This window comes from Salarias fasciatus, chromosome 2, assembly GCF_902148845.1.
Source record: "Salarias fasciatus chromosome 2, fSalaFa1.1, whole genome shotgun sequence".
In the NCBI taxonomy this organism is placed as follows: domain Eukaryota; kingdom Metazoa; phylum Chordata; class Actinopteri; order Blenniiformes; family Blenniidae; genus Salarias; species Salarias fasciatus.
The window spans coordinates 7,959,267-8,103,445 of NC_043746.1; the positions used below are offsets into that span (position 1 = coordinate 7,959,267).

At 42.9% G+C, this 144,179-nt stretch overlaps 1 protein-coding gene across 3 annotated transcripts; it reads right to left on the reverse strand.

The window, feature by feature from the left end:
• Positions 1 to 23,679: 23,679 nt before the first annotated feature.
• Positions 23,680 to 97,467, reverse strand: gria1a (glutamate receptor, ionotropic, AMPA 1a). Of its 3 annotated transcripts, none has more exons than XM_030112417.1 (16): positions 97,108 to 97,467; positions 96,835 to 96,969; positions 76,858 to 77,097; positions 71,352 to 71,536; positions 66,153 to 66,206; positions 63,179 to 63,337; positions 62,571 to 62,738; positions 61,475 to 61,579; positions 60,306 to 60,416; positions 55,915 to 56,121; positions 54,778 to 55,223; positions 36,615 to 36,813; positions 34,288 to 34,535; positions 30,674 to 30,788; positions 25,978 to 26,112; positions 23,680 to 24,062 (listed from the first exon to the last, which is right to left on the reverse strand). In XM_030112417.1, the coding sequence occupies exons 1-16, from the start codon at positions 97,193 to 97,195 to the stop codon at positions 23,895 to 23,897; spliced, it is 2,763 nt and encodes a 920-aa protein (XP_029968277.1). In that variant the 5' UTR covers positions 97,196 to 97,467; the 3' UTR covers positions 23,680 to 23,894. The 3 variants fall into 3 exon arrangements, with proteins under 3 accessions (XP_029968277.1, XP_029968261.1, XP_029968269.1); XM_030112401.1 differs by lacking the exon at positions 30,674 to 30,788 and adding an exon at positions 31,508 to 31,622 and having other exon boundaries at positions 97,108 to 97,465; XM_030112409.1 differs by lacking the exon at positions 30,674 to 30,788 and adding an exon at positions 31,508 to 31,622 and having other exon boundaries at positions 23,975 to 24,062; positions 25,823 to 26,112; positions 97,108 to 97,465.
• Between the last annotated feature and the right edge of the window lie 46,712 nt (positions 97,468 to 144,179).

A 144,179-nucleotide genomic window follows, 5' to 3' on the forward strand; every position in this document is an offset into this window, starting at 1 on the left:
AACATGCGACTAACGCCCCTTGACCAATCACAGTTAGAGCCTCAGGGGCTCTTCTGATTGGTCAAAGATACCTGGAGCTGTCGAGATTCCTTTTCAGCTCAGAACAGAGACAGATGAAAACGCTGCGACCTTGCGGTAGTGCAGTTATGCTCCACTCCTAAAGGATTATCAATGGATACTCTGACATTTAATCCAAAGAAAACAGAAAAATTAACATTGACTAGCAAAATCCTGCCTACAGCACCTTTAAACCTTGGGGGCCGTTTTCAACAAGTTGTGTTTTCAGTGACTCTGCACCGTTGTCGTGTAAACGGACGGCCAAAACACAACAAAAGTCTTTCATGTGAAAATACTGTGGATGAGAAGAAATCAGCTCAAAGAACACACATTAAAACCTGATCTGGATTCATGGAACGGTCTTCAATTACAATTTGTCCCTGTTTTTATTTGGTATTGTTATTTTTTACAAAACCACTTTTCATGCCACTTTTTGGATTAATAAAGAAAAAAAAACCCCAACTGATTCAGGGAGTCATTCATCAAGATTTAGACTTGTCTGAACAATAAAAAAAAAAAAAAAAATTCACCATGAGGCTAAAGTCAGTCTCCTGAATCTCTGTTTATCAGATTTGAGGACTCGGGAGCACACAGTAACCTTGATGGATAATACACGTCCATCCAGACGCTCGGTGCGAGTGGCCCGGATCGTCACGGTCACGTCCGTCACCGTCTGAGCAGTCGCAACACAGCGGGCACAAAGTTGGAGAGCTGCACACGCCTGACCAGACGCCGCCAGACGACTGCAGCGCGCTCACAGTGAATATTCATTCTACTCGTTCTGAAGATTCTCCCTCTTTCCACGCTCTGGTTTTGATGTTCGGGGGTTTTTATCAGGAAGCAGTCTGGGTGGACGCTTTGCCAATATGCTGTTTGCAATGCGTGAGGATTGTTTGTGTGTATGTTTTAATAGTCTTCTGTGAAGACCAGCACTGGGACCACCGCAATGCCGCTGTTCTACGGGATGAAACGGTGAGGTTGTGAGCGTTCCTGTGCATATTCATGCTGAATATTCATATGTCACTGTGTGTTTTATGTCTGCTTTGCATAAGAGAACACTTTGGGAAACAGAAGCAGAAGCCGGAAAAGCAGGCACACATGTGGCCACATTTATCAGCACCGAGGGGGATGCGGCGCCATTATCTGCAGACATTAACATGTATTTGCGGCGAAAATGCACGGACGAACACACACGCGGGAAGCATGTGCTGCAGCTGTGAGGGGGTCGGCGTGTGTGGGTTTGCTGAGGGATTTGCAGAAGATAGCGGTGAACATAGTGTAGGATTTCTGTCATTGAACACATGGGGAGAGGAGTCTGCCTCGACAGCAGCATTGACAGATTGCATGAATAATTTAGGAACAAAGTGAGAGGCCTCATAGACCTCTGAATCACTACCAATGACAGCTGCCTGCTCCGACTTTAGCTCCTCTCTCATCTTTTTTAATGCATATTATTTCCATAAATTCCTCCCCTAACATCTCCGAGCGGTGTCCGGGCGCAAAGGGCACAGCCCCGGATCTCCCACATGCCGGCAGGGGCCTCGGCTGTGGCCCCGGGGACGAAGCTGCGAGAAAAACAACAGGAGCGGTGGCCTCGAGACTTCAGACGAGCTCGTGTTGCAGCTGTTACAACCATTACGGCTTCTTTCTCTTCCATGCGCCTCAGAGATGATTTGGGATGTTGTGAAGACAAAGTACATGACAGTAAGTCTGTTCGTTGATTTGCAATTTCCAAAGATGATCGCATGATGCCAAGGTTTCAGATGTATAGGAGAAAGTTTGAGGATCAAAGAAAGATAAGAGAGATAGAAATCTAGTGCATCAGGAAACAGACGCTGCCACGTTGTCAGAGAGTCCATTAACCACCGCACTGTCTCTCCGTTTCCCACAGTCATCCTCACAGACAAAAGGTCTCCTTTTCCTCCTCCCTTTGGAGGCATGCTGAATCATTATTTACACCGGCATAATCATCACTACTGGGAAACAATGGCTCTGTTTACCATGTCATTATTTATCTGGAAGAATTACTTTACAAGGAAATGCTAGTCTGAGCAAAACTTTCTCTGTGCTTTGATGTGCCTCATTTTTCTTGGGATCACAACCAGGCAACGTTTTAATTGCGAGACAGCAAGAAGAAGACGTTGCACAAAAAAGCAAAATAACAAGGATTTCAAAAGTTGTGCTGTGAATAATTTCTAAAGTAACCTCATGCAAGGGTGGTAAGTAGAACAAACATGACTCAAACCATAATTTGAGGACCGCCTTTCAGGTTTTCAACAGCAGTAAACACTGACTCTCCGATGACGGGAACAATACGCTGTGATGGAAGTGCTGTTTTCGTGTGTGTTGAAAGATATCTGTACATCTGCAGTGTCTATTTAGAGGAAATTAGAAAGTACTCCTCGATATACATCCCCAAACTTATTCAAATCTGAAAATCTGCAGGCACTCATTGTGATGATAGGATGGGTTTAACGCTGTAAAACGATCATGTTTACATTGAATCCATCATATAAAATCATCATTTAATGTACGGTGGATTCCTGTAAATGCTTAATAACATTTTGTACACTATGAAATTTTGGGATCATTTTAGGAGCAGCAGCAGCAAAGTATCTATACTTTGTTGTTTCATTTTATTTTCGTGGTGAAATGTTTATTTTACTGGCTATTTTTTAACATCTCCAAGGATTCAGAGGTACAGTGAATAAAGAGCTGATGGTAACAATGTGATGAGATCAATACTGAAGCTATAGAAGCTGAAAAATTCAAACGTGTTTCTGCATTTCAGATCACACACACACACACACACACACACACACACACACACACACACACACACACACACACACAGTCTCGTATTTCTATCCTTGTGGGGACCTTCCATTGACTCCCATTCATGTCTAGCCCCTAACCCTGACCCTTACCCTAACCCTAACCCACACCACAACAAAGCCTAACCCTAAAGAAATGTTTTTGCACTTTTACTTTTTTCAGTAACAACAACATGGTCAAGAAAACACTGTTTCTCCTACTTAGGACCGGAAAAAGGTCCCCACAAGGCACGTCGTTTCACGTTTTGCTATCCTTGTGGGCACATTTGGCCCCAACAAGGATAGAAATACGAGAACACACACACACACACACACACACACACACACACACACACACACACACACACACACACACACACACACACACACACACACACACACACACACACACACACACACACACACACACACACACACACACACACACACACACACACACACACACAGTCCTCTTGAGTCCAAGAATGGAGAAACTCATTGCAGCCTTGTAGTTTCTGAAGCGTCTCCACACACTCTGATTAAATAACTATTGGCTGCTTTCTGTGTACATCATGTGATGACTTGTAATGAACCAGAAGAAGATCAATGTTTTGCATTAAGAAAAAGCATGGGCCACTGATAATAAATCATTCGTGACTTTATTCCAAGGCAAAAATAGCACCTATCTATGTTGATCAAACCAAAGCTATACAACTGGTTCTTTTAATTAAATGCCCAAACAGAATTCTCAGAGGTTGGGATCCATATGTTTATATACTTCAATCAACGCGATTCTCCCCCAAGCTCCTGTACAAATAGGATTATTCAACATTTCTGGCGCTCTGTGAAAGATGACCCACTTCCCATGTGGATTATGAGAACCCAAGCAACAAAATGTCTATCTCATGCCATTTTAGACATAGAAAAAATTGTCAACATCACATTAGGCTTCCTGTCAACACAACTTTCAAAATTGTGCTTTACTTGCATTTATGTGAAAGATTTACAGTGACTCCAGTCAAAGCCTGTACGCCTCCTGTGGGGATTTTCTGAGAACAGTGAGGGAAAATTGAGATCTGCTACTGATTTTTTGCTTTATCATCTAATCCTCGTGCACAGTGAAACACACAAATGCGCACACACACACACACACACACAATAACCAATGTTGAAGTTGTTAGGCAGGCGACAAACTGGCCCACTTCACTGCATCGTGTTTGAATTTAAGCAAAGCTGCAGGGGTTGGTACAGTCACTTGAGCTGATGATTAAAGACGGTTTAAAACTCTGTCTGGAGTTTGTGTGTGTGTGTGTGTGTGTGTGTGTGTGTGTGTGTGTGTGTGAGATGGAGAGAGGGTGGGATACGGTGCTCAGAACGAATTGCAGGCTGCAGCATCAATGCCTGGAAGTGTTTGGCTTGATTTTAACTTTAGCCAACTTTCCCTCAGGAGCTGGTTACTTCAGAAGTATGTTCCAAGTCACTTCTCTGAGGCAACCGAAAAACAATCTACGTGCATGCTGGCCAAATCCCACATGGCACTCTGTAATCCCCATGACCTTTATTAAAGACTGAGCACTTTTTCCATCGTGGATTTCCTTCAACCCTCCCCCTCCTCCCCCCCCAAAAAAAATCACCCAAAACCAATGATTCTCTTTTTTTAATGGCCTTTTGCACCAAAAGTGATTAGACGCAGGATTCCCGTTCGCTGTGTCACGTACAGAGCGACTGGCAGACAGACCTACTGTAATCTGCATTTCCAGCCCCCGCCGCCTCACCCATCCCTCACCCCCTTTTCAAAGAGGAAGTTGAAGGTTTATTAGAGTTGGTGGCCTGTGATTGTGTTTTAATGAGAGAATGACTGTGGAGGGCAGATAAGGCACCCGGTTCAGGCTGAGAGGTCCTTGGTGGGATTAGAATAATCATCAAAAAACGCCACGTCTTTAAAAAACACACAATGGAGTTGGGCTGCTCCTGTCATCCTTCAGCCCGCCGCCCATTCTTCCCTCTGCACCCCGCCTCCCCTCCAGCCCTCCACCCCAACGCCAGTCGACCAATTGACATTCTCGTGTGATGGTCCGCCGCTCACAGTGGAATGTGACATTTCCTCTCATCATGCTCAGCACCGAGCCAAATGTGCGGTTTTACAGATTAGAAAGGGAGGGCGAGGAAAAGTGAAGATGGGGCGGTGGTGGTGGTGGGGGGGGGGGGTAGTGTGGAGAGGAGATGTGATAGATGCAAGAAAGTGAGGGTGCAGAGACAGAGACAGACAGTAACGGGGAGAGATAAGGAGCCACTGAAGTACTGAATTCATGCAAACTCATGATAATGAGCCATTCAGAGACACACAGCATCATTAGGCATCATGATTTCACCATTCCTGGGTAAACTTTATTTGCATGTTTCCTTTTTAATGCTAACAATCAGCTGCTGGCGTTGTGTTCCATTATGGAAATCATCAATGCGGGTGGGGAAAATATAACACTTTTGATTTAGGTTCCCCATAAATGTCATATGTTAATGCGGCATTAAAGCAGGATATGCAAAACACGGCAGTGCCGTTCATGCGCCGGGCGCTATATATTCATGGATATCTTATCTGATGGGAAATTAAACTACACACGGTGATGTTAGGCTTATAAAAGGTATTAATAATTGTTTAATACCGCATGTTAAAAACAAATCTAGTGCTACATTTTTAACCCTGGGCTGCACAGATGAAACATCAGGGAAGAAAATTGATTGTGGACAGGCCGTCCGAGGCACCAGGACACTTCCTGGGTCCTGTGGGGCTTTATAGTCAGCGGCAGTTAACTTGATGAGTGATAATAGCGAACGGTTTGTCGTTGTGAAAAAATCTATCCCAGTATTGTGCAGTCCTCTGTGTATTGACGAGATGCTGGCAATTTTCTACACATCACAAAGAATTTATATATTATGAAGTGATACATTAAGCAAATTCTTATGAAAAATGAATATATCCAAACTCATAAAAGTGTGTCACCAAATGTATATTGCTGCCTTCATTTTCTCCTTCGACCACAAGGTGTCAGTGCTACAATCAAGTCTCAGTTATTTTGTCACAAAAGAAGGCAGTGATCCTGCATTTCTGTTTTATCTGAAGTCCTTCCTCAACATTTTCAAGTATCTAAAGGTGAAAAACATACAGCATAGAGTATGGTATAGGGCAGGAGAAAAGAAAATAGAACTGTGCTGCAGAGCCAGACTAGTGAGGACAAATTTCTAGCTCAACTGAGAGGATGTAACGGAGTGAGAGACAGAGCGATGCAACATGGGATTGCCGCCACAGCATTGGCCGATAACCCCAAAACACGGTGGTTAAATGACAATGTGATGTTTACCTTTTTTGCAAAACATGAACAGCCAGAATATTCTTGAGAAAAAAACAAATACAGTTTCAACATTGTGACATTTGTTTTTACAATGCACCTTCATGCTCAGCAACGTGGATCGTCCACAAATCATTGTTCTCCGTTAGAGACTTGTATTTTCAGTGATTTCTTTTTGTTTTTTTTTGCAGGAACATGCAACAATCGACTTGATTTTGTCACCCGTAGGCAATGTTACCATCTGCTGTCCAAGTCTGCGTTGTGTTATGTCTACAACTGTTACGGAAACAGTGAATAAACCAGGAACAGCTGTTATTTTTTATTACTCTATTAAATTTCTTCATAATTTGTACTTTTTGTAAGGAAGGGTCCAGATTGGACCCTCTGGACGGGCAGTCTTGGCCTGCAGGCTACATGTTTCACACCCCGACACTATTACCAGAAGTAAGAGGTTTTTAGGTGTGTGTATGTTTTTTTTTTTTTCTTTCTCTCTCTCGCAAGTATAGTGGCCACCGTACGCAAGCCTTGAAAACAGCTGCTTTTTTACACACCCGGCAAACAAAAACAGCATTTTCATTCATTAGCAGTTGTGTTCTGGCCCAGATGATAAATGCAGGTCCAATATTCACCCTCCCCTTCTGCTCAGGTAGGGATATTAATGAAAATCTGATGAAGTGTTCTCAAGGCGTCAGTTATCAATAAGTTGTGATTTCACAAAAGAAAAATAAAGAGTGATTGTGGCAACGGCCACATGGGCCGAAGCACAACAGGGCCTTGGAGACCACTGTGTAACTTTCTGTCTAATTATCAAACAGGCAGAAGCCGAGTGTGATAAGGCGACAAAACCCTGCAGGGACAGGGATATGTGAACTCTGTTCAGCTGGAACTCTCCCTTATTTACTTCTCTTTAAATGCTGTTTAAATCACACCAGCTAATCTGAAAGGCTTTACCCGTGTTGATGTGTGTGTATACAGTGTGTGACAGAGAGCGAGGGGAGGCAGGGGGATAGAAAGAGAGAGAGGTAGAGTTAGTTTAAGGCGTCTCTCTACAGAGAGAGGGGATTATGTTTCTCTGCTGTCATGTGTTCTGACATTCAGAATGTTATTAAACTTCAATAGGCTGAGCTCAGGGTTCACTGATTACTCTTACAGGGACTGAATCCATTATTCAGGGTTTGCTTCACACCGTGTGTTTACCCAAAACCTCAATCACACCTGCACACGCCACGCGCTCGCGTGTACTCGCCGGCACTCATACGCAAACATGCATACATTCATGCTACGTGCACGGCCCGCATTCAAAACAAATGCGTTACAGCAAATTTGCCATTACTGCTGAAATGCTTCTTAGGTAATGCAACTGTCTTGGCAAATTTGATTTGCATGCCTCCTGAATATGCATTGGGCCTGCGGGTGGGAGAAGGCTGAAATTCAGAGTTAAGACTGTTTCTCCGGTGATGTGAGTGTCTTGTAAGTGAACTCTGACACTGGAAATGAGAAGAGAAAGCGATTACCCTCTTGCAGCTTGAAGCAGCGACACCGTGTTCTGACTGGCTCAATGAAAAATGTCTCGTCTTTCTGAGGACAGCTCTTCCTCGGTAAATGCAAACAGCAGTTGGAGAATTGCTGCGCGGCGTTAAAGGTTTTAAGCGAGGATTTTTGGACTATTGAGAGAAATATATGGAAGCGGAGGGTATTTTCGGCTCCTAACTTTTTGAACCCACCCACCGCAGTGGCCGGCCCGGCGTCCACCGCGCTCGTGAAAGGAGGCTCCCCAACTTTGATCACTGTGGAAAGTAGCCCTGCTCCATAATCCCCCTCATCTGTCATTCTGTCCGAGGCAATGTGGGTCGCCATACATCTCCCCCTCAGTCCCTCCCCCACCCTCCCCGGCCCCCCTCAGTCTCCAGCTCCTGTTTACTACCTCCATCCATCTTCAGCACAAGGCCGTTGGCTGCCTCCGTCCACCGAGATGGACAGTCGGGAAACAAGAGGACACGACGCCGGGTTGAGGGTGCCAGCTCTTCACCCCCCCGAACGTGAGGAGGCCTGGCAGCAGAGCAACTTCTCTACTCCCTCAGCGATGAGGAGACGCATATCTCAAACTGAGACGGTTAATCTCGGGAGCACCGGACGAGCAGGCGCTGTCTCGTGATTGACTGTCCTCTTTCAGCCCGGTCCCGGAGTGACCCTCAACGCCGCCGAGGCGGGAGAGGACCGATAAAGCGTCGGCTGGATAATAACTCATCATATCCTCATACGTTTTCATTTACAGAGCAATATAACGGCATTACCAGCTGTAAATCAACAGCTAATGGGATAAGCGGAGCTTCAAAATCTGAGCCTTGATGATGTGTACTGACCACTGGAGTGCTAAAGCAATATTTAACACTGTCCTCCTCAGCTCTGGCTGGCAGATATGTGTCTGTCCGCCTGCATGCGGAGCTGAGAAAATAACCTTTTTACGTTGTGCCGGCGTTGCACTCCTGTACGTTGGATTGAAAGTAAAGTTCTTTCTGAACTTCATGAAAAAAAAAAGAAAGGTATGAAAAGCTCAAACAACACGAACATGTAAGTTTTGCATTCCTCGTGAAGGCTGACTTAAATAATATGGCTGTACAATTAATACTGGAAATAAAGATTTCGACATAAAAAACAAGGACAGAAGATAAGGTATTAAAAGTTAGTGTACTACAAATGATACAATATTGCAAACTCCCAGGGATTTTCCCTGTCTTAAATGTGCTACAGAACATGATTTATAATTCCTGGCTGCACTGTACACCCACAGGCTACTTCAACAGCTTTCGCACCGCTTGTTAAAGGCCATTGACCAAGCAGCCAGTCATGTGACAAAAACTGAAAGTCTTTTTAGACCACAGGCGTCAAAATCAGTTTATTTCAGGGCCGCATACAGCACAAGCTGACCTGATTGGGACCAGAGCAGGGGAAACAGAGGATCAAAATCTAGAAATTATAGCACCGTCTAAGTTTCTGACATGACTGGCACAAAGGAGTGGAAAATATGTTTTTTTTTTCTTTTATCCTTTTGATCAACTGTGACATGAACAATCTGAAATTTACCAGGAAAAATAACTGACTTGACAATATTTCTCAGGTATTGTTGTCATTTCCTGTCCTTTTCTAGTCCCACTCAGTGAAAATATTGGAAACAGTCTATTGAGGTTACCTTTGCGATTTTAAAGTAAGCAAGACAAGATTGAAGTTTAAGCATTTACATTGAAATGTGTCATTTAGGAAGTCATTGTGAAACAATACAACATATCTAACACAGCGTGCTAGTTAAGGCTCTGGAGGGTCATCAGATTCTACACCGGGCCCCTCAGGAAACAGGTTGGGAATTACTGGTTAAAGTCACAGGAGCTTTCTTTATTGGAAGCACTGGGGAAAGTGGAGGCAGAGCAAGCAGCCAAAAAAAAAAAAAAAAAAAAGCTGTCAAGACAAAAAGAGAAAAACCTGGAGTACAAAGATATGTAGAAATCAAAGGGACACAAAACAGTACCGCAACGTGGACGGACCAGCAAACAGGACATGCAAGAAAAGCACCAATATATAGCAAAGCCACCAGGTGAAGACAATCACACACTCAGGTACAGGTGAGGTGAAAGACGTCAGGGCAGGGAACGGCAATCAGAAAAGAGGAGGGGAAGTCAACGGGCCTGAAATGAAAGACAGATTCAGGATCTGAGAACAACACTACATAAACCATGACTCTGCTTTTACTTTCCTTAGAAACCTGAAGTGACTCGCTGTGGTTACATGGACGAGAAGTAATGACGTGAAAATCAGGCTAACAGATTGGCTCTAGAGTACTGAAGTCAGAGTCCGATTGGAGGAAGCTGTGCAGCCCTGCTTTTTATGAAATAACACATACTGTATTGATCCCTTTGGGAAAGTAACTTCTCTGCATTTAGCGTCGTATTAATGTTAACCTCAATGAATTTGTCGATATTTTCTTGGTACAGTTTGGGCCTCGTGGTCCCACTGAGCCCCCCCGCCCCCTTCCCAAGCCTTCCTTTGAGTTGTGAATGCCCATGTCCATCTCTCTATAATCCCAGTTTGAAGAAACAGTTCACACGCACACACACACACACACGCACGCACGCACGCACGGGAGCCTGGTTGGTCTGCAGGGTAAAGCTGATGGAACGAAATGGTCTGTGGTGCACTTCCGGCCTCACAGTTGCATTGCAAAGTGGCACGTTGGTCTCCTAGCAACTGTGGCATTAGTCCAACAATATGGGGGAGAAGTGGAAATGCTTTTCTTTTTGGTGACATTTTGTGCTCAAGGTGCTGCAGACGCTTCACTCAGTAACACTAATATCACAAACAGCTCTTTATTTGTGATGTGGCGCACCTGCCCAAGATCATGACGGTCCTGGATCGGGTTTGGGTTTTCTGTGTGGAGTTTTCATGTTCTGTGTACATTTTTTTTTTTTTAGGTACTCCAATTTTCTATCACAGTCCAAAAACAAGCATATGTGTTTGTCCTTTGATGGACAGTCCTTGTCTCCTGTACGCCTCCTTCACATAGTTGCTATAGGTTTTGGAGGAGTCAACATACATTACTAGTGTCATTCAGCCATAAAATACAGATTATATCCAAATTCAGAAGTGTCACACACATGCAGTTACGGCAACAATAAAATGAATGAATTAAAATGAATGAATTAAAATCACTGATGGCAGTATCTTCACAGCCATTCCTGATATCTACAACTATCCACACGAAACCCAAGTTACATTGTGTCCTAACATATAGGAAGGAAGTGAATCATAAATATAACAAAGAAGAGGTTTTAACACTGATACCCAGAATTGAGCAACAGGTGTCAATAACGACACCTACAACACCAAATATGTATACTGAAAGATATGGAAGATGTAGAAATCGTGGGTTTTGAGAGGCAACAGGTTCTTCCCCACATTATTTTGAAGAAATAACATTTCTTATAAAGATAATTACGCCATCAGTCTACTGGTCCAGCCCTACTGAGATCAAGTAGGCCCAATAAGTAAAACATCCCTGGTCTAAAGGTTCCTCCCTAAATAAACTAAATCAGGTGAATACAACAGTGACACCTGGTGGGAAATTACATGTCTTGAATGCCTAAACAGACTAAGTGCTGCTGTCTGATGCTGCCATGTTTACGTCATCCATATCATAGGGATGTTTCAAACGCCTTGAGGAATCGACCACCAAGAATTCGTAGAAGGCCGTTAAAAGGCAAAAGAGTCTAAACCTATACTAGGAAGGTGTAACCAATTAAACTGGCAGACTGCGTGTGTGTGTGTGTGTGTTTGCATCTGTGCAGTTATAGAAATAAAAAATAGATATGCATGTGTGTTTGCTTTCATGGGTTTGATCAAGGGGGCACTAAGCTTGTCCGGAGGCGTTTTCTCTGTATTGCCAATGTTGCGTTAGATGCTTTCTTCAGATTTCATCCTGCTGCGAATGCCAGTCACTCAGACTAAAAGAAACGGCCCGAGGGCTCGATGGATGAGAAACGAGAGGCGCTACGAGCTATAACGGGGTTCGGTCTTGCAGCATCTCTGTGGGCGGAGTGTGTGTTTGTGTGCGCTCAGGTCTCATGTGCATGTCGATGTCTATGTCCTTCCTCATGTACACAAGAAGGGGCAAAAAAAAAAACTTCCCTCCCACACACAAACGGGTGCAGAACACACGAATACACAATGGACAAGGCACAAGTCAGGACGGAAGGGAACCAAGTGAAATACAAGTGATGGAAGAGATAAAAATAATGAGGAAGGGTCAACATCCATGAAGCTGTGCCGTTCAGAAGCAGCTTATCCAAGCCGGGCGAGAATTTCCTCCCCGATGGCTGCGAGACTCCGCTCCGTCCCGACAACACGAGCTGACAGCGGCGTCTTCACCACTATTGATTTCCTTTCTTTCTTGATTTGGAAACACATGGCTCACGTGGAAGGAGGAGACGCAGAAACCAAGTTAGACTACCTCTCTTCATAACTGCGTTACTGAAATGCAAAGGGAAGAGAGGGACGGCGTTCGGGAACGGACCCGACTTAAAAAAAAAAAGCGAGGCGGTCACAGCAAAAATCGATAGTCAACACTGCTGTGACACACACATGCACACACACACACAACGCACAAACACTGGCACAGCTACTTCGTACAGGGCAGCAGGCCCGAATCAAATCACAGTGCAAAGATCGGCTGTCGGAATACTGATTCTTTCAGAGACTTTTGGTGATTTACCAGCTAGTGCACTTTATTTACCTGCACATGCATTCACCTGTACACTCTGATGGCAGAGGATCGAGAGGCTTTTGGGAAATATAATCAGTTTACACATAGCTGGATATTCCAAACCTGTAGGTGGCAGTGTAATCAGATGCATAGAGCTACGCTAGCCAGTCAGAATCCTGAAAAAAGCCACAATGAATGGATCAAACTACATCCTGTTCCTTCAGTGACAATGGTGCGAGGGACTGATGTGGTTTTTAAGTAAAAAAAACGCACAAACAACATACAAGCAAGCACTTCCTTAACAGTAGTATCCATTGCCATCACCGTCGGCAAACTGTAAACAGATTGCACACATGAATTTTTTAAATTGCGATTAATAACATGATTTCAATAGGTAATTGCAATTAATTGCACTTCCAATCACATAATGCAAAGGCATTCTTCAGTCTAAACAATCCAGGGATTGGTTGAATTTAAATAAATTGCCGAAAGCGTTACAGAGTGGGCTTAAATTTACACTTTTGTAGTGTTAAAATCAACACTGGTCAATTCTGACAATCTGTGTTGTTACAGTTGAACTCTAGACAGTGTTCATTCTAATGATGGACACTTTAAAGTGTATATTTTAACAATTAAATTTAACACTAAAAAAGTGTATATTTCCACTCTTTAACGCTCCCAGAGTTGATTGAACACTGGTGAATTTGCTGTGTGGCGCCACTGATTTTAGTCTGATGTAAAATAAAGTGCCATGTAGACCAAGAATGTCTACATTAGTACAGTTTTCAAACTGAAAAAAAAAAAAATCCCTAATCCTTATTACGTGATTAATCAGAATTAAAAAAATATCTTTAGTCAGGACTGTGATTAATGTGATCAACTCTGACAGCAATAAAGTATTACTGGCTCTAAAGCTCTACTGTAACTGACCACTGGCCAACTATCAAGGTCTCCCCAACCCCGCAGGAAACAAATGAAAGTCAGAGCCGAGTGTGTGTGTGTGTGTGTGTGTGTGTCCACACCTGTGTTTGCTTAGGTCTCTTGGAAACCGGCCCCGCTGCTAATCATCTGTCCCTATTAGAGACGCAGAGAGTAAAGCTATTAATGTGGGTATTTGTGCGTGTGTGTGTTTCTACAGCGTCGGTCTGATGTGGCTGCTGTTGCCACTGCTGCTCATCAACAGATCTCTAATGAGGGATAGAAAGTGTGAGAAGTCTGCACCTGGACACAATTAGCAAAGCATTCACTTTCAATGGCTCTCCAGGCTGGAAGCAGATCCTCTCCCCGCGCCGCTCGCTCTCATCCCGTCTGCTTGTTTGCATGTTTTCTGTTTCCTCATCAAAATTCTTTCCTCGGCCTTACATAATGCTTCCACATCACTGTACCTGTGGGTGTTTCCAAGAAAGCCAATTAACTGGCTGCTGAATCTGTCGTTTTTTTAACGTACTCCTAAAAACTCTGCAGTTTCAGTGAACCTCACAACTTCAGGAAGTGACTTTGTGGTTTTCAAAATCCAGGACATGTAAGACATCCAGATTTAATTTTAGATAAAGAATGATTACTTTTAAAACCTTGGGACATGAACTTCATTCTTCTGGGACACAGTTCATCTGCAGAGCTACAGTTTTACCTCCAGACATGGTTTCAGTTGTATATTAAAGAGAAACTGAAAACATCAATGGCTTGCTTTTATAAAATAACTCGCTTCTCTGTCTTTAATACCCCAGAATGTGGAAATATATTTAATTTCTGAAGTTTGATTGCTTGTCATGTGTCCAAGAGATGACAGATTTATTCCACAATCACAGTGATCAAAGTGAAATTACTGTTGAAATGTACTGAAATTGAAAAAATGGAATAAAATAAAATCAGCTATGCTACTTTTTTTTTTTTTTTTAAAGCTGTTTTGGCAACATGTTAAATTTAACTTTATCCTATTGGGAATAGGTGCTAACGTTCAGTGCTTAGTGGATATGAAACCAAAATACACAGAAATAACTGGAATAAATTTGCATGAGACGCTGGAGGGCTTGTAATATGAAATGAGGGCTTTTAATCTGAAACCAATACAAAAGGTTGCAGCAACTGGCAGACACAATGACGCAACTTTGGCTGATGTAAGTTTGCACAGTGCTGCCGTGTTGACCCTTTGGCGTCAATTTTATTTCTGCACGTTCCGCAGACAAGCAAGCGGCTTCAATCAAATCTCCCTCAGCACTTTGGTTAAAAGGAATAAAAAGCGCACACAGCTCAGCCCCACAGAGGACCAGCGTGTCCAGAGCGCTTTCACCACCTTTCACCATGCTTTCAATCCCCATGATGCAAATCGAACCTCCACGCTCGTCTCCGCAAGACTTTTTCTTCCATCACTCCATCCTGGATGGTGTTAATCATGTACTTTTTCAAAGCATGGCAATCAAATGATACTTCATATAATGGATGTATTTAAAAAGAAATACCAACTTCTGGAAGTTATATAGTTTTCTCGGAAAATGCTTTGAACCTTGAAGACGCGGTGAAATCATGAGTTACGGGCTTTCAGAATTTTGGATAGAAACCCTTCAAGGCAGGCGGACCGTGCTCGAGATTTGAATGACATTTTCCGATGCCAAGAAGCACCGAAGGAAAATCTGCAGTAATGGCGTTACAGTGTTTGTACTGGACAGATTTGGTTTTAACACAAAATTCGGAGGCACACAATGTGAAAAAAATAAATAAATATTTGACAAGTGATACTGAAATAAAGGTCCTAACAGGAGATAAAAAGTTGGGATTTTAAATTTAATTTTCTGCAGAGCGTTGAATCCATTAATCTTCAGTCCCACTCTAGGTCACTGGAACTGATCTCAGTTAAAAGGTGAAGGACGCTCCTCAGAGAAGTCATCAGTCAGACTGACGAGCCCACCATGCACATGAAGAACATGCAAACTGCCTGTGGAAAAGCCGAGCCTGGACTCGAACCCACGGCATTCTTACTGAGGTGAAAGTACAACAAAAGTTTCTCGTTTACATGGTTTTAATATTGCTGTTGTCATGTGCAGAAGAACTGTCTCCATGGAGAATTACTCAAAATGTGAACTGAAATGGAAAATTTTTCCTTATTTTGATGGGGACAGTCATGCCATTTTTTTTTTCCCACCAAACAGAGCTTTACTCATACAGTGCATTTCACTGCTTCAGTCTCATTTCACACATCAGTGGAAACAGCCACCACGACAGAAAAGGTCACACACCAAGCTGAGGTCTAAAAACACAAGGAAAGCCTCGGATCAATCCGCCAATCACACATTTCACAGTGCTGGTTGAGAAAGGGGTAAACATGTATGAAAAAGAAGGGAAAAAAAGATCTTGTGACTGCTGCAGCACCTATGAGACGAGGAAGAAAGAAAGCGACAGAAAAAGAGAGAAAAGCGAGATCTTAATTATACAGTAGGCCGCTGGCTGTCTGAGAGAACGAGTGGGGCCTTTCTGGCACTTGATGGCACTAATCATGGGGTGTGACACAGCATGACACCCTGCTATCTCTAATGTAACACACAACACACACAGGATGATGTACACACGTACTGACACTGCAACACACTGGCACCTTCTATATTTGAACCCTCATTATAATAATGAAAATAATTCCTTCTTCCAGGCTGAACAGTGATAGGAGAAACAACTGTTGCATGAAATATTTCTCTTTCAGCATTTAAGTTTTTTTTTTTTTTCCATGGATACTTTTGATGTTTTAATGTATAGAACACAATCAGGAAAAACAAGAGATGAATTATTCAACCGGCAAGAAATCCAATTAAACGCTGCCAGCAGCAGCTTTGCTAACATCTCAGTTTGTTTGGAGTGATCACATTATCACAATGTAAAAAAAAAAAAAAAAAGAAGAGTCACAGACAGTATTATGTCTCAAATTGTTAAGCTTCTATCACTCGGACTTGTTGCTGCCTTCTAATTGTCCACAAATGGACACATTAGTCTTTGAAACTCACAGTAAAAAATTGGAAAAAATGACTGAGTAACAAACGGACTATTCTACAGCTCGTTTCCTGTTTCTGCTTCAGTGAAGCGAAGCCCCCCCCCCCGCCCCCAGGGGGAGTTCAGACGGTCAGCTGAAGTCTGCCGCTGCACACGGCACACTGCTTTAACCCTCATAACTCAGTCTATCCTCCAAGGTCCTCATCAAAACCCACAGCGTTTCTGCTGCATTCATTCAGAAACTGTCGGACTTTAAAACACAGCGTTATATCGGTTCCCATTGATTTAGTTTGTACTTGCTCTCAAAATCAGGCTGCAATTTAGAGTTTATGTGAAGAAAATGTGAGTAAAAGTGTTTCTAAGGAGACATTTCTTTTAAAAGCATCGCTTATGGAGCTGCTACGACTGAATTCTGGGGCGTTTCATCAGGCCGGTGATGCATGTCGCACACGGCTGAAGCCTGTGGCGCTCTGATGATGCTTTTCGGTGCCCAGCCTAAAAAGCTGTGGCAACACTTGCTTCATATGGAGAATTTCATAAAGCTTAGACTCTGGCCAGCGTTATTATCATCACCCCCCTGCTGTGCTGAGCCTGCTGTTTGGTTGTGAGGAGTGACGGGGTCGGCCCAGAAACCAAATATTCTGGATTCATAAAGTGGCTTTATTCTGACTGCAGCAGAAGCTGAAGGTGCAGCACTCACTGAGGCTTCAGCATGTGTGTGTGTGTGCGTGTGTGTGTCTTGGGGGGGGATTTACTACAGTAGTGACTAAAGCTACTTCACCAGGACATAAACAAAATCTACATAAATCAGGTGGAGTTTATGTGGGCAGCCCATTGAAATTACAACTGACCTTAATCGTAATGATGTGGGAGGGAATCGGAGTGCCTGCTTTAAAAACTGTCAACACACATAGGAGCACGCTCTGAAAGACCTTGGTCTGGACTCGAACCAGAGGTTTTCCACTCTGTGGAGAGCCTGCGATCCACTACTCCACTATTTTCTCACCCCTCCATGATCTACATCCCAACTTTCACTCAGTTGCACATTAGTCACAGTGGCGGGCCGCTCCAGCCTGGTCCCATCTGCTCCAGAGCGTTTGGTAAAAATGCAAGTTTACGGGAGGTTTCACACTCTCTATATTCAGAGGGAATCCCCTATACTTTTTGGCTGGACCACAACAGCAGAGTCAGACCTGTAAATAATGAGTAAGGGAGAGGCGCCGCAGAGTGTTTGGAATGAACCACGAATTATATTGTTAAAACACACATTATTGTGAGTTTATTTCTTGTAATGGAGCAAGTTGTGGGAATTAAAATTGGGAAACAAGCTTCAATGCAAAACCTCTAACTACCGAGAAAAGCCCAGTGGAGTCTGAAAGCCATTAACAGGAACATCCTGTGAAGTGATAAAGATCAGGAAATCTGGCTGCAATGTGGTTTGAGCTCTCTGAGGCGGTTCGTCTCCTACAGTTTGACAGTCCACCCATAACTGATTGTTAATTACATTTCACATCTCCTCACTGCATTTAATGAGCTTAATCATTAAATGTACCTTCTCTATCCAAATAAATGGTACCTGACCTTTTCACACATAGTCTATGCTTTCATCTTTTGCTCCATGGAAGTTGGAGCCCATCCCGGCTAAAATCTGGAAAATCTGTAGAGACACACAGTCCTCCACACACACACACTGTGGTGCAGCAGTTCTCGCTGGTTAACAGCGGTGGGAATGAGGCGCTGCAGGTTGATTGAGTTTGACTTGTGGTTTGTCTTTCGAAGAGCTGCAAAGCTGCTGTCTCTCTTCGTGCTGCTCACCTTTCAGACTGTTCAGCATCAGCTGAAACTGCTAATCCCGTACAAACTCAGACCTGCTTGAGAGCCGTCTTCTAGAAATCAGTGTCAGTAACATGAACAAAGAGATGAATTAGCATTTTTAAATAAACATGAGCTTACCTTCAACAGCTGGCTGCTTGTTAAGAGTATTTTGCATTTGATGCTGTTTAGTCTCATGGTCAGTTTGAAATGTCTGGATTCACACATCAGTCATTTCCTGGTCCTCATGGACGCAAGTCCTGTGTGTTTTTCAGAGGCCCTCCTGCTCCAACACACCTGAATTAAATGAATGCATCACAGTGAAGCCTTGCAGAAAGCCGGAGGAGTCAGTCGTTACTACCGGGTGTGCTGAAATGACGGCACATGGAAACCGTGCAGGAATGTGACCTCGGAGGATCAGAAGTCAAGGAAATGTTTCACAGTCAGGGTTTAAAACAGGAAGTGAAGCAGTGTCTTACAGGCTCTCGTCTCTGTTTTGACACAAACAAATGGCGAGTGTATTCTAATGCAAATTAATTTCAGAGAACTGAGTGTGAAGGTGCAGTTTAATTAAATGTCCTCACTAATCTGTGTGACTCCAATGAGGACCAGGAAGTCAGCAGAAATTGATTTTGTTTAATTGGTTTGCAGCTCATGTTAAAAGAAGAAGAAGAAAAAATAAAGAAAATCTGTCTCCTTTTCTTTTTCTCCTTTCCCATAAAACAGAGCGCCTCAGATTATTTTTTGGATCACTGCACTCGTTTCAGATCTAGGGAGTGCTTTATCCTCCTTTGCTTGTAATATCTAAAGTCATATCCCATTTGCCCAAGGCACGGTGTAAGATATACGATTCCTTCTAGAAATAAAACCGAACAAATATATGTAGTTTATTCCTTTATTCGGTTACAAAAGCATGATGACTTCCTTCCAGGACACTTTGGTTAGAAAAAAAGTTTTATTTCTCAAAAGTCTGATCCTTCATATTTGTATTCCTTCATATATATATGTATATTTAAAACTGTGAACCCAGTTATTGACCATAGTTTTAAGTTTAAAACCCAGTGACATCCTTTCCAAAGTTTAAAAAAAACAAACTAAACAAAACAATAAATGTATCTGGTGAACAAACTGTGATTAGATTCCAGTAATTAAACACCTTGAAAAGAAAAACAACTAAGAAATATTCACATGGAGTCAAACTTCAAGCACTTAAAAAATACTAACAGGATTTTTCTTTTGAGGAAAGACAAATTAAAGTCAAAACTGGCTTCAAACGACATTAGCATCTACGGGTTATTCAACATCAGTGTGTGCGTGTGTGTTTAAAGTCTTCAAAGTGCCGCTTCCTGGGCACCCCGACTCCGTTTATAATACAAACACCCAGTGTTCTTTATTTATTTTTTTTTTAGTTATCCTTTTTTTTGTACAAATCTTGTCATGTTATATAAAACATATCTCCCAGGGTAAAGCCTCCACCGGGGGGCGCTGTGGCGCAGACTAATCAATACATCATCAGCAAAAAGAAGACGCGGATGAGGGAGGGGAGGAAAACGTTTTCACGCCGGCAGATAACTGATTCCGGTACACCGAGGCATGATTGCAAAGGACTTCAAACAGTTTTACTGGGGGGAAGGAAAATCCTTTTTTATATACATAACAGGTGGAGATCTGTATGAATTCAGTAAACTCGGAACGCCTGTTGTTCTCCCCTGGTGTGACAGTGCAGAGGAATGCAAAATTTGATATTATCACTTCTTTTTGTGACCTCCCCCAGGTATTTTTTTTTTTTTATTTTTTTTTTTATCATTTTGCAAAGCAGAAACTCAAGAACAAAAAAAAAAAACAAGCCACGACCCATAGTGGAAGCAGAGGATGAGTGCTGCCTTTGTACAGGCGCCCGGGTCTTTGCTGTGAAATGAGAGGTCGGCCGGTGTGGACGGTGTGTAATCTATCGCTGACCTCTGACATCCAACAGCAAGCGGGGGGGGGAAAAAATAATTAAAAAGACTCAAGAAACAACCTTCCTGTTGCCTCAAAGTGAAACCAGACCTCTGGACCCTGTTAGACCCTCATGTATCGAGCATCTCTCATGACGATGACGATGCTGTAAATTATAGTAATTTTTGCCATGTCGACATTACCTGCTTCATCTGTCTAAACCAAAAGATTTTTCTGCACGTTCTCCAACGACTGCAGACAGCGCAGGTACGTGGAACTGCCTTGCTTGCCTTGCAGAGAGAAAGAAGAATAATAAAAAAAAAAGATACACAGGTGAAAAGAAAGGAGGTGCGTGCTGGCAGAAGGCACGCGGTGTACCCTTTACTTAGCCGCTGGCTGTTGTGAGAAACTGTTATTGGTTTCTCTTCTGCTCTGACAGCTTTCACCTGTAAGACTTTACTAGATAAGAGTCTGGATTTTCCCTTCAAGAAATCCAGCAGAAAGACAAAAAAAAACAACAACATTGAATTGATCTTAAAAGACAAATATGAGAGGTGTAGTGAAAGGCTGGATGCGCGGCGGCTTCTTTTTTTTTTTTTCCTTATAAGCAACATATATCACGCCACGCTGCTGCCCCGGCTGACATTTCCCTTCAGCGTCGTGAACATTTGCAGTACATCATCCTGCCTCGAGTCTGCAGTGCTGCCATATTGGACCATGTTCAAGACGTATGTCAGCGCCGCCCAACTAAACTCACATGATTGAGTTCTATAATAAAAGATACTGCTGCTGGGATCCTACGTATGCCATATAAAGATGTTTATCTTAAAAGTCAGGATAAATCTTTATGCGTAACCTGTTACACCTATGGCTTTTTGATGTAAAGCTTATCTCATGATTTTGATTTCTATTCTTTACAGTTACACTGTTTTTAGATCTGAGGAAGAGTGTTTTGATGAAACTGGTGTAAACTGGTGGGTTTACGTCTCCATCCTCGGCTCTGGTCGTGAACTGTGTGTCGTGGACTGAATGAATGAGATCTCTGGTCAGGGAGCAGTTTGGGGTCTCTCCAGAAAAGCTGGAGACAGTTGCAGGGTGCAGGGATGTGGTCGCTTTCAATACGGCGGCAACATGTTGATTAAGCTGGAAAGAAAATGGATGGATACTTCAGCCTCTACTCAGTTTGTGTATTATTTTAAAAAAAAAGTACAAGAAAGAAGACGGGGACATTTTCCTCCTGTGGCTTCCTCAGAAACTGCAGACAGACGTGGCGAGATGATGCCGTTATCCAATTACATGGCTGTCAGTTCGACTTCTATCTGTGCGTATCGATGCGTCAAAGTGTCGTTGGGTGGATCGCTGGATCCACCCAAAGACGTGCGAGCAGCCCGACATAAATCATGTTTTAAGACAAAGTCAACTGACACAATTTTTTTTTTGTTTTAATGTACGCAAATCTTCATTAGGTATCAATGGAATTAAGACTGACTGCTTCCACACTGAGCGAGAGATTCAAGAAGCTCTAAATCTATTTTCATAGGACATGAAAATTACAAAATGTGCAATACTTAATGTTTAAAATCAGTGTGAATCGAGCATGAAGTGACAAATAAGCCTTTCCCAAGACTGCACTGAGTGTGATAAGATCGAAATTTGACAGACAGTAGTCTCAGATGGACTCCTAAGCCTCTGTCGTTCCCTTTTTGATTGAAATATTGCTTGTGAGTAATACGTGACAACACCTTTCTCAATGCATATCAAACGAGCGAAAGAAAAAAAAGAAGAAGACAGAAGCGAAAATGATGAAATCACTCATGTAAAATAAGTGAAACCGTTTGGCAGGAAATTGTTTGTTCATGTAGCGAATGGAGAAAATAGGTTTTCACAGCATTACACAGATGAACCCATTCAGTGTTGGCTTGTCCTTTCACTGGAATCGTCGAAAATAAGAAGAAACTGCTGGCAAGCTTTGCTCTTTTTCGCATCCCTTAACAATGTAATTTGATATAAAATTACAGAATCAGACAGCGTTTCAGTTTCTGCTCTCAATCACTCACTCACAGGGACAGAAATTAGCGCACCGACTGCCAAAGTAAGCCATGAAATGCAAAGTCTACCAGCCAAAGCCGTTCTTTGTTGAAAGAAGAGAGCCGGGGACGTTTTGGGATGGAATGTTCCTTTCGCATGTGGCTATCTGCCCTCCGTCATCTCTGCCCTCTGTTGTCCAGCGCCTGCCACTCTGATTTCCTTCCACATGACGTGATCTGAAGGGGAGAGCTCCACCGCCGAGCAGCGCGGCAAACGCTGTAACCTTGACTTCCGATAAAGACACGTAATAGCGACTGTAAATCCGTCAGGTCACGAAGCCGAAGCTCTTCCCAGCGCGACTCCTTCCTCGCGACGGTGAGAGGAGGCCAGGTTTCCTTTTATAGGCCACGCACGATCTGCAGGGGATACGCCACCCTCAATAAATTGAGAGGGAATAGCCGTGCCGCCCATTTCATTAAAAGCGAACCGAGCTGAAAATACATCACGGAGGTGAGTGAATTATGCAACGACAGCTCCGACAATAGTCTGAATATTTTCTATGAATTCGATCCTTTAGCAAAAATCCTACGAGACACTATGAATGTCACAACAGCAGAATACAGTGTAAGGTCACTCAGTACTGTACACAGCCACAGAAGAGTGTGTCGGTGTGTCTTCTCCGTCCGCTGGCCAAACACACGACCCAGTAGCAACAGGTGTACAGTGTACCTGGGTGCGTTGGTGAGGATGGTCATGTGGCACCGAGACAAGGCATGACGTGTAGAATGAGGCGTAGCAGCAATGCATGTTTGTTGTAGCCCAGCTGACGGCTGATCTAAACAGCATTAACCTCCAGACAGACCGAATCCATCAACTCGTGACGAAGCTCTCTGCGCGATTACAACAGTGTAAACCACACACGATATCATAAAGACCAGCGATGCTACAGAGCTCTGTGTCCGCCCCCCTCCCCCACCCAAAAAAAAATAAAAAAAATAAATAAAATAAAATAAAAATGGAGTGTGAATGTGAGAGGGCGGGGGGTGTCCCGAAAACGATGTGGAATCACTGCAGCAGTCACAAGTGTCCGTCCTCCTCTGTGCAAAGCCACGATCCCTCGGCCATCAGAAAGCGTGTAGGTAGTGCGGGGTCGGCGGTGGGGGTGGGGGTGGGGGTGGGGGGGGGGCGGGGGGATTGCACACGCAGACGAACGTCAACAGCTCCGTCGAAATGGCACAGCGCAGGCGTCACACTGAAGAAGAAAGTTCTCTTTTTTTTTGTTGTCGTTTTGTTTTCCACATAAATGAGCACTGTAAAAAATTCAAAAACGCGCCCCCTATAGACGGCTTCTTTTATTGCAGCACATTTCCCTTCTTTTCTTTTTCTTTTTTTTTTTTCTGGCATCTCTTTTTTCCAAACATCCACTGATTCTTTTCTTAAAAAAAAAAAAAAAAAAAAAAAAAAAAAGTGTCGCACGTTTCTGTTCGTAGTCCATAAGGAGCGGTTTGAGAGTGCATTTTGGCAGTAAAGTTAAGTCTTTATTTCGTCGACAGCCAGGAGAGTCGATGGGTCAAACCGGACGGCCATGGTTTTGGAGGTGAACAGAGTCCTGTGCTCTTCTTCTTCTGCCCCACCCTGCCTGTCCCTCGCCGCCAGCACGGTTCAGCGTGACGGTCACATGCCTGAGGCACCCAGTCCCATACTGGCGGTGTGGCTCATGCAGGGCAGCGTCTGAACGGTCTTGGGGAAGTCGTGGGTGAGGATTCGTCCGTTCTCTCCGCCGCTCCCGTTGCCGCTCATCCGGGTCAGGGTGGAGCAGCGCATGGCGTCGTTGATGGATTGCTGCCGGAGACAAAGAGGTGACAGTCAGCCCGCGGACCGCGTTCCAGTCAGCGGCACAAATATGCAGTTTATCCTGAACAGAACCGCTCATGAAACACGTAAAGCTAGCAGCACACAGAAAAATAACAAAAAGGACATTACTTTCTGCGAAGTCCGCGGGACGGAGCAGCTTCTCTGATAATACGAGTCTGTTTATGTTGCTGTCTGAACGCGGCTTGAGGATGCTGAGAAACCGAGGCGCAGATCGCGCTGTTAGGAGTCATAAGGTGCAGATTTTTAAGCTCTTTATCAGGGACTGAACGATCCTCCCGGGTGGTAAACCGTGGTGCCGGCCATTATGCATCCAATGTCCTCATTTGTAAAAGGAGGAGCAGAGCGGAGTGTGGGCAGCGAGGAGGGAGCCCAGGCTTCACTCAGAGGTTTAATAGCTCCACTCTACAGTCGCGTGCAATAAAAACCACCGGGCTCGAAAGCTGACCTAATGATGTGTGATGTGTGTGTATGTGTGTGTGTGTTCACGTGTGTGCGTCTTCGACGTCTGTCCGCATCCCCCTACGTTTTTAAAGCTGATTAAATTGGGCAAAGCGAGTCCGATCCAGAGCAGCCGGTAAGCGCTGCGCGGGGATTGGAGAATTACACCGGCCTCTAATTGGAACGGCGTTGTTGTTTCTTTCAAGCCAAACAGCACAAAGGCACCGCCGGACTAATAGGCTCCTCGCCAGCCTCATCAGCATACTGATCAGGTGCCTTTCTGCAGACTGATGAAAACATATGAGATTCATGCAGAGGATCACTCCTCGTCTTGGCCCTGCCTTCATTTTTTTTTTTTTCTTCCTGTTTTTACTGCGTGCCCCGAGGGACTTTGATGTTGGACGGGTAAATCAAAGGCTGCTGGCTGTAAATTGATCCATAAAACAGATGAGTAACGGCTACGATATCACAGCTGCTGGAGGAGAATCCTCACCAAGCACAACAAAAGCAACACGTCGTCACTGGGAGACCGCCGACAGACAACAGTTTGAGTTAGACCGTTTCTCGGTTAAAGCAGAGATGGAAGACATGCGAGCCGCGCCGGGCCTGCCTTATGGTATACAGATAAACGATGTTCACCACAATGGGCCCTGCGTTTGCGAGACAGTCAGCAAAAAGGGAGGAGGAGGAAGGAGCAAGGGGAGAGATTTGCTCAGAGCGACAGAGGTAGATAGATGTACCACTGTGATTCAAATTGCCTTTATACCTGTGAAATGCTGGAAAAGTAGGCTGAAGATTACTGTAATGAATGCAGTAATGGATATAACAGGAGCCCTGCTATGTAAGCTGAACCAAAAAAAAAAAAAAGGTGAAATGTGTGCTTTAATGCACTCCCCGCCCAAAAAAGTAACACAGAAAATGAATACAGCAATTTGTGACGAGCAAAATTTTCCTTCTGTGAAACCCACGGGTGGCTAATAAATCAAAAAGATACACGTCGTGACGCAATAATGCATGAAAACCTAGCTGATGGGACTAAAGCACACTTGTTGAACGTCTCCGAACAGGCATAAGGGCAATTTTAAAATCAAGTGATTCAACCACACTGCGGGACATCAGGGACATAAAGAGCGAGGGAGGGCAGAGGTAGAGAGAGGTAGAGGACAGCTTTGGCACTGCGGTGGAAGCCGTGAGAGGCCATACTGTGATCACGGTTAGATGGGAGGAAGAGGTGGAGGCAGATGTCATCATCATCATCATCATCATGGCTTGATCACAGCGTTTCCTACCCCGTGGCTGTGCTCTGCCCTTATATCTTAACAGTGTTGTTGGCGTACAGGCCGTAGCTCTGCAGCTCTGTGTAGGGGGCGCTAGCACCACTGTCTAAGGCTGAGCAGTGAAAGGCCTGAGCGGCTGAGGCGGCAGCAGCCCGCGCAGTGGACACCTTCATTCGGCGCGACTCGGTCCTGGACTTGTAGCAGAACTCCACCAGCGCCACCAGCATGGCCAGGCCCAGGCCGCCGATCAGGATGTAGAAGACGCCCGCCACGTTGCTGAGGCTCAGAGCGCTGGTCTTATCCTGGAGGGAGGAGGAGGAGGAGGAGGAGGAGGAGGAGGAAGAGCAAAAGAGAAACAGGCGAGAGGTGAGGGCTGATAGTGGCTACAAAACCTGAATAACACACACCAACATGTACACACAGAAAAAAAAAAAATCTGAAAGTAAAAAGACACAAATTGCACACAGACACACACTCAAAACCGCGCATACGTAAGAGTAAAAACACATACATGTTGTCTTGTTGTCTCACATCCATTTCCCACAGATTTACTCTAAAATGAGCTGGAACCACTGTTTAACCTCGATTAACGCTTTTAATGAATACAGGGAGTTTGTCCCTTCTAATGTTAGGTTGTTATCCCCATTACACAGACACACACCTGTCACCTTGTATTGTCTTCAAGCCATTTTAAAAACTGCTCCAATTTTAAATACAGCTAAACTAACCAAAAGTGTCATCTTAAAACATGCCTTACCCCAAAAATATGACTTAATTTAAAAGAGCAGAATTGTGTCCCCATAACATTTGTTGACAGATTGAGGTCCTGACGTTTTTGGTAAAACACGCACGCACAATCGCGCGCACACACACACACACACACACACACACACACACACACACATTAATTTGGCACAAAAAGTCAGACAGAGTACAGGAAAGACACAACATTACACGCAATTACAAAACATTAGCGATAGTTTCAGAGGCCTGTCTCACAAAGCTGGATTTAGAGCATTAGTGCCATAACTTTGGATTTATCTCTTCCTTTCTGATCTCCGAAAAATAGCGAGAGCAGAATTTGGTTCCTAACGACGCAGACCAAATCAGAGGATTTTTTTTTTTTTTCTTTTCGGGCTTAAGATTTATCCATAAACCATCATGATTAACATTTGCAATGAAGCAAAGAACAGATTAAAAAAAAAAACCTGATGAACACGACAAACAGGAAAACTGTTCATTCTATTTCACAGATGTGCAAAGTTTGTTAAAAAAAATAGGATATTAATTCACAGTTAGGAACCAGTACGTAATAAATGAAGGTTGTTGGCTTGTTCTGTAACTGCAGAAACAGACTATGAGGCAACCTGATGTTACCGTCTTTGAAAAAGGAAGTATTCTGCCTGAGCCTTGATGACAGGCTGTGATCTGCCTCTTAAGAGTAGGGGAAAAAAAAAAGGGAAGATAAGTCTACGGAGAGAAAATTAGCTCCCGGTGATTTATTCTGACTACATTTTTGGTCAAAGTCATTTTGATAATTTAACAAATCATGCTCGGCGCGGCGCTCCTCCATCAACACGGGGAATGTTAATGAAAGATTTTAATGCTGTTTTCTCTTGAATTTATTCATGATCCTTTTTTTTCCCCCCCACTTCACAGGAGGAGACAAGGAACTTCTTTGTTTGCTCCACATATTGCGAGATCAGTGATGTGCGGAAGCGGCCGACCGAACTCTCGTCACATTGTGCAAACTGGACGCTGCGTGTCTCCGTTGACCAAGCTGAGAGGCGTTATTAATATCAAAGGTAATGAGACAATCTTGTTTGTTGAAACCGATAAATGCATTCACAGATCTGGGAAATTTCACTTCCAAATGACAGAACAAAGCTGCTCGTTATTCATGTAAAGAAATCGCATTAAATGCTACATTTGATAACTCTGATTTCATATCCAAATCTCAGATATCGATCACTCAGAATCATAAATGTTCAGTTAAATCAAGCTGAACTCACTCTGTGAGACAGGCCTCGTGCACTGAAAACTGACTACCAGCTAAAGTAAACCTTTCACAATGCGGTCACACAAAACATGTCACACCAAGTCCAGATGAAATCTAAAAACACTTGTGCTGCTAATCAATCAGATTTAGTTTGAGAGAAGATACACAGACACTCCACGACCCATGCATTCATGCAGCAGCACTAACACGTGTCTAGTTTGACACCGATTTATGTATCTGGTGATTTGTTGCACTTACTTATATTTATGTCTGTTCATAGTGCTTTGGGTGATTAAATTAATAGAAACTAACATTAATCTAATAATGGCTTCGAATCTGAGTCTTGATTTTATGTTTTATTAAACTATAATAAGTAGTATTTATGTGAGGATGGGTAACTTTATCATCTCCAAATGTGCTGAAATGTCTTTAGAGAAATAAAAATGAGGATTTTGGTGTTTTAGTAGGGAATGTTGGTGTTGATAATCAATACTTTATATTACTCGATACCATCATTCAGTCTAAAAAATGTGTTTTCACCAGAACAGGTGTGTCAAACTATGTGCAATGAAGAATATATTTCTTCCTCTATGGTTAAATTAATGCTGGTTTGTAGTCACCAGATTCTGAAAATTACATCGTGAATTTTTCTCTCAAAGAAACAACAAAACAACAAAAAGAGAACAAAGTGAGGAAGCATTTTATTCCTCCTGACTGTAAACCGCTGAGAACTGGGAGATGGAACTGTTTGAGGATGTGTGTGAGATTTCTGACTGGGATGATAAAAGGACTTCGAAATATCAGTCTCAGGATGTGAGTACAGAGAACACATTAAAAAAATAGTTCATTAAGACGAATAGGTGAATAGACTGACTGTCTATAAACAACCTAATGCGAGTGCATATGTTGTGGTTTTCTACAAAATGTCTCTTGAAATGCATATTTTTGCAGTGAGGATTCATACAGAGCGTGTTTTACGATTCGCCCCCCCAGAGACCAGAGAGCACTTCATGGCACATGGTTTGACATGTCTGCAGGGTGAGAGGAAGGGGAACGTGGAGGCATCTGAACCTCGAACACCAAAGCTTTTCCTGGACGGGAGCGTTTCTCTAAGGCGGGTAAGTGAGAGGAAGCATGCACACAGGGTGGCATACTCGGTCAAAGTTGGAGTTGTTATAACGGTTGACGGGGTTTGCACCCGTACATGCACTGGAGTGGGGTCATGATCAGGGGTCAGAGGGCAGGACTGACATGTCTGAAGAGTTCAAAGAGAGGAAAAGGGCTTCGTGCCTTCATCTGTCTCCCTCACTTCAGTTATTTCTTCTCTTCCTCAGGCCCGAGTTGTGTTCTAGCTGCTAGAGTGATTAATACGTATTTAATCTACAGTACAAACCCAAGGTTATCATAACACTTGTTATTTGTGTGCCTGTGTGTGTTTAAAGGGTCGGATCATCTATTTCAGGAGGATTTATTCCACCTCGATGGAAACTGTAACCTGTGTATGTACAACAACTCATGGTAACGATCCAAAGAAAGCCGCCACACAATATTTATTTACACACCGTTAATGAACAGCAAATCTCTGACAACACAAGCTCTTCAGTGGGAAGAAGCACCACCAGAGTACTGGCCCAAATATAAGACACCGTGTGTGGGAGTCACATATTAAAAAGTGTGGGATCATTTAATTCTTAAGGAGAACGGGATTTTGTTTTTGCCCTCGTGACATGAGAGCCTGTCACTGCGCGAGCTCTGGAAGGTTTTGTACTGAAACTGTTCAGTAGAATTATTTCAAAGTGAAACTGGGTCATTTAGAAATAGAAAAACAAACAAACCAAAAAAAAAAATAAAAACAAATGGAAGAATACCAACAACTAACAACGCAAAAAAAAAAAAGCTGAATTCAGGCTGGTGGGAACCATTCTGGGGACACTTTTTCCAAACAGTAATTATGTTGTAGTGGCCCTCCCTCACCCACTCCGCCCATCAACACAATATGACGGCAGCTTTGATGGTGTGCGATAAAATCAAAGTCCCTTCCAGCAGAACTATTAGCAGTGAATGACAATTATCTGACGAATGGATGTATTTTGTGTGAGACAGTTTCTCGCGGGACTGCAGAAAATGACTGTTCATATGGTGTGAGATCTAATCTGCTGCTGCACTGCAACACAATGCAAACAGTTTGCTCTGGAGGCACAAAAAAGCTTCGCCGCGTCTGCTAAAATTCACCTTTATGACCAATAAAACCCAGATTTTTACAAAAACAGACCTGAACATCTGTATAGTAGCAAAGCACATAAAACTTTAATGGATTTGTCATAATAGTTTATCTAAAAAAAAAAAAAAAAAAAAAAATATGACCCTGATTTTTCAAGGAAGAAGGTATTTGGCTATTTTGTTGCTTGAGGGTTAAAAGCAAAACTCTGGTTGTGGTACTTCTGAACTATTGACAAGTTAATTTCTAAGATGACCTCTATATTAATTTAAAGAAGTCTAAAACTCTTTTTAATGCTTTAAAAACATTGAAAGAATATTCAGATGTGCTTTTTTTGTTGAGATAATGTGGGATGACATAAAACACACAAACAAAAAACGGCCTATTTTCACTGAGTGTGTGAACATGGAAGCTTCACTGTTAAAATAACATAAATGAACTTTTCCAATGTATTCAGATGAGAGTGTCTATGGATAAACCGTCGTCTTATATTCGAGCCAATGTGGTGGTACTGCCAGAGCCACATGGGGAGCATCGCTCGGTGAGAGAGAGAGGCTGAGGGCTGGACTCGGGGCTGGTTCAGGATCGGGGCGGGGTAATGCTGGGAGGTGCTGTGAGGTGACGGGGTTTGGGGGTGGAGACTAACCTTTCTTCCGGAGTCCTTGCTGCCACACTCCCCTTTATCGTACCACCATTTGTTTTTCAGTTTGTCTAAGACGGCTTGCTCATTGAGTTTCAACACCGCTAGGTTTACTGGGATTCTTCCAACCACAAGGAAATAACATAAATAACATATCATACACCATGTTATTTTATGTTATTAAATCAGAAACACACAGCAGCAAATACATACACACATTCATAGGCTTGAGCTTGATTAGAAGCACATTGCGCACAGACTGACCCAGATCACACACACCACATACAAACACACTCACGATAAACAGCAGAGAAACCATCAGAAATAAAAGAGTTAAAGTGATATGCGTTAATACTCCATCTATCTCTTTTGGCTTGCTCCCTGAGGCAGTAGATGTGTATTACTATATCACTTTGGGTAACCGGCACACACTGCTTACCCTCCTCTATGCAACATCACTGATGTGAGAAAAATACTTTTGAATTTGACGACGGCCCAAATTGTAAGCGTGCGGTCTCGTAATATCGCCAATCACGAGGGGTCGAAGTGGTGAAATTAGCAATCATTGATCAAATTCCAACTACCTCCCTTCGTTTGATTAAAGCTGCAGACTTGATACCAAAAGTCCGCTCTCTGTGGTTTTCAAATTCCTCCCCTGCCGGCCAAATAATCACCACCCCCCTTTGGCGCCGTTTGCTCTTTCGACAGAACCACGGAGAGACGAAGTGCTGCCGGAGTGGCGGTGCAGCGCGGGGAACTGCCGGTTACCCCCTGTCCCTGGCCCGCCCCCACTCCCGGTGGTGGTGGGTTACCCGCAGGGTTTATCAAACTGGCTCTGACCTTGGAGTCCCCGCCCCCGCTGCCGCATTCTCCCTTGTCGTACCACCACTTGTTTTTCAATTTGTCCAAGAGGCCCTGCTCGTTCAGTTTTAACACTGCCAGGTTTACTGGGTTTCTTGAAGATAATATAAAACGATAGGAATTAGGAAACAGTCTATGGGACAAATATACTCGTATGGTGGTGGTGATCATGACAACACTGACTTCGTGTTAGAGACACTCCTGCACGTGGCTACTGACATGAGGCAGGAGTGCGGGTGTTAGTTGTATACTTGCAATGGACTGAAATGCTGAGGACCCGAACAGCAGTAGTGCCAGGTTTTACCGAGCAGGCGCCTCAGAAAGAGGGAGAACAGTCCAGAAGAAGGGAGATGCTTTGGATGCTCAAGTCTGTCCACAGGTGCTAATTTCCTTTCAGCTGCACCAGCATACAGATCGCGCTGGTAACTAAACCATCGATGTGCTCAATAAAACAGGATCTTCGGGAGTAGAAGCTTGTCTTGGTTAATTTAGAGCAAACGAAGAACAAGGTCAGTTATTAGACAAGCTGAGAGGAAATTTAACGACCATTTCCAGCCGGAGTCACCCAAACCATCCCCTCGCGGGGAGCTCTCGCTCTTTCTGGTGAGCGTGTATTCCCTAGAGCCGACTGGCTGAGGACAGAGATTCTCTCCATCTACAAAATCACAGAGAGGCAGAATCTGCAATCACAATTTGCATAAGCGAAGTGAAGATTACAGCCTGTGCCAGACTGTCTGTTTCCTTTGAATCAGTGTCAATTCTTCTGCGGAGGGCGATGATTTGGTGTGGTAATATATTCCACCTCTCTCTCCGGTAGACGCAGAGGAGTCTCTGTCCCGAACCTCGAGAGCACAACACAGCTGTAGGGAACACGGGTTTGCTCGGGGCCGGTAAAACCTCAGACTTCTTTCTTGTAGTCCGAGAAAGAATTCAAAAGTATGGGTGTTTTGGTTACTCAGTTAGTTTGGTCGGTTAGGTCGTTGTGAGCAAATGCAGCAAAGAGAAGTTACTGAATGTTAGTGGGATGGGGACATCTGCCAGGTAAATATATGGGGGTGGGAGACACAGAGCACATGTAGAAGTGGAGCAAGGAGAACTACATTATCAGAAAATGTCACTCGAAGCAAAGCATGCCCTGTGAAGACATTCCTGTTGAACAAAGAGTTATTTCACCAACATGTCACCACCAGACCTGCACTGCATCGTGGGTAATCGTCTATAAATGAAAGAGCTACACATGTAAATTGAGTAATGGCGGGTGAATAAGGAATAATTCAGAGAGCACTGGTATCAAAACTGCTATCGGCCCAGCTCTAATATTCTATACCCTTTTCAAGCAGATTCATTAACAATGCATTGCAGGTATGATTGAAGTCAGCTCTTTAAAATTACGGGTCATTCACACATGCCGACAAGTATGTGAGCAGAATAAGAAATTCTCTTTTGACATGATTAGAAAAAAAAAAAAGAAAAAGATAAAAGTTTTGAATCTTCCTGATTTGCATGCTTCGGCGGTACTCCAATCCAATCATGGATGTTTGTTATCTGCTAATAAAACTCCGTATCGGAACATCTGTGAATGACCACGGTGGCAAACGGAAAATAACACACATCGTTCAGTTCATAATTAACTCAAAGAGAGGGAGATAACGGGGGCCGTCCTCGGCTGGTGCGGAGCCGGAAGACTGTGGACGACATGATTTGGGAGCGGATTGATTGTTCCGCCGGTGCTGGGTCGCTAATGCAGCACGTCTGATGTACGCTATGCAAACTGTCCAAACTTTAAAACAGAGCATGTGATTAAAGCTTTGGGAAACATCTCTTGTCGCTATCCTGACCTCTGTCTGTCGACCAATCTGGAAACGAATGGATCCACAGCGAATTCGAATGAGGTCTTCACATATGGCTCCTTTCATTAAAATAAATGAGGCCTATTAGAGATAGATTAGAAGCTTTAGATGCCACCCGCTTCTGCCCTCTCTGCAGTTGCAGGAGAAATATAAATGGGAAGTTGGTTAAGGTGTTAATGTGATGTGAAATGACAGCTGCTGCTCTTGGACATCGATGGCTGAAGTACATCCAGAATGAATTATCATTCATTACATCAATGATCACATCCAACGTGGAAAAATATGTGTTCAACTCTACTGACTTCACATCCAAGGTGTGAGCCCTGGCTTTAGTGGGAGAGAAGCCATATGGGATGCAGCATTTAAGGACTAAAAAGGCCACTTCAGGGGCTCGGATGGCCCATTAGCATTTTGTATGTTTGCTTCGATGTGTTTTGGAGGATGCTTCAATTTGGAAGAAGCCTGCATAAAACTATGGAGGACAAATGCTTCAGAAGGCAGGACTGTCCTCTCGACATCCCTTACACTTCTGCCAGTGCTCACACGTCAGCTACGAACTGGCTGCATAAATAAATGAAGCATGGCTTTGAATGGTCGATACTGACGTGGTGACGTTATGAATGGTTTGAGGGCAAAACATAACAAAGGATGGCAGTGAATGCAATGTTCATGTCTTCTACATGTATGAACATAACCATGAAATGTTGTCTTCTTATGAGGGGGAAAAAAAATGCACACCTGAATAAAAATGCATGAAATCTCATGAAAAAGAGAAAAGAATTGATCCAAGAATGTGATCATATATTCAATGGATGAATAAAAGGATGGGAGATGATCATCATACACGAGCTCCAATAAAAGCCCCGGCCAGGGCTTTTATTCGCCCGCTTCGCAGGAGCAGGGCTTTACCTGAGGTGGGAGCCCTTCGGTGTGGCAATTCCATAACCTTTAGAGTCCAGGTTCCCCCCCACCTTCATAGTGTCACAGGGCTTCCTCTGTTCGATGTACTCGTTCATCGTGGACTCCAGCAGGTAGGCATACTTGCCCTTGGACTTCCTGACTCTCATTACGCCCTCGTCCGTCGTCCGGACGAACACGGACGGGTCCGCAGACTTCATGTAGGACCACATCTTCTCAAACACGGCGATCTTCGACCTCTGGCAGTTCCCCCAAGTGTCAACAAGAGAGCACAGAAAGAGACAGCAAATACATATTTGGTAATATGTATGTTGTACATTTTTGGAATTGTAGTGTCGGCCATTCATGAATAACCCAAAAAGACCGAATACAATCAACCATCATGAGGAAACTCAAAGATGTCAGTGTATTGTGCTCATTTCTACTCGGGAAAACAAACCAGCAGCTTTCTGATGCCCTGTCTAATGATGCCTCTTTGTTTCGACAAATGGTGCAGTGAGTCACTTGTGTTCCTGTCCAACAAAAGAACAAGAGAGAGAAGCAGCAGGCGCTCTTACCTGGTAACTTTTAAAGACACCCCCAATACATAAAAATGTAATTAATGAGGCTGTCGCTTTTACCAAGTCACTAATATCACCACCTACTGTGCTCTTAGCGGGAAAACTCAACGAGAGATAACCTGGTTTTCTACCTCCGGAGGCTGCGATTAGTGAAGAGAAACATGAAGTTCACCTGAAGTTCAACGTGTCTCTTTCAAGAAAAGTCAAGAGAAAAATGCAAAATTGAAAATGCTACCAAGCAGTGTCTCCGTGCATATGACGAAACATTTAGAAATTCGAGAGCTATCAGGTTATCAAAATAAGGCGATCTTAGTAATACACTGGTATCCTGAATGAAAATTAAATTCCCACACACTCGTTGAATAAAATGTGATTAATAAAACAAGAGTGAGCAAATGAGGTTTGATGCTAAATTAGGATGCTTCTTCTTGACTGTAGACATCCAGGAGTGTTATATAAACGGTAATGGTGCTGTTAGTCATTCCTGCGCTGATGCTGGTGAAGTGTTGTGCTCAAGTGCATCGCTGTGGAGCTCTGCAGGTCCGTGCCTGCTTTCCTCTGTCAGAGAAACATGCTTCGTCCACTCCTGCTCAGCTTTTAACCCAAACGCTCTGGAGAGCAGCTACCAGCTCGCTCGGTTACATCTGACATGATGCAGAGCTGCCAACTCAACGAGCATTCAGAGTGAGACTCGCACAACTGATCTAAAACTCACACTCGCCACACACACATTTCTTTCCTGACGCCGATCGGTTGCTTTTTAGCTCGATTATGGACCGGGTGGGCCTGATGTACTCATAAAAAGTGCAAAACTGGGTGCAAATACACAGGTGGAAACTTATGAGAACAAATTTGAAAACTAACACTGAGAAATAACATAATAATAATAATGATACCAAGATTACAATTGAGCGTATCTGACTTCATGAATATGATTAGAATATGATGGATCATCTGAAGGGAGCAAAACATCAGTTAAAAACGTTGGCAAATTAACCTCAAAAAAGTGAAAATGTAGAATGACTGCATCCAATTTGCTGTGTTTGCAAGGAGGGAAAAATCAGTTCCACCTTTTCCAGAGATGCTGCTGTTTTTCTAGTGAAAGGCATTTCCTCAGCTGGCCCACCCTGACTTTTATCTGCAGGTTAACGATATTTTCCATATTGTCGTCCTTTTTACTTCTCACAATCTTCTCTGCTGCTCTTGTTTTCTCCACAGCTTTGGGATCATGACAGAACATCTTCAATATTGCATTTTTCTGTTTGGGAACTTTAGACTTATTTGCTGTAATGTTTAGATATGTTTGCACTCTTAACAAATTATTTAGCAAGCACTCGTGCAAATGAATGAATGAATGACTTCTCTGTGATCTGGAGGCTGATAAATACATTGTGTGTAACATAGTCAAAAAATAAGGTGCACTCAAAAGTTGAAGGTTCTGCAAGACGCAAACAGAAATAACTGCAATTATGGCAAAACCAGATGTCGTCTAATTAACTGATGAATGCAAAACCTTTTCATCATCATTTATTGAAAGATAAAGCAACGACTGTATATCTGCCACTTGTCAAGAGTGATGCCTGTATGTAATCCGGCGCTGCTGTTCCTGATCTTATCTCACTGGCATTAACAGGATCCCTCCCTGAGTTGTATATTCCTGCCAGTTTACTGTAAGCATTTCAGAGGCAGACACAAGAAATGCAACAGATCTGTCACAGACATTTGAGCAAAGATCAATAAGTAAAGCAAATGGCTCACCTTGAAGAACTCTTTGGTGGAGCCGGCGTCCAGCGTTCCATAGGCGATCTCCGTCTGCTTGGCCAAATCCTCGGCGCTCTCTATAGGGGACACCATCCTCTCCACAGTCAGGAAGGCGGCCAGGTTGGCAGTATAGGACGAGATGATGATGAGAGTGAAGAACCACCACACGCCTCCGACAATGCGGCCCGACAGGGAGCTAAAAACAGAAGGACAGGATGTTGTTGGCTGGTCATTTATAGGCACGCACACAACAAACCCAGACAGAATCAATCATACTTCGGCGGAGGGCCCGGAGAAACAAATAGCATTAGCCTCGTGTCTTCATGGTTAATTTAATGCACAATCAGGGAGAGCAATCTAAAAATGTTAAAGCCATCCACATGACCTACATTGCCTCACATCCAGTCACTCTTCATTCCACCAGGCCTGGAGAGCTTAGTCCAATCTGCTAAGGAAAGATAACCAGGACCACAAAGGCCCACTCAGTTTCTGCCTGACGAATTAATCTCACTTTAAGAAAGTTGCCAATATGTTTCATGGAACCATTCACATTAATTGTCGGGGATTAATAAAGAGAGGGGAACACTTAGCCAGCGCTCTAATTGCACTTCCAGAAAAAAATAAATAAATAGAATTAAAAAAATCAACTGTGAGCAAAATCCCCGGAGTCAAATCCCTGCCTTTCCTCTGTGAGCGTCTCTTCACCTCAAGACAAGCCAGCTCCAACAGCAACTGCAGAAATCATGCTGCGTTACGTATCGGTTCCCCAACAAGAGCCGAGCCACCGAGTGGCGCAGCTTACGCAACGAAAATGACACAAATCTGAAACAAAAAAAGGCTTTTATGATTCACCTTTGTACCGTCAAGCCAAACGGAGCAAGAACATGAAGGCGAGATTAAGTATGGAGAGAGGGAGAGACAAAAAATAAAAGGAGAAGCCAAAACATAATCATTTAAGATGCTTTTCAGATGACGGGTGGATGATGAAAGAGCAGCCACGGAGAGAGCGAACAGCAAATAGAATGGATGTAGAGCCTTTGAAAATCAACTGGGGGATCGCAGAGCTGTCTGCAGGGTGTGTGTGTGTGTGTGTGCGCGTGTGTGTTTTGACTCTCTCACTGATCAGTGCTCAGATGAATGTGCGTGAGGTGAAGCTCTGACTGAGCGGAGGGGAAAAAAGCAACATGCTTTTCCTCAGTGAATATTCAGCACTGCAGTAAATTACTCATAAGCAAGTGGTTGATTCTCTTTGTGAGACAACTAAAAAGAAGGAAAATCCATACTTCTTGACTCGCTGACCCTCTCCTTTCCACACAGCAGCCCTCAGGTTTTCTCTCTGTCATGTCTGGAATTCAAGGCTGTTATTAGTGAACGTACTCGAAAGATCAAAAAATGGGAAAAATCAAAATAAAGCAACATTTAGGAAAGATTAAAAGGATGTGAATACTCTGGAAAAATGATAGAAACAGGACTTAATTTTAACATTTCAACCATTTTAAGAAATAGAGGAAAAGTTTGTGTCTGTTCAGTCTGCAGCCTTCGTGCCTTTCTGGATGGAGTTTGCATGTTTTTTTTTTCCTTCTTCTTAATGGTAGGTGTGCATGTGCCTGCGTGCAAGCGTGTGTGTGTGTGTGTGTGTGTGTGTGTGTGTGTGTGTGTGTTTGCTGTTGGACTGGTATGCTGTGTGTTGTTCATGCTGCCTCCAGCTCCATATGATCTCAAGTGAAATAAAGTGAACAGAACAGAAGGTGGACTTAAGAGAGATCCTATTTAAGATTATTGTTTCAGTTGTTAATATTACATTATCTTCAGATTAACGACTCAAACATGACTCGCCAGTCCACAAAGTTTTAGTTTATTGTCTGGTGGTACTTACATTGCAACCAGAAGCTGTTAAAACAGCAACAGTGACGGGCTGCAGGATCCAAAATCAGGAGCTATACAGCTGAGTCAAATGAAGGGATTATTATCAGGCTGCTGCAGAGCTTGATTACAACACATCCATTTGAGTCAGGTATCGGATCACAGAGACATCTGCAACGTGCAGGGAATACGGAACTACAGAGATAAATTTCATGACGGTATTTAAGTGTTTGCTGGGCAGCGCTGCCAGCAATCAGCGGCTTATTAGAGGACGTGCAAACTGTTGACGAAGCCTGAGAGTTTTTTGCACTCCGTCATGTGCTGTGGCCTCAGTGCATGAGGACACAAACAGGCAGGCACAAATATGGGAAATTTATAGTCATAAATTAATATAAGTCTGTCTTTGAACTGTGGGAGAAAAGTGGAAGATGAATAAACATCCACACTGCCTATGCGAGAACATGCAAACTACAAAGAGAGGGGGAGAGAGAGAACGAGAGAGCGGAAGCAAAAAAATCATTACACATTCAACAAAAAAATTCATTTCAGAGTTTGATCAAATGCAAATTAACTAGAAAGTCTTAGTTGACCTTCGTTGCTACGCGCACATCACAGAGAAGCTGAACTTTGAAATAAATTGTCTGAATGGAACAGAATGTTTTTTACTCACATTGTACAAGTAAAATTAAACCTGAAGTGCACTTTTCGGTGTCTAATGTAAAAAAAAAAAAAGCCTAAATCACTTAAACACACATCCAAGTTGACGAGCAACAAGACTCCACCCACACACACACACACACACACACACACACACACACACACACACATATATGTATACATATATATATATATATATATATACATATTTTATTTTTCAATGAAAATCCTTTCAAACTGAATTTCTGAGTTTCCAGTAAGCACACATTCATTTCTTCTTTCCAGTAGAATTTGAGTTATTTTCTGACAGTTGCAATCGCTCTTGCAGGCTCAGGCTCGGTTATTACTGTCAAGCTCTCTCTAAATCATTACACAGTTTGATATTGGTAGAAAAAAGCAAAAGGAAGAAGAAGGTATTCTATGAAAGAGGAAGAACAGAGCTGGGTTTGGGGGTAAAGGAAATCTCAAACAGTGATACAGTCGAGGGAGGAGGAGGGAGAAATGGCGGAGATGAAAAGTAAACTGGATAGTACCACCAGAGGCAGACAAACTCCTAAGCTTTGACTGCTGCTGGCCTCCAGAGATGGCAGTAAACAGCTGTCTAATCCCTTCCTTTCACTATCCCTTTTTTCTTTCCTCCTCCTCCTCTGTTCCTTTTTCCTTTTCCACCCGCTGCACGTCTCCTCCCGTGCTGGGAGGAGGGCTGACATGGGGTTTGTTTTGGGCCGAGACAACAATAGCTCGCACCTTGGCGCTGACACTGATGCATTCAAGTATGCACGCACGCACGCTTGATGTGCATGTGCTTCCGAGGACCGTGCGCTCGCTTGTTTGTGTGACTTTGTGGAATCGAACAACGGGGTCACCGTTTGCTGTGTGACTGCTGGGATGAGGATAATGCGTGTGTGTAGGTGTGCAGGTGTGTGTGTGTGGGTGTGTGTTGGGGCTCCTGCAGCAGCCGTCCTCCCTGGTGGAGCAGAGCAACTGGCAAACACAGACCTGTTTGTCTCTGTTTGTTTCCTTTTGAACTGCCTTCCTTTCGAGCCGACTTTCCGCTCCTCATGCATTATTGCACAGCAGCCAACCCCGGTGCCGCGGTGAAACATTAACTAAGCTGTCTTATTACAGTATGGGAAATCTTCCAAGTAGCACCGTAATTTCATAGTCTTGTTAAGGCAATGATTAATCAATTATTCACTCTGCCTCTTTTATTGCATTGTGAGGAAAAGGGATGTTAATGGGAGCAGCGACTCCTGCGCTCCAGAACGAGAAGTAATGGGAGCGGATATGCATAAAACACAAGTGCTGTAGCGATCAGTCTGGTGACAAACATGTGCAGGAAGAAGAAGACGCTGCAAAATAAAAACTTTTAGACAGTGTTTGCAATCTGGTCTGGTTCAACGGCTCATGAAAGTATATCAAGATATCAAAACAGCACCCAGAATCCCTCCGTTATGCACATTTATTAAGATAAACCGATGGAGGATACGGCCCTTTTAAAGTCTGTCACGCTTGATGTTTGCTCTGCTTACAGCTCCCTTCATCTGGGCTCACAGTCCCGCCCATCGGACTTGAATCAAACAGCACCAGGAAGTGTTTTCAAGCCCTCAGAAAACCTGTTTTCAAATGGACTCGGTCAGGTTGTTTGGTGCGCTCCAGGGCGCCGATGCCAGCTTTCACACTTAGCTAATGGACGGCGGCAACGCGGCAATCGTAACAGTGACAGGAGTGAACACACCCGAAACACATGTACTTCTCTCTGTTTTACATCATCTTTGATTTAAATCTTGGAAATGAAAAACAGCAGAGGGCACAGCTATTTCAAGCTGGGACAAGTAAAGAGCAGGGCTTGGGTTGAATAGCATTTTCACAAATTTGAATTTAGTATTAAATATGCATAACTTAACACCAAATAAATGTCAAGCTGGTTTTAGTCAGCCGCGTATATTTTTTAAAGCAGTGCATTGGTTTTCCTTTTTAGCTTTCTGGGCGAACAGAGAGGAGGGACGTCATGCAATCAAAGGCAGCAGCAGCAGCAGCACTCAAATCAGAAATGCTGAGATTACCGCGGCTTCTGAAACGAGGTCACCGGGGCACCTCAGATTCGGCTTTCAGCAAGACAACAAAACTTTTACTTTCTCAGTCTCCTGCTGTTGGCACGAGCGTCTGCCTGCAGTGAGAATGACGATGTCATTCCTCCGTGTGGTCAATGTTTCAGGTGGCTATCATTCAGGTATTCTTCATCACCGTGTTTTAAATTTTGAGGAGATAAAAAAGAATAGGTGTGACTCTTCTATGCTTCTTTATCCAATGTAAGGAGAAATAATGCCATTCAATATGAGATATATCAGAAATGAAGAAGGATGCAAGGATGCTGACCCCATCTTTCATTATCTGGGTGGGTTTTTGCACCCTCAAGTTCGACTTTGCAGGCGTATGAAACCCAGTAATCCTTCAGACTTGGCGCCCACACGCAGGAGCATTATTATCACCGCTCTGCTCGATCCGGGTGGAAGTCGGCAGATGTTTTGGTCAAGAACGCGACCTCACACATTAGCATGCATCCTTCCAGAAGGAGAAGATGAAAAAAAAAAACGTCCCTAATATTCAGACGTTTGAGTCACTTTGCCAGGAATGCAAAGCAGAGAGTCACGGGTGGGGAAACAACGAGCGTTGGACCATCTCAGATCTGGAGCTATATGATCTCCACCCACAGCTCCCTGGGAATCTGCTGTGGTGCTAAACTCTCATTAGAATTCCCCTGGCTGGCCCCCTCTTTTCGATATGGTAATTAGCAATGACTAATGACTTTAGCAAGTGTAAAAAATGAGCCAGTAATGGCCACATTACAATGGATTAGGAATTACAGAGGTTTAAACGAGAAAGAAAATGGCCTCTAATTATGGTGTGATTCTGAGACAAATCATAGATGGAAAAGGAGTTTTTTTTTGCTACGATACTTTTCTTTTTTGGGCATATTAAAAGTGATCCAGACAGCTGTATGTACTAAATGAGTGGGCGCCACCATCCGCAACTCCCAATATGTCTGGAGACATTATTTATTTTGCGCCAGCCAGTATAAGAAGACAAAATGTAGGAGTAGGAAAATGGAACCTGTGAGGAATCCACATCCATAAAAGTGTTAATGCCTCCAGACAGAGCCGACATACATCGAGAGGAGGCGATCACACGTAATAAAAACTGAATCTAAAGTGTCAGCAGGTTTGTACTGACTCATTGGCTCCTGCCGTGACGAACTGGTGGAAATGTCTTGGGTAAAACCAGCTCTACGGATGAAAAAAACAATGACAGAAGTATGGAAACATATAATCAAACCAGAGGAAGATCTGTATTGAGAGCATTCACCGATAAACAAAACAAGAAGGAGAAAGTGTGGACGTGCCTGCGACTTTACCTGGCCTTCAACAAAGTTATTTCTCCAAAACCAAAGAGTTTCTGAAATATAATGAAGCCAGAGGTCACTCTTTCGGCAGCGCTCGCAGTGTATACTTCAATGTGTGTGTGTGTGTGTGTGTGTGTGTGTGCGTACACATCGTTTGTATTTTCTCGTGGGGGATCCAAAGGTTTGAAAACAGGCTGGACTAATTGAGGTGAATCATCTGATGCGTTCGCAGCGCCGGCAGAGGATGACGGGCTGCCGCTTCATCACATTGGGATGAAATCACAACCAAAATATAATTATTCTGCACACTGTTTGGAGTCGTGCATCAGCGAGGCTTAAATGAAATTGTCCATACGTCTCTGCTGGTTTAACGGCCCTCTCAGTTTGCTGACTTACATCAAGGGGCTTTTGTTAATTAGCATTTCCTCGAGTATGCCTCTGCTGCTTGTAAATGTTATGAGTTGATAAAAGTTTTATTAAGCCCCTGATTTCCCATAGTCTCCACAGAGGCAAACACGGGTGGGTGAAAATATGCATAACAATATGGGCGAGTCGGGATAATTAACCAGAATAAAGTATTTATAAATGTAATTACCTTTTTATGTAATTCTGCCTCCATATAGGCCACTGCGGCTCCTGGACTCGCATGCATCAGGGGCAACTCTGGTCGTCTGCCTCAGCTCGGGAAAACCACGCTGAAAGCTGACGTGCGAAATGGGTCTGATGTGCAGCACACAATGCTTTCAGTGCACGTCAGGACACAGGAATCAACACACACAGATGCACTTGTCCGATGCTTTCCGGTGGTAAACACTTCTCTCTGTATTCTGCTAAACGAAGCTTTCTGGGAGAGGAACATTTGATGGCCGGCACTGTTGCAAAAACTCGTGTTTTTTGTGTTCTTTTTTTTTTTTTGCTTTGTTTGCTCGTGCCATTGTTTGCAAAATCTCACGATTATTAAATTGTATTATTGTGCTGTGCTTTCATCTCCAAGGCCTTACTAACATGCAAGCTCTAAGCACGGAACAAAAAAATAATGATTTATTAAAGCCCCCCCTCCTCGCTGCATCCCTGTAAAGGTCAGGATTACCATGCCGTCGAGTCGAAAAGAGAATATTATGATAATCACACCACCCTGAAGCAAACACACCACAAGCTGGTAATTACACTCAACGACACTATGGAAGATTCTGACACGAGCTTTTACAGTTATGTGTAATATGAAGGTGTGTTTCAGCTTTATGGCGCAGCTGTACAGCTCAGGTACAGCTGTGACTGTCGTATGCGCCGATGTACACGTGTCTCCTGAACGATATGACGGACGCTGTCCTACCCTCACGTAACCTGAGAGAAGTCGGCGCTGGCAGGCTGCGAGAGCGCTCGCTCCCGCGCCCACACACATACGCAAAGCCTCTTAGTCACTCCGGCAAGAAAACAGGACTCCAAACACAGATACATCACATCTGCTCGCTGAAAATCAATACCATCAACACGCACGCACACGCAGCCACCGACGGACCCGCGCGGCATTAAATACGACTGTTTAATAGCACAAAAAGGTGACATGTATGTGTGTTTGAGTGCAATTTCACACATCAGAGACACTTGATGGGAAGCTGCGCTGCTCGGGAAAAAAAAAAAGGAAAAGAAAAAGAAAAACTGCGTCTCTTTGCGGTTGCCATGGCAGCGTCTTCTGCACTCCGAACAGTACAGCCGAGCCGAGAGAGACTTTAGTCATCTCACTTCCCCTCCTCTGCGTCTTTCTGTCTTTCATCCATCCCTATAGTAGGACGATTACAAGAAAGAAAAAAAAACCTAACTCATATTACGTCCCTTTTTTCAACTCAGGGTTGAGTAAACTTGGGTCTTGACTGATAAGTCCTGGATCATGGCAGTGCGCATCCTTCCACTCAACCTGCCAGTTCCAGCACAGTCCAGGTAGATTTCCCATGAGGCTCCTCGGTTTGGTTTGTACCTCTCAGTCGCAGTAAAGTAAATGCATTCACTGTCACAGCGTGATTACAGCCCCCTCCTCCACATCTGGAAACATGTGTGCAGCCGATTCGACAGAATATAAGTGCATCTCTGAGGAGGTGGTGTCTTTGTCTGTGTACAAAGTGTGACACCCCAGTGGGAGCATGTGTGTGTGCACGCGCACGTCGCTGGTTTCTGTTTGCGAGTGTGCTTGCATGTATGATCAAAAGTCGCCTTCATGCAATCTGCAGATAAATAAAACATCAGTTGTGCCATGAACCAATGTGAACAGCCTCTTTATGAATAAATCATCCCTTCCCACCAAATTTCCTCAACTGCTTCATAGCAGTTCACTAACTACAGTTATGCAACTCTGTGCTGTGTAACTCCGTCTAATGGCTTGTTTAGGACAACAATAACAAGTAAAGTGTGCGAAACTGAACTGATTCATATTTCTTGATCACAGAAATCTCTTGCTTTCAGCTTCAGGACACAGTGGACAGTATCACAGGCCAAACTATGCACAGGTGTTTATATCTGCAATTTGCAACAAAACATTCGTCTGTATCACTAAAGTTCCAATTTATGACCAAGAACTTCAAGAAATGTGGTTCATATACAAAAAAAAAGACTAGATCCATGCTTACACAGCAAGTAAACTTGAAATCATGAATGAACTGGAAACGTAAACATGGTGCCTGCAATGCATCTGTTCTGCTTTTTATTTGAAGGTACAAGCTTTATCTTTTCAGTTTATACGATTTTTGCTTTTAGATGCACTTTTTACCAACTTCACTATTATTTGTTTGAATCATCAAAACTGAAAAGAACATGAAAAAGAAATTGAACTGATGCACAAGTGGAAAAACTGTGTATGATATACTGTTTTTAATTAATAACATGTGCATCTGTAACAGTCAGAACTGAGCAGAACTAATGGCTCGGCCCTCCAGTTTTTCATGTGACACTGTCCACCGCAGGGCAGCTCATTGAAAATGCAGATGCAACATGGGTAAGAGGAACAGAAACCTCTGCAGTGTCACCAAGCAATACAAAAACATCCCAATGCAAAGTCATTACACACACACACACACACACGAGTGGAGGAAGGTCACACTTCTGCACCACTTTAGTCTTGTTCAGATAGTGTCACTGTTTTTTCTTCTTTGGAGGACACTGATGAGTGTCGGTTTGTAGAAAACTGAAACATTTTGGCTGAACTAGACACCCTCCAAAAGTTTTGTTGTCCTTTTCTATTTATCAAAGTTTTATTATCAGAAAGTGCTCAGACATTTGCAGGCAGAGACCATTTCGAAAGCTCACCACGGTGAAGTGTTCAAGGACGTCTGACTTCGAAAACATAATTCTGTTTTATTTCTTTTTTAGAACTGTCTCTCCTCAATTTGAACAAACTAATATTTAAACGATGGCACAGTGGTTAGCAGTCTGGTGTTACAGTGAGGGGACAAGTTTTAAACGTCAGTTCTCAACAAAACACTGCTATTGTCATTTCACGTGCAACAACGGAACTGATGTTAAGTAATGATGAACCGATGATAAACGTTCATAAAGTAGCTCAAAAAATAAAAAGATTACGGAAAAGAAAACCTGGATGCTTGATGCATGTAATGAGGAGGTCCAGTATCATGTTCCTCTTGTCTGAAATCAGTCTGAACTTGTTCTAAAGTATCACCTTCATCTGATGAGACTATTTCCAGTCAGAAGGGAGCGAGCTAATCTCGGATGAATTGCTCATCCACAGCGGAAGAAGAGTACCTGAAGGGTTTGATGATCACAAAAACTCTGTCAGTGGTCATTCCAGTTACCAGATCGTGACCCTGTTGAACATCTATGGAAGATTTTGGACTGACTGGACGCTCGCTGCAGAAGAAGAATCTATATTCCATCTCACAATGACAGAGGCTCTTGAAGCACCGAGTAAAGAGGTGAGGCTGCTGAGAGAGAGTCTCCTGAATCAAACAAAGAAACCCAGGCCTTTGCTGACTTCCTGTCCAATCACTTAAAATTGACAATCACAGTGTATTCATAAAGCAAAGCATTCCCGGAATGCAACAATTCTGCCAGCAATACTACAGCGAGTGATCATTATTCTAATAGAAGAAAACAGTTTAACTTAATTATCGACTGATTGCCTCAAACTGATGTAACGTGAGCTGAACTTGAGGAGTGAATCAGTCATTAGTGTGACCCACACAGAGCTGACAGATCAGCTCATGTGTCACTGCGACTCTACAAGGACACAGTTAAATGCACTTTTTTTTCTTTGAGTCATTAAAACTGAGAGCGTCAACAAAAAGGAAAACATTCAACCATGGATGGTGAAATCTAATTTATAGACAGTAACTGAGCTAGTTCCCGGTATCTAAATTATATTTCACAATTTCAGCTGTTTTCAGGCCATCTGATATGAATCCTCGGTTGGGATCCCACTCACTGGTTCCTGAACATCAACAAGCTGGAAGCATTAAAGGCAGGATCTATAAGCCAAATGGAGCCATAACCAGAGCACTGCCCAAAAGCTGCTTCAGGTTTTAACTGTTTAAACGTCTTTGTTTGGGGCCGTTTGACATTTCAGTAGTCCGGAGGACAAAAAAGACTTTTCTCCTCAGAAATTGAAATTGTAGCAAGTCACTGCTGGTATCTTTGAGCAAAATGAGAAGTGTTTGTCAGCAGGAACTGTTCATGAGACGAAAACATAAACTCTGGCTGAAAAATATGTTGAAAATGTGCAATTTAAGAAGCTTCAGGCAGAAAGTTAACATCTTTTCCAAATGATCATCCACGAGGAAGTAAACAAACAGCGTAGACTTTGTATCAGAGTAGAGCTACGTAGTGCTCACATTACAAACATACGGCAGGAGACTGCTCAGGGATCAGATTAAACTGAACGAACCTGTCACTTTAGGAAACTCTTCACAGCGAAGAAAAGAGTCTCAGAGGCCTTCTGCGCCGAGTTACAGCCGCTAAGATACGAATCAACATTTGTAATCTGGGCTCCACGTCAGAATTCCTCAAATAAACAAAATAAAAGTACACAGAAGTGTTTTCCCTCTTCTGTTTAGCACAACAAAAAGAAAAACAAGCACCGCTGGATGACAAAAAAAATAAAAAAAACTCAGTTTGAGACATCGTGACTCTCCCCAGGTTACCATAACCACACACACCATCCGTTATTGAATGATTCTGACCGCCAGGCTGAAAAATTGCTGTTTCGGCAGGCGGGGTGTGTTGAGTGACAGAGCTGATATATTTCAGTCTGCAATCATGTACGGGGAACAACACAGGCGCAGAGGAGCAGAGACAACGACACAGGCCTATGCAACACACATTTTAAATGGATTAATTGTAAAAAATTTATGATAATCATCTTTAAAAACCAGAAACGATAAAGCCAAAATGATTAGACTTCTTAAAAAAGCCTCAGAAGTTGCACTCCTGTGATTTGAAATCCTGTTTACTTGTTTAAAAGTTGCACGAGGGAAGTACGTATTTACCAAAGCCAAAGGCACACTTCATTATTACTGTTAAAAACATCAAAAATACATTTCCAGCTCGTGTGTATCTTACGAGGACCTGGCTCCCGTCTCAAAGGCTTCGCTAAAACTATGAGATACGAGAAGGAGGCTGCCGGACGCGATAGAGTCCCGCAGCAAAGATCTCCAAAGGACGCAGAGCGAGAGAAGAGGAGTGAAAAGAGGAGCAAGTAAATGGATGAACGAACGGATGGAGTGGTGTTTATGCGCATGAACGTGTGTGTGTGTGTGTGTGTGTGTGTGTGGGTCACACTCTCAGAGTCCACCTGTCTGCAGAGATAAACACGAGGAGGGCCCAACAGCACGGACCGGGGCTTATTGGAGGGCCTGACTGACAGTCCTGACATTTAGAAAGAGCACAGTAAACAAGGTCTCACACAGAATAAATAGCAAGGAGAGAAGTGGGTCTCTCTCTCTCAAACACACACACACACACACACACACACACACACACACACACACACACACACACACACACACACGGACTGTACACATTAATGCACCACATCACATGGATGAATACAAGCATGGACACACACATTATAGGAACACACACACAGATCAGACGCCTGAGATCAATCTTAACATACATTGTTAGATATTAGAGAAAGAATAATGGAAATCAGTGTTTCAGCACGTCACATATAGACACACTTGCATTCAGGCACGGACAGGAAACACACCCACTGATGACTACAGGACAGAGTGGATCATCAGCGTTGCTCCTTGGCCTTTAGTCTCTGATTAAATTGAGAACCATGAGGAGTGAAGTGCTTCGAGCTGCCTGCCTCAAAGCCAAATGCGCCTTCCTAACATTCTGTTCTCACCTCTGAGAGATGAAGGTACGGCGATGAGCGCGGCACAAGTGCCCGCTCTGAAATGTCAGCAACTTCACAAGCCAAACGGCTTCAACTCATTCCTGTTTGAGGGCCACATTTCATCCCCAATATCACATTCATGGAGAGGAGAAAGGGTTGTAAATTCAGGACTGAATATCCCTGTGACAGAAAATAATTATTGACATAAAAACGGATTTTCTGATCTCTCTAAATTTACTTAAGAGCAACAGAGAACATTTAAAATTCACAAAAACAGTGATTTACTTTTATCGTGATACTGTGATTGCACTCTTTCCCATATCGCCCAGGCCTATTTGATAGCTATAAAATGTGTGATAGTTTTAGAATATGTGTAGTTTTAGAATGTTTGGTAGTTTTAAAATGTGTGCCAGCCTGGCTGCCGCCTCTCTCACTCCCCTCGCCGCACACACACTCTGCTCACACACACGATGTAACGACGGACAGAAACGGTGAAGACGTTGAAGAGGAGGTGTCTGGTGCTTTTGGGTGATGGGAGCGATCTACCACTTGCGCTGCATTTTAAAAGACGTGTTTTCTTTTCAATCTGTTAAAATAACATTTTGAGGCACACAGACCTGCGCATGCGCAGTGCTCCGCGGAAGGATATACCGGCGCACAGCAGTAGAAGCCATAGACTCAGCCGCTGTGCGCCAGTATATCCGTCCGCGGCGCACTATGCTTGTGCAGATCTGTGTGTATCAAAATGTTATTTTAATGGATTGAAAAGATATCACGTTTTTTAAAATGTTTTATACCCATTCGGATTTACTTCACGTGCTAATACGCCGTCCCCTGGACCACTGTAAGGAGTATTTTGTCCACTTTCGTCAGTCCGGCTCTGTTCCTTACTGACTTCCAGCAATTGAGCTAAGCAAACTACGATGCTAACAGCTGGGAATCAGCCACTGGACGCAGAGACACAAAAAAGGTATTTATGAGCTTGTCTAACTTTGTCAATGATAGGGAAAGGGCGTGGGTCAAAAATCTTCGGAGTATTCCTTTAAAAGTCACATGATGTTGGAATTGTACTTATTTGAAGTTAATACATTTGCATGTGTTCTAATTAATAAAATGTTTGAATATGTGGATGTTTGTGCTGTGCTGGCATTTCACTGGTCTCATCCCTTCTCGTTTCTCCCTGAACTAAAATGAGTTTTACATGGTTGAATTAAACCCTACAAACATGTTTTTTTTTTCAATATCCCCCTTTTTTCACCAGTTTTCTTCAAACTTCCCTTTATTTTGTGCAGCTGGTGGTTAATAAAAGTTTCTGAGTTGCAGTTTGTTAGTTCATATCAGAAACAGAATTCTAGGATGTTAGAAATGGATATAAAACACAAAAATAATGTGTATCAATGACAAAATCAACACATTTCTGAAAAAAATAGATAAAAAAAACAAGCAAAAACTCATAAAAATGAATATATAGAAGCAGAAAAATATGAAAAATCAAAGGTCGGGCTGCATTGTGCTCGTGTGAAAGTGGATCTGAAAGGATACGAGTACTCTTGCTTTCATCTGACAAAACACAAGCTGCAGCTTTGCACGTCCTTTTAAATCTAGCAGGAACTCGCAGCCCTCCAGGAGACACAGCAACATGCACCTCCGCGTGTGAATACGAGCCGCGCTAACTAGAGCAACTGGGTCACCCAAATTTTCAAGGGTATGATGTTTTCCTTCAGGGCAGCGTTCAGCAGGGTGAAACATTCACTGTGTTGGTTTTCAAGATACCAGGCTGGAATCGCCGCGCTCACTCACCAACATGTGGTGTTTTGTTTCAGCTCGCCTGATTTCTTTTTTGAATTCTGTCATATTGACTCAAAAGAGAGAGAGAGAGAAAAAAAAACAAGGGATTCAGACAAAATGAAAAACAAGAGTCACCGTAAAAGGATGCTGTAACACAAAGAAGCTATTTAACTCAAGTCCTCGGAGGGGAAGAGCCCTTAAAGCGCCACCGTGACACAAAAGAGAGGCAGCTCCACCTGAAACCTGTTTTAATGAGCACACACACACACACACACACACACACACACACACACACACACACACACACACACACGAGCGCCAGCACACAGCTAACCCTTCATCTGGGTTATGAATCCCAGAGAAACATGTTGCTGTTACCAGGCAGAACACTCACACCACGGGTTCATCCCCGCTATTAGTCGCAGCTGAACTTCACAAAGATGCTGGCTAATTTCGCGTTTCGGCGTGGAATCGACAGAACCGCCGCCAGCGCAGGGATGATCTGTTTTGTCCTTTTAGCCACAGCCAGTGAAAGGTCTCGCATCAGCTGAGATTGCTGCCCCCCCCCCCCCTCCAAGCCAAACAAATGCAAATACTACACAAATATGCGTGAGCACGTGCGTGGTCAAACAGTCATACAGTAGCAGGCGCGCGCACGCATTCACACACACACACACACACACAGATAATACAAGCGCTTGCAATCTGCGGAGGCACGGTGGCATTCTCTCTCTCCTCGCGCCGGCGTGCGGGGAAATCAATAGTTATTGCAGATGCATTTTCTGCCTGTGAGAGAGGAACTCGGGGACAAAAGGCTCCATCCTTCACGGATGGCGGCGGTCTCCAGGCAGAAGCCAGTAAATGTCAGGTGAAGGCCCGTGGGCGTGGAGATCCAGCACCTGCATCGTGTACTGCTAAGCACCTATGTGCAGCGTGCACGCCCGTAGGTGCAGATATTTATTCACTTGTGATATTAAAGAACAAAATGGAAATACATCTCTTAAATGTCACCAGATGGAAAGCAAGGGGAAGAAAGATGGAGGGATACACACTGCTACAGTTTCTTGAGTCGTCTTCCACTCGGTCGCGCTCTACTGCCTTTTTTTTTTTTTGCAAACACGAAACAAGGACATGGGAGTTTAATAGTGAGCTTATAAAGTGCATTTTTGAATGAGTGAAAAGAGCGAAATATTATTCATCAATCAGATTCTGGGGGTGAAATGAGTTTGTCTCCAGCCAGTGTTGTGCTGGAATCATGTAGATTCAACCTAAAAGGTTTAGACGATTTAGCTTTAGGACGACAGTAATGTATTTGTATTTTATTTATTTGAAAAGGGACAATGCATTTTAAAATCAAAGCAAGTGTACAATATTGTGCACAGACTTTACAAAACACAGGATTCCTCTGTCCCCCGTTGGGTCAAACCCAACCAAGAGACCTGTAAGACCTATAGGAAACCTGAGGACAGGGGCTCACCACTCCAAGCGCTGTGGAAAGTTTACAAGGGAGATAAGTTCACTCCTAATATGAAGATTATTGAAGTTCTCATCATTAGTCTCACAGTTTAATTCATAACTAAACAACTCTCAAAAGTGCGTGAACCCTGTGGAGCAAGCTGATATTGACATAAAAATAAAGGAAAGACACTAACTGTTCTACATAGATACTTCACGTTTTATTTATTTATTGGAAGTTTTGGATTTTTTTTCATAATGAGATATATTTTCCAGGTGTTGCACGAACAATATTGAACATTAAATAATGGTATAAAACTCAGAATAAAAATAAATGGAAGAAGAAATTCATGTTGTTTGTCTATATTAGCCTGCTAGGTCTAAAAAACACTTTTCGTTATCTGTGACCTGTTGATTATTTTTTGACGAAACTAGAACACTTGTAGCTTTGTGGGATTAAAATGAGACTGTGTGAATGGATGAAAAACAGCTGGTTTTGTGTAGAATTTTAATAGTTCCTCTTCTGATGAGTTTCTGAGGTGAGGGTGTGAATGTCTTCATTCTATTACGTTCCTTGTCAGGGGTTCGGCAGCTTCATGAGTATTTAGATGAGTGTTTTGGCGATTTTTCAGATGTTTATTTGTTTCACTTGAATCTTTATTTAGCAGTGATTATTCATTTTAGAAATAATAGAAATTTCAGCACTGCTTATAGCGCCACAGGTGACCTTGAATGTAGGGATCTGAATCCAGTTTTTGTAACTTCTCCAGACATAACCACACCCACTGTTTCCATACATGCAGTGCAGTCGAACACACCATCCACGTCTCGACAAACATTCACCAACACTTCTTCTTCTTCTTCTTCTTCTGCATTTATTTAAAACATAACTCATCTTCTCGCTCCCAGAGTTAAGATTATCCATAATCCACAATGCCTCTTTGTCTCCATTTTATTCATGCTGTATAAATGATATGGCGGCGTCACTATTTATGGTGACAAGCGATGTTTCAATACTTCATTCACGCCTGCTGACAGAGACAATCTGAGGTTACAGTGTTGCAGCCTTTCTCTGTCGACAGTGAGCCGTACAGCTTGGACACATTAATCATACAGATCCCGCCACACTGCACACGTACATAATGTATATGACTGTTAATGTTTAAAGAGACAAGGCGCGCCGTCGCCTGGTGACCTAACCTGTCTCTGTTGGTTCAGAGCTTGCAGTGATACTGACATTATCTCCTCATCTCCTCCTGCGAGTCCCTCTGGAAAGCTCCCAACGTCGACCTCGGTGTCTCTAATTTCAGACGCTTAATGAGATTTTTAATTGGTGACCTTTCAAGAATGGTTTCATACCATTGCTCATGAGAGGCCTTGAGGAGGGGGGGGGGGGGGGGGGGGGGGGGCCAACACATACCACTCAATACTGAAACCAAGATTCCTCTGAAAAGTCCTTCAGACGCCTGATATTCATCATTTCAGCCACTGACGGATCAATAGGACACATCACAAGACAGATGCAGGGGGACTAACAGGCAGACTGACGGATTTACGTTTGGATTTTTTGGGAGAATACTTCAGAGAGCCACCAACGAAAAAAAAAAACAAAAAAAGAAAAGTTTTTGTTTATTTTTAATAGTCCCAGAAGTTCACGCCAGGTTTTTACTACAAGAATCATTTGGAGAGCGAATGAAAACCGTCTGCTACATGACCACATCTTAAACTCCCTCTGCTGCCCTCCGTCAAACTTTTATTGCTGCTCTGTGTGACAGGTGACTGGCAAAACAGCAAAATCTCAATGAGTAAAGCCCAACAGGGCTGAAAAAGACAGCAAGACAACGTGTTGCAGCAGTTTTTGAGGCAGACGGAAATATAATACAGTGTATGTAGGTGGTTGTGAGAGTGTGTTTGTGTACCAACAAACACTAGCAGAGACTCAAAGGGCCCTTGATGCGAAGCTTTAAAAAGAATTCCAGCTATATAAACTTGTGGCCCTCACCTTCAGTCAAAACACTGCTATAAACTGTTATTTTCCATGTTCCTAAAACTTGTTTATTACTTTTTCTCATTCCTGGGCGATGCTATTACTTTAGGGGTGCGATGCATTTTGAGCCGTATGGCTTTATAATGGACACAATATCAACACGCTTCAGTTTACGGCTATCATTTTCCATCATATCAAATATAGTTTCGGCTCCAGTTGCTGATAAAGCCGGGCTGGTGTTTTGCTTTCCAACTGCTGAGTAATGAAAAGGGAGTGCTGAAGCCAGTGTGGAGGGATAGATAACGTCTGTGGGGACAAAGCTGCAGGTCTTTAGGGAGTTGGAATTGTCCACAAACATACAGTAAAAGGTGTGTGTGGTTGTTCTAAAGTGTATTTCCCTCCCTACTATTTAGGCCATTCCCTCTTCAGCCTTCAGACCAGGGTCAAGAGACACTGAAAGGACATTTTATCTTCTTTTCCAACCTGAAGGTGAAGCAACAAAATAAAATTTCCAGAATATTTTTGCTTGGTGTCATCTTGAGTCATTCACTGAAAAAAACAGCTGAAAAAAAAAACAGCTAAAAAAAAGGAATGAACTATGAAAGTTGCACCAGGCTCACTAATCGATATATTGAGAAAATCAACAGAGTCGGTGTCTTACCGTGGTGAGATATCACAGCCCTGCTGCATGAAGGCGCCCAGAGAGAACCAAAGAGAATTAAAGATGCCGAACTCGTTGGTCTGCTCCGGGCTGGGCTGGGCGGTGTTCTGCTGCGCCGGCGTCTGGCCCTGCTGCACCCCGTTGGTGGCGGCCGCCTGGGTGGGACTCTGCGGCTCGGCCCCCTCCTCGTAGTCCTCGGCGTGCCACTCGTACGGGCTGAAGCGGCTGACCAGGAACAGGACCACGCTGACGCCGATGTAGGCGAAAACAATGCACATCCAGATCTCGTAAGCCAGCGGGTCCAGGAAGGAAAACACTCCGGGTTTGGATTTGGTGGGTTTCTTGATCATGATGGAGATGCCCAGGGACATGAACGGCTTGGAGAAGTCGATGACTTCCTCTCGAACCAGGGTGATGGTGAGCGGCGCCACGGCCAGGTCGGCTTTCTGGGGGAACGAACACAAGCAGGCAGGTGAATCGTGAGACGAAACAGAGCTTTCAAGAACTATGTATTCATGCTCTGCATCTTTATCCAATCAGATGAAGGCTGACGGCACAGGACAGCGTTAAAAGCCTATTCTGCTTCAATAAGAAACATAAGGTCACACTCGGTGGAAAGAGGCCAGAATCTACAAGTGTAGAATTAAGAAAGTCAACAAATCGCTCTGAATATTAAAAAAGGTTAAAAATGACTCCAAAAAGAAAAAGAGCACTCTTATTTGGAATCCATCCATCTGTAGTTTAAGAAATATTGTGGAGCCCTCATATCAGATATTTGGGGGTTTCTTATAAAAACAAAATGGGAAAGAATAGAAAAATAGAGGTGATTTACATGTTATTCCATTAACAGTCTACGATGCTTCATTTGTTGGTTTTGGTTAATTTCAGTTCTTTTTTATTCCACCACTGACTGGACACTGAACTATTCAACACTTTGGCTCTAAACGCAGCTCAGGAAGCGGAGCAGAGAGCGAAAACAAAGCGAAATGTTAATTAAACATAACTAGCTGAGGCATGTTTGGACTTCAGTCAGTTTCACTTTTCACAGCGTGGCTTTCATTTCAGTAGTGTCTTTTTTTTTTCTCCCTGGATTCAATGGAGGGAATAATCCTTGAAAACGAGCTCAGTGGAACTCACCCCGTACACCAGCTCTCCGACCATGCCGTTCCACATCTTGGTCTCCTGATCCCGGGCGCCGTACTTGCCGTCTGAAACGATCTTCAGCTTGTACTGGTAGCTGACGTGCTTGGCGATCTCGGCAGCCAGCTCCACGATGTAGCCCTCGTACTTGTCGTTCCCCACGAGCTGCTCGTGGTTCTTCTTCAGCATCACGTACGGAGATTCCTGCGGGGAGCAGAGCAGTCATGAGGGAGAGACCTGATTGAACTCTGGCTAGAAAACTGTATTTCATTGATGCTTTACTGCTCCGCACAGGTTTCTGTTACTGTAAACTCACAGAATATACTAAAACACGGCACTTTGTTACAATAATTAAGTAAAAGACAGTATTATGGCTGCTGTTAAAGTTTTAGCATGTAGTTAATTTTAATAATACTTCTGAAAATTCAGTAAGAGAAGCGATGGATGCATTTCCACAGAGCTATTCATCACATCTCTTTGTTGCTCATTCATGGGGAAAAATAAAATGTACCGGGTTCCGATGTAACGGCTGCTGTGATCGACTGAGAACAAAAGATAATTATATAGAATTACTAGGTATTATTTTGGCTTTGTTCCTGGGAGCTATACTGGGTAATTCAAACACAAAAGGAAGCTAAGTAAGAAGAAAAGTATTGATAACATGCAGCATGCTGCAAAGGAAGGAGGAACTGGAGGGATTAATGAAGCTGAGAGGACATGGAATCTGGACTGCAGAGTGTCTGTGTGTGTGTGTGTGTGTGTGTGTGTTTTCGTGATGTCGAGAGTGAAGCCGACAGCATTTTCAAGTCGGGCTGACCTCTGCTCCGGTGCCAGGCTGTTCTTCTTGTTATACCGACATTTGTACATCTCGCTGATTGACCGGCCTGGGAAATTACAGCTGACACGGCACCTGGGGCTCCGCTCCACTCCGCTCCCGCAAAATCTCTATTTCGTACGGAATTCCAGACGGCTCAGGCCGAACCCCGTCCACCAGCTCTTGGAAGACCTCAATTCCCACAAGTAGTTATGTGTGCCGGTTTTTCAAGCTGAGCAGATCCTGCCGCTGTGTTTCAGCGGGGTCGGGGAGGGAGGGTCGGAGGGGGAGGGGGCTCCTCTGTGTGTTCCAGCTATCTGCGTTCTGCTGCTCTTTATGAGGGAGGTGAAGGTAATCATTGTCACACATAACCCAGGGCACGCTGGTAGACAAATGGCACCCCGGGGAGACGGCGGAGGAAAAAGGTCTGGCGCGCGGCGCGTTCGCCGGGTGTTCGCTCGCACCTGCAGTCACAGACAGAGGCCAACACGCTCGCACAGCTGTGCACGGAGACGCATCCTCCAGGACCCAGTGTTATTGACCTCCGACACATCCGCCGAGATCTGCTGTCACTCAGCCGTGATAAATGCAATTCAGACTCACACAATTCTGCACACAAGAGCGAACAACCCAAAATATAACTTCATAAAAATGACACTGCAGACTCTTTAATTTACTTCAACACTGATAAAACTGCACAACTAAAGGTAATTCTGAGAGGGAGCCTTCGAAAAGTAACACAGCACGTACCAATAATAACCAACTCGTACCGTGGGACCAAAGCTGCTCTGCCTCACTTCTCCAGATCACCGGTTCGAGCCTGTGTCCGCAGACTCGGACAGCAGGGACCGCCGAGAGGAATCAAAGTGATATCTTCATGTTGGCAAAACAACACGCTCCCTCAAGCAATGAATCAGTGAGCACAGAAAGTTATAAGGTGTAAAAACTCTACTTCTGCTCACACCTTATCGCTCCGCACAGTTTCCAAGACAGAAAACCAATTTATCTTCCAAGAAAAGGGGACACTGATAGGAGATTATGTCAGAGAGAGTTATTCTGAGTCTGTACTTGGGAAAGAGCAACTTTTGGGTTGAAGTAAGGATTTTCAAATTTCTTCTAAGTTTGATGAATAAGTGAAGTACTATCTAACATGTATACATCGAATCGGATCAATTACAACTTACCTTACTGAGGATACTAACACACAAAAGTTCAATCTTTGCTTTTTGCTGTTTACATTCAGCTCATGTTATGCAATATGTGTTCACATCATTTATCAGTTTGCACTGTCTGTTAATCCAGAATACTGAACTCCTGTTACAGTGGATATGCAACAGACTGATTTCCTAAGATCCCACATAACGCTCGATAATCTGCATGTAGATAGAAATCTGTGTCAGAGTCTTTCATCATCTGTTTTGCAGCCGATCAGCTCAGACTAACACCACGAGGCGTCACGTGCAAACAGGAGTGTTCACGTGAGAATTTTCTGCCTGCATTGAGACTGTTGACACAACAATGATCCGACGGAAACTGAAACGCTTCCATTATCAATCCATTCATAAGAATTAGGTAAAAAAAAAAGATTGGTCACAAATTCTACGCTGCAGTTGAAGGGGCCAACACACAGACGACGTCTCTCCATATAGTCCAATAATATAAGTAGCAGAAGTTTATTTGAGGAAGTCCTTTTCACCACATTAACTCCTAGAAGCTGCAATCAAATAAATGTAAAAGTTTTGTAAACATCGTAAAAGGCAGTGTGGAATATAAACGTATCTAATAGCTCCATGCCTCCCAGTATTTTCAGCAATCTGGAACGCTGTATTCACAAAGGAAAATGAAAAGAGTGTGTGTGTGTGTGTGTGTTGTTTAGCTACTTCACTCAATCCTGTGTGCGTCCCTTAAAGCGGTGGAATGGATCAATATTCATTAGCAACTTTCAGCTAACTTGATTTAGCTATTAGACGTTCCAGTCAATAATCGGCCTCCTTTGTCTGTTTTTCCATGTTAGCAGATTCTTGCTTTTGCTCATAGCTGCAGACCCCAACGAGCAGGGAGTGTCAGGTGTAACCTGTCATATTCAGGAAATAGATGTGGAAGTTCATCCAAGTGTATTTTGAAATGTTTATTCCAGAGTAATTCTTTACAATGTCCAATTTGCAGAAGCTGCCTGCAGCATTAACCGAACCGCCCCGCCTGAATGAGAGGGAAACTGTTTATGTGACTTGTGAAGCTTTCATGTATTATTCAAAACAAAGTTCAATCAGGATAAATTGTGTCTAACTGTCATTTTTGCTCAGCGTATTTTGAGGTAACTGTTACCAATTTCGCTCATCTGTATCGTGTGTGAGCCATCTAACTGCTTTGCATAATGGATTTTATTACTTATGTTGGGTTTATTTAGATTAAACTCTTAGCTGTTGCAGCCATTTTGCATGAATTTGTTGATACTTTAGCAATTACGTCTCCTAAGTGGCAGATAAAGTCCGCAGCAGAAATGTTCCATGTCTCACTTACACCTCTATAATATTGTATTTAGTGGTTTTCATTTGGTGCTACGATGAAGATGAAAGCTTGCCTTTCAAAAAAAATTGCATTACTCCACGCTGTATCTTGGCTCCATCAGCTGGACCGAGCCTTGATCTGCTGAGTGCTGAACACCTCTGAAGGGAATCAGACAGTGGAGATGGGATGTTCTCACGTCAGCCTGTCAGACCTGAAATCTGCCTCATAACGGCTAATATGAGCCGTGTGTTTTATTCCCATCATGTTTCTTCTATACATTGGATTATAACTGCCCTCACTCCAACGACACGGACAGAGATGACAGATGTGCTCTGTTGAAACAGCCTTCAGACGATTGTGCAATATTACATTTTCTACAAGCCGCAGACGCTGAGAACATCTCCCGTCCTGCAGGGATATATTGTACTCGCCATCTCCATCATCCTCGGCTATTTTCCAGTCAGGTATTGTCAGTTGAGCTTCTTCCTCTGGGAGTAACGTCATGATAATCTAGCTGGCTGTCAAGAGAGCTGGTTGGATTGGATGTGGCCTAACCTGCAGACCTCGGTGCCTCCATTTTTTTTATATAGACCAGGACACGACACACAGGCTGTGAAATGGAAGCTTTTCAGTGCCTGTGATCTGTTGATGAAGCTTGATAATAAACTCAACCCGGCTGATCGTCCCATTTTTTCATGTAGTATCTTTGACAAATAACAAGATGCTTTATTACCAAAACATTAAAGCGACTCTGCAAATAATCTGCTATCAGGAGGACAGTGTCCCCGAGACAACTGTAGCTCCGGCGGAGGCGAGACAAATGAGTTGATCCTGACTGTGATTCTGTGCAGGCACCAGGCAGATAGAGGGAAGTTAGAGAAACAAAGCTGACGGGAAGGCAGATACAATCACAGGAGCCTTCAACCCTTCCTTCAGGGAAGTCAACTTTTAGGAACTGTATCATAAAAGGCAATGAAAAATCTTACTTCTTCCAAATCCCTAAACTTGAGTGTTTTGCCCGTTTTTTTTTTTTTTTTTTTTTAATGTTGTTTTGACGGAGACTTACCAAGATGGTGGTGACGATGTAGGTCCTGTTCTGCAGTCCGTAGGTGTCGTTGTTCCCTCTCATTAAACTGGCCGTGGCCACGTATTTCTCATCCTCGTTCCAGTAACCAACCTGAGACGAGGAGCCACAGATGAACCTCATGAGCAGTTCTCATCATCACTTCTTAAGAACGGTATTTCCACAAGATATAGATGAGCTACATTAAAAAAAATGAATACAAGGCATTAAGAAGACTTTTTCAGCAATCACAATCTAAAAATAATGTGATCCAATGCAAAGAGGTGTACAGAGGGATTACTTTAACAAGCTTTGTTCTTATTTCCATTGAACTTTTCATGTATTCAGATGCAATTTAAGCTTCACATGTCTCTCTAAACTGTTCTAAAATTGTTTCACTGCCATGACTGAAGCAGTGGATTCCCCATTTTTAAAAGCACATCCTTTCTTTCTCCACTGCAAGCTCTTCCCTCGGGCCAGAACAGACCCTCTGGTGGGCCAGCTTTGGCCGGCCCGCCTCATATTTGACACCCCCGCCGATCCCAGCTGTCGAGGGGCGAAGAGCACACCCTGGCCAGGCTGCCAGTCCACCGGGAAACAAGCAGGGAGAAACATTCACAGTTTATGGTGAACGATTAACCTCAAATGCATGTCTTTATGTGGGATGGAACCACCTGGGGAAAAAACCCCATCGGCGCAAAGGGAGAACATGCAAACTCCACTCAAAAAATCCAAAAACTGTCACTGTGACGTGAGCATAGTAACCTCGACAATACTGGTAAACTTTCAGACATATGTGATAACATCCAGCCGTTTGAAAAGAGCGAAAATCAGGGCAGAAAATACAGTGAAGCCTCGTCACTTACAGCCTTTTCCTGAAAGCATATGTGCGAATAATAATGTGATGACTGAGAGCTCTTACACTTCACTGGAAGTAGTAGGAGGCCACTTGTTAAATATGTCTCAATCTTCACTCAGTAATGCAGGTTTTTATGTCTGAACGCTCCCTCTCAGAGCGTTCATAAGTGTAATTAATACAAGTTTGATAAAGCTGGGCCTTTCTTGGACTTAATTAATACTGTCTGAGGTTATAAAACCAGCTGTGAGGTTATTCTCATATTGAGCTTGCAGACGGAGGGAATAACTATCAGAAATTGGAGCCTGGGGCTTACCTTCTTGGGTCCAGAGGGCGCCAGCTCCATGATACTGACAGTGTAGTTAGTCCTGCGGCCCTTCTCGTTGAACTGAATGTGACCAGTCAATCCATCTATACGGACCTGTAATGGAGCCGCTGATATTGAGTAAGCAATTCCGAGTCCCTGGCTGGCCTGACAGATGGGTAAATTACGGCTGGCGTGGAGTGTAATATTTAAACAGGCCGTCTTCTTCGTGTTTGCGCGAGCAGCAAGCGGTCACATGCGACGCTGACATGCGACGCGTGTTAAGCGGAGCTCGTATGTATTTGCATAGCATCCATTTGCGAATCCACGGCGCCGGGCTCCCTATGGATGTGAATGGCAGACGGTGTGCGTGCACGTGTGCTGTACGGTGTGTTTGTCTTGGCCGTGTGATGGAATTAATTGAGCGAACACGGTTTCAATCTCCAGTCTATCCGTAAGGCAGATGGCTGGATTGACTCTGCACAGCCGCGGTGCAGACGGACCCTCCGGCAGGCTGCAGACATACATGCAATCACACGCATGCCCCCGTGCACAGGCACTATCTATTCTCCACCCATGCAATTCTTTACAGTAATAACGGTCTGTTGTAAATACGTCAAATACATGAGTTTAATTCGTTGCCTGTTTTTGTTGGCTTACACATTGCGTCCTTTTCAAAGCATTCCAGTGACTGCAGTGTAATGCAACTTGTTCCTCGAAACACACTGCGTTTGTGTGCGTCTCCGTCAGCTCAAGAAGTCTCGCAGCCAGTCCAGCGTTTCCATTCCCTTTGCCAAACATATATTTCTAAACTCAATTGCGGATGTCATATTCCATGACGATCACGGCGCAGTGTTATTGCCCGCAGGTTTTGTTTACTAGCCACGATGTCACATTTGATACTGGAGAGCTCTCCTACGACTTAATGTGAACTTTACACGACAGAATGGGACCTAATTTGTTCAGCCAGCCCCAACTCAGCAGCTGTTAGCCAATGTGCCACTCAGGGGTTTGGTACGAGTGTGTATGGGCGTCTGTGCATGTGTGTGTGTGTGTGTGTGTGTGTGTGGTAATGCATGCATGTCTGCATCCATGTGTGCATGCAGACCTGCTGCAAGGCTCTCTGGATGTCGATGCCCTGTCCCCAGGGAGCTGGTGGGTTGGCCAGACACTCTCCGGCGTTGCCCCTGCGAGAGATGTCTATCCTCTGTCTCCTTAAATTCTGGAAGGCCGTGGACATGACTTTCACCCCGTCGTAAGTCAGCGCGCCCGTGTACTGCAAAGAGAGAGAGAGAGAGAAGATCACTCACATCAGAATCCCGGCGTGGCGAGGCACTTAACCGTCGGAGCGTTTCTATGAATTCCACAAGTCCTAAAATCGTATCTCAATTATGTTTCATTTTATTAAATATCTTTATACAGCTTTGCTCCTGCATTCAAGGGCATCATTTCGGTTACTTCAATTTTGAGGTAATTTCCTGAGTCTGTGAACACAAAAATGCCAGGATGTGGAATGCGGCTCAGCTGGTCGGACATTAAAACCTACTTAGCCTTTAAAAGCTTTAAAACTGATATCATTATCCATCTCACTTATTTATTCAAAACGCCGTCGCAGACGAGCCTCAGAGGAAGTAAACACAACCTCTCTGGCAGACTTCAAACAGGAAGCCGAGTTATTCCTACGAATGTGGGGAAACAGAGGCGACGGGGCGGTACCTTGAGTCCGCTCCGGGGCACTTTGGAGTCTTTGTTGTCAAACTCGATCCACTGCTGGACGACGCGGCTCACGCTCGGCTCCGAGTTGTTAACGAGCTGGAAGCCGGTGATGTTCGCGCCGCCCTTCCTCAGGTCTGTCAGGTCGATGTCCAGGAAACCCTGAGAAGGGGAAACCAGACAGACATAAAGGAGCGAGAACTGAGATGCAAAGCAATGAAAAGGCACATGAAGTATCTGCACTGTGTGTGAAATACCCCACAAACCCCCCCTTATGATGAATTACGCTTTATTGAAGTGTGAATAAAAATCTACGTCCTTGTCACAAAGACTGAAAGAGTTCAGCAGAAGTCCAGAAAAGAATTAAATTCGTTGAATAGAATTATTTAACCTCGATATAAAGCAGAGGAGCCAACTCTATAATATCAAGAGTGAAACTCTGCAATTCACTTGAGAAAAGATTTTGTTGTTGAATGATTGATTTCAAATGATCCTTTTTTTTTTTTTTTTTAAATTAAAAGGTTACGGATAACTGTTGAATGATAAAAGCATTTTCAGAGTTGTGTTTTTGCCTTATCTAGTGGAAATTTCCAGGGAGTTCAGTGAAGCAACGCTGCATCATGAGGAAATGGATGTTTTTAATCGGTTCATCTTGCACGGTGGCTCCAAAGAAGCTGCGAAAGTCACACCAAGGTCACTGGATCAGCCTAACGTCTAACTTCTGATCCCCTCAAACAAATAAACCAGGTATGACTCATGAATTATTATTGTTTCATTCAATAAATTTAAATGTCCTAAGAGGATAAATGAGATAAAGCGGATATGTGCAACAGAGAAAGTTGTTTGCCTTCATTTTTATCAATTTGCACACCTTGCTAAAAGTCCTTGTTCTCGTACTGGATTTGTAACCATTCAACATGATGGAGAATTAATTAAAAGCAGAAACAATGTTGTATCTCATCAAATATTGTTTACTGCACCACAGTTTTCTTCCGCCAAAGCAAACACTCAGCTTAACCAGGGAGAACGGGGCGTAGCGTGCACCGAGGGGCTGCGAAACATCTCGCCGTCTAATATTAGCAGCTAATTTTATACGTGGCTGTTTTCTGGCTGTGCATTCAAAAGGTGCAAGGGGGTAAGTGTGTAATGAAAAGCTGAAAATAATTCCCGCTGTTTTACTCGGAGAGGTTATCCCACTGAACAGACTCCATCCTGCCTGTTCCTGAGGGACAAGCGTAGTGAGACGGAGAATAGAAAAACCTCATTTCATGGCGGGAGTCAGTCCGGAGCTAATCTGTGATAGACTGAAGACTCATAGGCTGCTGTTAACAACGGCTGGATCAAAACCTTATAGACTACTGTGAACAATGCAAGGTACGCCTCAGGCGGAGCAGAATGGAGAAAGAAGCGATTTACTGTAATGGTATCTCCTCCTTGTATTTTTTTTTTCCCTCCTTTCTCTGACTATTATGTTGGAGAAGGCTGTTTTTCAGAGCGGGAGGAGAGGCGGTTTCAGTCTCTCAGCAGGCTGCCTGTCAGCGTGGGGAGAAGAGGAGCGAGACGAGTGGGACTGGGTGGGAGTGGAGACGGAGCGGGGAGAGAAGATTTGTCTGTGATTTGTCTCAGCTTTTAAAAGCAAAGTTTTGACTGATGAGAAGAAGAGGTGCCTCTCCGGATTGTCTCCTGCTCGCCAGGCATCTGTCTGACAACAAGCCGCGCTCCCTCCTTCGGTGTTTGTTTCGTGCCATTTGAAGCTTTGGCTCTCTGTAAGCCACATGTCTGCCTCAGACTCTCACTTGTTTACTGGCTTTGATCTCCGTATCCATATGATGAAAACAAATGAAGACAAATAAAGAGGGCCGGATTTTAAGAAGCTTAAAGTTGAAACTGCTTTCTGCTTCATTTATCTCTCTTTGTGTGGTTTGGGAGGGGGGGAGTGTTTGACGTGGCGCAAAATCCGAGCTGGTTCAAGCGTTCAGCTGAAGTACCTGTGCGACTTGCCAGGTGTCTACATTTCTCAGATGAACAGACAGAGTTGTGTCTTTTCTCCTGCTCTGTGAATAAGCTAATTCTGTGCAGCGAGCTGAGGAGGTTACTATAGAAACTAGCCTTTGCTAACAATGGACGTGGAGGGGGTGTGTGTGTCTCTGAGAGATCTTTCATTATTTATTTTTGTAATCACACATAACGTGAGCTTGCTAAAATCCAAAGCGTGCCGCGTCGGTGCAGACGCACAAAAGCAAGTGAATCAGTGCGAACTAAAAAAAAAAAAAAGCATTTTTTTCCCCCCTCAAACCTTTTAATGGAGCCATTATGGACGACTATGGCCACTTTGCGTACGAGCTGTTATTACCGTCCGAGCCTTATCATTTAAAATTAAATCGGGCAAACTGGCCAGACAAGAGCGATGGAACCAATCTGAAGCCCCGGCAGTGAGAAATTGTTGAAGCCTGCAGCTGCATATTAATGCTGTTATTACCACGGCTCCCGTTGATGTCACTTTTCTCTTCATTCTGTTGCCTTTAGTGAGCGCCGTGACGGTCTGACACGCCATTTTTCCATGAGAATATGGCAGCAGACAAAGCGAGCTAATGGACATAAGCGTGCATACCTTGGCTCATGCGACCTTTTTTCTGTTGCTGCGAGTGTGCACAGATTTCCGTCTCACACTGTCACAGTTTTTTTTTTCTCCATGTGCCGCTATTATTTCTGCTGCTGTGACAGGGAAAGGATATACGATGGAGCTGGAGCGGGAAATGGGACGAGCAGGACGTTAAAAAAAACGGACCGTTTCAGGCTAAATTATTAGGGCACACAGACGAGTCCATTAAATTGCCAATAAAGTGCTGAAAGTCTGAAAACCTTTTAAAAGCTGCATTTAATTGTGAAGCAGATTCGGAGTGTGTGTGTGTGTGGGGGGGGGGGGAAGTGCATGAGATATTTTTAAAGAAACAGATAAAACTTGGTGATTTCTTACCAGGTTAGCCAGGATGTAGTGGTAGCTCTTTGCATTCTTTCCTTGTTCAACGATCTGTAAGACAAGTAGACAAAGAATAAAGCGCAGGTCACACACTGGTTTGTGTGTGTGTGTGTGTGTGTGTGTGTGTGTGTGTGTGTGTGTGTGGGAGAGGGCAGGGCGCTTGAGACGGTGTTTCAGCAGTGTACAGGCTTTGACCTTGTCGAGGACAGGAAGAGGAGGAGGATATTGGAAATCAAAGCAAAGCTACTGGTCTCGACCTGAAAGGACAAATTACACGATCAAAGTGGGCTCTCAGAGAACAACACTTGGGGAGTCATTTAGAAATGACTATGACTAAAATGTCCTTTACTCTCGTCGCCTTCACTGATGAATGATACTGTTGTGACAGTCCTGTTTCCTACGATGTTGTCAACGTCGCCCTCCACTCGATCGTCGCCGCAGACAAACGCCACCACTTGAAGAAATCGCAGAATACACTCGGGCCGCACATTACATCTCAACATCATCGTTATCGCAATGTCAAAGGAGCGAGCTGCAATAACTTCTGCTTCCTTGCACTGTGCATTCATGCTCTGCACGTCAACATACTGGGCCAATCAGACGAGCCCCGCTGCTCTCGGTGTTGGGTCAGAGGTCATAGCTGTTGTAAATTAGGTTCAGCAGAAAGAGCAACTGTTATTTGGGCCAACAAATCTCAAAACTGCATTAACATAATCGATTTAATTGTTTGCACTTATCACGGTTCGTATTGCCAGTGCAACCTTTCAACAACAACATCACATGTTCACATCGTGCAGCCTGAGTATGGATCTAACTTTTTTTGTGAGAGGATATGATATGGAGTAGAGGCTGAAAGCACGCGATAATATGAAACGTGAGGAGGTGGATGAAGGCGCGAATCCTCTGCAATTGACATTTAAATGTAAACTACATTTGTTCACATCCTAATTCTTCTCTGAACTGACAATAATGACTTAATGACAATAACAGTAGATGCAAAAATAAAAATGAGGCTGAGTTTTTTTTTTAGAATGTGTGTAAATAAGGGCAAAGCATGACACTTGTGCTTAAACTTCTCCATCACTGACATAAACGCCGACGTTCATGTTAGAAGCACAGTTTATGCATCAGATCAGATCATAGCTTCTTTCAGTTTAAAATCTGAGAAAATATCAGAACTTGTGACACCATGTTTACCCATTGAGAAGGGACAACTGATATATTAGAGGTGCTAAGTAACCCTTGATGCAAATAACATTATTTGCAAGAAAGTTGTCCTGAATAGCAGATTAAATTTTTATTCTCAATGAAAGGGGAATTAAAACTGTCATGTAAACATGGCCAACAGCTTTTATGACAGAAATGCAGCAAGATATATATCACTTTCAGACAAATTTTTAAGCTCTAAATGCCGAAATATCCTTGATTTTTGTCAGTTTTACTTTTCCCACAGATTTCACTTTAAATAGAAAAGAATATAATACTGCTATTCTCCCATGTTTGTGTATTCTTCGAGTGAAAACTGAAAAGTAAGATTGAAATACACTTCAAAAAATCCAATGTGTTGAAATGTTCAATTTTTAATTACTTTAGTACTATAAAAGGGGCAATTAATGACCTAAGTCGTAATTTCAAGAAACCAGTAAATATTTTACAATTTAATTCCAACTTAGCTGAAGAGTTTATGATAAAGTTGTAAAGACAGATTGATTGTGTTATTTTACATAGACTTTAAATACATGAGAAAAACCACAATACAGACTTAATCCTAGTAAAAAACAAACAGTATATGATAATGGATCAATCATTAGACAATATAGTCATGCTACCTATCGAAGTTTGCCAAAAAGAATGTGTAAACCTCCCAAAAAAACCTTCATCAACAACTACATCTCCACAATTTATTTTTAGACTAAATATTTATTAAAATAGAGCTTGTGCTTACAGAGATATAAACATTTTGAAGACACAACTTTTGACCGTTAGGATAGCAAATGGTGGTGAGTAAAACAGAAATAAAACAAAAAAAGCATGAATGAAGTGTTCAGAGTTCACGAGATGTAAGTTGTTGTTGCACCCTTGTTGTTGAACCCTCCGCCCCCATGCGCGCACTTCAGCGCGCCCCTTGCTGTCATTCTCCGACCGCGGGCGTTCCGGCTCAGCCGAGCAGCGAGGGTCAGCAGGGCCGTCTGAGAGGTGTGTGTAGAGGTGCCAGAAGTGGTTTATTTATAAACGGAACGGGCTCGCTGGACATAACTTCCAGTGACATTTTTAATGTAAATGTATCACAGGCTAAAAACTAAAATAACCTGCTTCGCTGGTGGCGAAGGCCTCGTTTGGCAGAGTCTAAATAAAGAGCTACAGCTACAACTAATGTGTCATCATCACAACAGTCACATGAAATAAGGCCAAGTGGACGGCATTCATTTAAAGCCGCGCAGCATCCAATTAACAGCACAATGAACACAGTCAACTCCACGGAGGCCCCCGCGCATGAACTCATCATATCGTTCTCTCTGAGAGCACTGTGTACACCTCGGGGAGCGTCCTCATTTATCTGTGAGTCTGTGTGAGTCCAACAACGCTGTAGGTCATGACAGAAGGTGGCATTTGTTATTAATGGCGACCCCAGCCCAGGGCAAAACTCGCGGCCGAGCCCAGGGCAAGGAAAAAAGACAGAAGGATGGAGGAGAGACACACACTGCATCACCGCCACAGAGCGCCGTCATAGGAAAAAAGTTTCTGGTGTGAGCAGCTTTTTAATTATGCATGCAGATTTAAAGAGTCATTGAGAGTTCAGCCCCAAGAGAACGGGTCATTTTTTTTTTTCCAACTCTCTGTCAGAAAACATGCTGAAACCATTTGCTGGTAGCTTTTATGAATCACAGTCGACGATCGCTGAGCAGGCTGCACGGAAAACATGCAGCATGTATGAGAAGTTAGCCGCAGGATGCTGTCAGTGACATTATCCAAGACAATCTGCGCACTGTACGAGACGAACGAGACGAACGCGTGCAAGTTTAAAAAGGGCAAAAGAGGAAGGTGTGTGAGTGTCTGTGTGTGTGTGTGTGTGTGTGTGTGTGTGTGTGTGTGTGTGTGTTTGCGTGCAGGGCAGTGTGGAGGCAGGGAGCAGATGTCGGTGATTGATGGTGGACGTCTGAATGGAGAACTTCTCGGGCTCAGCTTCTGTAAACGGCTGAGAACTGATGCAATAACCTTAACTGTGGACACCGAGCCATCAATAACATTCACACCGAACAGCAATAGCATACAAATACAGACAGCAGCTGTGTGTGATGGTTTTTCTTTTTTTTCCCCCCTCAAATCATGTACGGGAAGAGAACAAGGAAATAGTACAGCAGATTGAAAAATAACCGTTTGCAGACTATTTATATAACTGCTCAAGGTTCTAAACTGAACTAAATAATAAAGATGCATTTAAAAAAAGAAGATAATAGAAAAGTTTATATACATAATATAACATTTAGGAAGCTTTATCAAATATTTCACCTCAGATAAAAAAATTAAAAAAAATCCACAATGCGTTTAACGTCTCCAACTCTACACCTGTGGACTGTATTTAGATCAATTTAGATTTAAAAACAAATTTTATCATTTTTGAAATATTTGCAATAATGTTAACCACATCATAAACCATCTTTGTCTGACATTTTCATGTTTACACATGTCCCATTTTCTTAAAAAATTGCTCCCAGCAAGAAAAATGACGGTTAAAATCTCAATATATACGACGTGATGTTATTCCTGATCCATGTTTCAGATTCAGATTAGCCTTCTAGCAGCTCTAAGCCATCATTTGTATTCCCAAACTGTTTATTTCCTCTACTCGAGCCTCACTGCTCCCTGCTTCGGCTTCAAGAGGAACAAAATAAGACACAACCGTGCACCACTTCATCATATGGAGAAATCCCGAGTTTGACAGGCCTAGTTACGCTTCCTGAGCTATGATTGGACGAGCTCTGTTTGGTGGGGGTGGGGGCTGGTCGCTGAACAGTCAATTGTGATGCCAGGATCCTTTTTTCTCTCCGCAGCACAGAGGTGAGTAACTGATGATCCTATCACGGATGAACTGCCAGCTCCAAATGCCAGTGGTGTGTTATTTATCTTTCCTGTCCTTGATGCTCGAGGAAACTAAACACCAACAAGGACCAGCAAACAACCCCCACTTTCCATTTATAGTATCTCTACTTTGTTCCTCTGGTAAAAAGGTGTGCAGCCTTGTCCTCAAGTGCGTCAACGTGACTTTTCTTACATTTTTCTCAGGAAGTTTTTCAGACTTGAACTCCATGAAACTAAGTGATTATACCGTGTGTTTTGTTGCCTATACAACACAGTATGGTTTCAAACATTCAGTACATGAATATTCACCAGATGAGTCAAATAGCTTGATTTAAAAACAATAAAGATAAGGGTACATAGGCGGCGGTTGATTATACAGCTCGACTTTAATCTGAATACAAAACAGCTTGAAGGGGTTTTACTTCACAGAAACAGATATATCAAGTCGCTCACCCATAGGCATTTGTAATGACAGCCTGCTGTTACCTTCCAACATCCCCCCCTCAAAAAAATCACCAATTTCTCAGTTTCTTTTTCAATGTGCCGGCTTCCCAGAACGTCAGCTGGGACAACAAATGGCTGATGTGTAAACGTTGGGGTGGGTTAAGAAAAACCCGCGCACAGCATATGGACGGACGGCCTAATAAAGGGCAGTTATCTCTGAGGTGCAGCCAGGGCTTGGCAGGCTGCTGACCGACACTCCTGGGTCACTCTTTGTGAGTTCTGACTAAACATTATGCTGTGTTTTTTATTCATTTATTTATTTATGGTCATTTTTCCATCTGGAATATGTACTTATGACACACGTTGATTGTTTTATATGAGTTAGTTATCTGTGTCTGACAGCTTATATCAAGTGAGAATAGCAAATGCACTGAAGTGTAATGCTGGTGCTGTAGTGACTCACTGGGCAGCTTTAATCAGGTTTCAGTATTGTATGGAGAAAATATTACATTTATGACCACTTGCTGAATATTGTGTATCCCGCTGCCCATTTTTTGCTGTTCCACACACAACAAGGCGTTGCACTGTAAATTCAGAAAACAGGTTGACTGATTTTTCTTGAAGAAAAACAAACAAAAAAACCCCAAAGAGTCAATTCTGTCTCTCTTTTACCTTTTTGAGTATTCCAGTCAGCCTCTCAGTCTCACAGTCGATGATAATCTGGCCCTCCTTCTTCTTGTCCAGATCCTGGAACACCTTCAGGAAGGAGGCCTCAGTCATGGTCTCCACGTTGACTGAGGTCACCTGCCAGTCCTTCTCCGCTGCTGTGTCCAGAACCTTCTGCAGCACCGACAGACCTGGGCAAGAGAGAAGACAACAGAAACTCAAGTTTATCAGGAGTCCCAGGAACACATCGAACTGAACTGATTAAATTAGACAAAGTCAAATTTAAGAGGCAACTGCGTGGGTTTTTACAAGTGCTAAGCAAAGATGAGGCATAACTGGCTGAAATCAGTTTCGAGAAAGAAACCCAACAGTGCCTACATCTTTATTAGATAGTGGCAGACGTAAGTGATGCGCAGGTTAATTTCATACTTTGCACACTTGCATTACGAGGAGAGAGATAAATTCAAGCAACTTCTGAACCAAAACAGAAGCTGTGCGGAGACCCAAACAGCTCGGAGTGAGATTATCCATCAGAATCTCCCCCTGCAGCTTTGGTGATAAAGCATAACGAGTGGGGCAGTCCATTAAGAGCGCTGACACGTACAGGTGCGCTTTTTCCAGCTCCGCACGCAACCTAAATAATCACCACTTCCATACCGATAAATAATCAGTCCCGTGCATCATCACAGACGACACAGCCACAGCCGGCCTCGTGTCCTCAGAGCGCCAATTGCAGGAGGCGCCACTCAATTACACTGTCACCGACACTCGAGGAACAGGTAGAACAGCCAATGAACTCAGAGGCTGTGCTAAGCCAGGAAAATAAAGACGATTAGGCAACACATTGATCTCAAGCTCTGATTTACAATCTGACTCACTGTTGTATGTCTTTGCAGCTGGCAGCAGACCAATCAGATTCCTCAGGAGCTGGCAGCCGCAGTCGCTCCACAAGGTAAATAAAGCAATTTCACCCACAGCAAACTGGCAGCCATTAACCGAACGAATTACAGCAATTACAACATGTCAGAAATGGAAAATAGTTGATGTAGGTGAGTTTGCTAGTTGTACACTAAGATGTTAAACCCACACAAGGGCCAAAGCATCGTGATTGTTTGCTTTTCATCAGCCAAGGCACACAACTTGACCAATCCAGAGCAGGAACAAACACCTTGTCAAAAGAATGAGCGATGCAGTGGCGGCCTCGGAGAGATGATTGCCGGGCCCTATTAGAATGCAACGCCAGCTGCTCTCTGGGCAAATCACGCCGCTTATTTGACACCAGGTCATTAGGAAGTACAAAGACGGATGGCGTTTCACCTCCATGTGTGACCACAACACAGTACGTGTAAATACATCAGACAACCTGATAAATGTGGGGATGTCATCGGGATGTGAGACACAGGATGTTTGTAAAGCACGGCCAATCTGACAAGGCCGTCTCTCTTTTCACTCCGGCCCACAAGTGAATAATTGTGCTTCTTGGCGCTGACAGGTTTAACAGTCGCTGTGAAATGGATGCCTGGTGTGGGAAACGCAGGACATAGTTCATCACGTCGTGAATCAGAGCAGTGGGTCAGCTGTCTGTGAATGAAGCAGAGTTGTCTTGGCAGAAAAGGTTTCAGCACCACGGACAGCACCACACACAGCCTAATGGGGCATTTCTATTAGCGCCTACTCAGCTCCACTCAAATCAGCTTGTAGTTTTCCACTGGGGTATAGTACAGGCTACTAGTACGCTTTTCAGTACTCGGCTGTGGCTCCTGATTCGACATGTCAGCAGGTCATTGATTGGTTGGGGTCAGACATCACCGGAGGACGACCGACGGGTAGTCACATAAATTAAAAATCCATCAAATGCAACAAAGTGTCTTTAGTGTCCCATCAAAACTGTTACACACAAATCCTTCCCGTGGTCCAATGACTCAGGGGTTAGTTTAGACACGTTTCTGTGCTGAGTTCCTGATGACTGAATCCACAGGAAGCTGAATGGAGCGGCACGAAACTTAAAAGCCTACAAGGAGGTCTCCGAGCTGTTGGCTGCTCACAGACAGCAGCGGACATCGAAGCAATGTCAGAAAAAAAGCTCAAAAAGCGTTCACTTAGGGCACAATATGACCTGAATGAGGCAGGGCCAGTGACGGAACAACAACAACCAATAAATACATCAATATGTGTATATGCTCGAATATTTTACTAAATATGATATGAACAGCCTGAATTTAAAAAAAAAAAAAAAAAAAACATCAAGAAGATGTCATGATTTCCTTGAAGACAAATTCAACACATTTAAAACAGTTCATATTCACACTCCATGCTTCAGATGCCGCGCTAAAGGGTCATGTTTCCATGACGACTGTACACGATGGCATGGGGAGCACCGTGTTTGTGTGATGGTGACCGGTGTTCCCTGAAGCACGGTGCGCCATTCATGGAATCTCAATATCATGATCGGCACAATCACTCCCCGTTTCACAATGTGCAATTCATACTTGAAGCTATATGCCATCATTTCATTTTTTAAGCAGCTCTATTTGATTACAGTCCCATTGTATGAGACATTTATTGCGCACGGCTAATGGAGTCATCTATATTTTTGTGTTAATGATAATTATTTGATAAAATAACAATGTGGTGATGAGGTTTTTCCCGCCACAGAGCAGCTCTTCAGACCAGGCTTTACCGCATCCCAACAAACCACTGGGTTAACCTAAAAACAACCCCATCACCATCCACTCATCACTCCATCTTCTAGACATTTTTGTTAAAATTGTGGTGACTCTTGTATTTCTGAGCAGAAGTTGGGGTGTTACACATTTATCTAATATACACACCTTTAATTTTTTGAGAAAGTCGGTTCAGGGAGAACATGTAAACTTTATGAGTGTGATCTTCTCACTGTGATGTGAAATTGCTAACAACTACACAAGCATACAGGTCAATCATGGTTTCATTCGTGTGTTATTTGCCCTTCCTCTTCGCTAACTGGTATTTCTTTGCTATCTAAGTCAGTTTTAAATTATGGGGCAGCCTCCTGAGTTTACAGCTGGAGGACAGGTTACAAAAAAATTGCAGTGTTACGCTCGAAGGTGAGCGCCTGGAATCAGATTTTCTCCGGCAAAAACATTGTAGTGCAGCATTATTTCATATCATACATCTTATTTTATGTATGCTTTCTTTCTTTTTCTTTTTTTTCCCCACCATTGCGTTTGAATGGGATAGCCTCCCTAGTTTTTAAGTGTGTGTAATGCGACCCCATAAATCAGAGCCCACGTGACAGGGGCGGCTCGCAGGACTCGCCAAGGTAAAAATGGCCCTCCAAAGGCATCCTGGAAGAGAATAATATCATAATGGAATCTGGCTGTCATAAGCACCCTTTTGGCCGGAGGCGGCACGAGAAGAGACCCAGGCGCCAGGCAATCGAGAGCAGAGAAAATAACACTTTGTGGAAACCATTTCCTGAATATTGTTTATGATGGGTTTAATGGCCTATCAAATTTGTTTTCCCATTCTTGGCTTTTGAAAATAAAATTGAGAGGCACATTTATTAGGGGAATGCAGCACTATAAGAGAGCGAGGCAGATGCTAATAGAAAAAAAAAAGCAGGGGGGGACATTAAAGCGCCTGAGATCGCATGCAAATGATTATGAATGGATGATATATTTATACACCCCTGTCCACTTAAAATAATGGATTAAAGCTGGGAAAAACAGAAATATAAACATATCTCATACAGATACACAAAGCTATAACTTACAGCCAGTTCCTAGATAATATGACCAAGAGGCACCTAATAAAATGTAACACTGAGGAATACACACATGCAATAGGCACACACACACACACACACACACGCACAAGAGTCCTCACAACTAAATATGATATTTCCTAAAGGCTTAAAATAACCTCTGAGGAAGGGTGACTGCAGCAATAGTATCCAGGCAACAGAGGACTACCGATATGGATTTCACTGGCTCCATCCCACAACTCAATCACACGGGGTGACCCAGCACACACACACACACACACACACACACACACACACACACACACACACACACACACACACACACACACACACAGTTTGTAAGCAGATAATGAGGGGATCACAGCAGATTAAAAAACTAAGAGAGGCTTCTGAGCCCGCTCCAGCCACGATGCGTCACCGGGGCTCTGGACCAATGTGAAATTTGCCGCTGCTTGATACCGCAGTGACACAGAGGCATCCGTTTTGTTTTGTTGTTGTTGTATTTTTTTTTTTTTTAAACCGACTTATTTCTCCTACACATGCCAAATACAAGAGCATGAATGTGGCAGTGAACCTCCATTCTTCACAAATTTGCATCGGCACAAAGAAAGCACAAATAAACTGCTTGTAAAGAATGCGTGCTTCCTGGAACACACGCAGGATACACACACCGTGGTCACGCTCCAATACCCACAACACCTGGAACAGATGGCCTGGCATTATGGGAAGAAAAAAAAGAAAATCATACCGGAAAGCAGGAAGCGGACAGGTTTGCTACATTTCTTCTCTTCAATAGTGTCAGTGAAATGTTTAAATTCAACATTATAGCATCTTTTCTTTCTGTCTGGCACAGCACATCATAGACTCTGCAGCACCTTGACTTACTGCTGAGGACAGCTCAATGAAAAGCTTAATCTTTGGTTCCTTTGTGCGAGTTATCTGCTCGTTGGTGCAGGTCAGTGTTCCTTTTTTGTGTTCCTCCGTCCGTACAAAGACGGTGGTCTGAAATAAATGTTCAGATGGCTGCTCACTGTTGCACAATGGCTACGATTGACCCCATTGCCGTCGCCATGGCAATGTGAAGGCGACTAATAGTGATTGCTTTAACGACTGGCACCGGCTCCGACTGTGTACTTGTGAAAGAAAAGGAAGTGCTTTTTAAAAGACACGCTGTGGTTAAATTACAGATGCTGATCTTTGAAGATGAAGGAGGATGACTCAGCGTTTTGAATAAGTAACTGAATAATTAAATATTTCAGAGCAGCGGTTTTCAAAGTGTGGCACGGGCCTCCCATGGGGGGCACCAGAGGATTTTAAAGGGGGGGGGGGCACAGCAGCAGGAAAAATAAACTCAAGCAACAAAAAAAAAAAAAAAAAAAAAAACCCTAATGATAACGTGGTTAAGCCAACGTCTGGTATGCTTGGGGCAGAACGTACTGAAATCTGAGGAAGCATAATGAAGATTACTTGAAGTTTTGGCTTCTATTGAATAGATTGGTTGCTTCACATCATGTGCATACATGTACATGCATTAGCTGAGCTTTTCTCAAGTAGCTTGAGGGCTTACAGTTGAGAAAAATGCTTATTTAAGGATTTTAGCTCAGAAAATGGTAAAGAAATTGAAGCAGAGCCGGCTAAACTGCACAACATAACTATACAGCCATAACTTCAACCTCGCATTTATTAAAAAGCTTCATTTTGGAGACATTCGACACTTGATTTGATATTGAAGAAGCAATGTTGAGAATGAAGCACAAAGGTTTTTACCTGAGTCAGAACTGTACATGTAGACGAACTTCTTCCAACTGTAGTGCTCGATGACTCCCACCAGAGCGTCCTGCAGCTCCGGCCTCAGCTGGATGACGAACTGGTTGGCGGTCTCGATGGGGAAGGACGGCGTGACGAAGCACACGTGCAGCGCGCCACAGAAGGACATGAGCATGTTGACGGTCTTCCTGTCGTACAGGCCGATGATGGCGTACACTCCTTTAGAGAACTGAGAGCAAACTGCAGCAGACCAAAGAGGAAACAGAACAAAAGGAAACATTGATGTTAGATGTGAGCAAAAATACGGATGGAAATGTTAACTTAACGGATTACTGGTGCGGCTTTCAAAGCCAATTTAAAGTCAACGTTCAATAAAATGTTGATGTGGTTATCTCCACTGTCTTGTCTTCTTGCTTTTGAATTTATAATAGTTATGCCTTCATCGATGTCCAACGGAAACAGATTCCCTCTGGTAGGGAATTCTAATATATTGAATGAGCCCTCCAATCATCAGTGAAATAACAGTTTCTATAGCTGACATGCAGATTCACGCAGATCCACAGACTTCCATTATAGCAATGAGAGTAGCCAGAAAATTGAAAGGAAATTGTCAGATTAATCTATAGCGGGAAAGTCATTAGCTTCAATGAACCAGGGGCGGAGCTGGGAATGCTGGGAACCCAGGCGAAGGGTGGGGGGAGGAACAATGAGGCTCTAAGGTCTATATTGTACTCTGTAGAATAAAAAGGTCTGCGATTCAAGAAGTGTTATCTGCAGTGCTTTGCTGCAATAGAACCATTTCACAAGATTCAGAAATGATTTCTGTATGTTACATAAAAGATAATAATGTCTTGTTTGGATAAAACTAGAGTTGTCTTAACTTCCACCAAATCCCTGAAATTTGAATGTTTTGTGACAATAGAAATAGCCCATTGCTAAGATCCAGGCATCTTGTCAATGGAGTTCAAACTGATCAGAAATCAGCTGATTTCAGTGTACGCTACCTAAAATCCCCTCGGCATGCACAAATGTATCAAAAATAAACTATTTGGAGCGGTAAAACTGAGGAAACGGCATCTGTCACTGCTCTGACTCTCAGAGCTTCGCTGATAACCCTGAGTCATCAGCTGTGACTCCGTGGCCTGTTGAGGCGAACGCTGGCCTGGCTGGTCCATCTGCACACCGGCCGTCTGTGTGTCTTTCCTTGAGTGAGGGGTGCTGAAGGCAGATTAGGCAAAGAGAGGTTAATCGATGCATCCCCGGGGTTCCACTGACATTTTACTGGCAGCAGAAGGCGACCTCCATCTCTCATTAGATTTTTTTTTTTTTTGTCCTCAGTTTCTCCATTTTGTCTTTGTCTTATTGTCTACATGTCACTCCAGACATCCTACGATATCCTGAAATATTCCCTTCACGTGTGGAGCGTTCTCCATGGATGGTATATCCTCCGTGCACTCTCAGCAGGGAATGCTATCTTTGCACTGGCAGGTCCGGCCTGGGCTATTTTCTGCTGTGGCGATGGGTGGGCCTTACTTATCTCAGTATTTACCAAACAGATTGAAGTCGCTGCCTGTCCCCACACCAGGGCCAGCTTGCCGCTAGGCGCCGAGGAAAAGACAGAGAGAGGATGGCCGCTGCCCAAAACGCCTAACCTGTCACAGACCTGCACCCTCCGGGCAGGCACGTGTGTGTGTGTGACGGAGATAGAGGGGAGAGTGAGAAACTGAGAGTGAGAGGAAGAAGAGAAAAAAAAAAAAATCAGTGGTATCACATAAAAATACACACACACGGACACACATATGCAGCCTCTAGTGCTCCAAATGCCTGGTGACTCACCCTACTTAAAGCGAGCCCTGAAATAGACATTTTGCGCCTCGCCACACTGACTCAGTAACAGAACTATCTTTCCTTCATGGTCTGCACATGCTCTTGCTAGTAAATGGACACTCTCTCAGCCACCGGTTTCCACTCGCACGCATTATATATCTCCACCTCACAATTTCCCAGGACCCATTTCAGCTGCGTTCGCCCCTCCATGTTCAGCCTGGATAAAAGGTAATGAGAGCTTGTTTGACTTTTTGTGCAGTGTCTTGCTCTACCCTGTAGCCAGTTACCACGTTTCACTGAATATGAGTCACTTCTCATACCTACAGTATGACTATTTGACCACTGATGGGGGAAAAAAAGACCATTACCGGTCATGTCATTTTTCCTTGTCCTGAAGTTCAGTTGATGTACAAAGACATGAAGCCCAACATGTCAGAAAATACTTTGTCTACAGATCCCAGAACCATTGCCATTTATTCTTTTCTAAACACTCTAAACACTTTTACTTTCCTTTCTTTTGCTTTTCAATGTACGAGATTTTCTGTGAACTGTAACCTCATTTTCTTGTTTGTCGCTGACAGAAATGACACCTGGTATAGTCTTCTGCTTTAAGGATCGCCATGTTGTACAGTCAGAGATGATTTTCTACACACTCCAGTCTGCTAATCCTTCCCTGACCAAACATTTCAAGGTTGTGCATGAAAGTTCAAATAAATCATCAGTTTCTTAAACAATCACTAAGCTGGCACCAACGACCACGCCACGTTAAAAGTCACTTAAGCCACTTTTTGTCCCCCTTCTCGTGCAGTTTCAACTTGTGCAGCCTTACCATGTTCACATACCTAAATATTTTACATTGCTGCCATGTGCTTGCCTGACAAGCTCGTTGTGTCAACAAGTCATTGAACGCTTGTACCTTTAAAAGTGTTAGATTAGTGTATTTTTTGATGCATTAGAAAGTCCAGTATTTAACAAAAACAGCAGGATTTCCACGAGTCAAACATACGTGTGGCGTTTAGCTGCAGATCCTCTGTGAGGCCAGCTGGAGGATTCCTCGCACCCCCAGCTGGACCTGTGTTGACTAAGCTGTTTTTAACTGCAGCTCCAGTAAATAAAACAATCACCCACTAGTCCATATCTCTTATTCCACTCACCACTATATGGACGACTTGGCTAAATTATGGTGAAACAGGGCAGAGGTGAATAGTAATGCTACAATCACAACATCAACCTCGTCCTTGAATCTACTGTGTCCTTAAAGTTTGCCTCCACTGTGCTGTGCAGTAACTGGAAAAAAGGAACACTAAGATTTGTTATTGAGATTTCACAGTCGTCACAGCTCAGTATTTTGAGAGGAAGTGTTTACACTCCCGGGAATTGACGTAAGCTTGTAGACTTGGCGCCTATGGGTACAGACCTCCTGCCCGGAGCTGGCAGGACAAACGTGCTCGTTTAATTTCACAGGAGCCTGACACGGGACATTAGTGTAACTCGTCTGGGTTCAGATAGCAGGACGTGGACCGGCGGCTTGTTAGCACCGCTACACGCCTGCACCGACACTGGAAGCAGGGCTGAGAGACCTAAAGTGGTCTTGAAGACCCTGGCAACACCTGTCCACCCTGGCACGCTCCGATCTCCTCACCACGGTTACAGCTGCCATGGCGGCAGGACTGAGGTTGCCTGGGCAACGGTCTGTTTCCCTGGCAGGGATTACAGGCGCTCAGAGCTGCTAAAGGACTTCTGGAAGATGAAGAGGGAAGCTGCGAGTGTTTGGACATTTTGTCACAATTAGGTCTCCCCTCAAGGAATTAGAGAATTTGCTAATCTGACTTGTGAAATCCTCTGATAATTTCTGGAAAATAAAGGAGGATTTGGAGCACAGTTCCACAGCATAGGCATAGGTTTTTATTTACGGTCAGATTCAGGGAGGTATACTGTCCAAGTAGTGCATTTCCCTGTAATGAATGAGAGGTGGAATAGCTGTGTCGTGATTTTGAAGACATTTTGCATGTATTTGTTGTTATCTCCATTTTTAACTGAGGCTCAGTTGCACAATGGTGCTAAAAAGACAAAGAATTGCCCTCCTAAAAAATAAATTATCCATCTTTTATGCTCACATAATCAAAGGTTTCACAGGGAGCTGGAATCAATGGAAGCTGATAATGTGCACAAATTAGGACACACCCTGGACCGGGGCAAGCACAGAGAGACTGACACTGTAAGTACATGTTACTAATAGACCATTCAGTCAACACTGAACCGCAAAAATATTTGGATTTCAGGAGGCAGCAAGAGCATCCTGAGAAAGCCCAGGAATACACAAGGAAAACATGCAAACTCCACCCAGAAAGAGAGAGTCATCAATGGAAGTGATAAATTGAGTTAAAAACATTCGTCCATCACATGCATACAGATGAAGGAAAGCTGGAACAGCATCTAGAATGGAACATTTCACCCCTTTTCAACTTTTCCTATGAATGAACAACAAGTTGATTTGCATTTGTTGTGGCCAAAGTGTTGTGGGCCTCAGGAGAAGAGACAGAGAGAATAACAGAGTGAGAGAAAGACGGAGAGAGGGGGAGAGAGAGAGAGAGAGAGAGAGAGCGGGAGGGAGGAAAAAAAAATCCTATTAAATCCTAAAGGGACTGATACTCACACAACAGGAGGAGCTGTCAGAAACAACTCACGCAACTCACGTCTTCCCTGTTCTCTGTTTCCTGTGCCCCGCAGCTGTTCCTCTGCTTAGCATGAGCCAAATATCAAATGACAGACGTGTCTGTGTCGGCTGCACAAAGAGGGCATGTTTGTGACAGTTGCTCCTGCATCTGAAGTTGCGGATGATGGGAGGGCTGCGAGGCGGGGTGTTGGGCGAACGCCGCATCCTTCATACCAGTCATGAATGTTTAAGTTTGGAATTTGGGCTTGACTTGACAACTAAATAAAATATTACATTAAACACTCCTCCCTTTTTTTTTTTAAGCATCAAACGGCATTTTTAAAGCCTCTGATGGATGAAAAAACGTTTTAATATTTGACAGATGTGTAGGGAATTAACTAAAACAAAATATTTTATTAACTTGTGTTCAACAGCGAACTTCTTCATATCAAAACGAGTCGATTTACCTGAATTTAAGATGTGTTTTGATAAAAGGTCAGCTTCGCCAGATAGTCACAAACGGGTATTTGAGCCCAAGATGTCAAGGTGCCCTTGTGCATTGTACCTGCCTCCCAGCTGCTCTGCATGAGCGGTTCATTCACCTGTGTGCTGGGCAGCAGCGTTACAGAGCAGATCCTTTGTGTGTGTTTATGTGTGTGTGTGTGTGTGTATTCCTTCGATATCTGTACTTCGCTCGACATGCCCCCCCCCCCGAAAAAAAAAAAAAAAGAAATGAAAAAAAAATCAATGGAGCTGAATTGAAAGAGCACTCAGGGGTGTATTTTTAGGGGGTTCACGCAACCACGTTTGCAAAAGTCAATACAAAGAAGGTCTTTCAGCACGTGGAGCTTCAGCCGGAATCTGTAACATGGATGTGTTTAGTGTGACCGCGTGCAAACCACAATCCCCAAACATCCTTATATTGTATTCCTCCACAATACGCCCACATGCAGAAAGAGTGCTCATTTCCTACTATTTTCCTCTCCAGGGACTTGCATGTTATTATACTATGCAGCATTGAGGTCAGCAGCAGCAGCAGGAAGCTGAGGGTGTGTGCTGATTGGAGGGTCCTTGTTCAGTCATCCGTAAAGATCTTTTTCTCTTTGATGGGTCTGATATGCCAGGTGACTTCATTGAAGAGGACACTCGATTAAGTTGTTCATTTTATCCGCCGATCTCCGGGACACATTTCTGTCTTTTGTGCGTTATTGATCGTTAAACTCCACGGAAATCTTCTTCCCAGTGGTAACAAAAAAAAAAGAAAAAGAAAAAAGAAGCTGAGTCTTTTCTCCTCTGTGCACGGCAGGACAAAGACTGAACAGTCCGCTGCTAAATCCAGCACAGCTTCTCTGCACCTCAGAGTAACCCGGTTAGATTGATTCCCAGAGTCGTACCCCGGCTTCATACACTGAGCGTCAATCCTCCAGCAACATGCAGGTTTATACAGCCCGACCAATGTCACCTTTACACCGCGAGGCCACAGCTCTGCAACTAATGCCTGAGGAGGTCGGCTCCGTTTTCCTTCAGTCAATAAAAAAAAAAAAAAAAAAAAAAAAAAAAGTCCACCCAGTGTAGAAACCAAGTGTTACATTAAAGCACAGCATTCATTTGAAACCCCATCTGGAGTTCTTTTCTCAAATAATTCAATTATTTGTGTTGTCAATAAAAAGCCAAAAGGGATTTTTTTCAAAAAGGCGTTCCCCGCTCTTGCACAGCTCAGTGTGACAACTTCAAAGGTCTTGTCTATTCTAGCAACGAATCCGAACCAGGGGAAGAGATACTCATCATCACAAAGAGGAAAGCAGCTCGGGAAGTTTGAGAAGGCAAAAGAAGAAAACATTTTTTCTTCCCTGAAGAAGACAGAAGGCGAAGGGGAAATGTGATCCGTAAATCAGCCCAATACTTGTGTCCAGACTGAAACATTTTACCAGCGGAGACCAGAGCTCCCCCAGATTTGATGATCATCTCGATGTTCTTGAGGTTCCTGCTTTAGACTATCTTCACCAAGCTCCTGCTCACATCATGACTGCGTTTGTTTTCATTGAGGAACCATCATCAGATCATCAACAGTCCATAATTAACAAAACCAGCATGACTTTGGGTTGTGAAGAACATGCAAACTCCAATCAGAAAGTGTTTGGTGCAGTTTATATTTAAACCAGGGAACATTCCCGGTGTGAGCTTACAGCGTGTGAACCATGAAACCTTCACATTAAATTTCCGCTCTACTTTGTCAGAATCTAACTTTTGCATTATATTATTAATTCATGCACTCATCAACCTATAATAGTTGTAAAGAAAAATCAAAGGTAATTTGATGGATTTTGCTACATGAGTTGTGATGTTTAGCAGGTTTTAACCACAAATCCAACAGCAACAAAGAAATTCAGGCAGAGTCCAGCAAATTACTGCCAAATAAAGTCTGCCTTTAATAAATTATTCTCGCGGCGCTTATGCAATGGGTATTTTCATTGTGAGGAATTAGCTAATAAAGTCAGGAAATAAAGCACCGGGGCATCGTCTACTTTTATCTTTTACTGCCTGTTCTGTAAAATGTGCCAACGATACGTCCCATAAATATAAGATGCCCATTCTGGCTAGCATAGCTTCTACGCAGCTGGTTAGGACGGATGACCGCAGGACATTTTAGTCTTTCATGCATTAATCCTGAAGAAATTATTCTTCAAGATGAAAAGGATGACAGAATCTCAGACATTCCTGTCACATCAGGATGTGATACACGCCACCTCCGCAGGGGTGAAAGGTCACCCAATCTGCCACAGAACATTGTGAAGGGACACAAACACATCTGACACCAGACTCTGGAAGACACACACAGCTATCCTCCACTCAGCCACCCATGGCTAATAACTGCCAGATAATGTGTGTAATAAGAACAGAGAGCATGTTGTGGTCCCTCTGGTCCCATCCATCTTCTTGAGAGCTAATCAGCTATGTTAATGAAAGGCCGAGAAAGAGGAGTCAATAACGATGAGCACACACACACACACACACACACACACAGATGCAAGCATTCAGCTTACATTCTTAAGGATTTACACACACTCACCTCAACAGCCCTCTCATTTAAAAAAAAGAAGAAATGTCAAAGTGATTTTGACGAAGGAACGTCTCGCACACGCGGCTTGTGCCGGTGAAGAATCCCTCAGGTGGCGGGTGGGGGCGGCCCGCTCGGCGAGCCCTCCAACACAGCATGACTCACACAGCGCAATCAATCTCCTTCTGTGCAGAGGACAGCGGACCCAGGGGACCGAAACGCAGCACCGACCACGATCTGCATGAACGTCTCCAGACATGACTGAGTAGGAGGTTTTCTTTCGGTTTTTCTCTGAGAGCGGCTCTCCCTCTGGGATCTCCTATGGAAGACTTCAAATCTGCTCATGAGAGCGTGATCCATGTCCGCTGATAATATGTCGATGCACTGACATAAAAAAAAGAAAAGACCATTTCATTTGTGTGGATACCAGCTCCGATGTATTTTGGAGGCGTTTAGGAGTTGTGCATCAGTGACTTCCCATCTCTCCGGAGTACAAATCGGCCCCATGGAGTGTTTGACTCCAGAGAGGTGAGCTCGCCGCTCCCTGGTATAAACTGCTTCGGCTCCCCGAGCTAAAGCGAGATTTACTGCCTGCGCAGGAGCAATAAAAAGCTGTTTATGTCACTTTTGTTTCCAGTGTGTGTGGCAAAAAGAGGAGAATGGAGGGAAAACTGACAGAAGACAAAAGATAATACACTGAAGTAAAAGATTGAAAAGGAGGAAATAATAAAGAATTAAACTGTTGGATTTCGCCCGCTGGGGGGGAAAAAGCAGTGATCAGAGCAGCTGACCAACCAAAACAACACTGAAAATTGTCACACTGGGGATTGTGGGAACCCTCATGAGAAACTACATTAGTTGAAAAAGAGGGTAATGGAGGTTAACTAGAAAAATTTGCAGTTCCTGAAGAAACTGCAAGTGTGAATGCTGAGCTGAAAATGCTAAACTGTAATGCAGAAGAAGTTCAAGAAGAAAGGTTGAAAAGGAAGTTGAAAAATTTTGACAAAGCTTGAAAACACTGCAAAGACTTGAAAAAGGTTGATAAAGGTTGAAAACCTTTGAAAACACTGCAAAAAGTTGAAAAACCTTGAAAAAGGTGAAAACGCTGCAAAAAGTTGAAAAAGCTTGAAAATACTGCAAAAAGTTGAAAAAGTTTTAAAAAAGGTTGGAAACACTCTAAAAAGTTGAAAAAGGTTGAAAACACTTCAAAAAGTTGAAAAACACTGTAAAAAGTTGAGAAAAGTTGAAAACGCTGCAAAAAGTTGAAAATCGTTGAAAAAGTTAAAAAACGCTGCAAAAACTTGAAAAAAGTGGAAAAAGTTTGAAAACGCTGCAAAAAGTTGAAAATCGTTGAAAAAGTTGAAAAACGCTGCAAAAACTTGAAAAAAGTTGAAAAAGTTTGACAACGCTGCAAAAAGTTGAAAATTGTTGAAAAAGTTTGAAAACACTACAAAAAGTTGAAAATCGTTGAAAAAGTTCAAAAACGCTGCAAAAAGTTGAAAAAAGTTGAAAAAGTTTGAAAACGCTGCAAAAAGTTGAAAATCGTTGAAAAAGTTGAAAAACGCTGCAAAAACTTGTAAAAAGTTGAAAAAGTTTGAAAACGCTGCAAAAAGTTGAAAATTGTTGAAAAAGTTTGAAAACACTACAAAAAGTTGAAAATCGTTGAAAAAGTTCAAAAACGCTGCAAAAAGTTGAAAAAGTTTGAAAACGCTGCAAAAAGTTGAAAATCATTGAAAAAGTTGAAAAACACTGCAAAAAGTTGAAAAGGGTTGAAAAAAGTTGAAAAACGTTAAAAACGCTGCAAAAAGTAGAAAAAGGTTGAAAACACTGCAAAAAGTTGAAAAAGTTTGAAAACACTGCAAAAAGTTGAAAACAGTTGAAAAAGGTTGAAAAAGTTTGAAAACGCTGTAAAAAGTTGAAAATCATTGAAAAAGTTGAGAAACGCTGCATAAAGTTGAAAAAGTTGAAAAAGGTTGAAAAAGTTTGAAAACGCTGCAAAAAGTTGAAAAAGTTGAAAAAGGTTGAGAAAGTTTGAAAACACTGTAAAAATGGTGAAAAAGTTTGAAAACACTGCAAAAAGTTGAAAACAGTTGAGAAAGGTTGAAAATGTTGAAAACACTGCAAAAAGTTGAAAAAGGTTGAAAAAGATTGAAAAAGTTTGAAAACGCTGTAAAAAGTTGAAAATCATTGAAAAAGTTGAAAAACGCTGCATAAAGTTGAAAAAGTTGAAAAAGGTTGAAAAAGTTTGAAAACGCTGCAAAAAGTTGAAAAAGTTGAAAAAGGTTGAGAAAGTTTGAAAACACTGTAAAAATGGTGAAAAAGTTTGAAAACACTGCAAAAAGTTGAAAACAGTTGAGAAAGGTTGAAAATGTTGAAAACACTGCAAAAAGTTGAAAAAGGTTGAAAAAGGTTGAAAAAGTTTGAAAACGTTGCAAAAAGTTGGAAAAACTTTAAGAAAGTTGAAGAAACAGCAGAGTCAGTGTCAGAGTAACAGAGGATCAATAAAGCTCCAGTCTGAATGGAAAAGTCCAGACTCATCAAGCAGCAGCAGCACAACAGGTGTGTCTGTTGCTATGGAGACCAGCTGCACAGCAGCCAAGACAGTGAACCAGCAGTTCTTATGGAGTGCGCATGGTTGAGAAAATGTCATTCCTCGAGGACCCAGAGGTGACATTGAAAAAGATTTGTTCACAATCAGATTCAGAAGTCTTTCATGAATGTAATGGTGCAGGAATCATGTCTGTAGGATCATCCATTCAGCCACTGTGATGGTACGAACATGAGCGAAGTTTTGGATTTGAGTGAGAAAATCTCTCTCCAAAATGCATTGGAGCGGATGGGAGAAAATCCTGCGCTCTCCTCACAGAAATGCAGCTGGAGAGAGAACCGTTTGAGATAGAGACCAAGTGACTCAATTGTACGGGTCACAACAAAAATGGCTACGTTTAGAGAGGTAATTGTGTAGATTGAACCAGAAATGTGGCCGTACGGACGAGAAAAGAATGTTTTTTTTGGTTTAAATCCAGAGCCTCCTGCACTCTAAATTCCTTTCTCCCACTCTAGCTTTTCCAATACACACCCATTGTAAACTCCAAAAACGGCTGAAATGCTCTCCATACTTGAAGGCTCACAGTTTGAATTTGGTAAAAGATGTGGACATGATATAACATACCTAAATAGAGGACAAAAATGCCTACATTTTGCAAGTAAAATGAAGTGTCTACGTCAAAGTATGACAAAGTTGTAAGGGGTCAAAGTTGAAGGAGTTCAAAGGTCCGTTGAAGGGTTTTCCCATTGACTTCAATGTTAAAAATAATTTTAAAAAGTTGAAATATTTCAAAAAGTTGAAGAAAGTTGAAAAAGTTGAAAAAGGTTGAAGAAAGAGTTTAAAAAGTTGAATATTTTAAAAGTTGAATGGTTAAAATCGGTTGAGATTTGAAGAAGTTATAAGGTTCCAAAGTTTGAAAAAATCTCCATCCGTTAACATGGGGCAGAAAGTTGCACAAAAGTTGAAATATTTCAAAAAGTTGAAAAGATATTAAAAAGTTAGAACATTGCCAGGATGTCCTTAAAAAGCTGCACAATTTGATATATGAATGGTTCAAATCGGACAAGATTTGAAGGAGTAGAAGCGTGTCAAAAAACGGCGGAAGAAGTCAGAATAATAATATTAAAGAAACAGGAAAATAAACGTGTGAATGCCTCAGGCATTCACACAATAAGAGGAAGCCAGAAAGCCGGAGTGGTGAAGATGAAGGTGACGGCAGACAGAAGGCGAAAAAAAAAAGCGGAATGGTTTGTGCCTGTGAGAGGAGATGACGGGGAGGACGCCACGAACAAAGAGAGCAGATGCCAGCCGAGCAGTGGGAAACACAGGGACCTCGCGGTGAAATCTAGATCTCTCCCTATTTCCTCTAAGTAATAAAACAATGGCACCGCATCGCCTCATTAAATGGGTAATCGAGGATGTGAGCGCGCTCCCCTCCCCGCTCCCCTCCGAACATCTCTCTCCTTTTCCCCGTGTCTCCCTCTCTCGCCCTCTCCCGCTAGGCCCTTGTCTCCGCCTCCAAACTGTTTCTCATCATGTTTCCAATCTGGTTTTGCCGCGCAGCCCCAACCGCCTGCTGAATAACTGCTTACCTGGGCAACGGGTCAGAAACACGGGCCAGACCGGCGGGTGTCGGGGGGCGCGGAAACTCCAATTACCTCCTTAACAATCATCCCCTCGCAATTATCTCCCCCATCTGCGAATCACCGTGGGCAGGTGCGGCGGGACGGTCCCGCGTTTTCATTTCTCTGACAGACAAAGAGGTGGAGGCGGATGTGCGGCGCGACGCAACCGGCATCTTCATTCATTACAAAAAAACCTCCGTGTAAATCAACCGTTGTGTTCGACAAATTCCAGGCGAGCTGCTGGGAAATAAAAGTAATCTTTGAGGATTCGACAAGAATTCACGAGCGCAGCCGGTGATGCTACATTGATCTTCTCATTTGTTTTTCTTGATGAGTTGTAAAATCATTGGAGAAACTGCTTATTATCAGGCACAGGAGTCTGGAAAATTGAGTTTTTGGGGGTTGTTTTTCTTTTCTTTTCAGCCTTTTGGAAATAAGGAGGTAGAAGTACCGAACAGCAAGTGAAATTAATATACTTCTCCATTCCGATTAATATATATATACACTGTAAAGAGGAAAATATGTCATGTGTAACCTTCACTGATAAAACTGCATTAATAAAAATTAGGTGTTCAAAAGCCTTTAAGAATCAAAATCTGTCAAAATTCTAAGATGTGGCCAATATGTTCGGCTTTACTAAAAAGATAAGTGCAAAAGTGTCAATATTTCAGCATCATGACACGTCTGCTTTGTTAACACGTCTCATGTTAGAAGATTGATATTTACACTTTTATAGCTGAAGTCATTTCATCAAAAAAGAAAACGATCAAGTCATTTACAGTGATTATTCCTCACAGGGTTACAGGAGCTACTTTTTCTTCCACGCGCTTTTGTACAGTGACTAACAGCAGTATTGATCCCACTTGCAGCCACAATAAGATCGTCAGGTTAGGGCTTAAATACATGCTAAAGATGTTTAACAGTCAAAGATACAAAGCTAAACGAATGAAGTATTGATTTCCTTTGATATCACGGTTGGCAGTGATATTACAGATCAATACTTTCTTCATGTTGCATGACCAGTGATTGGGAAATGTCCTGATGAATAATGCCATGGTGCCACCCTCCACTGTCTTTGACGTTAAGGAGACGAATATTCATCCAGGTCGCGCCTCACTGTATGAAGAAGGGGTGTGACACTGGGAGTCAATCCAATCATTATGGCAAGTGAAACAATCCAAAAACGCTTTCAGCTCATTCACAGTTTAGCCTCCGAGGGTCCGATGAGTACAAAAGCTAAAGTATAAGAAAATACAATGATGTAGCAGAAATTATGAGCATCAGTGTTTCTGGGTATCTACTTTGAAAGATGCAACATAAACATCAAGTCAACACCAAGCTGCTAATATGTTATTCGTTCAGCGTCTAGAGAATAACAGACTGTAGCAAATGCTGCTTAAAGTACAACTTGTGGAAAACTACACCTGGAGTTGTGTCTAAAAGATCTTTATTTGACCTTTTGTAAAAAATACTCTTTGCTCCATATTATGCTAACTCCAGTTCAAATCCGATTATACAACGCAGCATTTCCAGCTCAGTGATGTGTGAGATGTTAATCCAGTAGCAGGTGAGAGAAGCAACAGAACAAACTCTAAAGCCAAATCTGTCACGGTAGATAAATCTGAAATATCCCGTTGTTTTACTGTGCACTTGTAATCCGAATCTATTTTCCGTTTCACTTTTCTGCTTTGTTTGGTTTGCTTTTTCCAACTTAACACAACTGTTGCTGGCCTGGCGTCTCACCAACTCAGTCATTTAGCAGCGAGAGCATCTGTGCGCCCGTGGCGCGGTGACAACGGCAGTCTTGTGCTGTCAGCGTCGGAGCGGTTGCTCCATGTCACACTGTTTAATATGCTTGTTGGCTTTGTTCCTCATTAAAGTACACAGGAGCTCCTGAGATGTATTGTGTGACAAAAGAGGGACTTCGCTGCTGTCTTTACTGCGAAAACATGACAGCTGCCATCATCAGGCGCTCATCGCCGCCACCTCGCAGCGCCAGCCGTGGTCCTCAACACATTGTTTTCTAATTGCCAGCGCCGCACGTCTCGGCTCAGACCTCCACACGTCGCCGCCGCCGCCTCCAGAGACGGCAGATTCGTTTTAAATACTTGGTGAGCCTGGGTGAATGCAGAGGACTGGAAACAGCGAGGAAGACAAACAGAAAGCGAGTGGACACAGTGTGTGTGCGTGTGTGTGTGTGTGTGTGTTGTTTGGACTCAATGATGAAGGCTAGTTTTCTGTGTTCACAGCAGAGTTCCCAACTCTCGAGGCACTGGATGGCCATCGGAGTTACATTTGTACTGCGAATGATTTTCAGAAAACGGCCATCTGAGAGCGCAGAGATTAAGCGGCAGGTACCTTCTTTTCTCTTTTCAGCCATCGTTATTTTACCCTTCTTTTATCCGGCAACACAAACACACAGAGTAAACAATCCCTGCCCCTCTTTCGGCGCTCCACTCCATCACGCCGCTGTTCGGGGAGCAGTTTGGCTGATCTACATTGATTGCTACGGGCCATTCCCTGTCCCCAGTGCTCCGGAGCAAAAAGAAAACTCCAAGCCTCCTCATTCATCAAACCAGCACCTGCCAGACTCCTGCCCAAGAGAACTACAGTCAGTTTCCTTTTCTTTTTCCCGTTGCCTGTTTTCTTTGTTTTCTCTTGTCACGTCCCAAACAGTCAGGTGGGAGCAGCCAGCCGCCGTCCGTCCGTCCTGAACACTCGGTAATCCCTCTGAACATGCACACACAGTGGAAGTCCGTCACCCCGGCTCTACCTCAGTGACTGACACACTGGCTGCTGCACAACGAAAAACAACACCCCAGAGCCTCACTGACACCAGTCACCAGTCCTGAAAATGCAGCTTAACACCCTACTCCCACTTAATGCTTTCACCAGAACTGAGACACTCCGTTCTGGGCTGTTGTTCGCCCCTGGAGGTGGAAAAGAGTGGAGCAAAATGGGGTGTATAGAAAGATACAAACACATTCTTTTCTAGCTTCTGCAGACAAACCCTGTTGGAGGAAAAAAAATCTGAGTTTGAAGCATTACAGCACTTAAAAGACTCAGTTCAATTCTCTTTTTTCTGCCGGGTTATTATTACATATTTATGCTTATAACTCCATGGAGTGATAGCTTTGGATGTGCTGCATTGAATAATACATTAAATGCATCTGCTTAAGCTCCGTCTCTTGTTAGCTATTGTGTGCCTGTGCAAGTGTGTGACCACGGAAATTTCACAGAGCAGTCTCACGTGCTCGCACGCATTTCGACTCAGCAAGTAGACCATGATATTGCACTGATGAGGGGGGGGGGGGGGGGGGGGGGAATCGTGTAAAAGTCACAGGTGAAACAACATGGCGACAAGTGTTTCCTAAAGAAAGCTACTTGCTTTTCATTGAAATATTCTTTTTTTACAGTAACAGAATTCTGCTACATGTATGATAAAATGTTGTAGTGAAGCCCAAATGTGTAAAAAATAGATTCTAAATGTTGAGAATGGCAAAAAAAAAAATTAGAGTTTATCAAAGGAGGACTTGCAGATTTCAAAAAATCCACAAACATTTTGTGAAGGACCATCTCTTTTTTATTCCTCATATAGTAGCTCTATTCCTGATTAAAAAAAAAAAAACAACCTGACAACTACTAATCTAAATCTATATTTTAGTGCAGCGAGATTAATAGTAAAGACGCCTGAACGGGAGCTGTAAGCACACAAGGTTACACTTTAAATCAGGCACACTCAACAGGTAATGTGTTTTTAATTTTCCCTCGTTTTCCCTGTCACATACGTTTAGTCAGCGTGGTCTCGATGTAAAGCCACCTGCCCGCCTGACGGCGCCCGTTTCATGCTCGGTTAGACTTCTCAGTCACTTCCTGTGAAGCTTGCGCTCGTGATGAATGGAACAACTTCATGTGGAAATAAATCATCTGTACATTTCCGCTGTAAAATCCTGTTTCCGTCCTGATGGTTTGTGGAGTGAAGTTCGAATTTGAATCCTCACACCGTCCTGTCCGTGTGGGGATCAGGTTAAATATGTAGGGACTGCTGAAAAGATAAACTACACCAAATGAGTGAAGTCTGTGTAAACTGTAAGATTATTCTTTGCAGTTCATCAACGATGAGCAAATGTAGACACAGGGAACTGCGATGTTCACACACGTTATTGACAGCGACCCTCACGGACGCTTCAATCCACTTCCACCGGCGAATAACTTGATTTACCGCCACGCCAGGACTCGACCTCCACCTGCACGCTCTCACTCTGATGTGGACTAACATACAACCCATCACCAGTTATTCATATCTGCCCCGGAGCCACGCTCGGAGAGAAGCAGTCCCCCCCCCACCCCCCCCCCCCCCCCCCCACCCCCACCCCGCCGCCCTGCCTCCGCTCTATCGATCAGCCGGGGCCGGGCTCCGCGCAGCGCTCACTTCATTGATCACCGCTGCCTCATAGATCCTCTTTCAGTCTTCTTTAACCGACCCTCCGAGACCCGGGGAAATACCGCTGCCTGCATCAGGGTGACACCACCAATCGTCTTTCCCATGAACACTAATTAGTCTTAATGAAAGATTTATTTTCGAGATGGTCGGCTTGGACACAAAATCAAATGCGAGTCAGTGACCCGTAAAGACAAGCCTATTCCTACTTTGGAATCACACAATCTGAAATGTCACCTGTTTTTTGGGCTAAATTCTCAGCAAAAATTCTTTCCTACTCTTTTTTTTTTTCGGTCCCAAAAATAGTCAAGCTTAGCCTAAATCTAACCACACGCAGGACATCAAAGAGGAGAGTGGATCATATAGGCGTGAGCTGGCAGGCGCTTTGACAAGAAGCTCGTGAATCAGGGACGTGCGCATTATAAACCAAGTCAATAGCAGATTATGGTAATGTGATATCTGACTGAGGGGGAGAACAGTGACTAATACCCCCCCCCCCATGTGAACAGAACATCCACCGCAGATATTTTTAACAACTGGAAACACAGAAATGGACCTGTCCAGGAAGCACCTTCCCAAAAAACATTTTAAAAAATGAAATAAAATAACCTGGGCTAACACTAAATCTGCCGCTGACTGAGCAGGTCGTGTTTACCGAGACGGGTGCGCTCATTAACCGTCAGGTCGCCAAATCCAAGCCATACGTGGTTTTCAGCGGTGCTGGTTTGGTTTATCTCTTCTGGTTGCTTTCTCCTTCAACTTTGCCCTACTTCAGCCAGCAGCCCCGTTCTCTCACATTTCCCTCCTTTGCTCTGGAGGCAGGTGCCAGAGAGTGTGTGTGTGTGTGTGTGTGTGAGCACGTTTGTGTGTGAATGTGCGGTAGGAGGATTGGATTCTGGAGGAAGTGGCTGGTCATAAGAGCCAGCTGATGAGTATCACCCTCATCCGGAGCTTCATTCATCCCCGTGCACAAGGGCCCATTCACCCTGCTGCTGCTTTTCACACTCGTGGACCCTGAGAGCCCCCCGGGCACGTTCCCACACTCACACACTTTACAGAGGTGAACTGTCACTCACTCAAGGCGTCCGACACAGATGCCAGAAAAGGGCACCCAGATGCAGGGACACAAACACACACACACACACACACACACACACACACGCTAAATAGAATTCAATTCTAGGAATAGGCTGCTTTTCTCATCTGACTCATTATAAACAAGCCCCGGAGCCCCTCTCTCCCTCGCTCTCTCTCTCTCTTTTTTTTTTTTCCTCCAAACAAACACGTCTCTAAAACCTCCACAACCAAATACTCCTTTACAACAAGTAACACACAGCAGGAAGGGGTGTCATTCTCATTTCTGTCACTCCCCCCGCTCTGCATTTTTGAGACACGCGTGTACAACAGCCCACCATCATGCCCATGAACGGCAGCCGTGTGCGAAGCATGAGGAAAAAAAGGGGGAAAAAAGACGTCAAATATGCACTTGGAAGACTAAGATGGATGACTGGATAGAAAGAGCACACAAGAATAAATCTCTGAAAATCCTCAGAGCTGATGGTGACTGGATCTGCTTAAGCTGCTGGGAAAGCATTATATTGGCAGTGATCCTTGATCAAACAATCATGCAGATTCATGAAAACTTGTTTTTTTTTTTAATCGCTATATTTGTGTTGCTGATGAGGTGTTATAAAGCATCTTCACTCTGACGTCCGGAAGCCGTTCTTCTAATGTACTTCATGAAAAGATGACAAAAAGCTGTGAACGGAAGGCATGCCACGCGGCACATTAGCAATTTCAGTTCTTTAACAATCTAATGTATACGCTGCTCTCTCTCCCCTGGCTGCATGCTGCTGTGACAAAGACATTAATGTAACACCCCCACCAGCGCCACCGCCACCCTCCTCCCCGCTGCTGCTGTAGGCGACGTGTTTGATCCACCAGAGAAATTCCTGCAATCGTGCACCGGCAGCCCGCACCTCATATTCACATCACACTCCTGTCTGAGCAGAGGACAGTCTCATTAATGAGGGCATCTTGGGTGTGTTTACATTTCATTACACAGCTCTCCCCGGCTCTCCCGGCCTAAATGATTGAACGGGTGGGGTTGCTGATGGTGGAGGTGTGGGATGGGGACTTTTACAGGCTTCCAAATATTGTCCAAGGCTTATGCTGTGAGACACCTCAACATAATGATGCACCGGAGGGGGGGAAAAAAGAAAAAAGAGTTATGCCAGGATAGGAATTTCAGTTCCAAAAAAATCTGTGCGCTCTTGTGGGCAGAAACCAGCATTATGCTAAATAATCTGTCTCTGCCGCTCTGACTGACAGGGCTGGACTTCCTTTTACTGGCAGCAGTGTTGAACATTCGGCAGCAGCCAGCAGAGTGTCTGTAAATCTGCAAGAGTGTTGTTGCACATAATGCTTTATTCCCAGTCTAATTCCACAGTCATAACTGAATCTCGTAAGAATGGCTGCAATCACGTTACATTACGACTCTCGAGTCAGAATGTCCCTGTACTTGTGTCTTCGTCAAGCTGCATCATTTCTCTGCTCTTTGTTCAGATGGCTGACTGCAAGTACAGCAGCGGGAATAAAATACGCAATTTCAGGAAGGCCTCAAAGTTTGGGTGAGAGAACTGGGATGTTTGGTAATCAGACGCCCGTCGCCCAGGTGGAGTCACACACCTGGCAGAGACACTTGTCAAAGGGTATCTCCTGGAAGGAAGTGTGCGCCTACTTCACCACAGCGAGTGAGAGCGAGCCACGGGCGAATTTAGACGATCGCAGGACGGAGGGAGGAAAAGGGAAAAAAAAAAGTGCCTTGAAAAAGCCTCAAGGGCGACAAATTCTTGTCAGAATACAAAGAAGGGATAAAATAAGTGCAGGGTTAAGAAAGGAGAAACAATTCCGACTGACAATTCTTTTGTGGAGCTGCGACTCGGAGTGATTGTCTGGCTGGCATCGCGGCTCACATTATCACCCCCAGGAGAGTGGCATCCTCGCTGCATGGACCACAGACTTGTTGACTTCCTGGTTGGCCAGATTTCTCACATCTTGTTCCCAGCAGCTGTTACTCCCATTTGAAACGTTGTCACTCATGTTCCTCACATGGATTCACTGAAGACGCCCTCAGGTCTGTCCACATGTGACACAGCGACGGGAGTCTGGAAACTTTAAACATTCATTTTGTGTGAGGCTGCCATTTGGAAAGGTTTGGGGAGGGTAAATGGTGGGTGTGGAATTGTGTGCGCGTGCATGCTTGCAAGGAAAAGATAATCGGATTGTGATCCGTGGCTAATTAGAAATGCATTTAGAGTCGTTTCTCCTCTCTGCTGGCGTCGCCCTCATCTGCGCGCTGCCTCTTTTGTTTTCTACCACCAGATAATGAAGGGAAGTTACCCTGTCTTTAATCGCAGACGTTTCAAAAAAAAAAAAAAAAAAATCAACGCAGGCTGTGAAACCTGGATGCTGTGAGACTGCTGGATTTCTACCGCTGCTGCAGAGGTTGGGTTTATTTTGTTCATCCCCGGAGCGCAAATCACGCTGCAAAGCATGCGGAGGAAAATAAGTCCGTCGCGGTCCCCACGCAACAGTAAATAAGATAACCTGCAAACACATGCTTTTGCGGGGAAGCGTGCAATATGTGACATTATGTCCCACACATTTCCCCCTCCTCTTTCTTTGCAAACCGCGGAGTTGCATCCAAGCGCTCTTTGCAAAGTCGATCAACAGATTGGATGATGTGGGCGCAGACCGAGCAGGCAGAGAACAGGGCAAATACCAGCGAACAGAATCAGTTCCCGGTGTGCTGATACTTACAGGCGTATGTCATGGAGAAGCTATTCCCCATTTTGACCATATCCACCTGCGGCACCAGTTTGGGGATGTCCTGGTGGTGCGAGAGGGCGAACCGAAAAACCTCATACTCGTGCGATTCGGTCGGGAACAATCCTCCTGTTGAGCAGCAAAAAGAAAAAAAAAGGAGTTAACGTTGCACAACACGGACAAACGGAAAGACACGCAGGTCAAAGTTGCACGGCGTGTTTCAGCGCGGCAGACAAAGGGGTCTGGTGCGTCGTGCGCCATTCTCACCTATATTGATGTTACTTGGAAAACTTGAGCTCGAACCCAAGCACATCCCCAGTAAACTGGTGTAGAGGATGGTGAAGCTTCGCTGCATATTTCCTTTTGCATTGGCGAAGGGAAAAAGAGCCGAAATCCACACATAGGTTTGTCCGTGTGTGAAGTTAAAATCCGATTCCCCTCCGCTCGGATCGCCTCCGGTTAGAGCAGCTCCGGCACCGACATCGACTCAGCGGCGAGACAATTATGGCGAGAGGAGGCACCTTTCTCTCTCTTCTCTCCCCTCTCTCTGCTGATGCTCTCTCCTTGTCCTTGGTTGCGGCTGTATGAGACGGAGAATGACTTCAGCAATGGGCGCACTGCAAAAAATATGCCCGTCTTAGAAAAAAAAAAAAAAAAACAAAAAAAAACTATTAGGTCTTATTGACAAAAGCAAACGATCCCACCCTCTCAAAACAAAACTCCAATCACCACAGCGCGGCGATATGACCTCTCCTATTTCTTATTTTGAAGGGCGAAAAACAGAATTTCAAAGAAATGTTTCCAAACAAGTGTCAATGCAACAAGGGTGAAGAACGCGCAATGCGCGTGAGGCGAACGCAGCACCGTCTGTCAATCCCGCTCAGAAAAGACTCTTCACACTGGAAACAAGTGACACATCCTCATCCTATTGGAGGGTGTCACTTCGGAAAAAGGAAAACGCGCAATTTCACGCTCATTACTTGACTAATGACCCGCGAGATGGACATTTTTTGCAGTGTGCACCCATGGAGCGCACGCACGGAGCCCCCAAGAGACGCGCAGGATTTCAAATCTCATGGCCCTGAAAACAGAACTGTACTTACACTAATGTTTATCATCTCTTGTGGCATTTAAAGTATGTGATAACTAATTTCTGTCAGAGTGATTTTGGGGTGAAATTATCTTTGTGCGCTCAGAGAGAGAAAAAAAAAACATTCCTTGCCTGTCAGATGAATGCGGTGCGTGTCGACCTGTATTTAATGCACAAGTATGTTTGAAGACATTAAAAACACCCATGAGTAATTGGTTTACAGAAAATGTATCAGTAGGAGAAAGACACGGATGGATGAGTTCACCTTGTCTGATTGTTGAGGGAATGAAAATGAGTGTAGTGAGGAGTGGTTTTAAAAGAGCAAGTCAACATCAAAGGTGCAATTTCAGTTACACAAAGTAATATTACTGTACTATACAATGTTAATGCATTCAGAAACCACTTAAACCACTCGGGAATCCTTGATATTTACTCTACTTAAAAGTGGGACATCTAAATTCTACAAGAGTAAAAACGCCACCTGTTTATCATTAATTAGGGCAATGATAAAAGCCATCAAACCAAGCTATCGAAAAAAAAAGTGGGTAAAACCACAAAGACTGAACACATCTTTTATTTTATGCCTTCCATTGCTTCAATATCTCATAGTTTTACAAGGTCGATTAGGGGTCTTGAAGTTAAATTAGCAATTTTCTTTGTTTTTATTTCATTGGCAAAATATTTCACAACTGCAGAGGCAAGGCATTAAGACAGGTAAGCAAAAAAAGACAAAGAGGATGCTAATGGTTACAGATGCATTGATCTTTGGTTAGAAAGGTGAATTATGAGAAAGAAAACTTGGGACGTCTGCTATGATCCTGACTCCAGGTGGAAAAAGGCGACCATAAAAGTACCAGATGAAATTTTGGTGAGCAACCAATTCTCCTCAAACAATTAGAACAAAAACTGCCACAAAACAACCAAATAAACCAGTGCCAACAAAGTTGGCTGGCTTACAAGAAATGCAAAAACTGAACAAGTGAAGGAAAAGAGAGTCTGGCAAAAAGGAAGCACTAAAACTATACTGAAACAATGGAATACTATCAAACAATCAAAGATTAGTATCAATTGATGAATCAAGAGCAAACCAATGGGAAAGGAATCAAAACTCTATGAGCTCCCAGCATATTTCCAAGTTTCACAAACACCTCTACAAAAAGCTACCCGAACTCTCTGCTCCTCTCAGAAGGGGCGTGGCCTCCCAAAGGTCCAAGAAGGCCTGGTCTGCCGTCATATGGCCGCTGGCTCTGCAGCAAGGCATCCTCCTTCAGCCAAGGACACTGTGGCACAGCAACCTGTCAACTGACCACAATTAAGCAGAAGACAAGGGGAGTCTGCTGAGGACAGAGCCCATAATAACATCAGTCATAACGTATTCAACACAGTCAGGTGTATTTTTCCACACTGGGAAGTCAAGAAAATGCCACAGCAGCAAGACTAACTTAAAATAAATCTGTATAAAGCTTTTAAAGTGATGTGCCTAAAAAGAGGCGATGCATGAAGGGTGGTGACTGGTCCTGGTTGAAGAGATGCACTGGTGTTGGGAAAAAAAAATTAAAGTCACCTTTCAAATGGAGATTCTTGCAAGAATGTAATTTAATTTCAAGTAAAATGTTCCATATTTTTAAAATCAGAAGGTTGCAGGTTCAATTCCCCATCTTCCCCTGGCTCCAATTGCTCCAAATTGAGTGCCTTGTCCAGCAGCTGCCTACACTGGTGAGTGAATGGGTGAATGTGACTAACGATGTAAAGCAGTTTAGGAGCTGCTCAGGCAGCGGAAAGTGCTATATAAGTGAAATCCATTTACAGGTATGCCACATTTGCTTGTTTGATGGTGTAATTTCAAGGTTTATTTGGATCCTCATGAGCATGAAAAGCTTTTGCCATTTCTTTTCAGGGTCCTCCAACATTCTCCTTATGCATATTTTCCTTGCACATAAAACCTTGCTCGATGCCACGAAAATTATGAATCAAAATAAACTCATACAAGACGGGACAGTCTCCTGAAAATTGAATTAAGTTTGTGCATACAACTCATACAGTGATCTAAAAAACATGCAGTCCAGTGCAATATAGACTGCTGTTAATAATAATGATGTTGCATTTCTGTTGTCTAATGTGAAGTGGGAGTCAGTTCTAACATTGCAAATGATGAAACTGTTTATTATTTTTGCCTTTTCACTGGGGAGCAAGACATTTCAGCATGTGCGCTGGTGGCATAGTGACTTATCTCTGAGCTTAAAGATGCATTATTATGCAATATAGATGGAGTTTGTGTGAAAGAAATGTTCCTAAACATCAAAGTGAATAATACAGAAGTCTGTTTTCGACCAAATACCAACTGAGAGCATGAACACATTGCAACCATTATCACATTGTAGTGCATCTCAGGTTCCTGCACCACCCTGTACTATTTGGAGTTCATTTGAGCGATCTGTCCAAGTCCACTCCAATTCAGCTTTATTTCTGTAGCACCAAAGTAACACAGTCATCTCAAGGCACTTTCACAGACAACAATCCAACAATTCCAGCAAGAAGAGAGAGAGAGAGAGACAGAGAGAGACAGAGAGAGAGCAGCCTACAGGAGAGCGATCACTGCTGCTTGAGCAATTGTCAATATTTGAGGTTATTAATGCTGATATTACCTGCTTTTTCAAGCTGTGTCTCATATTTTGAGCACTTTCTCAAACACCATGTTTCTCATGAGTTTGATCCATGAAACCGGTAATCTCCTTTTAGGGTTGAGAAAAGCACATCACAACTGCAAACACATTAAACAATCTTTAGATCGTAATTTAAACCAAAGGTCACCCAGCTTGTTTTTTTTTCTGTATTACTTCAACTACCACAACCCACGGTTTAAAATAAAACCTGACTGGTCAGCTGTGCTTACTGACACATATACAGAGGATTCATCTGCATACATCAAGATCCTTGTTGTTTGTGCTTTGAAATTAGGAGTCACTGTGAATCAACTCTCTGATTACTTTTAGCTTGTGTTGAAAGAGTATTTTTTTCCAAAATGACACCTCCATTTAATGGGTCATTGAATGACTTGGTCAGTATATGAGAGCATGAACATCACATGACCTTCAAATTCACTAGCTGAACGTAATATGGGATATTTTGGACTTACATGTTCAAGAGCTCTCTCCACCACAATCACTAAAACATCAAGTAAAGGGAAAGTGTGTTGGTAGAATGGTTTTGGTGTCCATAGTCGAGCTCCAGACAGATGTGCCATCAATGCTCAAGCTGTTCTGGGAGCCTGTATTGGCATGTACTGTTCAACACCAAACCAAGAAACTTTATGCTGTTTTTTTTCCTGTCTTTGATTCCTTACCTGTATGTACACAGCAGTTTGAATTACAAGAGAAATATTGAGTTTTATAACTTTCGAAAAGAGATAACACAGTGGAAATCATTTCAAATATTGCAGGATTTATCCCTCAAACTAGTTTGGTTTTTATTATGAAATTTCTGAATTGTGAATGAGGAGTTTTGCTTTGTGTGCTCTCCTCACCACCCATCCACATCCGCCCGCTCGCGCCGTGCAGAACTGGCAGACAGCTGATAAGGGAGGTTTATGATTTAAACCATGTATTTACAGACAGCTCCAGCCAATTATTTCCCGGAAAGGAGGTCTATGCCCCCATGTTTCGTGCAGTCTGCAAAATTACCCCAACAATGGCGATATTCACGTGAGATTGATTGCAAACCCGCCGACGCTGCGTGGCCTGGTGCTTGTTTAGAGAATGAAGTGGTAAATCTTTCCTTTGACACAATTAGGATTAAGTTTAAACTCATTTATCCCACCATGTGAGCTCACTTTTTTCCTCAAGTTGAACCCTCCCACCCACTGCGTGCACACACACACACACACACACACACACACACACACACACACACACACACACACACACACACACATTGTAGTTCCCGTAACATAACAGTTGGCACTAACACACGTTTTTCCACAAAAAATGAAATCTAGAAGATTAGAGTGCTTATGGTGGGTTAGATCTGCAGTGTTTCCAATTGAGCAGAAGCATTTCTTATTAAAAAGAAACACACACACGCACACACACACACACGCACACAAACATACACACAACAGCGAATGGCTACATGCGGCAGTTCTATAAACACTTCAGCTAAAGAAAGATCTATGAATGATGGGTGTCCTATGGATCTGAGAAGAATGGTCAATTTTCCTCGCCTTTGTTCGACATGATGAGAGGCTACTTCAAACTGAATTACCAGGGAGGCTTTCATTAAAAACATCCCAGCGTTTTCACATCTTCAGGAATTTTATTATCTGGGTGAAAGACTTGATTTACACATACAATGGCTTAAAAAAGTATTAATTCCCCTTCAACTTTTCTGCATTTTTTTTGACACCGCAATCATAAACGTAAATGTATTTTATTGGGATTTTATATGATAGAGTAATACAACGTCCTGCATAAGAGAGAATGAGAAGGCACAAAGGAAATTATTCCTATCTCCTAGTTAAATATTTCCTATTTTGCTCAGAATAAAAAAAATCCCGACGAGTGTGGAGTGTAAAAGCATTCAGCCCTCTTAAGTCAGTACTTTGTGGAGCCACATATTTAGCTGTAATCCCAGCTGCCTATGTTTCGGGATGTATTTCTGCAAAAAAAACAAAAAAGTATTTAAAAATCACGTATAATAATATCTCTTTCACAGTTCTGTTGCAGTGACAAAATGTTTAAAAGGTTCAAGGAGTATAAGTAAAACAACTGCCATCAAACAGACAGATACGTCACATGAACAAGTAACTACACTATCTCTCTGTTCCTCGAGGAGTCTTCGTCATAGATCATGACATGAGTGGCTGTCTGGTGGTTTTTTAATAGAAGTCTATGTGAAGAGCATAATGAGGCTAATCCGTCAAAATCTGCAGGTTCCACTCCAGTTTGAGTGGAAGAAAAAAAAAAAAAAAACCCTCCCTAGCCTGCCTGTTATTCCTATAATTGAGCCACCGCACTTGTGCAGTCAAGTGCTTGTGTACGTCACACTGCTGCAGGCAAAAGCACAAAAAAGTGTTGGTACACAGTGATAAAGGAATAAAATATGTCAAATAGGGTGGGGAGTAGATGCGGAGTAGCAAAATAATGTCAGCTTGCCACAGGCCTCCTCTCCAGAGACCTTAAAACTATTGAGAGTGAGGACAAAAACACTGCTGCATGCTGGAAAGAATGCAGCTGGATGATATAGCTTAAAAATACAAGAATAAGGCCATGAGCTATTTAGAAAGTGAAACTCAATTCGACTTGGTCTATTTGAACAGAACTTATAATACAAAACCCAATGATGACACCGGCTAGCAAAGCTTTTTGGGAAACCGTTTGTGGACTGAAGTGTCTCACTAAATCCGATATGCTTTCGTGAACCTGAATGGCGGGTAACTCCAGGAAACAGCCCCTCACAGCTGAGAGCCGTATGTTTCTGTCGAGCACCAGCAGGTCAACCTGTGAAGTACATTCTTGCATTTCGAAGCGGTTCCGTTACATTACAGTGATTGAATGAAAGCTTGCGGTGGAGCGTAATGTGAAGCTGCGTCACAGGGTTTTCTCTCTTAACCTTTATTGGCCTGGAAGTGCATCAAAATCAAAAAGGGCCAAAACTAAGACACAAACACGGTCGCAGTTTATTGACTATACAGCCGTATATAAGCCTGAATCATACTGTACTGTTACCATGACAACAGAGGACCCAATAGGTACAGTATGTCTTATTATCATAACAGTTTTCATAACTATCACAGTAATACTAACTGGCATAAGTCAAGACGATAAGTATTAAGAAATGTGATCCAATAGAAAAGACTATCAGGAGCCAGTATTTTTCTTTCTATTCCATAAAATTGACAATGTAATACATAATGAATCCTCCTAAATGTATGCAAAATTGTGTGATATTTGTGGGAATGAATGAAGTAACATGAGCAGCTTGAGGAAAGCTGTTAAAAAGAGAAAAATGCTTTAAATTCTTCCCTTTTTTTCAGAACGGACACCACTGTCGCTACGAAATTTTCCAATATTTCATTTTATTTTGCTTTATTCTACCTTCAGATGACTGAGAAAACCATCTTTTGAGGAATGTAAAACGCCTGAATTGAGACACGGCTTCGTTAATGGCCATCGATATGCAAATGGAAAACATATTGAAAACACATTTTACAGCTTCTTTTAATCTAGACGGAACCGTCCGAGGTCTGACTATGCACAGCAAGTAACGTAAATTGAAAAAGCATTTGGATTCTATATCGGAAATCAGACCAACCCTGTGAGGTTTTCCAGTCCATTTGCCGTCGCGAACACTGAAAATGCATCAAATTTGTATCAAACCAAACCAATTGAGCGTTCTATCATTTCTCATTAAAGAAAGAGGCACAGCAAGACACAATTCATTAAGTGATAATGCGAAAATCGGCCCCATCTCTCGCGGTGTGACGCTGGTCCTCGAGCTCCATGCAGAACGCTGCTAATGGATTCGGATAGTTTTGGCTTGTTAGCGGCTTCATCCGCAGACTTGATTACAGCACTTGTTGACTGACGGACGGGCTCAGTGGAAGTACAGCGGCCTTGAACAAACGCCTGGCATTAGAGCAGAATCGATAGCGAAACAGACCGGCGTGGACTCGGTGCGTGTCTGATTTCTGCTCTGCACCTTAATTGGGATGAATTATTGACATGTAGCTTAATTAGCTGGCCCCGTAATTGATTCAGCAGGTCTGTCCAACAAGAAAGTGTGTCTTTTAGAGGTAGGCAAGGATCAGGACTTCTGAAATTGCTTTGGATTTCAAAGCTGCATGAGAGCTCACATTCAATATGTTAGTAAAAGTTTCCCTGGAACATTTTTATGACAGCACGATTCAAGTAATTCAGGAGCCACATTCATTCATTTCTAGAGGTATTGTCAATGCCATTCTTGTCCCGTTGTAGTTTTATAAAGGATTACAGTATTTTTGCCTGAATTACCGTTTTTCTGCAGGTATGACAAGGTGATAAAATCCATCAGACATGCTTCAATACTGAGTTAATTAGCTAATTATGAATGTCTGATACTGTCTGATTTCTATGGTCAGCCATAATGACAGGAGTGTGCATATTAATATGTTCGTTTAATTTAAAAAGATGTTTGATTTTTTCAGCAATTGAGTGGTCAAAAGTACTTATGTGCATATCAGCAGTCAGCTCAAAAAAAAAAATCAGAAAACGATTAATATATCAGCAAAATGCTGCATTTAAGATTTAGAGTCCTCTAGCTTGCAAAACAAAAACTTTTGTTTATTTAAATAACAAAACGATCCTAACCAAAGACAACGGAAGAATTGATGCCATAACTAAACTGAAAAGCTTTTTTGGAAAAAAAAAAAACATAACTAAATAACATAACTTTCACCATCATGAAGTATTTACTAAATTTTTTATTTACCAAACTGGATGATTCTGTAAAATGTAAAACAAAAAAAAAAAATGCAATGGCTGTTGGCAATCTCCCCTCACATGAGAAGATCCTGTTTTCTGTCTGTAGTTTGCATGTTCTGCAAGTTCTCTCTGTATATACATAATTTCTCTTGATTTGCTCTGGATTTCATCCACCTGTGCCTGAGACAAACTGTTGACTTTACATTTCCTACAGATGTGAGCGTAGATGTCTGTGATTGTCTCCTTGTGTTAATCCTGTGATGGACTGGTGACTGATCCCGACTGTGAATTCTGCCTTTGACGAAAACTGTGGAAAAGGGGAGTTTGGACTACTTCTTGTTTCTATGGGTAAACTGTAAAATTGTCAGTTAAACTGGGGGGTTTTCTGGGTTAATTTAGTGTGTTTTCTACTCTAAAACTGGGTGACAATTGGAGTTGCTGTTATTTATTAACAATTTTATAACTGCAGCTCATTTAAGATCAAACTAAGTTGTATCTTGACATCCATGGCCTGAAGGGGTTTGGTAGAGCAAATGCTAAAAAAATCAGCTGTAATACAGTCCTTGAAGGCTCTCACTGTTTCAGGGCAGTTCAGCTGGGTCAGATCTTCCAAAGGTAGTGCAGATGGTCACACTTTATATTTGGGATCAAGCAGCTGGAGAAGCGATTGCCACACCAGCGCACAGTCAATCAAACCGGTCACTTCAATCGTCAAACAAGCATACAGTGCAAAGTGAAAAAACATGAGTGCCGTGTACAACGAATGTGATGTTCTGTCTCCCTCTCTCTCTCTCTCTCTCTCACAGTCTGAAGCTCCCTCGCTCTCATATGCTACCTGCATAATTGCCTTTCCCCTCCACTGGCTGCAGGGAGAAGTGGAGCTCTCACAATGTTACTGTGGTAATACTGATTGATGGAGTCGATACTCGCCTCGGTTCCAGAACATCGAGCATCGCCGCACGCGGACATGACAAATTTCGGGGAACAAATTATAATAGCCTGCATCATGATTAATCTCCTCCGGGGGAAATGGAAATATTGTGGATACCTATGAACTCATGGAGGACAGAGAGCTTCATAGTAGGACCGAGTGGAGCGAGCCCATCTGTGCACAGTCAAGAAAAGAAGACAATGAGAGAAATGATGGCCGGCCTAGCAATGTGTTAAAAAAAGAATGAATTATTAATCAGGACATTTTTCGATGCAGATTTCCTGTGATATGATGAGGTGGCTGTCAGTCTCCAAATCCTTGAAAACTATTTTTAGGGCTCTCTTCCTGATAAATAGCAGCTCGCTGTTAGCTCTGAGGGAGTGGGGGAATAGTCATGCTTGTTATCGCAGTCATGACAGTAATTCAGCGTAAAGATGGCATATCAGTGTTAAAACCCAAGTATCTGTAACATATCAGTGTACAGCTGCTCATTTACTGCTATTACGGCTGACTGGGCTGATGTTTATCACTGCAGATGAGATAAAAACACAATAATGAGGAGTAAATTAAGTCTGGAGACCAAAGGAGTCGCCAGCTCATTCAGTAATTACCTGCAGTTCTACTTTTCAAGTAACTTGAATGAGAAGCGCTTTGTTAAAGCAGTTGCATTGTGGTAAAGGGTATTTATTAACTTCCACATTGCAGCGATGAAGCATTTGTTGCCTAATTATCTCACTGTCTTCTGAAGATGTGCGGCTTGACTGGCTTGACATTTACAATTCACCAGACTACATGACGCAGCCGCTGAACACTGCTTGCTGCTGTTTAAAGATTTTTCCACAGATCAAAACAACAGCAGCTCATTGTTCTGACAATTTCTCGGAGGTGCGAGAAACCAGTCAGTAGTTTGATTCCAGCTCTTTCTTGTTTCTTTAAGATCAACCGTTGGTGGTCATTTTTGAGGTGGGTGGGGGGGGGGATACAAAGGCAGTCAGTGTTTGGTGCATCCACCATTTGCCTCACACAGTGCAACACATCTGCTTTGCATTGTCATGCCGCAACATGAGCTAATGGACGTGGATTATTGGCACAGCGCAGCATTTCTGTGCATGCAAAGTGCCATCAATAAAATGCACCTGTGTTCGCTGTGTTTGATATACGTTTGTCCACACCATCGCCTCACTGCGGGCCACTCGATTGACGTTGCCCACTCGGCTGCCATCTGCCCTGCACAGTAAAACACTGCAATCTCTGAGAACATCTCTCCAAAGTGCAGCTGTGGCGAACACTCCTGCGGTCAGCAAGCCAACTGCACGCTCCCTCAGAACTTAGGACATCTGTAACATTGTGCTGTGTGATAAAACCGCACATACTAGAGTGTCCAATAGAGTGTCCGACCAGCATGAGGCACACCTGAGCAGTGATCCTGCTGTCTAATCAGCATCTTGACGCGCTACACCTGTGAGGCGGATGGATTATCTCAGCAAAGGAGAAGTGCACACTAAAAGCAGGAAAAACAAGAGCATTTATACAATAATAGTATTAATAATAAAATATCATACAGACTGGGTTGGGGTTAAAACTATATAACTTGTTCATTTAAAACTTAAAAGGGCAGGGGTCTATTTTAGGTAAATGTCAGCATGATAAACTCTCACACAGAATAATTATACAACTGTCACCTCTGTGTGAATGTTTGGCCTTTAACGTAAGTATTTAGCCCCAATCAATATATATTATGGTTTCTGCAAAGCTAACAAGGTTAGCCTAAATGACATCTGACACACTTAAAAGGACGACCCATGAAAAATAAATCTTTATTGTGGCCTCCAGCGGTAATCTCACTGACCAATGGATACAGTTCAGTAGTGGTTTTCATCTGAATGTTTTCAGGCCAAAGTAAGCGGATACAATTATTTTAGTATTGGCCACTTAGCCGGAGGCAGGGAGGGGGAGTTTGAAAAATATAGTGCTGGATTTGTTAACTTTATTTTCATAGACAGTAGACTTTAATAATTAGACACAGCTGGTATCAGTGTCTGAAAGCAAAGACGTAGAGGCGCATGCTGAGGCCCTGAGACTGTTCATTATTTAAAAAAAAAAAGAAAAGGGAAAAATTTGGTTGGAAAGTAATTAATTTTCTAATCATGAAATTCCTGCAAAACCTTTGAGACTGGCTGGAAAAGCCAGTGTGCTGCTTTATTTGTCTCTGTTACACACACACACACACACACACACACACACACACACACACACACACACACACACACACACACACCTCAATATCATGGCTCATGTGTTTCAGTATACATTGCAGGCGATGGAGGTGACAGCTTCTTCCCATGAAAGCGATCACGCATCACGTATTTGCCCAGGGAAATCAGCGCTGGGCCAATCAGTTTGGACATTTTTATGTGCGTGTGTGTGTGTGTGTGTGTGTGTGTGTGTGTGTGTGTGTGTGTGTGTGTGTGTGTGTGTGTGTGTGTGTGTGTGTGTGTGTGTTAATGTCAGTTGCATCAACCTTTACTGCTACAGCTGCACACGGTGTGCGGTAAGCTCGTTAAATCAGTGGCACTAATGGTCTCGATCTCAGCCCGATGCATTTGGACTGACGGAGGAGGAGGGAGCAGAGACGGGGTATGACTCCACAGAGTCGATAAAACAGTGGGACCTGGGAAATTCTAGCAGCACATCTCAACTCTTTCTCTCTCTCACACACACAGACACACACACACACACACTCTTGACACCTACAGCTGAAGCATTTTGTAAGCTGGGTAAACACTCTGCCCCCCACCTCTGCCTCTCTGATTGATGATATTCTAACTAACTTGCTTGATTATCCAGTAAACCTGGGGAATTGTATGATGATATATTGGATCACGTTCCTGTATTTCATATTACGTCAATATGGACAAACACAGGACATGAACTCAGAGTTGTATCTGTATTATATTTCCAAGGAACGGCTAGAAATATAAATGGGGATGATTTGATCCTTCAGCAGGATCAAAATTATTTTTTTGTTGATATGTTGTGTGATTTAGGTGACTGTCTTTAACTTTTACTCCTTTGTTTGTGTTTCTGCTTGTTGTACCTTGTTGTTCTTTCATCCATTGGAATTTTTGATTCCTTTTAGAAATGTGAAGATGTTTAGAGTGGAAGGATTTCATTTAAGCCTTTTGAACAGCTGCACAGTTTGTGTCATCTTATAATTCTGTAGTATATCTTTTAAATTTTGTGAGAATAAAGAAAAAGCATTCCTTGTGACTTGGAGAGAGGAAAAATATATTTCAGTTGTTCAACTTTATCTTTTTTTTTTGAATGATGAAACAAAAGCATCTCCAGATTTTTGTGTTGATAGGTCCACACACACACACACACACACACACACACACACACACACACACACACACACACACACACACACACACACACACACACACACACACACCAAAACACAGATACCGTTATCTGTGTGGTAAACACTGTATTTTGCAGGTCGTAGTTGATAGATGCTGGTTAGTGTAGCACATGAAGAAGCGGCCTGATTATGATTTAGCCTCTGAGAGCAGCAGCCGATGTTTCGTGGGGTTTTGCTGTTGCTGCAGATATCCAGATAATGGAAACATAAATCCTGGTGAAGAGCTCTAAGTGTTTGTTGACTATCTCCAGATGACAATATTATCTATAACTAAATATCAATAGGTGTTGTAGCTCTGTTTTTCAACTCAACAATTTCAATTATGCCCGTTGTGTTGTGGGCCGGGGTGGAGGCATGTGAGGACTCCAGGCTGTATGTCTTGCAACACACACATTCACACACATGAATGACGTTTGGCTCCATTTACACGATGTGTGAAATGACGCATCAACGCAGTGTTCCTGTTTCAGGAAAGTTTTGCTTTTTCCATCTGCTCACGTATGTTCAGAAGAACTATTTTCTCTGGCAGTATGCAGCAGTGTGCAGCAGCAAGTCAGAAAAGTTTAGTTTTCCGTTATTTCCACGGAGAAGTAATCAGAGTATTTGGCAAAGTTACACCTTGGGAGCTGTTTTCAAAAAACTGTGCTTTCAGTGGCTTCAAGTATTATTGCTGTGTAAACGGGGCATTAACTCATTCATCAACTCAACAAGCACTTCTGTTAGTAGTTGATTGATAAAGCCAAAGTGCATGTATAATACCTACAAGAGCAAAAGAACAACTCACAAGCTTCAGTTGAGGTGAAAAAAGGTGTTTAAGAATCTTCTCAAAGCAAACGATTAGAAATTTTATGGTTCCAAAAACTATCACATCTAACTCTGTACCTGCTTTGCTCAAAGCAGCGTCACAATGGCTGGAGCTGCACACTGACACTGGGACACTGTTGAGTCAGTTTTGACCTACAGTAATAATCCTACGTCTGGATTCAGGGACTGAAAACCCATGCAGGCACAGGAAGAACTTACAAAATTAAAAAAAAAAAAAAAAAAAAAACTCAGTCCAGATTTGACATTTTCTTGCCGTGAAAGGACTACAATTTAAACTGATTCAGTAGCTTTCAAATACTGATCACAAATTATCCATCGACACATTAATAGAGATTCCTTTTGATGGCATAAACATCATCACTGGCAAGCTCTGGGTTAAAATGCTCTTGTTTTTTTGATTTGGCAGTAAAAAATAAAATTCCAACTGGAAAAAGATTGTGAATTAACATTTGAAAATGAAAAGTTTCCTACATAACAGCAGATGACTGCAATTTCTTGCACAAAGACTGAAACATGCAATCTGCTGCCGGCACCTCTGCTCCCTGACGCTCACACTGAAAAGGCTCTGCTGGTGAAAGCATGCAGAAGATGATGATTTCTCCATATCTTTTAAGACCTCAGTTGCAGATGTTTCCAGTAACTACTGCACAACACTGGTCTCTCAGAGTTTCATCACTTCAACACTTTTAATGCAAACCACTCGGAAATGTTCGACTGGCATTAGCAGTAATTTTCACAGTGATTTCGTATATACATAAAATGCGTGATGCATCATTTCTAAGAACTCTGTTGACTTCAGCATCTGCTTGGCAAGCTCAAAATGTAACAGACAAAGCAGCCTCCTAGGAAAGTCTAAGTCCCATATGGAAATTTGCATTTAGGAAAAAAAGAAAAGAAAAAGGAGAATCTATCCAAACAACTGTGGCTTTTCTAACTCTATTGCTTTTGGTCTTATTTTCTTCATTGAAACAAGAACATTTTCTGTTTAAAACCCAGCGTTATTGTTTGTTTAATATTTGTATCATACTCATGGCCTTTAGATGCCTTTAACTCACACCATGCCCAATAATCCCCTGACCTTTGTGGGTTAAATGTCATCTCCCAGCAAGAGAGTCAGAGAGCGAGTATAAGTGGGTCAGACATATATGAATTACCTGCAGGGTAGAAAAGAACATCGTACATGTACGACGTACGTGATGAATGTATGTGACTATGCACACATTTTCAATTCCAACCGACACCACGGTGGTGAAATATTGGATATAAATAACATGGAAGGTACTCAACTGGCAGGCATGTACGCTTCACTGAGAGCAGTAGTGTCATCTGTAGTGAGAACGGTTCAAATGTTACTACACTGTTACTTTAATGCTGATATAATTCTGCATTAGTCAATATGAAAATCTGATCCTCGGTGGTCTTTTCTGAGAAACATTACATATACTTATATTTTTGCATGTATGCATACGCAGTACAAATGTATATTGCAAATAGTTATCCTTTTATTTTGATATACAATCTTTACTGCATTTCATGCTATTTATATCATGTTACTGTATTGTGAAAAATGTCACATAAAAAGGTGATTTTGATGTCTTTTCCATAGTGCTTAAAAACAATTTTGACTTATATTCGGTGAGTGAGTTCACACTGCAGTGGGTGCATAATTTATATAACTAATGAACGTTCTGATCCTCGTTTCATTACCTCGGCCTCATCAAACTTGGGCAAACAATATGCAGTTTGAAGAATGTCCTGAAATATCTGCATGAATTATTTCTGACGTATACAGGCAGACTACACAATATTGATGTGAAGTAAAAAAACACAATATATTTTCTCACTACGTATGGCCTGCTTGTCAAGCTGTGACCTTACTACTCGCACGCTGCTCGTGGCAGGCACTGATGCTTCTTCCACAACTTTACAACAGAAGTAAGGAGTGAGGATTAACTTCACATTCAACATTCACAGTGCTAACAAACAACAAAAGTCTGGGCCTGGTCATCTGCACCAAGCATTCATGAGCCTGGAGCAGATGAAAACAGAGGCGAGACAATGAGGAAGCAGTGTGGAGAGTCTGGCATGGGGATGGAAACACATGAGCTGAATGGTTTGTGGATTTTTGCAGAGAGAATTAGAGGTAAGCTGCTTGGTTTTGACTGTATAGATTGTGCGCAGATATCGTTGCCATGGCGCCTCCACTCTTCCCACTACTTTACCTTCGGGAGAAAAGCTCAGCTTTTCATTTTATTTTTTTAAATGATACTTGGATGTGCCCCAATTGTGCTGGATCCTGATGACAAAATAAATTCCCGACATGTGAGATGACATTTATTGTCATCATATGATCGGTGACATTTGAAGATAGTCATTTCTTCTCAATCTGATACTGCAGGGCGGACGGTGCCGGGTGGGTTCAAAATGTACAGCGCACATTTACCTGAAGCAAATAAACTCATTCAGAGTCACTGAATATATGGCCAATCTCACAAATCCCTTGATTGAAATTTAAGAGAAACCAATTAAGCTCTTTCACGGGGGGATGGGTCCAGAATATTGATGTTCTATGAATTACTGAGGGGGCCACAGCAACGGCAGCAGCGAGCAGCGCCGCAGCAACCATCGGAACAAACAGGGCTGAAATGTGCCTCAGTTCCCATAAAGTCAAGAGAAAAGTGTCTGAAGGTTTGTGAAGGTCACAACACATTCAGGCTGCAGAGAAATCAATTTCCTTTTGAGCTAAAAACGCCCCTTGTGTTTTATTGACCCATATCTTTCAAGTCGCCAAGCCATTCTCTGGTCACCCCAGAGCGTCTTCGTGCCAAAAAAATGGGCCATTCAATGATGGAGAGCGGTGTGCGGTCCATACATCCATTTACATGTACGCATGTGAGGTTCGAGTGTGCTTTCCATTTGTGTTCGGATGCCCATACGCGTGTGTGTTTGTGTGTGAGATGTCAGGCTGCAGAAATCCTACTTTGCTTTGAAGGACAGGGAAGGAGGGACGGGAAGCCAATCTGTTCCTCTGCAGATTAACTCTCTCATTCCAGACCACTCTTTTCACTGAAACACCCACTATCTCCAGCGTTTGTCTGCCCCCCCCCCCTCACACCCCCACCCCCCTCCCCTTTCATCACTCTCTCCAGTTCCTCCCTCACTGCTTCTGTATATTCACTGACTCTCTCTTGCTCTCTGTCAATCACGGCTACCTGCACGGGCTGCTGTGGATTTGTGTGGGAGCGTGATGCATCTGTGGCCGTGGAGGCGGTGTTGAGATCCGCCCCCGGTTTGAGTGGGTAGCCTCGGCTCTGAAAAGCCTCTCTATTCCAGAAGGGGCAGGGCAAAGTAAGACGTAAAGGGGCACAGGCTGAGATAAGACAAAAGAACAAACCGGTTTTGGCTCTGTTTTCTTTTTCTTTTTTCTTTTTTTTTTTTGCTGTGAGAGAAGTTGCCCGGTTTCCATCACGAGTTGAAGTGAATGGGCGTATAGCACATTGTTTCTTGTCCAATTAGCCGAGCATCCAGCTGCCGCCTGTCTACTCGGTGAGAGTGGAGCTTGAAAAACAGAAAGAAAGAGAGATAGAAAGTAGATGGGGAAAAGACAGGGAGGCTGAGGAGACGTGAAGATCACCTTCATGACCCATGGGAACCTTTTTGCATCCTCCCACCCCAGTCAGGCTCGAACAAGGAGAGCGGATGAAAGTGGGGGTGTGTTTGTGAGAAACCTCGAGGGGAAGTGATGATGTCGCACATGAGGAGAGAAAGAATACCCTGTGGGCTCTCTCTCCTACTTATTTCACTGTTTTTAAGAGTGTCTTCCTGTATTAGGAGTCTGAATATGGGAGACGGTTGGACGGACTGGAGAGGGAACGCTGTGGTCGAGTATCGGGGGGAGGGTGGCGTAGGGTTGGATGAAGGGAGTGAGTAGGTGCTGGGAAACAGCAAGGGTGCACGCTTTCATTAGCACTCTAAATGCTAATGAATAACTTCATAGCTTTGAAGATGCAGCGATGTTAAATATGCATGGGTTATCCAACACAGAACACAGTGAGCAAAAAAGAGACGGAATGGAAAAAGAGGGGGAGATACAGTACAAATGTAATGCTGAGGGAGGAGGTGGCGACTAGGAGTGAAGACGGGGAATTCCTGAAATCCGTTCCATTGTCTTCCCCCACATGCTCCATGTCTAATGGCGTACACTTTTTTTTTCCCCCCCCTTTTTTTTCAAGGCTTCATGCAAACCAAACTATCATAATGGCAATACTTAAGAAAACTGATGAAATGCGAATCACCGCCTTAATTGTGGCAAATAAGAGCTAGCATGACTTTTGCTAGTGCTCTCTCTTGGCCTCATCCCTGCAGGGACAGATGCAGAGTCAGTCATTAGCGTTAAGTCAGAAGACATTAAGCCGAGCTGCTTGCGGTGCAGTAATGGCCCGGCAGTTTGAGGCGATGGCAACAACAACTCAGGACAAATCTCTGTGGAACAGTTTCATTTTCTTATTCACGACAGGAAGACAAAATGTAATGTTTTGGTATGGCGAAACACAAGGCAGACGCTTCTCAAGCAGATGCACGCTCGGATACAGCTTGCTACAAAAGTACTGGGTAGTATTTGCATTTTTTCCACGTCCGAAGCCTCTCATTTCATTTTTTTTGCTCTGATGTTTGAACCTTGCAACGCAAATTGAATAAATGCATGTATAATGCCAGCTAATTGACCATTACAGTATGCTGGTCGTTAACAGGTTAATGGCTTCCATTAATACCTCTGCAAAAGTGACAGGGGGAACGGAGGAGCTTCTTCAATTTGATTTCCAATTAATATGTATGAGTAGACCTGTGAGAGAGCGATGATATGAAGACACATTATAGGAGCTGAGCGGAGGTGACAAAGCTATCTGATGACTTGGCAGGAAGAGGAAGTGACCATACTATTAATGGTTGCACCGCCAATACAGAAGAGCAAAGCCAAAGGCTTGAAAAGGCTAGTTTATTTCTGCAGCTGCATTTAACGGCAAGGTAATTAAAACTGATTCATAACCAAAAGTGTGAAAATATTAACCTAACACTGCATTATGTAATAATTCAATAAAATGTACGGTAATACATTCGCACTTCAAGATTTAATAACAGCTGCATTTCGTAAAATTCTGTTGTATTTTCAAATAATGTCAAAGTAATATGTAATAAACTTTCTGACATTTTGTAACAAACTGTTGCATATTGTGGTAGTTATTTAGTTAGAAAAATTATTGTTATCATTTAACGAAAAAGTAAAAGAAAGCGTTGGATTATATGATAAATAAATAAACAACTTTCATTAAATGCATGCCAAACGTGTGATTCTCTGAACATTTACTCCACTATTTGGAAACGATAACCTGCTTTCAGTGAAAGACAACTTGGAATAATTTCATTCTGGCAACTTGACAAGAAATCTACAGCAAATGAGTGGTTTGTTCTGCTTCACACTGCTGTTTCCAATTAATTTCTTGAAATATTTAGACACAATAGGTTGCACAAAATTATTGAAAAAATGAATTTGAAATAAGTTAAGGTTTCCTATTTGCATTTTGTCATCTGACATTACTGTACAGGATCCTGATTGTACATGTGTGTGTTTCTATGAACCCTCAGTTTCTATTAAGTTTAAGAATAAACAATAGTTTTGATCACTTAATAGTTTTAGTTGACTGTATTTTTTCATGCCTGAATGTTTAAAATTAAAGTTACTATCATGCATATTAATTAAATGAATGAGGAAGATCATTTTAGGTGGTTATCATATAATGCAACACATTGTTACATTTTCATTAAAGGTGCATTGAGGAGTTTGCACGTTTTATGTGAAACAGCGCCCCCTGCAGGCCTTGGGCATAATGCAGCTTAGTGAAAAACTCGTGCCTGTGTCTTGCGTGCATGGAAGAGGGGAACTCCTTCCTCGCTCTTTTAGTAGCGCTCGAGTAAAATGTAAGTTTCTTTTACCTGGTGGAGTCTGTGCTGGAGCTGTGGCAGTGCTAGAAGCCAGTCTTTTCTTACTTTCTGGAAGATCCTGCTCAGTTGTTGCTCACTAAGCATCTGGCGGAGTAATGGCGGACAAAACGAAACCTAACTAAATCAGGCCAGCCGGAGCGCGCATTACGTCATTCCTCTCAAATTCTCCACAAAAAAATTCTGGTGCCGGACCGGCACTGTGACTTTCAAGTGACAGTTTAGCGCTGTTAGCGATACTTGCAATGAATATGTCAGGGCACATTGTACACATCATTAAAAATGTGTAACATATTTATGGTGGAAAATAAGTCATTTTAAAGTTGAAAAACTCCTTAATGCACCTTTAATATTTTGAAATGAAACAAACATTTTGTAACAAACAGCACAATTTTTCAAACAAAATGTGAGAAATGTTTAATAAATAATGCATTGAGGCTATTTATTATAAAATGTGGCATATCATTTACTTCGAGCTCAGATTTTTCTGAAAAACCTCAAAGCCTCGCATGATGAAACCGAGGACTGAGAATGGAAGAAAAGAAAGCAGCATCCACAGAAGAAGCGTTTGCTCTGGCTGCTGGAGGGCAGAGCTCCATGTCGGAGAGGGGGGCACACAGCCTGTCTGATTCCCTGACCGGGGTAAGCAATCACACTCTGACCAGACCTCCCAGTTTGTGAAATTGCATGAAATTCAAGCAGTTCGGCAAAATTACGAAGGCGTTGCATTTAACTTTTGGAGACAATTGCAGCGCTTCACTGGCGGAGTTACTTTTTGGACTGTAAGAAAAGCTGTGGATGTGAAAACAAGCAAGCTCCTCTTTCAAGATATTTTTCGCATCACTGACTAAACTTTTTACCAAATATTAAACTAGTAGCCTTAATACCACTGGGTATTTAAACCTTCTGCACAAAGTTCTACTCCTCCACGCCTGAGTGAGGCTCTGCCTCTGCTTCTGTGAGCAACACCAATCAGCTCACGGAGCTCCATTGGGCTAATAACAGTGCCAGAGGATGCAATGTGCTGCAAGCCAACTTGGGGATGGTCCATCGACCATCTCTCTGAATTTTTTCCCAGCCTACACTACGAGTTACTGCAACTCAACCCATTGGTTCTATGATCATGGATTGCCTTCAGAAGTGAAATATGAGGCAGACTTGTTGCTTGCATATCAAGCAGCTGGCTCTTTCCATCTTGGTATTTATGCTTTTGGTGCTTCCAGATGAGCTTGAGGGACGCGGCCACTGAGAAATCCATTTGATGTCAACAACACTGAAGAAAAGAAATTGCTTCCTGGTAGTTTTAAATATGACAGATTATATATGTGATGGTCAATGCCACAACTTGGTGTGTGTTTAGAAATGTTTCTGGCTTTTTTGGATGTGTAAATCTGTGTGTCATCCACATAAGTGGATAATCTGTATCAGTGTTGGTGCATGCAAATGTTCAATAGAAAGAGGAAAAAAATACATCCTTGGAGAACTCCATATGTCCTTTCTAAACATCCAGATGTGTGATTATTGGCTGACACAGAATCCCTCCTGTCTTTCACACAGAGTTACTGATGCAGAAAGTGTCAACGTCTTTCCTCATCTGTCTGATAATATGTTGGAGGGAGCGAAGAAATGGGGGGAGTTCGCTAACAAAGGACAGGGAGGATTCTGAAAACAAGCTCGCAGATTTTAGGACATATGGTGTGCAAAGCTGGATAGGTGGCTGCTGAAATATGCTGATGGCAAGCGTGAGAGCCAGAGAATCCAGGGAAGTTGGATAAAAGGTTTAAAAGTTGAGTGCAATTTGCATACGTAGGCAGTGGGTGCAAAATAAGACCCTACATTTCAGCATAAATCCCGTGGAATGTGTCATTTTGCTGGGGGAATACTTTGATGTCAAAAACGTAGCGCTTACTGTAACATACTCTATGTAAATGATAACAACACTGGAGCATCTCCTTCTCTTCCCCGTGCATTGATATGGGTGTTAATGACCAGCTATTTGTCTACTCACAGTTGACAGCATTAAAGCACATTACTCCTCCATCTGTACCACTGCTCTCTGTGTTATGAATTATGCTGTTTAAATGGGTTCACTCCTTTGGAAGAGCTCTGGGCAGGGTCTGTGGAGAGGCATCTAATGGCAGATAAGGCGTAGGCTGCAAAGACAGCAAAGCAACAACAGCTGTCAGAGATAGTGGGGGGAGGCAGGGGGAGAGAGAGGGAGAGAGAGAGAGAGAGAGAGAGAGAGAGAGAGAGAGAGAGAGAGAGAGAAGGGAGAGTGAAAAGGGACCAGAGATGGAGGGAAGTACAAAGATGTAAAAACAAATGGAGTGTGTGAGCGGAAAATGAGAAGAAGAAAAAAATCTGTGCTGTGCTATCCAGCCTCTCAACAAGTGAGGTGTGTGGGTGAGAGCAGAACACAGAGTGACATTAGTTGTGAGGAAAATCTATTGATTGCTGCAGCAGCCATTATTTTCCAAGTCAAGAGACTAAAGCAAATAAAGGAGGGGGTGTGATGGATGGGATTTAAGTGATTTGGAATATACCCCACTGAGGAATGTGCACTGAATTGTGTTCAGATTAGCTCGTTAATATTCAGTTTTTCTTTACAAAATATGAAAAAATAAAAAAAAACAACATATTTTTAGCATGCTGTGTACTCGCTGGTGTCCTTTAAAACTCATGCAAAGGCTGTTGTCGCTGCCTTATAAGCCTAATGGAAAGGGGGAGGAGTGCAAGGCAAAGAAAGGAGCAGGAATCCATTCATTTCTTCCTGGAAAGATGTGTACCTTTCTAAACTGCTGCTGACATGCAGTCATGCTTTAGCCCAGAGCGAGCAGAGATATGCCGAGGGGGAGAGGAAAGGGAGGCAGAACATGTACCAACAAATGAGGAGAGGGGGTGCCGGCTCAGTGCGCGGAAAGGAGGGGAGGGAAGCATTTATGTATGATGGATGAGAGGTGGAGAGGGTTGCCGACTGTCAGATGTTTCCTTTATCTCTCTTATGCGATTTTGATACGCAGAGTGAGGGAAGGTTGGAGGGGGGAGGGCGAAGATGGAAGGCAGCAGAGGAATGAGGAAGAGGAGAGCAAAGGGAAAGAGGAGGAGATGCTATCACATGTATTACCTGGCAGAACGCTGCCAGCACCTCTGCTTGCCTTTAATGAGGCCAGGAGGAACATTATGCAGATGAGCCTTAATGGAGCATGGACCACAGACCCAACGCGGGGTCACCGATCACCACGTCTGCTTCCTCCCTTCGCTTTGCCCTCCCATCCCTCTCTGCCCGCCTCATCCTTCAATTTGTTTGTGTCCTCACCTTCCCTCTTCTTCTTCTTCTTCTTCTTCTTCTTCTTTTTAATTTTCTCCCTACCTCCCCCTAAACACATCCTTGTGTTCGCCTCTTCAGCCCCATCCTCATCATCCCATTTTCCTTTTTCAGAAAGCGAGGATGTGTCATCGATCTCCACTTCAGACGCGCTGGCTGATCAGAAGATGAATAGGGCCCTCGTGATGTAAAGATGAGATTCATTGCAGAGAGGGCGCTTTAAACTAGCATCTGGTGAGGAGAGGAAAGGAGAGACGGAAGAAACACAAGCAATGAAGAGCGGGGGAATTAAAGGCGGGGAGTCAAGCGCAGGATTCACTGCTTCTCAGATGGAATTTCGAGGGCCATTCCTGAATGATGCCTCATCAGGCTTCATTCGCTGCATCATATCTAATTGCTTTTAGATCCGTTCCTATGGAAACTGCAGTTCTCTTTTAAGCTGCTGAGGGGGGATGTTTTATCACCTTTTCTCTTGGGGTTTGGTGCCACCATTACATGTGTGGTTTGGATGAACACGCCGCACTACAGAGGGATAAGCTCGCTGGGCCTCGGAGGACAAGCATCACGAGCCAGGAGGAGATATGTGAGCAGCGAGTGGAATGAAAGTGTTGCATTTCTTACACGTGGAAATATTTAATTTATATAGCTTGCCGCCACATGAGACAATAGGAAACAGAGAATGAATATGCATCGGCTTGTACACAAACATACTGCGCGCATGTGTGTGTGTGTGTGTGAGATACGTGCACGCATTTTCTCTCTCACACAAAAAGAAACAATTGCGAAGGCAAATCCCCTTTGGCTGACAACGGAATGACTTCTTTATCCGGCTGCAAGTATACAGCACAATAACAATTTCAGCTGTGCAGTTATCTGGGAATCTCTCATTGGTTTTATCTTCAAGCGACAAGAAAAAAAACCCTCCACAAATGTGACAATAAAACGGTTTGCTTCATTGTTCATTTCGTGATAACAGCCAGTTGGCCTCATGAGCGAAGTCGTACATGCAGATGATGCAGTGTTTCTATACCTGTTACTGCACTGATGCAAGATTTGGACATAATATGTGACCATATGGAGTAAAGAAAAAAACAGCTGGAGATTTAGAAAAAGAAAATAAAAGATGTTTATTCCCTACTTATATTTTGAATTCAGTTGTGTTTTGTTGGTGTATGGTACAGCACATAATCACATTGTTCTTCCAAGAGCTCTGAAGCATTGTTTTAATTGATTTAACTGAAAACAAATGTCCAGTCGGTAGGTAAATTGCACAATTATAGTGTACTTGAGAATCATGTCAAGCGTAGTGTGAATGTAGTGGCTTCCCTTGTTTTTTTCTTTTTTAATTTTTCAAGTGTTTAAAGTCTTCCAGGCACTTTTGGCATCAGCAGAAGTGAAGAGGATCCTCGGTGGTTTTTGAGTAAACAGTAATTGTATCTGTCTTTGCAGCGCTCCTGGCTGAAGATTTTCCCATTCTATGAATTATGCATAGTTCTCGAAATCTGTTGTTAACGGCGAGTAATGAGGCTGATACTGAGCTGGATTTTTAATTTTCTAATGGGAGCCATTTCTAGTTTTTGCTGGCTTCGTGGTTAGTTTAGTTTAACTATGTCAACACCATAAAAAGTACCTAGAATTTCAAGTAGAGGAATCTGTAGTTTTGCCGATTGTTTGCTTCTTGCATGTACACCAAAAAAACAACAATCACAACCTAAACATCATGCTTTAGATGAAAGAAAATAAAGGTCTCTCTGGTTCCCCCATTGCAGGTATATCAAAATCAGGGAATGACAAACATTTGTTTGACACAAAGATCAATTCTTGACCTTTAAATGATCAATATTCTCCCAGACTTACTGGTTAATTTTGTCTTGTAGTGTCTAGCAATACTGTTTGACTGTCCAATCTAAGTATGCATTCAAGAAAACTTGGATTTCACTCAATAATTCATTGCATGTGCAGATAAAAAAAAAAGAAAGCAGATAAAAGGATCCTGAACGGGGCATGCTGGGGAAAGAAGAAAAGCCATAGGTGTTTCTGGGCTCCCCTATAGAGATCAATCCCAGCGGTCAGGGCTCAGTCCGTGCCTTCACACGCAGCAACAGAAAGGCAGAAGACGATCAGTCATTATAGTCCCCCCCTCCTCCTGGCGACTCATGCCCGAGAGGGTCAACGGTCTCTAAACTTCTTCAGTCTGCCTTGAGCTTTCAGCATCTAAACCCACTGCGACAGGAGAAGGAGGAGGAAACGCGAGGGTTTTCTAGACTCAGCCAACTCCTCTCCTGCTTTCCGCCTGGAATTCCAACGCACTCTAATGTTTTGCTGATAGAACCACTGCTGTTCCACAGGAAATTGTGAAACCGCTGCACGGTAATGCTGATTAACGTACACACCGAAAAAAAAAATCTATTTTTGTTTAATCCTGAGAGAGAGAGAAAGAGAGAGAGAGAAACATTGACTATGCTTGGATTTCACCCTTATAAAGCTTGTCTCACCCCACTGACTGACTGGTTTAAAAAGATACACTTGAAAACCACTTTTATAATGTATCAGTGGTTTCCAGACACAGGGTTGTGTAAGCTTTACCTTTCAGGCAGCAACGTAATTCACCATCAGGCTCACTGATTCGCAAACTGTAGAGACAGGATATTCCTCTGGCAGGTAAGATTTTCTATTCTGGATGGTGCACAGAATAAAGACACAGCTCTTTACGTAGACACTGACAATATGAATTAAAATGTTGCCATGCAACTACTTGATCGATCTTCATTCAAATTTCATTATCCAGCAATGAATTAACCAACTTCATTTTCCTGCAAGTAAAAATAACCTTGAATCTATTTCAAAAGAGATCGGTGCATCAATAAGATTTTGCAACTACTTATGGCATCGATGTACTGTATATCATCAACGAATAATGCAGATCATTGGGTCTTATTTGGAAGGCTGTCCATCATTTTGACACATCTGATGAGGGGACAGATCTTCTGAGAGGACTCTTTAATCAAAATGACAGACAACAAAAGAGTCTGGAAGAACTTCCAGATTTTAATGAGCCGGCCTGGTTTCTGTGCTGTTGGTCTTTGCTGTGTCTGTGGTGGAAAGGTCAGCAGCACACACCGCTACTCGTAATAATGATCAATATCTGTGCGGTGTGATTGTTCTCACAAGACTGATTCTGCCCGCTGAACTTGTTCCACTTGGGAAAATCACAAACTGCTGCGTCTCCACAGATAGTTATTGGTCACATGCTGCTGCACAGTGAACAGTTTGTCTCCTAAAGAGTGAATGTATAGTTATAGAAATATTAAGCACACAGAAACTCACTTAAAGTCCTTTTATCTCTATTTTTTTGCCTCCTTTTGTTCTTCATCTTCCTTTCTTTAAAAAAGAAAAAAAAAACTGTTGTAACTATCGACAGTCAGCTGTTTAGATAAGTGGTTTCTTGAATTCCCCCTAGCCCCTCATCATGGCTCGCTGCCTTATCAAGGTCAAGAGTGCTTTGCAACACTTACAGCATTTTATCAGCGTTTTATCCGAGCAGACGGAGACGTGGAAGCAGGCCTGTGGGCTGAAACTCACTGGCAAAGCTCATTAAGCCTTGTACTGTTTTTGATGACAGGCCATGAGTAAGTTTAATGTTGCCAATGCCGGAGATCCAACCACAAAGACCTGGGGATCATTACAGTGTAATCTTTAGCTCCTAATCCCCCGGTTCTAGGGTGGACTAGCATCACCAGCTAACCTTGTAGCTATGCCCGCTTCCAAGCAAATCCTCAACCTTGACATGGCGTCGTCCGTTTCAACGAGAGCCTCTCCCAAGGCTTAGCTGCGCCCAAGACTTAAAACATCAAAAGCAACGTGCTTCCTCACTCTTTCTTAAAGAAAGGAGAAAAAAAAAATCAATTGAAATGCACACAAACACACAATTCCTGGTGTGACACCCAAAGGATTTGAGTACCGGCTGTATTCACTGCTTCTTAGTCCCCATGGTTAAACCGAGCATAGAACAGTTAACAGCATTTGAAGCCATGACGTTAATTGCTGGTTTTACAGAGCCAATCAAAAGGGCGGTTAATATAATGGAAATTAAAAACAAAGCTGCTTCTTTGATGTCTGTCTTCTGAGCCTGACAACAGGGAGTGAAGGTTAAAACCCAACGAGTGCAGTCTTTCAACTAAAGACTCTTTAAAAATCAAGCACAGCAAGACTCCGGGATATATAACACCAATCTGGACAAAAAGGATAAATGTTTTAATAAGTGCAGAGCCTTTGAGGAAACAGATGCCTGAAGATATTTATTCAACTGGAAGTCACAGGGTGAAGCTGGGCTGTTTTTTTTCTTCACCGTCACAATAAATCAATGTACTTTAAAAAAAAAAAAAAAAGGTGAGGAAATTCCACATATTAATAGTACATTACCATTGATTTAGTCTTAAAACCAAGCATACAATATGCAACTGCTAAATTGCGAGCTATAAATACATTACGGTAGACAGCCATATTAAAGATTATGTTACTATAAAAGTCACAGTAAAAACTCTAATGCTGTAGAAAACCAGAGAGAACGTCACACCTCGGTATATAATCAATCAGTCAGCTTTATGCTGAACAATCATGACAATATTCCGACATAAACATTGAATATTAATTAATGTAATGTATTTTCCTGTCCTTCTCTTCCCATGCCGAGCCGGAGGCTGCGTCATGGATGTCAGCAGCAGCTTTGATGTGAATGTGACCCAAGTGTGGTGACACACACAGGATCCGTGTCTGCGAAGTGTGAAGGGTTGAGTCAGTCCAAACTGCTCGCTAAGGGGTCACTGGGTCTGGGAACGTGGAAGGACCGGCAGTTACACAACGTGACTACGGGAATTAAAATGCTGCACAAACAACTTCTGGGGTATTTATCAGATGAGGTGGGAATAAAAGGCCTGGTGCATGAACATTGTCTTCTGGATTGTGATTACCAAGCAGAAAATGTTATCTGTGTTCAGAAATGTTTCATCTTCTCCGAGGCACCTTGAGACACTATGTTGATGTTCGGTATCAGCATTATCTTCTCCTGCTACTTTGATTGCCCTCTTTTGATGCGTACTTGAGAAAGCTGGCTCTGGGCAGTCTAAAAAGCTGCACTGCAGTTATAGTTCGGTTTGGATTTTATCTCACAGACGCACTCAGAATTTTATGAGGGAGAAAACAACAATGGACAGATCAAATAGATCGTAGTGCACATGTAGCCATCTCTCCTACCACTTTTTGGAACTCTTACAGGCTATCTGCTGCCAGTTAATCTCAGCTATATTATGCTGAACTGTGGGAGGAAAACCTGAGCATCCAGAGAGAGAGAGGGAGAACACAGAGGAAGGCCACGAAGCAAAAAAATCACAAGGGTTTTTCATCTGGCAAGCTGGCTGTTACATAATAAATGTTTTTGTTAAGTTTCTAAAGATCTCAAAATGTATATTATCTTCACAAATTAATAAAAATCCACCATTGGACATATCTGAATACTGAATTACTGAACTACATCATGGGCAGAAACGGCTTTTTGGGGCTGATATACTCATGCAGAGAATGTTTCCATTTTAGTATGACAGAGATGGAGAAAAGAGTTTATCTGAGATTAAAAAAAAAAAAGAAACTTCAATCGTCTTTGGTTTTAACAGTAGAAGGCTTTTTCTTTTAATTTTCCTTTGTTTGTTTGCATCAAACGAGCAGTGCACGATCACAGACATCACCCCTACGGTGCCGTAATTCAGTCACTTTGAATGTAATTTTCTCTGCTACTTTATCCCAGATATAATTTTTGTTACATTAATATGAGGCGACTGTGCTGAAGGTGCATACATCAATTAACACGGTGAGGACAGGTTCCAAGAGTTGCTGGTAAGTTCACAGGTTCAGCCAAACAGCGCTTATCTCCAGCTGCCAGCTGGACTTGGCAGAAATAACTCAATTTAATACCCATGGCTGTTGCGTGATAATAGCCGCACTCTTGTCACGATGGGAGACTTCTCACCTCTTTAACCCTGTAGCTCCGCTTCTCTTCCGCAAGCTGCCGGCGATTAGCCGGAGGAGGGAAAATTCACAATGTGCGTCCTCGCCCGTCCGTCATCCTCGCCGTCGTCAGTCATACCAGACGTAACAGTCCCAGTGCTTTAGTTTTTACTCTGTTCCGGTGTTAACCGTTCCCATTTGAAGCCAGATAGTATTAGACTGCTGCGCTCCGCAACACACATCACTTCAGTGTCACACAACCGTGACTCATGCAGAAACCGAAGTCCTGGGAGAAGCTTTCAATTAGACGACCACAAACGAAGCGTCTTGGAGAAGAAAGACGGCTCGGTGAGTCACAGCCAGTCTCAACCTCTCATATGATATTTGGCTCCAGACATGGGGGCTCACCCGCAGTACAGCCATCAACTTTGAAAAGCTACCAGACTGCCCACGCTCTGTGGCCCGGCTTCTCCAGGTTTTGGTGTCAGGGTCTTCATACACTGTCTCTAAATTCAAGATTTGATTGGGTCAACAAACACAACAAGCCAACCCTGCGAGAGAAAATTTGAATGACTTCACTGGAGATCTTCAGGAATGATTTAGTAACAGGAAAACAAAAAATACACAACTGGTTATTTAACTAGTTATTATAAAGTGACTAAATGTTCCTTTTGTTCAAGACATGTAGACTTTTCACTTCCTCTCAACAAAGACATACACATTTTTTGGGGTATGTAACTCGGTAGAACGGACCTTTGCACCGAACACTGCAGTACTTAGTTACCCTGTGATCGACTCCAGTACATCCAGACAGCGCAGACATCAGAGTACAAAATACTTGTTAAACTAGTATATCTGTGAGGCTGTTTTATTGTTCACATCATTACACCGGCAAAACAGGAGGATCTGTTGAAGGCTGATTTTCTAAAACAGAAAAGTTATTCAGATTAATTCTGAACTGATCCAAATATGTCAAGGTTTTTTTTTCCTGGGAAACACATTTGAAAAAAAAATAATTGTATTAAATTCAGGCTCAGGAAAATATCTGTTCTTTTTATAAATGCGTTTTTTTTTAATGCTAGTAAACATAACCTGATACAGTTTGTATTCCATGAAGAAGTAAAAGAATGTCTCTGATCCAGATTGGCTCCAGCAGCCCACAACCCTGAACAGGACAAACAGTAGAGAAGATGAATGAATGAAATGATCTATTCAGACGGGGAGAGGAATTCTTTTAACAATTCTTAAAAGAATGCCTACATTTCTAGTGACATTGAAGCAGATCAATCCTGGGCCGAGTGTCCTCCTCTGTGGAAAATAAATATGGTGGAGTTATGACGATGATGGGATTATCGCAGAGTGGTTATGAAGTTGCACTGCCTCTGGAATCTGGGTGTCATTCATTTAAAAAAAGAAAACATTTGGACTTCGAATGAGTCGATTCAGGAGATTCATCGTGGCTGAAAGGGAAAATGTTTCCTGATCTTTCAAGATCCAATTACGTGTTGAAAATGTATGATCCGATCCAAAAGTCCATTGATCAGTGGTTTCATCAATATTCATTTCTCGTAGATGAACAAAAGCCCACAGCTGCAAGACTGTTCTCCTTCATCTCCATCAAAATAAAAAACTCCCACGAATATCAATACCAAAAAAAAAAAACAAAAACAAAAACAAAAAAAACCCAACATAATCCTATAAAAAAGAACAATTACAAACACACATCCATCATGGGCGCCCTGCAGTGCTGGAATAGAGTAAAAAGCCCTGGACACCCTGGACAAGGAGCCAGTCTGTTAAACAGCAAACACACAGAGGGACACACATCACATGCATTCGAGCAATTTGAACTCACCAATTAATCTACTAAGCCATGTCTCAGCCTGTGGGAAGAAGCCAGAGCAGCACATAAACCCCCCACACAGATACTGTAATTCAATTGACCTGCAACTATGAATCAATAATCTAATGTAGCGGTCAAAATCATCCAAGGTGGTGGCTTTAGTGGTAGCTCTGGGGTTCTCATGCTCATTTATCATTTATAGGCCACAGAGCAATCTGTTCCAATGGTGTGAGCAGAATTAATTTCTGATCTTCCCCGGTTATGATAAATATGAAATACACAAACCTTAATACATAAATAATTAAAAAGTTAAGATTACTTCTTTCTCTGTCACCCACCGGAGTGGCGATTAATTCCACTCTTCTGCTAAGTGACAATCTGATAGTAATCGGATAGACTGGATATCCTCGTCTACTTGCCCGAGAGCAATTTGTGTGTGTCTGACACACGCGCGCGCACACACACACACACACACACACACACACACACACACACACACACACACACACACACAAACAATGCTTAGAGACAGCATCAAATGGTGATCCAATTCAATGACTATTAAAAGGCGTGATGTGTTGCAGCCTTAAGCTGTCTTTGTGCTAACCATAAACAACTGTGCTTACTCATAGCTATCTCAGAGTGCAGGGGACAAATCCTCTGGAGTAATTTAGTTTCACGAGGCTACCACGTGGAAGTAAATCAGCACCTGAGCTGTTCACTTCATTTACTTGACACGTTTGCCTGTTAATCACAACCTGGAGCTAATTCCAGCTCACTATGGGTGAAAGCAGGGTATGCTCTGGGCCGGTTTGTCAGAGGAAAAACACTTGGTTTTTTTTTTTTCCAGTTTGGGGGTCACAAATCAACCACACATCCATGTTTTTGGATGTAGGGCGGATACTGTAAAGACAGAAGAACAGGCAGGAACACAGGAAGAACAGCAAAGTTAAGGACAGAAGTTGCTGATGGTGACGTAACAAACCAAGAGCGAAAACATCCGTAAAGGTAGAGGCAAATTACTGAGATGGACTACTGACCAATCCGGGACACACCCTGAAATCAGCCATTGTTTGCTGAAATCACATCCAATGCCATGCTACCCTGAATTTGACAAGGAAGAATTAAAAATGGATGGATGGAGGCAACTCAAAGATTATCCACCTAATGTTTGAATAAGATAAGACAAAAGAACAGAAGTCTGTCATTCCCTCAAAAATTACGAAGAAGCAAAAGCTCTAATGCGGTTTAGGTTTTGTGCTCAAACAAAAACAAACCTGTCTTTGCAGAGGAAATGACCTTGCAAGCACACTCTCAACCTCGGTCAACAACAAAACTACGCATTTCAGACAACTTCTTTTCATGATTCTTTTCATCTTTCTTTGCATTAGGTAACTGGCATCTTTGCGGAATAATGGCTAAAGCACATCTCAAGTTCACCAAAACAAATCCAGTGAAGCGTAAAAGCTCAGCAAACATGCTCACGCATGCAAAACACACAACAACAGAAGCGTTCAAAATAAAACCAATGGGTTGCCTCCCGGACTTGCTCTTGAATCTGGAAAGTGTTTCTTTAAGATTCCTCAAATCAAATCGTTGCAAACTTCAGACAAAACAAAACCTTGACATTATTAATGCAGAACATCTGGAGGAAACTGACTCAATAACAATTAAGATATTTTAGAGGCCTTGGCTTGAAATGTGTTAAAACCTTTGGGAAACCTTCCTGGATGGAGCTGCATTGTGAATGAGATACTAACATCAGCATCGTAGCATATTCACATTACAAAACGTAGGAACCTAGCAGTTTATTTAGTTAAGATTCATAGAAAGTTGCTAAAGTTAAGAAGAAAGATGCTTTTTATGGAGAACCATAAATGGCTTGAAGGCTTACTTGAACATTTATGTTGACTCAGGCTGATTGCTTTCAGTCTAGAGAGTAGCTGGTAATCACTCACAGGCACGCCAGGCAAAAAACAATTATCTTCAGCAAGAACCCATGTGATTAAAGCTGCTAATTTACCTTTAAAAATTACGGAGCATGGCCCAGTCGTGGGAATCAATCCAAAGTACAGCCACTTTGTTTTCTTTGCCAAATTTGCTTCTAGTGAAAGTGCTTCAGTTTCAGAGAGACTCCAACGGACCTCAATGTACACCATCCATGAGCAGAGAGGTGCCCTTGACTGCCTTCAGGCTATTTTAGCATTTGTGATTATCACTCTTTCCCTGCTCTCCCACCTCCTTACACCCAGAATCACCCACTTTCAACCCAGTGTAGATAAACCTAATGGTAATGGAAGTTGAAAGACTGAATGAGAACTGCAAAGGATGGCTCTCCCAGCAGTTAGTCCCACAGACCCTGCGACCTGGACTGGCCAGCTGAAAGTTACCCTGCCTAAAAGCCTCCATTAGACAACTTTGAAGCGTGGCAGCAGCCAGGAAGGCAACGCTATGACTAATGCAATTTCATGCACGACAGTGGTCTGTGCAGCTGAATTTACACTGAGTCCCACATGTTGAAAAAAAGGCAGGGAAAAGACAGACAGGACCAGCAATACAGCAGACAAAGATGTTTTACCATGTCAGATCAAATTATTGGACTCAATCTGCAGTATTATCATTGCAGATTAACATTTTTATGAGTGTGTGAAATTGCCCATGAACATCTATTGCCATGCGCTACAATGAGTCACATGAGGTCCATTCCCTGAATTGAGAAGCTGAAAATAAAGAGGCAGCTTTTCCACATTATATGGTTTTGGAGAGGCTGGTCTCCTGAGTCAGCTTGAAGGCTGTAAAAACTTTGTGGTCCTTTTAGAAGAAACCAGTGGCAATATAGAAATATCATTTTTGTATTGTGGTCACCTGTAAAAATGCAGAACAAGCTCAGGAAATAGCTGGTCACACGGCAAAAGTCAATTATATTTATTTCTACAACTTTAGTGGTGAATCACCATCTTTACCTCTGGGCAATAACAAAAAGAATACCACTGCTGACACAATTATATAAAATGGGTTTTTTTTTCCATAGGGTTGCAAGTCTGACTCTATGTGACTGATTGACAAATTCAACCATCAGCAAGACACTCACAGCAGCCGCGCAACTCTTCCAGATTAAGAATCGCGAGTCGAGGTGATTGTCGAACCGACTGGGAGGTCACCACATGGCACCCCATATAAATGAATGCTCCTGCATCCAGACCGTGTGCTCGATGTAAATTATAAAAACCCACCAAATTCAGACAGGAACTGCAGCTCGACTTTCATGCGGTTCTCCTTCTACCGATCTCAGAGAACAGTGGCTGGATAACATGTAAAAACGCATTCCCCGTGGCACTACTGGAGTGCTGCTGTGTAAAATTGCCAGACTTATGTTGATCACTCTTCCAGAGCACAGATTTACAGGGGATGAGGGGATCGTGAGCCAGAGTGGCGTTTCTCTCTTTAAGCACATGTGGTGGGATTGACAGCATCAGCAGTCTGAGTCTTACGCGTGCGACAGTATCTCTTCATAATCTTGTTGCTACATTAAAAACAAGGATAAAAGTGTATCCTTCTCCCACACAGGAGACCCTGTGCACACATACAGAACTGTATCTGCCAGACATCTGAGGCTTGTGAGCATAAACAAGTACAAATATGTGCGCACTTCAATTACCAACTTCTATGCCAAACAGGAAAGTAAAGAGTGGAGCTCCATCATGAATTAGGTTGTTTTTTCTCTCAAATGTGGGAAAGCCCATTATTGGAAACTTTCTTTGTCATGTTACAACTGTTAGTCTTTCTATAAATATGGAGAAGTGGGAACATGGATCAGCACATAAACATTTTTCTCTATATTCTCACAGAACAGTGAGGTTGGCAGTCGTTTGCACTGCTGCAACACAGTTCCTGTTCCAAGGCGTCTCTTTGAGTACGCAGGTATCTTTCCACGATTCCAGGAGCTCCGTGTTGGATCGGTGACTTTAAATTACACGTAGATGTGAGTGTAAATCTCTGACTCCCTCTGTGTTGACCTGTTCAAAGTGTACAATAGCTGTTGCCCTCTGTCGGGTTGGATAAGCTCCAGTCCCCTGCTGCTCTGGTCTGGATAAGGGAGGTTTTGAAGATTGATGAGAACGTAGCTCAGATAGGAAAGTTGGAGGATTTCAGGGATCTGGCGGTCACATTCACAGGTAACGGGGGAAGTGATGGTGAGTCTGGTCATCTTCTGAGACACACAGTGTCCAGGTGTCCAGAGCGTCACTGTTCAGTTTAATGGCAGCTATAAAGTTGAAGATGACTCAGGTTTAACAAATCATATACAAGCAGCTGTAGTGTCTTTCCTTTGCAGAACAGTGGGCTTCCCTCTCTGTAAGAATGTGTGGAGTTAAGCTACCCACAAAGAACAGAGTGAAGCTTTACTGTGCTTTACTCCCTCATTCACAAGAACAGATTTAAACGGATCAATTACCTGCTTCAGAAGCACTGTGGAACTCTTCTATAGGTGTTGTGTCGGCCGCATCGAGGTGAAGCGAATTTTCGGAAGTGTGCTCGGATCTGGGATCCAAAGCACTTTTCTATTTCCCTGTTTCTTAAATCAAATAGTTGACCGGTCATTTCTGATTGGTCAACTATATCAAAGATATCCAGCAAAATGGGCGAGGCTCAACCCCTATGAGACAGTCTGTGAAAGACGCCACAACTAATGTAAAACAGAGGACTATTGAAAATAACATGCAATAATGGCTGTTTATGATGCCTAAAATCTGCCACCTGATCGCAGTTTATTTTTTCTTTTTGTTTGGCAAATTTTGTTTTATTTTGTATTGATCGTCTATGTTTTGGACACTTTGGACATGCAATCACATTGGATCATTGAGTCAAGCTGAGATGGAAATTTGTTTTGGAATTTTGAATTTCATTATTGTATTATTTACAGTATGCTTTGTGTATTAGTAATTCATCTTACAGTTTTTATGGTTCTATACATTTAGGCCACCCAAAACAAAAAAAACAAAACAAAACAAAACCTGAAGAGCTGAACAAGTTGGCTCTTTTTAGCAAGTTCAGCCTTAAGAATTAGATTCCCATCACTACAGTCTACTAGAATTAAACCAGGCACAGCCGACAAGACGGAGATACTAAGCTCATCCCGGGAACTGCTGGTGATCTACTGTCCTCTCGTCTGTGTGCGTCTATAGTGTGGGAGTGAGTCAGGACACCATTACACAAGGTGAAGAAGTGTTCCACGATAGCAGCATCGTAAAGATGAAGATGAGAATAGTTCTGCTGTCGTGTAGCAGTTTGTTTCCAAGTTACTTTATCAACCCTGTCTTGGTGCAGATCCCAGCATCAGCAGCACTAAAGCCGGCGATGAAATAAATGTCCACTTATAAGTAGAGGGGCTTAATGGATTCTAAATCACCTCAGGTTGTCTTTCCAAGTTATTATTCAGGGAACTGTTCTTTTATTGTGAAAGTACATGACAGGAAATGAAGAAATTGTTCTGTCAAAAAACTAAATTTAATTAAAAACTACAGAAGCTTCTGAACGTTTAGGATGTTCTTTTTCATGTTGTGTTTGCTCGTTAAACGAAGATTCAGCTATTTGGTGACTGTATTGAAAGTATAACGCTTCAGGGGACTCTGGATTGAATCTGCAAAAGGGGCACCAGCCAACTGAAAAACCTCAAGTTGCGAGACGCCTTTATTTCATACATGTACTGTATTGAAGCAGCGCTCCATGACTGCTGTCACGTGTGATTTACGATTCTTTGTCCCTCAAAACATCCCTTCAATCACTGTCAACACAATTACTGGCCATTGTTCTGCATTGCATGTGACCTCCCTGCTCTCTGAACTACACTTTAGCTTTTTTCTGCTATAGTATACAATTTAAAGAAAATCAACATGAATATCTGTGACTAGGCTCTTGAAAAGCAGCGGCACCCAACCGAAAAGGTAATATATTTGATTTGCATAGTGAGCCAGCCAGTGTGTTCAGAGAGACCAGATACTACCCTGTTGTTGCTCCCGCTGTCAGAAAGAGGCAGGGCTCCTTTGTTGAATGCCTCGGTGTTGACAAGTATTATGACCGTGTGCTGAATTGAAAAGCCAAGCAGACAGATTTCATTCAACACACACTGATGACTCACAGCCTTGGTGAAGTCAATTCTGATGCCACACACTTGAAACAGTTCAAAGCTACTGCAAATACAACTACAACGCTGCCTCTGTGTATCCATTATCTTCAAAAGGACCTCGGTATGGCACGAGACAAAACAGCGGTTCCAGCAGTGCACTGAGCTTTAGAACGGCGTACACGGGCAGGCAAACATCATTATAGAGCAAGAGGCCTCTAAATGACAGGCGACCTGGGTACAGGAATAAAACTCGAAGAAACATGGAGATGTTATTTGTCTGGCTGGTTTGGAGGAAGAGAGAAATTATTTTTGCAATGACTTATAAAAGGAAAGCTGTAACTTCCCTCCGTCCTGCCTTTGATCTGCAGATCAATATTTGAGGAGAGGCAGACGGCTCACATACGACAGACAGGATTGGGATTTATTGGATAAACAACAAAGGAATCGGGAGAAGCCTGAAGACCACTCCAGATGTCAAGACTGCAGATAACCTCACATATTTCATCGTCCAGGCTGTTTCATTTCTTTTTTTCTTCTATGTCAGTGATTCTGAAAGCGTGGGGCAGGTCTTATGATCCACAAGATGAGGAGGAGAAATCTGAGGGTCAGGGTAACGATTGACCCTTCACAGTTTTAATCTTAAAAATTTTTAAGACATAATCAATAATGGAAAGAACATATAATTGAAATAGTTTTAAAAAAATTTATTGCTGAATTTACTGTAAATGTAATGAAGATGAATCACAATGATCACATTCAATTTTAAATTTAAATCCTCAAGAAAAGTCATGTTTTTTTATTGGCTGTGGCAATTGATTGTAATGACAGCATACCTCACGCTGACTCTCCTGCGTTCATGAAAATCTGCCAATAAGCCATATTACTTGGTGTTAGTCTCGTTAGACTCGTGAGAGCCGAGGTTAGGGCGGGGAGTGACGGGGTTCTCTACTGTAAATGAATTCTCTCCAGATTCCCTCTGTGGTTCCAGGATCAAGCACCTCTTGTACACATGTTCAACAAGAGGCACTGAACCAATTAATGAATGGATGTCAGGATGATATATTACACTTAACAAGGCATACTAATAAGGTCATTCGTTAAATCATATAGTGCATCAATTAGCAAACATCTTAACGAGCCAACACAACACAAGACGTCTTTTAATTCAAGCTCCCTATTGGAAACCCCCTCAGAGATAATCTTTTTAGTCGTAAAACATATTTTCCCCATCAAGATTAGAAAACAGGCCTCACTATATCTTCTAAAATGCATCCAATGCAATTTCTTCTCATAATAGTACAGCTAAAAACGATGAATCCCATAAAATATGAGGCGCACACATAAATCATGCGAAAGCTGAAACCCAGAGAAAACGGTGAACTTCTGTCTGCCCCCAGGCACAGGTACTGGTCTGCTTCCTCAGGTCCCCTGTCACTGGTGTCACATCCACTTTGCTCTCTCTGCTTGCTATAATTTACAGGGAAACCCTGGTCCAGTGTTATCAAACACACAAAAAATGCCTGTTGGGCCTAATTTGATTCCCTGCAAGCCCAAACATGGGCTTTTTTAAAAAAAAAAAAAATTCACCTGATATAACTCAGAGTTTGGACAATGTTCCGAACACAAACCGTGAGCTTTTAGCTTCAGGGTATGTTTTCCTGTCACAGTCTCCCAGCCACCTTGGTTTTCCAGCTGCTTTGGAGATTGACAGAGGAAAGAAGTGGCTGTGATAGGTCAGCTTGCACCTGCTGCTCGAAGCTGGCTTACCATGACAAATAATGAGAAAACTTCCAGGAGCCACAACACTATCTCATTGGACTTCTATGAGTAAAAACTAGTCCATCTACAGTCATACACGCTGCTTATTCAAGGTCTTCCATGCCGGTTAAACCGGTGGACGAAGCAGCACTGAAGCGTAACATATGTATGGCTGATCGGTGTGTATTATGCTAATCTCACGATCATATGTTGTGTCTTGTACTCGTACACAGGTAGTAATCAGCACTTGAGAACAGCCTGGTTCACCAGCTAAACAATCATATAATATAATCCTTTTGGATTTAAAGTTTTGCTAAAAGACAACCAGATTTACTGTAACTGATCTTGGTTTGATTAAAGTCAACATGGAATAACTGTGATGCAGAAAGGGAGTACAGTGTGTTCGAAACGGAGCCTCGTGGTTGCCGTTTCTTTGAGCAGAGACCATAGACAGACCATGTAGTTTTTAATTAACCACATGCATTGCGTGTAGCCTTATCAGGAGGCTAAATATAAAACGCAGCAAGGAGGACACAGCAGGAGAGTGTATGAGTGCATAAGTAGAGAGGGATGAAACATGACTTACTCATAAGCTAAAGCAACTGTGAGATCTTAAGAGTGAGTGAGCACCTGTGGGATTTCTGGAGACATGGATAAAAGCAGCTAAGAGGGTTTAAGCATGGCTTTTGAAGGCATGATGGGTAATCAGCAGCACTAAAAAAATTTTGCCCCTTTTTTATTCTGTTTAAGACAATCTCTTACTGTTAGAAATTGAGGTACCTGGCAGTCAGATGATCACTAAAATCAGCAGGATTTATCATCTAAAAATGATTCATGTTTGTATAAAATCATAATATTTATTCAGAATGAGGTGGTGGACTGAACGACCATCGTACAGACCCACATAGTCATCGTCCAGGGTGTGATCTATTGCTTCTGAACGGAGCGAACCGATGTGTTTTCCCTTGGAAATGTACGCTCCAGCAGCCACATATCAGCCACCCTCAGACACAAACAGGAACCATGATACCATGTCTAAGTGATTCTCCGCGAGCTACCAGCCTGAGCTGAGTCCTCCTTGCTAATGCATCACATGCTCCCCTCAACACCGCCGCTCATGGCTGACTGGCCGGTGGGCTTATTGTTCAACCCAAAGCCCCCGTGTCGGGATTGAACACGCTAAGGTGGCCGCAAATACCAACGCCATCTGAAGGCATGGCACCGCATCGGCATGGCCAGCTTTTCTGTACCGACCTCGCTTCTTCCTCCCAAGTTCAGAGAGACGCCATCTTGGAGAAGGGGGCGAGAGAGAAACAGTGTGGGATGATGGAGTAAGGATAAAGGTAGGATGGATAGATGCTGCTGCCAGGACCTGTCAGTAGTGACAAATGGATGGTGCAAAGATGAAGCAAGTAAGACATTAGAGAACAGTGATGTGGTGAATCACCGGCATGACTGTGAGTGTGTGCGGTGTGTGTTTTTTATGTGCCTGTCTGTGTGCTTTAGTGACTGTGTGGGTGAACGTGAATGAATGGGAAAGTGTGCGTATGTGTGTGCGTGCACGCGCGCGCGCGTGTGTGTGTGTGTGTGTGTGTGTTCCCAGCTCCGAGGTGCCAACCCTGACAGCGGCCCTCCAAGACAGGAGAGTGCTGGGAAATTGATTTAGGTGGTGTCTGAGGGCGACAGAGATGAATCTGTGTGTCTGATTACAGGAGAAAAATAGCAAACACCATGAGATAGAAACGGGAGAACAAAGACTAGAAAGAGAGAGGGAAAGAAAGACAGGCAATAAGCAAAAAAAAAAAAAAAGAAAAGAAAAGAAAAAAAGCCATGTGAGTTAAAGAAGAAATCAGAAAAAAAAAGTAAAAGCTATCAGCACATTATGCCGCAACATGTATAGCAATGTGGTTTTTCTTCAAATAACAAGCAGTATGAGATGTTAACACAGACCCTGTCATAAAGGCCAACTGTGTAGGTTTTAATTTATATCTCGGAGACACACACAGCTGCACGGCACATGAACAGGCCGTACTGCCCTTTTAATTATACTCCCAACTGTAAATGCTTCACTTTGCTTCTTCACATACTCTGACAATGGGCCGTACCCTTCACAGATAACCTTTTTCTATCTCACTTTTGTCACTTCACTGAATAGGATGCTACTGCAGTGCTGCCACTGCCGTCACATTCTTTCCATCAGTGTAAAAAGCCGTGGACATTGTGGTAAAGCCTATGATTATGAATATGTTTTTCTCGATGTGTTTCAGGAAAATGAAAATACTTCACAAAAGCTGTGCTCTCATAGAAATCCCCATTAGCATCAGAGTCTTAGAGAGAAAGAAAAGACAGAAAAAAGTTGTCTCTCTTTGATTTACCATAGTTGCCATGCATTATTGAGGAGGCATATGTTGGAGGAGGCGTGGGTTCAGAGCAAGCTGCTGAGTGGATGGTTATCCTCCCATCAACAATAGACTCTGACAATTTGCTTTTTTTTTTTTTTTTGGGGGGGGGGGGGGGGGGGCACAACCGCACAAGTGAGGATGACTGGCTAATGTAGAAGATTTCACTGTAAGCCAATCAGGGACAATGTCCAGCTGGACACACACACACACTGTAGATGCAACCTCAAACACACTATGGGAGATTAACCTGCATGGCGAGTCCAGAGGATTCAGATTTTAAATTGACCTTTTGAAGGTGGAAGTATGAGCACTACTTTAACCTCATTAGGGCATAAAACCAAGAACGTGATCATGTCGCGGAGCAAAGTGTTTGTACGCGTCTGTTGTTAGAAACTCAAATCTAGTGAAGCGTCTCTCAACGGCACAAGTTTCTTCAAAACCAGTGGCCTTTAACACCGACGTTGACACTGATGATGATGAAAAAAAAAAACATAAAACCTGCCATTTCCTCATGCCCCACCTCCTGATACCACCTATTAATTCATTCAGGGGCTCCAAACTGAAGTATTGTGTGCCTCTCAAACTCTGTTTTAGTTAAATGCATTGTTTTAACAGCTTACAGTGCATGAAAGGTGCTGAATTCACTGGTTGTTCATGGTCTGTGCACGCTATAACACCCCTACACAAGGTATAAAGTTTGAGTGATCGTACTGACGACTACTGCAAACCCATTACTTCAGCAGCAGGGATAAGGTTGTGTGATCTCTGAAATGCTTTTTAGCTATGAGTTAGCTCTGGTGTTTAAAGGCCTTGCCAAGACCAGAAATGAAAAATAGCTTGCAGCTTTTCAGCTAAATGTGTATTGTATCGTCAACCGCCTCTGCCTCTGCCACTCGCTTTAAAACTCCAAACTCGGCTGAATTGTATTTGATTGGTATTGTTTGAGCTCCTTGACTGGAAAGACTCTGGTGAAGTGCTGCCTCTATGCTGGCCTAAGCATTTGTGTCAAAGCTCTTTTCTGATGGCCAAGTACCTCTTAAGTGTCACCTGACTGTTGAGAGTACAATGCAGAATTTCCCTGTGCCTGTAATACCACCGAGTGTGTCATATGTTTGCACCAAGGCTTCAGCAGAACTCTTCAAAGGTATTTCTTAATGCCAGAAAAGTGAAATCATTCCTACATATCTCACATATATATTACACTCTTTTCCCATAAGGTTTTTTTTTTAATCCTGCACTCTGAACTTACAGATTATTTAAATGCTTATTTTCCATCTAACTTCCTATCTGGCGTGCCTGAGTGTCGGCAGATGCTCCGAGCTTCTTCCCTCAAATAAACATATGGCTCAATCCTGAGAAGTGCACTTGTATGAATATTAATACAATTCCACCATGAAATAAGCTTCCTCACAAGCGGCCAGTTTGACTTGAGTGAATACTGATGGAAAGCATTAAATGATCCATCCGGAGAGTTAGGCAGCTGTTTTCATGTTATCGATGCGCCGTCTGACAGGCAATTTCAGCCGTGTGATTATGCTTGTACTGCGATGTCCTGTTGGTTTGTCGATATTCTCGTCACCCTCATTCATCCTGTTCTCTCATAATCTTTTACTCTCGCTCTTTTTTTTTTCCTCTTCCTCTCTGTAATCTGATGCCATTTAAAGAGGATTTCTCATTAAGTTTATAACTGACCCTTCACCATCTCTGGCTCTGAATAGATTTCTAACATCTTATCGCTTTGCTTTTTTTTTTAATCACTCTTTCATCTGATCAAAAACTATTCAAAAAGATTTCTGATCTTCGCTAACTTTTCTTTCTGTTATGAGTGTGACTGGGTGGCTGTGTTATCTGGAGAGGTTTCTTTTGTTGTTTTGAGTGTATTTCATTCTCCTCTGCAATTATGCGTCTCGTGGTGAGTATGTAATATTTTCACTTTTCAAAAAAACATTTTCTCATTTCAGTCTGAAAGCAGCATGATGCACAACTGCAGTTGTTTGTATGAATAATTGTAATGTTTTGTCAGCCGAAAGAAAAAAAAGTAAAAATTAAACTAAGTTACGAGTGAAAAACAAATCTTTTTTTATGTTTAAAATGACACAAATTTGTTTGTCAGTGAAATCAAACAAAAAACAAGTTTCTCTCTCGATATAACTTCGACCACAAGTTCTGGGTGAAGGTGCCCGAAATGAACTTCCAGTTAAAGCCATGCTGACTAATAACACACTAACATCTTTATATTTCTCTGCGATTCGTTCCTTTTGTCTTATGAGAAGTTTCTTTGCCACACTCGCACTTATCATGCTGCTCACATCCACATGATGGATCTCCTTCCTTGGTTCTGTGGTCGGACTGAGCCAAGGCAGCGTTCTTCCCTTTCACAGCCCCAGGCAGCCCATCTGGGGACATCTGCTTGCCCCCCGGGTCTGTCTGGATCATCCAGAGCGACTCTGGCACACACACACACACACGGAGTTGGCCGGGGAAAGCGAGCATGTCCTCAAACTGTTTGCACCACATGTTCTTTTCACATGTGGGCAACCATGATCATACATGTAGCGTGTCCCCGTAACCTGTCTGTGCCCTCCTGATTTATTGGAGAGGTTTTGATGCTTTCATATCAAAGTAAATGTCAATTTTTTTTTATTTATTTATTTATTTATTTTTTTTTGGGGGGGGGGGGGCATTAAAATGTCACATCCTGGGAGATGAGAGGCTTTTAATGATAACAGGTTACAACCCGGTGTTGACTGAATCCACTTCAGGGAAGTCTGAAAAAGTCAATGAGATTCAAAATACAGAAAAATTTCTCCCTTTTTTCACGACACAAAACTATGGCCATGGCTTTTACTGACCTTTAAATCTGTTTCCGGTGAGGGATCAAAGCTACAGGCAAAGCCAGTTGTTTATTACCTGTGCCACATACACGAGGGAGAACCGGAAAATAACTGGTTACAACTTTTCATTTGTTTTATTTTAACAATTATTCAAAGCTGTCGCCTTCAAAGTAATCTCCGCTGGTTTGAATACACCATTGCATCCATGTTTTCCAGCTTTCAAAGGCGTTTGAAAACTCATGCGTATTGATCCCGTTCAGTGCGTCTTTCGATTTTTGTTTAACCTCCTCAACATCCTCAAATCTCCGCCCCTTCAGCTCTTTTTTCATTCTTGGGAAGAGAAAAAAAATCACACGGTGCCAAGTCTGGCGAATAGGACGGATGAGGCAGCAGAGTCATCCCGTCTTTCGCCAGGAACTGCATTACGCGCAGGACCCGGCGCGCCGGCGCGTTATCGTGGTGCAGCCACCACTCGCCATCCTGCCAAAGCTCCGGACGCTTCTGCCTCACTGCTTCTCGGAGCCGCCTCAGGACTTGGATGTAGTGGTTCTGGGTAACAGACTGCCCAGGCGGCACAAACTCACTGTGGACGCCCCCTTTCACATCGAAAAAGCAGATCAGCATGGCTTTTACCGCTAACCGGGACTGGCGCGCTTTTTTCGGCCGAGGGGAGTCTGGGTTATATGGTTTCTTTCCGGTACCCCCTCGTACATTTCGACAAAGTCACATTTCCCCCCCGAGAACAGCCAAGAAGTGAACTCATGAAGTTATCATGTAAGCTGGGCTGCAAACACAAAGAGGATTCATTAGCACTGGTGCGGCTTGATCTAATGGGCTCCATATAGCGAATACTACTGCTCCGCCAACTGTGAGAAAGCCATCAAAATTGTAATTTACTGAATAATGCAGCATTCATGTGTGCCACTATGGAGCATCAGTTCGTGTCAAGAGCCCTGGGTGTTATCCACTTGTGAAAAGGCCTACGCATGGGGGCAAAGGCTAAACATTCCTTCAATACAGAAAAAAAAAAGAAAGAAAAACTGCTCATCCAAGCTGATAACTGTATAAATTACACAAGGATCATTTCTGCTCAAGGTTTACATTTTTCCCATTAGCATTAAAATACATCGTTCTCTTGTTCCACAGAGCTACAATTGATTACTGTCAGGAGCCCACTGCTCCTAGATAATAAGATGTCACCAAAATATGAAAAAAGGAAGAAGAAAAAAGATTAGATTAACAAATGCAGATAGGCGCTATTTTCTTTGGAGTGAAAGTTGAAGACAAGACACGTGAAGTCACACAAAGACAGAGGAAATAAACACGTGTCCGCTGCCATAGAGAGCCGAGAAGACCGAGCTGAGCCAGTTCGACACGGAGTTGGAGTTTGTCTCTGTGACGTCGCTGGGCTATAAATACGGTGCTCCAAAGGCCATATTGACATTTAGGGGCTGATTTATCTGAGAGTCTGTCTCTAGTTTATGAGGTCTTCACCAATGTTCACAGGCAGATGCGATGTTATCGAACCGTCCCTCCTCCAACACTGTGAGGATGTACTGAATAATGGGGACAAACGGTTTCTTTTTTGGCTTCCACGGCGAAGAGGATGATACCATAATGATATATGTGATAACTCAAAGCAGTAAGGGCGATAATTATGCCATGAAGGGGAGGAGTTGTGAAACCGCGGTTTATTCTCTGCATGGACCATATAACACACAAATGACAGCTGAAGTAGACTGACACAAAACGCCCCTGCAGTTCAATGGTCAGAATAAAGTATAGAAGGCATCCAAAAATAATTCACTTGCAAAAAGTTACCACATTTATGTAAAATCTTCATAACGCAGAAACTACAGCTGCAAAAACATCAACACGCCTGCAAAAGCCACATGTCCGCAAGAGACAAAGCAAGCAAGTACACTTCCAAAAAGCCAACACACATATGAAAAAAAAAACAAAGCACAAATGATAACACATTTTCCAAAAGCCACAATGCCAACAAAAACTACTACAAGTTGACAAGAATATCAGCACTTGTTGTAAAAGTATGACACACAAAAAAAGATAATTCACACCCATAAACCACAACACACTTCCTAAGGTCACAACAGAAATGCAAAAAAAAAAAAGTTTGCACAAGCCACAGCATGCATGGAAACACATTATTAAACCACACACACACAAATGGAACAGCCATTAAATCCCTCCATAAACCGCAGCAGGTATAAAAAACAAAAAAAAAAATCATATCACTCATGCAGCCTGTTATTTTCTGAGTTCAAATGACGACCAGTGAGCAAAGCGTATCTTTCTGAAGCACGCTCGTGCCTCTGTTTGTCCAGTTTGACTCTGGCATGCAGGCTTCATTGCCACACACTTTACAATTCAAACCGTCCATTATCAGGGAGGTCAGGGACTTTTTCTACTGAGGCAAGTTGAGTTTCTGCTGCCTGCAGCTACAACTGCTTCGCCTCTCACGGTGTTTACTCTCTCTTCCCTCTCTCCCTGGCTTGTCTTCATTATGCTGCCAAGCAGCATATGGCTGTGCGCTGACATAGTAATTATATATATTTCCACCCCCATCTTTTTGTATGTGTTGACTCGTTTGTGATCCAACACAAAACGAGCGTTGCGTGTCCGCGTCAAACACCGACAGTTTGAGAATTAATAGCTGCAGGAGAGGTTGAACTCGGGCAAGGTTAATATGAGCTGATTTCAATAAGCCAACTGTCTTCACAGATTAGTTTTTTTCGTGAAGCCGGTTTCCAGGTAATGAAATTCAAATGATCAAGGCGAACGGTGATGAAAAAGAGCAGAAAATGGAATGTCAGATTTTTTTTCAAGCGACATGTTAAAAACCTTTTTCTTTCTTTCTCTTCCACAGTTTTAAATAACGCTCACTCTGTCTTAGAAGATACTTTCTTCTTCTAAAAGAAGAGAAACATGGGCATGCCTTGTATGTTGACATGAATGCGTTGTATAAGCAGAGACTTTGTTGCAGTCGTTCCACCCAGAAGGTGGTGAATTATTCACTGTTCGGTTGGCAGGAAGCCTGGGTGGCGATGAAAGTCCTGGCTTCCACCCCGGGAAGGCTGAAAGGGCTGGGAGGAGAAGCAGCCAGCGGACCCTGCCCCCTCCATCGCCCCGAGCAGCGCGCTAGCTTAGCGTAGTTAGTGGCCTAGCAGCAGTTTGTTCATTAGCCGTCCCTCGCTGGGCGACAACATGCGGTCAGTGTCAATTAGGCCGTGGTGGTAGAACAGGTGGGACCGCGGCTGCTGGGAGGAGAAGAGTCATTAGGCTGAGAGACGAATGCCAAGATGTGCCGA

What these genes read in the sequence shown, in the direction of transcription:
- gria1a (XM_030112417.1), bottom strand. Translation starts at nt 97,195, where the DNA reads ATGCAGCGAAGCTTCACCATCCTCTACACCAGTTTACTGGGGATGTGC. An exon ending in TGACTGGAATACTCAAAAAG is followed by an intron (nt 66,207 to 71,351) that starts GTAAAAGAGAGA and finishes CTTGTCTTACAG; the next exon opens with ATCGTTGAACAAGGAAAGAA. An exon ending in CCGAGTCGCGCCGAATGAAG is followed by an intron (nt 24,063 to 25,977) that starts GTGTCCACTGCG and finishes TGTCTCCGGCAG; the next exon opens with CAATCCATCAACGACGCCAT.